Raw genomic sequence first — 104,166 nt, 5'->3', positions numbered from 1 at the left:
CAGAAACATTTATCATGATGAATGGGAGGTGACGGAGAGGAGCGGGAACACTTCCACACTCTACTCTGTTCCAGTTATCCAAATGACACCCAACTTGACCATGGAAGCGGAAAGGGGTCGGTCTAGTTTATAACCAACTGGCAAACACTTCAGGGCAGGGAAAAGCCTTGCAAGAAAAATAGACCAGATTGTGAGCATGGCCCTGCACTGACAAAGTTGACCGAGAAGGCCACAGTTCAGGATGCTGAACCTAGACTGCACAGTTTAACTGTCCAGAAAACCAATTTGAATATTAGGATCATTAATCTAAGAAGCCCCTCACTAAGAAGACTCTTCCTACATGCCAGGACATCATGGCTATTCTCAGCTTCTTGGTTACCAGAGAAATGAGAACAGGAGATGTTTATCTTGTCCATCGCCTGTAAGATTTTAACAGATCATATGCCTTAAGGAGGAGTCCTACATGTCTTAGGACTCACCCCAATTCTCCCGCCTCCAGCACCCAGCCATTTCATGGTATTGAGAAAGAAATCCACCTGCTTTGACACGATGATATTCTTGTCTAGTCACCATCATATTGTATTGTCCACAAAGCAGCTGCAAGAACAAACTTGTTGGAACCAGTCAGGTTCACAGAGAAGACCAACATGATGTAGATAAACAGATAACAGCGTGCGCATCTCGTCGCTACATCAAAACCCGTCATTCCCTTTAGTAAAAGATGTAAGTCTCTGTGCTAACATCACTCCATCGCTCCTGAGGCTACATGCCAATACTACCACCATGTCATGAAAAGAAAGAAATGTGCACGGTAACAAGCCATGATGCTGCTTCTGGAAAGAAATACTTTTAAAACTGTGTGCATTTGTTTAATTTTAGGTCCTTAAAACGCCTTCTCTCTTAAATTTGGTGTGCTTTGATAAAGAGTGCCATCTGCGTCCTTTCATGCAAATGACAGCAAAAAGGAACAAATTTACCTACAGAAAAGGTAGCAAGAAAATGGAGAACAGGACTGGATCCATCAGATGTCCACAGAGAGAAACAGGAGAACCGCGACATTCAAGAATTTTGCCTATGACTTATGAGAAGTGAGACAAAATAATGAGAGAAAAGATCCCAGACAACATCCACTGCCACAGGGCAGAAAAGGCAAGTGGAAAGTACGTTCCTCACTTCTGCTGAAGAAGAACCCAAGAGACGTGATGAGAACTCAATACCTGCCATCCCTCTGCCTCCATGCTGCACGCACATGTTTGGGGCCAGGCCACACTTGCACACAGGCATTTGAGAGTACGAGGGAATTAAACCCATGCAAGAATTAATGTGAATGGGTAAAAGCAAATTGCTTACAGAGTCCATTAAAAAAAGTAAAACAACAAACCCACCAGAAAAACACCTTCCCATTTCCATAAACTCTCACACCGAGTTACGCTCATTTCCTACATTAGCTCTCAGGTATACAGCAACGGACAACGTGGCTGAATTGGTGCTAAGGAAAGCCATGGAACAGGAACATGTTGTCTTTTCCTGGGATAATGTAGAAAAGGGGCAGCAGGTGACACAGAGGATGATTGATCGAGTATTAGTGATACAGAGAACTACTGAGAGATAAGGAATAGAGGATATCATTCTTACAAAATGAGTTAATCAAGAGCCCGCTTTTAATACCAGTAATACTCAGAGACATTCTTTTGCTCAGCAGAAAAGGGGATTACTATAAAAAGCAAACATATAAAATGATCTTTCAAACTTTATAATGAAAGGACTTGAAAAGAGCACAAACAGTGAAAGGTAGTCAGATTTTTTTTTTTTTTTAACTATTTTTTCCTCCAGATTGCAGCCAAGCAATCAAAAGCCCATGTACACTTAATGCAGTTACACTTTAATGGCAGAATTCCCACTGACTCCAGCAGTAAATGGATTATGTTTCTGTGCTATACAAAATGCATATCCACCAAAGCAAAGGCTGCTCACCATCCTCCTCTGACTGCAAAGGAGAAGGGAGTGAACTGAATCAAGTCCTTGATGTGACAGTCCTTTATGCCTTCCAGAATCTTAAAATTTGGCATGACTTATTTGGTCTATGACAAGGCTTTTTTCGTGATTGTGCTTTTTTTTTTTTTTTTTTTTTTTTTTTTTTTCCTCCTTCTCTCTTCTTTTTCTTCTTTTTAAGAGCTGTGCATAGCTGGTGGGAGGGAGCTTTTCAAAATTGTTTTCTGTGAACAAAATCTAAACCACCATTGACACAAAAATATGAACAATGACAACAGAATAGTCAATGATCATCATTTAAAAGACCTAGCTGATTTTAAAAAGAAATGTGTATTTATTACTGGAGAAATTAATGTATTGCTTAACTTGCAGAATTATAGAAAGGTACTGACAATATTTCACATTTTGTTTGATTTTGATGTAATTCCTAACTTAAAGATAATGCTGCCATGTATAGTAGGGATTACACACTGAACTCCCTAGTCTTAAGTGCTTTACTTTTTGAATAAAGTAAGACTACATTTTTCTGCTATGGAAGTATTAGGTTTGCTATTTCTAAAGGTCAGAGGCTTGTGGAATGAGCAACAAGGCTTTGTGTCACTATGTGTAAAAAAAAAAAAAGTTTGCACTTTTTAAAGAATGAGAAACATCATTTTACATCTTTAAGGACTTAAAAGAGTTTAACAGAAAAAGCTATGAAGTGAGGTGGGAAGGTAAAGCATGAAACATTACATTTTTTTTGGAATTTCCTTATTCAAAATTCGAGACCTTGGGAATTCAAACCAATCTCAGTGTTTATCCTTGGGAGCCAGTGATCTGAAGACTGAAAAAAAAAGCCAAAAGAAAAAGGGCAAGGAAATTAATCATGATGGGCTTTTTTCCTGTAGCTTTTCCTTACCAAAAGGCAGCTGGAGTAGTTTTGGTTTTCTCCAAAGCATTTTGAAAGCATTCAAGACCAGTTGGACAGAAAGCAGCCCTCTGAGAAGTTAGTCTGTCCAGTTTGGGATGCTAAAAGGAAGGTATATTTTGCAAAGAGCAGGCGAGAACACCCCAGGGTTGACAGCTCAGAGCCTGGCAGCTGCAGAAGCAGCAAAACTACTGACAAGTTGGTGTTCCTTCTGTCCATCAGTTCTGTATTTCCTAGTCTGGCTACATTTTGCCTTTGTAAGACAGACTTTGTATACCTCTGTGTACATATCAGGCAATGTTAGTATTGGCGACTATTATATAAACAGTCTATTTTAACTAAAAATAACCAGAGATGATTACATTGACTTGCTTCAGTGGCTTTAAAATGCAAGAAAAAATGAAAAATAATTTAAGTATGTTTAGTAGAAATAGTTATTTTGCTGCCTATCTTCTTTCTTTCTTTTCTAACATTTTCTTTTATTTGTACTTGCAGATCATATAGAAAACAAACCGAGAAAGATATCTGGAGCAGAAAAAATTGCCACTGAAAAGATTGTGTAGTATTTTTAAAAAGGTCCCTATAAAACAGATACAAGGAAAACATTTTATAGATGTTATAAATGTTCTGTAGAGTGACTCTAAATATAATAACATGGCGTAAATGCCTGAGGAATATATTTGGAGATGCTGTCATTTGAATACTTGGCTGCATGGTAATGAATATACAAATAAGGATATGGGAAAATAGAGCAGGTGTAGCACACACAAGTATTTCCATACAGTGAAACAACAACACAGAAAATATTTTAAGTAAATATTTTAAACGGAAACATATCTAAAGAAAAGAATCCAATGCACATTATTTCATTTCTATCTTTCTGTAACAATTACTAAACTGCTAGAGCATGGAAAGATTTTCTATCTTCATGTGAAGACTGGGAAGTTGGACTGGATGCTGTATTTTCTAGACAGACAGTTGTATGTTGTCTTTAAGTGCTGCACCATAAAATTACCTGGATTTTTTTTTTTTTTTCCACTTTCCAAGGCATATGAAATCGGTTGCATTTCCCTCGCCACAAGGTTGTAGTATTCGTCCCTCTTAAACCTACACTATAACCATTATAGAGCTTCTGGGTGATATTTGGAAATGTGCCTGAACCAATGGAAAGAGGGAGAACAATAAAGTAAGGACATGGTATTTCCAGAAATTAGATATTTGCAGTCTCAGAGAACTGACAGTAAGACCCCAAGGCAAGCAAATCCTTGGAGAGCAGGTAGTGAGAAGATTAGCAGTTTCTTAAATGGCATTAAGTGCACAGGTATGCACTATCTCAAAGTACAGGAAGGACAAAAGGTGAAGAGAATAAATCTGACAAGCCACAAATTTCCCTGCTGGTCTGAAATCACAAACAGGAACCACACAGGAGGTGACAAGTAGGTCAGATACATAAGATAATGTTAAAAAAAAAAAAAAAGCGTAACTGCAAGTGCAGCCAAGCAACAAAAGGTAATGTAACTAGAAAGTAGAATAGTGTGAAAGTATTCTATAATATCATCGATTGGGAGACAAAGACTATGAGAAGAGCTGACTCTCTGTTCAGTGAGATGGGGGAAGCATCAACAGAAGAAATCAAGATCTGTGTCTTGCTAGCAAGAACTGCAGAAATTACATAATTAACACAATATCAGCAACAAAAGGGTAAGGACTCAAAGCAGATAGAGAAGAGGTTGCAGAGTACTTAGGTTAGATTTTTTTTTTTAATGTCACCTGTAGGCTTGAGCAAGCTGAGGTAGACTGGTAGATGCCATGGAGAGCTCAGGAAAGATGGGCAAGATTGTAAAAGATAGACCAAAGGAAATAGGAAAGGAAAAGTAAGACCTTGGGAACTATTTTTAGTGAGCCTGACTTCAATACAAGAACAAGACTGAAACAAGACTTAGCGTCATGTAGCAATTAAAAAGGAAAAGAATAATAGACAGTATAGATTTCCAAAGCTAAATTATGTCATATCAACTTTTCTCTTACAATAGAGTGAGAGGCATTGTTAAAAACAGAGGGGTTGAAGACGGCATACAGTCTATGCTTTAAAAGGTTTTTGGTACTATCTGACATGATTATTCTCACGAATTAGCTGAGGCGAGAACACTATAAAATTAATGCAAAACCTGTCAGAAAAATCACAATACTTATTTGCAATTCAATGCTAACCTGGGAAATTATGTTATGTGTTACCCCAGACCAGAAGGATTCAACAGATTCGTTAATGATTTGAATGATGGGATACAGAGTATGTTCTTTAAAACCGCAGATGACCACAAGGCTGCAAGCACTGCCGAGGGCAGGGTTAGTTAGAACTCAGAATATTCCTATTGAATTGGAACACAGGGCTCCTACTTAGTGAAAATGATGTCTTTCACATTAAAAATACTTGCACGGATATCTAATATGGGCTTATTACACTAATTTCAGAGATAGTTTTGAAAGGATTTTATATAAATGAACGTTCATTTTCCAAACTCAAGAATTTAAAATTATAAAATGCCATATCAAAGTCTTCTATCCAACTGATGTATTATGACACACTCTTTAATTACTTGCATACTATTTTTACATGAAGAACCACTCACTGGTTTCTTCAGTGAACTTGATGGATGAATGAGAAAACTCTTCAAGATCTTTTTTGCGCCCGTTACCTATGTGTGGTCTTACAAGGTATCATGCCACACAGTTCAAATTCTGCTAAGCCAACAAAATAATTCATTTCTTTATTCATTTTTCTATGACACTCATTACTGCAATACCTACAGGCTAGATTAATTTAGATACTGGGAATATTCATCATTTCACCAACTTCAGATATGTTGAAGCTAGTTAATCCAGGCTTTCCTTTTTCCTTGTAAGGAAGAACAGACCTTTCTAGTATGTGATTTATGTGAGCTGCTCTAGGATTCTAGATTAGGATGTTGCATAAAGGTCTACTGACAATCAATAGTGTCCAATGCAACAAGCTTATTAACATCTATATCACAGACTATGAAGTCCAGGGAAAATAATCCAGTTTTATTGCAAAGTAGTATCTGCAACCCTGAATGGGATACCTAGATCCTCTAAGGCACACAGGGAATTAGCCACTGCAGAATGGGGCCCAGAAAAGCTGGAACAATGAGCAGCACCTAAGACTGCCATAAACCAAGTCACATCCTCCACAAATCAAACTTAATCCTGACAAATAAAGGAAAATGCCCTGAAAACCAGAAGTCGGACAAAACATTGAGTTTCAGAACACCTTAGGAGTTTCTTACCTCTAAGAGTAGCTGTCTCCCAGGATCTGTGCTGCTGAATTACCCAGACACTTAATGTTCCCTAAATACGTTCAGCCTCTAGGGCTAGCAGTGCACTATCCCCTCATGCAGGAGAGAAGGGATGTGCTTCTCCTTGGGGTGGCTGGGTCGGTCAGGAATTTTCTGTAGCCCACAGCATTTCCAGCAATAGCCCCAGAATTATTACATCCCTGCCCTAGTTAAAATATAGGCAAAACAATGAGGTTTTCAAATAGCTTCACTTTTTGAAATAGCTGAGCCCTAAGTATTCAGGCACGCCACTGACCATGAAATGCGTACTGGGATCATTTAAGTAGAAACATTAATGCACAGGAAAGGAAAGATGACAAAACACAATTACAAATGCAAAGTCTCCTGAAAGATGATACTTGTGTGAAGTGACATGCTGGAAATGGTAAATATCTTTAAACATAAGCAGAAAAAGAATAAAACCAGAATCTGTGTGCTGTTTTACTTTTTTTATTGTTAGAAAAGGCCTGAAAGCAAGGATTTTTTTTTTTTTTTTTTTTTTTTTAGTCAATGGATGCTGATAAACAGCTGGCCTTCAGAGATGAAAGTGCAAGAAGTGAAGCCTGACTGACTGTGATAGATAATTAGATTTTCATCTGACCTACTAAGAACTCTCAAGGTCCACCTATTTCTAAGAAAAACCAAAAAACCAAGAAAACAAGAAAACAAACAAACAAAAAAACCAACAAAACACCCACCACCACGCACAAGCAAGAGGAGCGTGTTGCAGATGAAAGATTATTATCAGGGATGATATTTACTCTGCCTGTTTAGGGCTCTAGATTCCCAATGACTATCCAAACTTCCCTAACTGAAGCTTGCAGTTCCTTCAGCTCTGCTTCTATGCTAATTTCAGTTGCTAAAATATTAATTGCTCTTTGGAAAAAGATCTATTTGCTTTCAGGGTGATACTACAAGGGACAATCCTTGCTATTGGATTATTGATTTATTTGTTCCTGTTTCTTTCAGCTGTGCCTGGTTCCAAGAGGCTACCGTAAATGAATGTATTTTTATCTTGCAGTTCTTACTACTTCTTAAAGATTTCATCATGCATGGATTCATAACAGTATATAAAAAAAGAGAAATAGCAATAGGAGTAATTTCACATGAACAAAAGATGAAGAAAACAGCCCCCAAAACCTCAGAGGATGTTATTACAGTCAACAATTATTTATTTGGAGCTGTTGTTCAAACATGTTCTGGGAACTTAACAGACCAAATACTACAAGGCAAACACAGCAACAAGCAAGTGACACAGGAGGTGGGTTTGGAACTGATGAGAAGTGGAAGAGAGGGATCAGCTAAACTAATAGTAAACCAGAGTAATGAACAAATATGGGGACCAAGTGCTTCCAGAAATGGGGCAAAAGCTAAACCTTTAGCCACTTACTCCGTGAGCAGGAGCTTGACCACCACAAGCCGCTTTGTTGGGAGCGTGCCACAGCTACGCACGTGCAACCCAGCTGAAGTGGCAAAACGGAGTGTATTTTACACCATTTGGGATCCTGTGTGAATGGTACCAGCAAAAATGAAAGTCTCCTGTCACTGACTTCAGCTGGCTCATACAAAAGGCCTGTCAACAAATCCTTGCAAGACAAGTTCTCACAACGAGCAACAGAGATGCAAGGGGCTTGTTCAGCAACTGAACAGCAATGTAAGCCATCTGACAGCGCAGTCACAGCCTCACTACAGACTCTTCTCCTCCAGGAAGCTGTACCTCTTCAGCTCTGCTGATACAAAATGGTGCAAAGCCTCCCAAAGCACAGGGGCAGCTAGATTAGAAAGGAAGCCTAGGTCCTCTGTCCTGGGTTCGGCTGGGATAGAGTTAGTTTTCTTTCTAGCAGCTGGTGTAGTGCTATGTTTTCGGTTCAGTATGAGAAGAATGTTGATAACACTCTGATGTTTTCAGTTGTTGCTCAGTAGTGTTTAGACTAAAGTCAAGGATTTTTCAGCTTCTCATGCCCAGCCAGCGAGAAAGCTGGAGGGGCACAAGAAGTTGGGAGGGGACACAGCCAGGGCACCTGACCCAAACTGGCCAAAGGGGTATTCCACACCATGGGACGTCACGTCTAGTACATAGCCTTCAGTGCCTTCCAAATGGGATTTGGTGCCAATTGCCTCCTAGGAGAGGGACAGGGCAATGCATTAACCCATTTCAGTTGCCTCTATGCTGTGATAATTGCACCAACTAAAATTTCTATCTGTATCCAAGCACATGCTCACCTTCCCTCCCCTGCAGCTGCTGCAACCATAGGCTTCAGGAATAAATAAGAATTAAAATTCCTTATTACCTTGTAAGTGAAGATAAGGACCCCAAAGGTGCCTTTGGGGAACCAAGAAGGGAATCTGAGTGATGTAGGAAGAAAGATGATATAACCAGGGAAGAAGGATCTAAAAAGAAATTTGGACAGACTGGAAGAGGCTGACATAAGACACAAAAACATCCAAATAGACATCTCTGAGCTAGAGGGCCTCAAAATCCCAGGACAATTGCTGAGCAATCAGGGAGACACACTGGAAGAAATCAGTCAGATTTTGAAACATCTTGGCATTCCCACAGGAATTCATTTAAATTAAATTGTTTCTAACAGTTTTGATTTCTATGAATATGTAAACTTCAACAACAACAACAAAAAAAGATGTCTGTTTGGAAGTCTTTTAAATAGCTCTTCAATATTTGCCATCAGAGTAGTGAAATTAGAATTTTTGAAGTCTGCGCTCAAAGACACTTAAATAATAACAATTAAGCCTTATTATTGAAAGAGGAGCTACAGAGTATTTTTAACAAGATCTACACACCTGGAAGAAAAAAGCAGGCAAAAGAGATGTCTTCACTATGTTGGTATTTACAAATAATAATTGTTCAGCTGCCAGAGAATTCTATTCAGAGAACAGTAAGTCTCCAAGTACAGAAACCAAGTCAGCAGGAAAAAACAAAAACAGATGCAACCAAGCACTAGTTAGTGCATAAAATCCTGCCAACAGCCTACTCTAACACCTAAATTTTATATATTTTTTTTAAAGTAACTCTCGGCTCTGCATGTTTCATGCCTATAGCCCTCACAAGTTAGATCCTCAGGATTTCCCGTACAGCCCCGAGGAAGAAAGGATGCGATTTTCATGTTGCACTGAAAACTGTGATTACTTGTCCTCTGCTGGAAGTGTTTTCTGCATGCTTTTTAATACCTGGGCTGAGACAGGGTTAAACCAGAGCTCTGCACCCGCACAGAGGATTTCTGTTCCCAGCTGTTCCTGCTCTGATAAGCAAGAGCTTTGCCCACTGAAGTGTGTTTCTGAGCCAGCCCCAACCCAGGCTGCGATGCCATGAGGTGAGGACATGAGGGGCAAGTGAACTGGGGGAGGACTGGTGGGACCCTCAGAGATGGGCCAGGCATGAAGGTTGTTTGCTCAGCAAAGGGAACCGGGAAGGGGCTGCCAGGAATAGGGAAGTGGATGTAGGCTGAAAGCACCAGGGCTTTCTTACAGTGCTACATCCTATAGCTTGAACTCTCCTGCAGGAATCAAGAAGAGAGGCTACCTACACGGAGCTGTCAGTATAATGTATATATTACTGGGTGGGCAAGTATTTTATAGTCATTACGCTTTTCTTCTTCAGCTGTCTGGATGCAATATACATCTCCTTTTCCGTTTCTGCCAATACAGCTGAGGCTTCTTGAGGCTGCTCTTCCTGTGCTGCCTTCTCCTATTTCTTCCCTCACTTCCTTTCTTTGCCTTGTTGGGCACACAGGGAATATGGGTGTTTTCCCAGATTTGCTTCGTTTGTCATGATTTTTTACAAATCTGTAAAGAACAGCTTTCTCTTCAAAACAAGAACTACTATTAAGTAATTGCAGAGTTTAGAAAAAGGGGGCAAACCAGTTGCTAGTTTTGCTGCAGTAGGAACAGCAGTAAAGCACCATAACACCTAGCTAGGATAGGTATAAAGAATAAGTTACATAATAACCTAAGACAGGCACCACCTTCCTCCTACAATACTTTAATGCTGATAAGATTCTGCCAAATTTAGTGGAGTTTTTATGCATACCCTGCATCCCATTCACAAAGGTTATATCAAGTCTGGTAACTCAAGGAAAAAAAAAAAACCCAAGGACAGCAGGCAAAACCCCTCTAAGAACCCCTAAAGACAGACACTGATGAAGACAAAGGTGTTGCACTTCTTGAAGAATCTTAGAGAAAATAAGATTGAAGAAGGCCCTCAAGATTATCTGGTACCTACTTTGGCATGTCTTTCTTGGAGTATAGTACACATGGATTAACAAAGCTGACTTCTTCAGATGATGCAAAAATCTAAAAGTCACCTATCAAAAACATCATCAGAAAAGTATTAGTGAGCATGATACCAAGTACAGTGAAATATATCCAGTCTGAATAATACAAGTGAAATGTAGACATGCAATGATGTGAGGTTAGCCTTAGCATTATTTCTGATTTCCAGGTAAGTCACCAAGGGATTGTGTAATGCTGGTGAAAATTATCCACTGATCTTAGTAATGGATTACAAGAATGAAATCAGTGAGAGTGCTGATAAGTTGTGGAGTAAGTTCTTAGTAACTTATCACAGAAAACTGTTACCATTGGGGCTAAACCTACTATTTTTTTCCCTTGTTAGATAACTCTGCACCCAGAGAGAATCTAGCACATTTGAGGATCTTGCTATCACCTTTACTTTCCCGAGAGTGCAATTTCCAAATATCCGGAGGAAGACAAGCCAAGATTGCAGGAGGTGTGGCAAGTCCACTTGCTGGTAGAGAAACTGATAATGGGATTGAAGGATTAATTATGTTACTGGTACTCTACAAATGGGACTTAATAAGGAAAAGGCCAACAATAGTCCCAAAATAGTCCAGGATAAGCATCAGAGAGCAGAGATTGTTCTAGAGCTGTCCCACAGCGAAGGAGCTGCCAGATGACCAGACAAATAGAAAGACATTGTTTCCCATGATTAGCTGGATTTTTTTAAAAGTATCAATATTTGGTACTTTTCTTGTCCTTATTTCTCTGCATCTGTTACAACCCCACCCACAGTCTCTCATTCTTCTTGTCACCTCCTCTACCTATTTTATACCTTCCTGTACAAAACAGGGCCAGAGACACATTTAGGTCAGCTAGGTACTGCTCTCTACTGCGCCGACAACAGTATTCATACCGACTGTGACCGACCAGCGGGATTACTCACTCACCACAGGCCTGATCGGCGATCGTGCTCCTTCTTGCAGGTACTAGCATCATTGGTGATACGGCAGTGGACTTCACCAAGGAGGAGTTCTGGACAAAAGAGAAGAGTGTCTCTAAATTCCAACACAACACCTCTCTTCTTGGGGGCCCGTGACCCTCTAAGGACTTCACACGCATGGCAGCTCTGCTCTGATACTTTACTGGCAACAGCACTGTCCCCTTCTAGGCACTGAATGATTTGGACTGATTTTTTTTTTTTTTTTTTTTTTTTTTTTTTTTTTTTTTTTAAACAGAAAAACCAAAAGCTTAAGGGAAAACAAAAAAAAAAATCATTGCAGGACTGGAGCGGTAAGATTGGCACAGCCACACAAGTTAATTACGGAAGACTGAGGTGGAGGAAAATATCAAATCCTCACCTCTAATAGGCCTTGAGCAAGCTATTTACAGTTCATCAGAAGAGCAGTGCTAAAGCAGCAAGAGCACTTGTATTTACAAATACTTTTCTCACTGGTGCCAAGCTCCTGAGCTACTATAACTTAAAATGGAATGGAAGTAATATAAAAGTGATCTTAGCCATGTGAAGGAAGTAGGAGTCTAAAACCAGGATGTTTTAACAGACTTTTCCTTCAGAAAGCAGACTGTAAAAAGGATTATATTCTCCTGCCTGCAGAACTCCAACATTTTGAACACAGAATGAATTCCAGACCTCTCCTTGTGTACAGATACTTTTTTTTTTTTTAACATGCCTTAGAGAAGCAGATGGACATGATTTAAGATACTAAACCTCCAGTCCTAGGATTTGACAGCTGTCAGAGGAGCTTGCATCTCCAGATTACCTCTCACTTGTCTACACACTGCCCACTCCCCAACATCAAATACACCTGCACAGACCACAGACTCGAAATTCACCAGGAGAGCATCTGTGGCATTCTCTTACATATTCCTGGACACTGCAAAGCTCTCCAGTATCCCTGGCAAGCTATCAGATACTGCCACACACACCCTTTTACATCATTGCCAGAGCACTGCAAGGAAGAAAAGGAGGCAGGAAGCATTCTGGATACCTTCCAATATGGGCAAGAAACCCCCAAGCCCCACCCCACCTAGGAATAAGCATATTTTTAGCATCACAGGTGCTTTTCAGAACCACTTAAGTGCTTAGGAGGATAGGAGAAGAAAGACTTCTGGCTTCCACTCTCACTTACATAGAACGAGAGAGATGTAACCCAAAAATAGGAAGTACAATGGTTTCTTGTGCTCCTCTGCAGCAATGCTTCCTGCGATCCCCAGTACACCTGTAGTTCAGAGGTATTTCAGCACTTTATCGTCAGGTTCAGATGGGACCCAACAAACACATTAGAGAACACCAACATAAAAGGATGCAGCTCACCTTAGGTTTGCTACAAAGTGCTCCTGAGCCTGCCAGCTATGAATAGAACCATCGTATACAAACACCCTCCCAACAGGCAACAATCCTACCTAAGCCCTCAAATAAGAGATTGCTCCTACCTGGTGCAAGCTGCAGAAGTGGCAGACTTTGCTATGTTTTCTTTTTCAGGAGTTTCCAAAGACAGAAATATAAGGAGATACCTAGATGCAGGGAAAGAGGAAGATAGAGGGAGAAAAGCAGAAGGAGCTAGGGAAGGCACAAACATTAGAGTAACTGAACTCCAGTTCTGGCATCAAACTCTAAGCACTGGTGCTCTTTTACAAAGGACAGAAACTCAGCAAAGATTCATTTTAACAAAAATGCAACATTTTAATATTGAACATCTTAAAAAAACCCACTAAAATACAAACTTTAACCATTGCTTTGAAGAGGAGATTCTGCTTCTAAGCAAAATGAAATTAAACATCCAAGAAATTATGAACAGTACCCCAGCGTTTCCTTAGAATGTTAGCAACTCTTACTGGAGCTCTTAAGTCTAGAGCCACATGACTCCAATACGCTCAACTGATGGAAAACAAACTGCAAACATTTCAGTACAAGTTCACACTGAAGGAATGCTCTTTAAGGCCTCCCAATTTGCCTTAAATGAATATCCTACTAAATTAAAACTAATACAAAATTCTACATAATAAGAACCAGTGTGTGATTTTCAGTCAACACAAAGACAGTCATACCTGATCCCACAGAGCTTTATCTTTGGACCAGAATCTGACATCATTGCACTGTCACCAATAAGATGACTTGTTAAGAGAAGTAGTGTTTCCCATTCTTAAAATATAAATCATATTTTATTAATTACTAACAGTGCATACTTTTAACAAGACACCATAACACACCTCTACCCCACACACACCCCGCGCCCCCAACCAACAACCCACAAACACAATGTCAGTTCAAGAGAAAGACTGTTTGGCATAGGCGCAAGCCCCAAAATTTCTTTATCCCAGCAGCTCTTCAAAGGTAAATCATAGTTAGCTTGTTTTGCACTTTTGAAGCTCAAAGGCACTGACACAGCTACTAGCCTGTGTCACTGATAGAAACAAGGAGGTAGAAAGGACTAACACTTCTTAAAACTCTGCACTTACTAGCCTTAAAAGGCCCTGTGTCAGAGTCCTGCAGGAACGGGGCGGCGGGGGGCTGTGTGTGTGTGCGCGCACGAATAAAATCATTTTTCCCCCCCAAAGACTTCGCAAGATGGTGCGCCTGAGCTTCTCGGTCTTCCTCCCCAAATGGTAATTACTTACCCCCAATGAACTAATACATAACAGTCAACAACATGTAATAATCCAAATAGGATATGACAGAATATCTAAAAACAGACTCAAGTGGGTTCACCTTTGAACAAAAGAACAAGTGTCCTATAAACCAGTTTGGCTTTTCCTCATAAACTCTTAGTAAGCAAGGTAGACCTGAATGGTGGTATTTTGTTGGGGGTTTGGGGCGGGGGTGGTGGTTTTTGTTTATTTTAAACAAAAAAACTGAAAATATTTTTTTGTAGTTTTAGTAGCAATGCTGGCCTAAGAATCAGCTAAGGTCACCTCATTTAAAGCCTTCCTGAGTGAAGGAAGCTTTTGCAAATGGATGCTGGGAATAGAGGTGCAGTTAAATTGAACACCTTTACATTAATTAGCGTGTTGCTTACCTCTGTATAAATCAGACTTAACAGGAGTTGCTTAAAGCATCTCTGATGATTTTATCATTAGCTTCAGCTCATTAGGAGAGGTCCAATTGCACAAGTACATGTTAAAGACGTATCAGGTAGAAAAATCTGCTTAAGTTTTACACATTATCTTATGTATGGATGTTCCATTTAACTACACCCCGGTGATAAAGATCTCTTGAGCTGCCTTGACAAAATACATTACTGGCCAAAATGCCTGCATGCCGAAACAAATGAATAGGCAGTGGATTTGATCAACTGCTGTTTGCTGATGCATCCAAGGCATGTATCTTTCCAAGCCTGAGTGCTGTGGTCAGCATCTTCACAGGTACTACAATTACAACATTCCAACACAGAGATCACAGGTTTGAGTGAGAAAACAGTAGTCACATTTGTTTACATTGGATACATTTACGGCACAAAGCTGATCAAGTTGTAGAAGCTGCAGGATATTGAGGGATTGGGAGCTGAGTGGTAGGCAGAATTCCAGGAGCAGATGACCGGGATAAGAGACTAGTATTTTCAGGGAGGAGACTGCTGGGATTAAGAAGAGGAAAAGAAAGAGACGCCGCTGCAGCTGCCTGCCGTCCTAGTAGAAGTCCTAAACTATAGACATTTGAATTAATGAGATCATTGCCTGGGAGGAGTATATTCAGTTGTTTCTGAATTTCTTGCAGGACTTGCAGCTGACTTTGCTGATTCAGAAGCAGCATATCCATATTTTCCCTCATTTTCTTCACTGTACAAAGAGAAGAGAATGTTAATGCTTGCCATGTAAAAATACTTGGCATGGCTATTTAGAAGCCTTTTTATACTTACACTCTTCAAGAACAAGATTCAAGTGATCCGTCTCACGTTTCTCTGCACCACACCTTTGCTCTTCTTTATGATGCAAAGAAGGAAATTCAGAATGGTTTGCATCTAAAAGGAAGACAGTGTAAGTCAAGGGCCCACTTTATCACCAATCACTAGGTCAGCATTTTAAATATGCTTTCACACAAGGAAAAGGCAGCTCAGTAACAGCCCTTCCTCTCACTCACGTTTTAAACTTAAAACTTATTCAAGTCACATGTTGGCCCAAACTAAGCCAAACCAGAACAAAGACAAGGCAGATATAGCCCCCTGAAACATTACAGACTTGGGGTTTATCACAATCAAGATACTTTCCTCCTGCTTCCCCCATACCTTTTGGGGAGGGGAGGCTGGGGGTGCTCAGCAAGTGGGTCGGGGGGAGGTTGGGGAAGAAGCAAAGCTGGAGCAAGGGAGCTGTTAAGGAATAGGACAGCTGAGATTTAGAAAAATGTACTTAAGGTATAAATATGTAAACCTCTTCTTTGAAATCACATCAGATACAGAAATCAACACATCGCAACACCAATGTGGCATATGTTTGATCATAAAAGCAATTTTATTATGGAGCTTCAATTACAATGATGCAGTAGCTATAGTTACTCCAGAGTAAGTCTGCACACTTTCATTTGAAGCACGTGTAGTATAAGGCTGATCTGATACTAATTATTGGCCAACTGCCAGGGTAAAAATTAGACTATATTTTGTTTTCTTATGAATTATAAACTCTTACATCTAAAAAAACCTATTAAAAGCCCTTTAGGGCTCATCAGCAGAGTTACTAGGCCACCTCTCTGTACCTACGGACTGAGTGGTCTCAAACCCTACCTTAGGAACTCAGTTTTGCCATTTCATTATAACTTCATTATTATTCATTATAACTTCATTATTATTTCCATTGTTAAGATGAAAGGCTCTCCTGCTCAGAAATCTTTTTCAGGAGGAAAAACAAAATCAAACAAATTAAAAAACCAGGAAAACCTCACTCACAAAACACCTTCTTCTCATATGGTCTCATGTCTTAATTGCCCTGCTGTTACATGATCTGGTGGCCAAGACCCCAACACCCAGAACAATTCTATGGGTGCCTAGGCAAGATGAAAAATTAAAACATTTTTGACCAAGTATAAAGGGACTGCCCATGTAAAGGTACAACAGAAAAAAAACACAGTGACAGCTTTTATCCCAGAGTTTCTGGTCATTACAAGAACATGGAATATTGCCAAATCCAGAAAACTCCCCACTTTAAACAATCAGCTTGCCTGACAGCTTATGCTATGCTAAGAGTACTACAGAGGAATGGCCAGCAGAGACCTCCCACTGCAGACAACGAAAAGCTGCTCATTTTATATCCACATATAACAAAAATTAGCTGCTAGAGATTACCAAGGCCCTGATTCACAGTCTAAATCCTTTCCGTCTCCCTAAGCTTAGTATTTTGTTGGCTAAGCACTTCTGAAGATCGAGGGCTAGACATCAGGCAACACTATGAAGCAGGAATTAGCGGGATCTGAGAGCTTTGCAAAGCCTAAGGTCCCAGGCAGCCTTAATGGCAAAGTCAAAATTTCAACTTTGGCATTTTCAAGGCACTTCTTCAAATGACAGAGATAAAAATATTATGTAGGAAGGGAAAAAAACAACCGAACAAAAAAGCCCCACTCATATCCACAGCAAGGAGGAAGAATTGTTTAGGAACAAATGGAGACCACAGTATCTGATACATCAAAAACTCAACAGATTTTAATTCAGTTACCTGCTGTATGTTCACTGGGTCTCTCTCTCAAATGAATCCGTTGATGTTTGACAAAGTTTGAGCACAGATGGAAGCTATTTCCACACTCGGTACACCTATAGGGCTTCTCATCCATGTGGACTCTCTGATGCTGTAAGAGAGCTGTGCTTCTACTGAAGCTTTTCCTGCACATCGTACAGGAAAAGTTTTTCTTTTTCACATGGGTTTTGCGGTGAGCAATAAGGTTTGAGGTACGGCTAAAAGTTTTCTCACATTCCTTGCACTTGTAGGGCCTCTCCCCTGTATGGATTCTCTGGTGCACCACCAGGTTGGCCTTCCTGCTAAAGCTCTTCCCACATTCTACACACTCAAACGTTTTTTCTCTCCTGTGGGTTTGCAGGTGATTCAGGAGCCTGGAGCATCCCTTAAAGCCCTTCCCACATTCTGTACACTTGTAGGGTTTCTCTTCTGTGTGCAGTTTCTGGCCATCAGCAATGAGGGCAAGTTTCTTGGAACCTCTTTTTTGGTGAGGGGGTTTATTGCAGGCTGCCTTCTGCTGCCTTCGCGGAGTGGCTGCCCCCCTGTCTGGGCTGTGGGCTTCAGGTAGCTGAGGCAGTACTTCTTGCGTAATGTCTTCGGGGATGCCTCTCCCTTCCTCATTGTCACTCAAAATGCAGTTCCCTGGTGGAGTAAGAGAGCAATCTGACACTCCTCCTTCCCCAAGGCAGATAAACTGCTCCTTGTAAAGTAACTGACTTTCTCAGGCCTAGCATCAACTTGCACCAGATTCCCCTTTTCCAAAGGGCAAGGGAAATGGTAAAGACTGAGACAAGAAGGCAAGGAAAAGAAAAAGTGGCACAGGGAAGAAAAGAGAGGTAAGAAACCTACCTCTTCTCTTCCTTCCCCTCCCCATTTCCTTGTTCTTCCTCCCCTCAGGGAATGGTAAAGGAAAGCTGCCAAAATGAAGGAAGGAAAAGGAACACCCTGAAACGTCCTACCCATCACAAATATCTGGTTTTAGCTATTTGTTCCTGCAAACTTTGCTCAAAAGCCTTCCAGCCTGCTAAATTAGCATTAAAACTCTGTTTTCAAGCTATGCGTTTGGGTGGGGATGCTTCAACACCAAAAAAGTCTCCTTGAGCTTCCTTAGGCAAAATCAACAGGGGTGTTTAGGTTGTTTCTCACTTACGTTAGTTAATATTTACTGAAAAAATTTAAATTACTTCTTTTACGGGTCGGCACGTCAGGTTTTTTCCCTAATGATCACAAGAACAGTTGTAATTATTATAGGTATACTGTATATTCATGCATCAGAAGTCAAAGAGTTAAATCTATAGGTATACTGTATATTCATGCATCAGAAGTCAAAGAGTTAAATCCTTATTGATAAAAAAAATTAACTAATGGCCAATTAACTATCTCTTTCATATCTAGATCTAACATGACATCTACGTTTCTTGTAGTGACAAGCTAAATAAATTGAATTCCAAGGAAGCTCACAGGAAACATTCAAATATGGCCCTTTCTTTCCTAAAGAATGCAACCTATGTATTTCACAAATGAGTATATATGATTTGGTTACCTTACTCTGCTGACTAAATTTTATATTTACATCAGTTCAGCGTTAATAGAATTGTAAGTATCAGCTGATGCACATTTACCCGAGCTTGATTTTTGCAAGCATCTTAAGATGTTTACTGTTAATCCAAATAGAGAACTTAGCCATTAGCATCTCTGATCTAGCTTTAAAATATTCAGTTACTCACACTACATATACTTCCATTTAACACATCAAGTTTGATTATTCCACTAACAAAAAAACAGGCTTTCTACATTCAAGGTAAAACTCTGCAGTGGAATTTCAGTCCTACCTCTATGACACCAAGGAATAAAATTCTTCAGTAACATGTCCTTGAAGAGACAAAATCCTCTCTATTTACATGGCCACAACTGCCAAGATTAAATACTAGCGATAAAGCAACCCCCCCCCCCCCCCACTTACTGAGGAATGGGGGTCCATCTCTTACATCAAGGAATTATACTCGAGAAGTAGCTTTCTCCCAGAGGGATGAAGAAGACTCCCTCTCGCAGGAGCAGTCATTCCCTCGCTCTACAACCAGAGCTAATTATTCCCAGAGGCCCATGCAGAGATCCCAGGTCTCTAATGGTGAAATGGGAACCGAACAACCCTCCATTCCCATCCACAGCTAGTGCTGGGGAGTCACACATTTCAGATGCAGCTGTGCAACTCCCTCAGACCTTCCTCACCCATGAAAAAGCCTGAAAAAAGAGAAGTGTGCTGGCTTTCCTTCACTCCAAATGAACCGTATTGCCTCATTTTAAAACAGCTACTAGAAACCCACAGCAGAAAAAACCACAAAATGCTACTGAGCACCTTGCCCTAGCCTAGCATGCCATGCCATCCCAGCAACCCAGACCAGAGCAGCCAGCTAGAAGGAACGCAACATCCCCAACACTGCTTGGTAGAACCTCAAGCTTCCCTCTGAGTTTTAACTAGCAGAATTCACGTCTCACCTGTATAGCCTGCAATATCACTCTTCCTAGGCTCCTGGAGAAGAGAGAACAGGGGCTCTATCAGTGGCTCCATCTAGAAAAGGAGAGGAGAGGTGGAGTGTGAGGTGGGAGGAGGAGGCAGACACAGGTGCGGTGCATCTTGGCAGCACCCACAGGCTGCCTAAAAGGGGCAAACCCGCGCACACTGTTGAACATCACCCTTGGGGAGCTGAGTCTGCTGCACGGAACTGAAGTTTGGTGACCTGCAAGCTGGCGAGCTGAATCAAGAGACCGGCGTGATGAAACCCGATGTTACCTACCCTTCGCCTCCCTCGCAGCAGCGAGCAGCCCCATCCGAGGGCTGCGCTGGGCCCCGCTCCTCCCTCAGCCTCCACACCTGGCGCTCCTTCCCGACCTTCGAGACACCCCCGCCAGCGAACGGCTTCCCCCTTCCCGCCGGAGCCGCTCCATCCCTCTCCCAAAAGCCTCCGAGCAGCCCCTCAACCTACCCCGGGCCTGCTGCTGGGCCGCCGGCCCCGAGCCCGGCCCCCTCCCGCCAGCCGCCCCGGGCCCGTACCTTCCCTCCCGCGGGCTTCCCCGGCCGAGCCGCTGCGCCAAGGCAGCGGGGCTTCGCTCCTCCCCGGGCCTGCTGCCTGGCTCTCCCCGCCGAGGGCAGGGCAGCGAATGGCACCGGGGAAGCGGTGCGGTGCGGCCCACCCCGCCGCTCCCGCCTGGGGCCGAAAGGCCGGCCGAGGTGGGGGAGACGCGGGGCGGCGGGCCCGGCCCCGGGGCGCTGGCCTTCAGGGCTGCTCCCCCGGCCCCGGCAGCCTCGGGGCCGCTTCCCTCCCTCCTTCCCCCCCCCTCCCCGGTGCTTGCTGCCCGGCCAGGGCTGCCGATCGCCCACCCTGCGCCGGGGGAGCCTCCCCCCCCCCCGGGGAGCCCTGGCCCCCGCGGGCAAGGGCCGCAGCGCTCGGCCCCCGGGCGGTCCTCCTCGGGTTTGCCCTTGGGCATCGACCTCCCCCCTCAGAATCGGAATACGGCGGCGGGGGCTTTTCCTTCACTGTCCGGTGACGGGAGCCGAGCGCTTTCTGGTGGCTTTGTGGTTCCGTCACCTTGCACTCTGGCCACGGTCACTCGTTGGGTTCGCCTAGGCCTCGCCGTGGGAGGGGGGCCGTTTTGCTCGTCCCCTGCACTGCACGGAGCGATAACCGAGGCTCCGTGGCCCCTCTGAGGACGGACGGCGTTGCCCTGGTAGAAGCGCCAGGTTTTCTCCACGGGCTTTCGGGCCTGGTGGGGCGCAGCTTGGCAAGGCGAGAAGGAAAGGCAGGCCGAGGGGAAGACCTGCCCTGCCGCAAGGGAGAACACACAGCGGCTACCGCGGCAAAGAGAGGGCCCTGAAACTCCGGAGCTCAGAAACAACAGACGGACAGATGGACGCGGTGGTCGCCCTTTCACGTGGAGCTCCGGGAACCAACCACCCAGCAGCGGCCCCTCTCCTCCGGGCACCTCCGTGCCTCTCCCTGGCCGGCAGGCAGGAGCAACGGGTGAGGAAACAGGCTGGAAGGCATCACCGCCCGTCCCGTGAATCTGAGAGCACAGGCTTCCTCCAAAACCTGCCTGGATGGTTGGTGTTTTACTGACTCGCGCGTCCTGCACATGCAATGCTGCAGGCTCGCAGCAGAGAAGGTCAGAAGTGACTGTGGCTCTGCTCCTTCCTCTCCTGGGTTCTCTGGGCGAGGAAATTGCTTCGCCTGCAACTTTTCCACAAGCTGGCCTTTTCCACAGCTTAACTAGCCCCATAGTTCTGCTTCCCTGTTTTATACAGGGATATCCTCAGTTCTTTTTTCACCGACCTTCATTTCCATACAATGTGCACACAGATCAAGAGCTCAGTGAACAAGGTGGGCTCTCCCTTTCCATTTGAATGTGGAAACAAAATATTCTCCACACACACACTATAACAGAATATTCTGTTTGCTTTTGACAGCTGTTCCTTTCCAAAAGATGTCAAAGCTGATATATTCCAAAAAAAGTATTTCAGTTTTGTTAAAAGTTTTCAGGAAAAGAAACACCTCCTGTAAGAACTCTTTTTGTAATTATACCTGAGTGTCAAACATAATTGCGTAACTCAAAAAGTTAAGTTAAAACATAAAATACCATTTTATCTGCTTGCAAAGGCCACAAGAGTTAAATGCCACTCCCTTCCTACCACATCTCTTACTCCCCCCATCTTCAGTAAAAAAAATTAAGGAATTCTCCCAGGAGGCATCAGTTCACCTTACTCTCGAGGCAGAGGTTCAGAGGAAGACTAGATCTTGCTGACAATCCTTCTGTCCTCCAGAGGAGCCTTTTCTTCTCTTACAGTTCCTCCTTCTTTCTTTCTCAAAGGTGAACACCCACTATGAGAGAAATAAAGCAGTCAGCATGCAAGTAGAGATCATGACTGACCTGTCAGAGAACCGATCCAAGAGTGATCTGCAAATAATTATGGCCATAATAATCCTCCAAGTACAACCACCACAGACTCTCCTCCTGTAACCTACAAACTGTTATATTTCTACCCACATAAAGCTTAAAACAACAGCAAGGGAAAGACCCATGCATTTGCTCTTTGCTTACACAGAGCTTAAATAGAGAACAGAGACAAAACTGTGTTGCAACCCCTTATCCTCCCCACGAAACCAAACTGGTTGCTTTTCCACCTCAGCAGTGCAGAACTATTTGGAATATGCAGGTGCCCAGGATTTCAGCGGCATCTGTCAGGTCACCAGAGGATAACAAATTTGTCAGCTTGATAATTATGTACAGTCCTTTCCTTAAATGAAGAAGCAGAAGTTATGGCCAAAATAATTTTTTCCTCTCTTAAAGTAGTTGTCTAATTTTAGCTGTAATGTACAAAAAACCCAGCAGGTGGAGATCTACTACTGTACTATACTTATATTACAATAGATTCTTGGTGACCTTGTACTGGACCAAGACATGACTGTACTTTAGTATTGTAAAAATACGAAATGAAATGGTGTTTCCTGCCACAAACAACTTGCTGTCTAGAGTAGCATTAACGCAATTCCCTCAAATGGAAAGCACTTTCATATATAATAAACTCTAGCATGATTTATTGCATGTTTTTGTCATTTTGTAACTGAATATGGACCAAATTTCAGCTTTCCAAAATCATTCAGGACAAAAAGAGCTCACCGCATTCCCAAGGAAACTAAGAAATTACACAAAGCACAGCTATACACAGTATGGCTATCTGAATAACTGAGGATGCCAACAATGCTACTTAAAAACACTTGAAACATTGTAAGGTACAAATAATTGGAAAAGCATCAAAGGAGTTTAAGATTAGGATTAAAGCATGATTCACCACATTTATTTTTACTCCATGCATTTTGGTTTTGGTAGTATATTGTAGATGCATTTTGGAGTTTGGCAGGTTCCCTGGTTTTGAGGATTTTCTTGTTTTTCAAGGAAGAATAATGAAGTGAATTTCTCAAATGCAAAGGATTTGATTTCTGGTGATTGTAAACCATGCTTACAAGATAGGAGAATCTAGCACGGGAGGTACAGACTCAGGAAAAGACTTCAAAAGCCACGGTGAACGTTGGCGGAACATAAGCTCCAGTGGCGACGCTGGGATGAAATGGCTAACATAACCCACAGAAACGTAAACCAGGGAACGCTGCATAAAACCAAAGATACCCAAAATATTCACCCCACATTTGTCACTCAGGCAATTCCTACAGCAGTAACAGATTAGCTGCTGGGTTGAAGAAAGGACTAATACGAAGAAGTTCTTTGGCATGTATTAAGCAAGAAGTCAAACTATCACAGTCATCCTTTCTGCCCACCCTCCCTCCCGAAGCCATGTGGCACTTAATTCACTAGTACCCTCCTAAAATCTATGGAAATATTAATAAATAAAGAATACCAGAACCTTGCAGGCTTGAATAAACTTTAGTAGCAGGAAGAAGGTGAAAATGCAGAAAGATATAAGTTCTGCCTTCAAGAAACAAGGAGTGAGGCCAGGAGATTGTGTGGCTACATGGGAATTTCTCATTTAAATGCCTCAGGGAGCATTCCCAGCACCAATGGATGGATATTTCCTTCTAGGAGCAAGTCCTGACCCACCAGAAACTTTAAGACAGACAATCTATGGGTTTTCTGCATGAGACAACAGACGCAGGAGTTAATTCCACACACACACTCTGTAAATCAACAGCACTTCATCAGTTAAAATAAGTAGGCAAATTAATAAAAAGCCCTTCCCCAACAAATCTAGTCATTAAACTTTGATTTAGCAGAAATTTAACAAGAAATATAACAGCAGATAACACTTGTGTTAAGGACTAATTATACTGGAAAGCAGAGATTTTCCATTTTAAATAGAAGCCATTTAAATGGCTTTAGAGGTATGAAAGAGTAACAATTTCAGAAGAGGGCATCTTTAACCCAGGTAGGAAACAATTCTGTTCCATCGCAAAACAGGTTGAAAGACCGATTTAATATCCTCCAAATCTGCCACCATCTGGGCAATCTAGGAAACTGCTTTTCAGTCAAATGCAGGCAGATACAGCTCAGTCTTGCCAGGTCTGGGAGAAAAAAACCCACCGAAGCCATGGGATAATTCCGAAATGTCCCACTTGAAAAGCCAGAAGGTTCTGAATTCTGGTAAATTCTGAAAAGCCAGGTAAGGTTTCCCCTGTGTTGAAAGCATTAAGTCAGGCACTTTAGAGGCATCTAGAAGTTGTCCCATGGCCCAGGTAAATCTCAGTGGGACCTGGGAATCTAAAGCCTTTAGAATCCCTTTGCTTCTCAGCAGGGATGCATTCGCATCCCACACTTACCCCATATGTCCTGAGACCAGGGTACAATTTGATTTATAAGCTACATGAGTAAAAGATACGTATGGATACATACCAGAAAATGACCCCTTTGCCAACCTCCCAGTAGAGAAGCCAATAAATGGATTTAGAGTCAGAGGAAGAAAAGGGCCTCTTCTTTTGTGCTTGAAGAAAGTGATTGAAAGGAGAATTATTTGAAACTACCACTGATGTTGCTGTAGCCATTGTCATGACTCAGGAGACAAAGAATCACAGATGGGGTAGATGATAATGCAGTCTTGAAGACACAGTCTGGCCCAAGAAAGCCTTGATCTGAAATAGTGACACATCTTCATTTTCACCTGCATACTGGAGAATGTAACTTACTTGCAAAGATAAATATGTGTTGTGACACATGTATACATATTAAAAAAACAGCGTTGTGCTGTTAGCATTGGTCCAGCAGATGCATCCCCGTTTCATCTCTGAAGTCCTAAGAAGGCCTGCTTCTCCAGATAATGTTTCTCAAAGTTTGCTCATTCCTAGATAATCAATTACTTCTGGCTGAATTGGCACCACAATACAGGAGAGAAAGGGAGTTCCTGCTCTAAACAGGTATTTAGGGACACTATATGAGGCCTGACTTTCACCACCCATTCCTTCCCTTTATCTATTCAACAAAAAGGAGGAGTAGGGTTCAGTCCCAGGTTCTCCAGTGAAGACAGAAGCCCATAAATCCAAGTGCCAACACACACTACAGTAGTCACATGTAAATACACTTGAACACAGACCTGCTTACAGAACTGTCAGTACACCACCCACCTGTGCTCAGCTACATTAGGATTTGCTCGCAGTTTAGATAAGAAATCAACTGAGGCATTCAGCAGTACCGACTGAGGGGCAAATGTCAGTGTCACTGCTCGGGGACTCACTCTCCAGGACTATAGCACTACTGATAGATGCTACAAGTCTCACACATAGAAAAGGCACAGAGTGATACACTAATAATAACATTCATATTCACAAAGGAGAGAAGTGTTTTGGGATGCTTCCTCCAGGCTCTGGAGTGCCAGCTTCATTTCCCTGCCCTGCCAGCGGTACCTTGCATAAGCTGTGTAGTGCCAAAGCCTCTCATATTTAACTGTCTGCCATTTGTTGACTGGTGCAACTAGACCTTAGTCTCTGTGCCCAGTCAGGTATTAGTAAAAATCACATTTCCTTACCCCTCAGGGAAGAGGTAACTTGTTTAAGGTTGTGAATATAACTCAACCAAGACTGTGAAGTGTTTCACCTTCTGCACAGTAAGGCTCCAGGTCCATATTCCAGGAGCAGAGTGGAGCAGAGCAAGAAAAAGGACAAGGACCGACAAAAAAATGACCTAATGTATCCAGTGCAAAGTGTTCATTGCCTGTGAGATCAAAAATTAACTCTGTCACCCTGAGCTGCATAAGACATCTACACAGCTGGCAATCATTTACTAGCTACATCCGTCCATAACGGTATCAGCTAAACTCTGGGCGTGAAAACTGAACCCAGGCACAAGAAAGACTCTCAGTCATCAAGAATGTAGATGACAAGATTATTACTGTGTGGGCAACTCCACATTTCAAACAGCATGGGATGATGATACTGACTAAAATTATACATTTTTCATTCCACCTTATGGTAAGGAGCAAGTGTTCCTGCTCCTCTGTGTGAAGTACAAATTATGTGTCCGACACATGGTTTTGTTTAAAGAGGAGTAATCACTAATCCAAACAGATTTAAAGACTAATACTGCAAGGTGGATAGAGGTTTCTCAGCTAGGGTGCCTTTGGCAGCAACAGACCCAAAACACTATGTACAACTGAGCGGCATCTGTATATAACCATGAAATAGCTACATCAGTAACAACCAAGCACAGCAGTTTCAGCAAACCAACACAGGGCGAGAGGTGGGCGTAAATCTAGGACAAAACTGGAGGTAATGGCAAAGTAGTAGCAGTACCCAGCTAATACATCTGGACAGATAGGGCCATGACAAAATTAAAAACAGTGCTGAAAAAGCCTCAACCCTCACCTCACCTTAAGGTCCCAAAGGAGATGAGACATATAAGTCTACAGGGAACCGACAGGACACCTTCCAATGCAACCGGGAGAACTGCAGTGGGCAGAAGGAAAGTCTCCATCAATGCAAACAAGAAAAGGGAAAACGGTTTGAAGATCGTTATTCTTCACAGTGTGTGAGACCTGGAGAACCACAGCTGAATGTGGTTGATATCCACAAACCTGTGACGGATCATACCCTGAGAACCACAGCAAACCACCACAGACTGGTACACATGACTCAGTATGAATTGATAAAAGGGAAGACGGAGGAATCTGTACAGCATTTCCAAGGAGGAGGAGAGGAAGAAAGAACTGGGGGAGCTATCAAGAAGCCAGTCTCCATGACTCAGTCCTTCTGTAAGACTTTATCTTAATAACAAGACTGTTTGGTTTGGGAACTAGAAGGCTGTATGTTATTTGTCAACATATCGGAGGACACAGAGCACTTGAAATGGGCGAGAGTCTGGGAAGGGAATGGTGTGAAAGCACAAGCAGCCAGCCAGGTTGTTAATAAATATTTTCTTTGTGGTTCTGGTTTTTTTTAACTAGAAATATTTTAACACTTTGGGTTTTGTTTTTTTTAAATCTGAGTGTAATTTTTTCCCCAGTTAAACCTATTTAAATGGCACATGAAAAGACGGCCATCCATTTTAAAGCCCAGATTTAGAGTACCCTGTAAAACTAATCTGGCTTATATTACATTAAAAAAATAAACTGAAGCACAGTATACCTGTTGCCAAGGTCTTAAAGAAAATCAACCACGAACTTTAGACAATATTAAAGCCAGAAAGCTTAGTTTCCCCTTCCAATCTGAATAATCATTAGGTCTGAGATTTATTATAATTATCATCTCAGTTTCTTAAGCTTTGTTTAATAAATATCTCAACTTTAAACATAAAACATTTCTTAGATCCATTCATCATATTTCACTTACAAGACAAATGGAAAATTCTATTTTTTTCTTTTCCACTATTCCAATTCCACAAACATCTTGTGAAGTCTGGAATAAACAAAAGAATTATTTAATAAATAGCAAGTGTAATTCAACAGTTTACAAAATCATGGCATTGGAAATGTATGTGGATTAAATAAATAATTAAATACACATTAACTTACAGAACTACTTGTGTGTATATGTAGTATATCCTCCTTGCTAACAAAAAAAGGATTATTTTGTGAAAAGTTTACTCTTAGTTTAAGATTTCTGAATGTTCGGCAAACAATGAGAATCAAACTCCTTTAGGGAAGAAAAACGTTAAAAAGTATGCCTACAAAATACAATTAACATTGCTTACTTAATTCAAATTTGCTCATGTGGTGATTTAAACTATGATTAAAATCCTTATTATAAATTATTTTGGTATGAATTAAACTACTATAAATTATTCACAGCAAACCATCCTGCTGTCATCCTCCAGCCTTTTATTGCCGTTATTCTGATGATGCTTACCTCTGTGAGTATTATGTTTCAAAGCTTTTAGCAATGCATCCCTGGCCATCTTCCCAGCTTTTCCTTACCCAGGGAGCGACTGGCTTCATTTCTATTTCCTTCAGCCATGCCGCTCCAAAGATAGGGAAGTACTTCTGAGCGACAGACAAAACACATTCCCAAACAACTATAGGTCCTCTTTCTTTTTCATACCCACTTTCTTTGTGCCTCCACCCTCTGCGAGGTTGATGTTGTCCTGCCCTAGGATCAGCATCTTCTTTTGCATTGGCATGTAAATATTAACATAAACTTCCCCTGACAGTTTGATCCCAGGTTAAATCTTCCCTACCTGTGATTACTTTCCAGGTATACATCCCAAGTACCACATTTCCAGCTTGCGGAGAACAGGCTGAACACAACTGCTACCGCATTTTTCCCGTTTACCACTTGCTACTTAAAATTTATTTTTCAAGATTTTAAGTTATACTCCCCCACAGCCCCTGTGAAAGACTTTATCAAAGGCCTTCTCCTCCTCCAGCTGACTATAATGGGCACTCTGCGGGTATGTAGTTCACTGCTCCTTCCTCTTGTTTTTCCATCTCATTGTTGTGGTTTAACCCCAGGCAGCAACTAAGCACCATGCAGCCACTCACTCACTCACCCCTGCCTGGTGGGATGGGGGAGAGAATCAGAAGGAAAAAGGTAAAACTTGTGGGTTGAGATACGAACAGTTTGATAGAACAGAAAGAAAGAAACTAATAATGATAACAACAATAAAATGACAATACTAATAAAAGAATTGGAATATACAGAACAAGTGATGCACAATGCAATTGCTCACCACTCCCTGACCGATGCCCAGTTAGTTCCCGAGCAGCAATCCCTCCCAGCCCCACTCCCCCCAGTTTATATACTAGATGTGACGTCCCATGGTATGGGATACCCCTTTGGCCAGTTTGGGTCAGGTGTCCTGGCTGTGTCCCCTCCCAACTTCTTGTGCCCCTCCAGCCTTCTTGCTGGCTGGGCATCAGAAGCTGAAAAATCCTTGACTTAGTCTAAAGACTACTGAGCAACAACTGAAAACATCAGCATGTTATCAACATTCTTCTCATACTGAATCCAAAACATAACACTATACCAGCTACTAGAAAGAAAATTAACTCTAACCCAGCCGAAACCAGGACACTCATGGAAGGCATTTTCTTATTTACACAACTTAATTTCTTTCTTGCAATGGCTAATTCTTCTGGTCAACAACACTCATCTCAGTGAAGCAACATTTGGGCATAAGGTCTGCAGAAGAATTACTAGACAGAGCTGTTTAAAAGGGACTGGGAATAAATCAGAAAACAATTCAGCATGCACGGTGGGGACAACAGAACTGTTTTCCCACCATATCAGGTCAGAAGGAAAAGTTGTGGTAAGTTTGTTCAAGGTCACAAAAGCATAAAAAAGTCTTTTGTTTCTTCTGCTTTGATTAACTGTGGAAAACACTAGCATGTAACTGCAATTATTTAACAATAATAGTCCATTTTTAAAATGAATATTCATGTCAGTATTTAAGCATACTGAGACAAGTGTTAGTTCACGTTCTCCAAACCTTTGCATCCTAAGCCAAAAATGGGTGTGTCCTGTCCTCCTGGTTGACTCAGGACTTCCAAATGATGCGACTCAACTGCATGAAAGTGTCATGAAAATCTAGGCTTCTTTCTTAACTTTTGGTAAATCCAAATTTTTAAATTTTTTTTCCCATGTGCTCTGAGTTTCCTTTCATCAAAACAGCCACCGTTCCTCATTTATAGAGCAGTTTGGGAATGCGTCAGGTGCTGGAATTCAGGAATCACAGAATGGTTTGGGTCAGAAGGGACCTTAAAGATCATCTAGTTCCAACCCCCCTGCCATGGGCAGGGACACCTTCCACTAGACCAGGTTGCTCAAAGCCCCGTCCAGCCTGGCCTTGATCACTGCCAGGGATGGGGCAGCCACAGCTTCTCTGGGCAACCTGTGCCAGTGCCTCACCACCCTCATGCTAAAAAATTTCTTCCTTATGTCCAGTCTGAACCTACCCTCCTTCAGTTTAAAACAGTTGTCCCTTGTCCGGTCACTACATGCCGTGGTAAAGAGCCTTTCTTATGAGCCCCCTTTATACATTGAAAGACCACAAGGTCTCCCCAGAGCCTCCTCTTCATTCTGGAGCCGGAATAAAGAAATGTGAGGGAGGAAACAGAGACGGTTGCGATACGAAGACATGCCGGGCAGCGTTTGGCGAGGAAAACAACAGAAAAACGTGGCAGCGCGGGGAAGCTCGCGAAGGCTGCGCCGCAGAGGAGAGGCTGCCGGGCAGCACTGCCACAACTGGAAGCCGCGGCGGGGCAGGAGAGCAGGACGGCCGACTGAGGCGGCCCACGGAACCTCGGCCCTTTTCCCTTCCTCCGTGGTCCCCGACTAAGCGCAGACGCCGCGCTTCCAGCGAGCCTACGGCTGGATCCAGCCGTGCCCGGGCCCCGCTACGCGACCCTGGCCACAGACCCTGCGAGTCCGCGAACGGGCCCAGGGCGCGCAGCAGGGCCCACGCCCCGGGGGCAGGCAGGGACGAGCAGCCGGGAGAAGCCGGCGGCGGGCCAGGCCTCGGCAGGGCGGCGGCCGCCCCTGAGGAGCGGGAGCGGCTGCGAGGTGCGCCCGGGCCGGGGAGCGGCCGGCGGCAGACGCCGCGGGCGGGGAAGGGCTCCAACCGGCGGCCCGAGGCCGGGCCGGGCCGGGCCGGGCCTCGCCTGCCGGGGCCCTCCTGCAGCCCCGCAGCCGGCCAGGGGGGGGAACCTCCGCCCGCCCAGCCGCAGCGAGGAGCGGAGGGCAGGGCGGGCCGGGGCCGCAAGGGTTACAACCATAGAGGCCGGCCGGCCGGGAGCCGCAGGAAGTGCCGGCGGGGCGGGCCCGGCCCGGCGCCGGGGGAACTTCTCCTCCCCGCGGCCGGTGGCCGCGCCGAGCCCAGCCGGGGCCGCGCCCGGCGACCCCCTCCGCCCCGCCCGGGCCGGGGCCGGGGCCGCGTCGCCGGGCGGAGGTGAGGCGGTGCACGGCGGGTCGGTCGCCGGCCCCGGGCGAGGGACCCGGGGGCGGGAGGGGGGGGGGGGGAGCCGGGCTGCGGAGGCGCGCCCGGGGCGGAGGGTTGGTTTTCCCGCAGCGTCGCCGCCGGTGCTGCCCCCCCCCCCCGGGGCGGGGGAGGCGGTGGGGCTCCGGAGGGCCGGCCGGGAGCCGCCGCCAGGCCCCGCCGCTGCCGGTAGCTCCTTCCCCGGGCTCCGGTGCCCCCGTTCCCAGCCCTCTCAGGTGGGGAGCGAAGCAGCCGCCGGCGGTAGGGGCGGCCGCGGGGTGCCCCCCCCCCCTTTCCCCTTCCCCAGCGCCCGTGTCGGGCGGCGGTGACAGGGCTGGCCGCGCAGGCGGGTGACAGCGCGGGAGGATGGAGCCGGTCCCGACGCCTTCGTCTCTGCCCCTGGAAGCGGCGGAGCCGGGACGGACTGGGCCGGGGGGGGACACACGGACACGCAGCAGCCCGGCCGGGGGCCGTGTGGGGCGGCTGTGGTGGCCAAGCTGGGTGGGGACGGGGGGCCGCGGGCCCTGACTAAACGTGTTGGTCGTGTCCGGGCTCTCCTTCTGTGCCGGCAGGTGATGGGAGCATGACTGAAAATGAGGGGGATCTCCAGCGAGATGGGCCGGAGGCGGCCGAACCCCGCGGGGCCGTTTCGGACTTTTTCGTGAGGGAAGCTTCTTCTCCGGGCTGCGACCAGGAATTGTCCCGTCCGAGGCCAGACCTTCTCCCGCCAGGGACGGGGCCGGAGAAGACGTCTCGCTGCGGCTTCCGGAAGCGTAAGGAGACTGTGGTGCACCAGCGAGCGTTCATGGGAGAGAAGCCCTACATCTGCATCGAGTGCGGGCAGAGCTTCAACCGCAGCTCCGACCTGATCCGCCACCAGAGGATCCACACCGGGGAGAAGCCGTACATGTGTGCTGACTGCGGCAAGAGCTTCAGCCGCCGCTCCCACCTCATCCAGCACCAGCGCGTCCACACGGGTGAGCGGCCGTACCAATGCAAGGACTGCGGGAAGAGCTTCAGCCAGAGCACCCACCTGGTGCAGCACCAGCGCAACCACACCGGCGAGAGGCCTTATGTCTGTGCCAAGTGTGGGAGGAACTTCTACCAGAACTCGGGCCTGCTCCGCCACGCCAACTTTCACACGGGCGAGAAACCCTACAAGTGCCCCCAGTGCGGGAAGCGCTTCAGCGACAGCTCCAACCTCATTGCCCACCAGCGGCTCCATACGGGTGAGAAGCCCTACAAGTGTGCTGACTGCAACAAGTGCTTCAGTGAGAGCTCTAAGCTGGTCATCCACCGGCGCGTCCACACGGGTGAGAAGCCATACTTGTGCCCTGACTGTGGGAAGAGTTTCAGCCAGCGCTCGCACCTTGTCCAGCACCGTCGCACCCACACTGGGGAGAAGCCCTACAAGTGTGCCGACTGCGGGACCTGCTTCAGTGACAACTCTACCCTCATCCGTCATCGTCGTACCCACACCGGGGAGAAACCTTTCAAGTGCTCACACTGTGGGAAGAGCTTCAGTCGCAACTCCTACTTAGTCTCACACCAGCGGGTGCATGTGTGGTAGGCAGCGTCGCTAGGTGTGACCTGGGGGTGATCTAGGATGCAGCTTCTGACCCAGGCCTGTCCAAAATGTGCCTAAGGGACAAGGGGGTGGACAAGGGTGTGGCTACACCAGAGCCCCTGGATTATAGGCAGCTGGCCAGAGTAATTCCTTTGGCCCACATTGCCCTTTTCAGTCACCTCCTCCGCCCAACGCATCTCGGGCATGGGCAGAAAGCGAGCAGTGGTTGCGGTGGGTAGTTCTGCAGCCCTGGCATCCTCTTTCCCAGGTACTAGGATCGGATGCCATCTGCCGTGTGGCCAAGGTGCAGATGTTTTCTCCCACCTCCCCGTGAGAGATGTCTGCCGGGGAGCCTGAGGAGAGAACGTGCAAGGTCAGGTCACCTGAGATCAGGTGATGAGAGCTGCTTGGTCGTGCAACATATGCATGTGTGGTCGCATCAGGGGAAATAAGATGGGAGATGAGGTCCTTAAGGGCCTGTGTTCCACCTGCAGCTGAAATGTTGTGACCGATATAATATTGCACAGGTCTATGGAAGCTCACCATGCTTGTGGTCTAAGCCAGCTTTGTGTCTCATACAGCAGTCAGGAAGGTCAAAGCTAAGTAAGTCCTGCTGAGAAGCTGGAGACTCCGCATTATGCCGCTACGGTGTGCGGGCTGACTTGAAGCACCCGCAAAGACCGCTTGAGTCTGCTTGTAAAAGGAACGTGTAGGCATACCCTGAACCAGAGAAGGAAGGCAGGCCTGCAAAGGTTTTCTGCGAATGCTGTGTGGATGGTAGGAACAAGGGAGCTGCAGGATAGGGGCACGGCCTGTTCTGGAATCTCAGAACTGGTGGGTAACCGATGTAGAAAACTATCATACCTGGAGGCTTAAAATAAAAAAAAAAAAAAATCAGAATCAGAATTATACTTGCTGCTGCTAAGACTGTGGTACGCAACTTGACGGGTGTATGGAGGTTGCCTGTGAGTTTGTACTGGTAGCCTCCTCGCTCTGCAGAATTCAGATTCACAGATAGAGTTCAAGTGGGCTGGTGTAAGCTGTGTTGCAAAATAGGACAGAACAACAGTGTACTAGGACTGACCCGATTCCATACCAGTATTTCTCAAGTCCCATTTTGACCGGTGTGTGTGCGCGTAGGTGTGTAAATAACACCTATATGTGTGTATTCACATATGTATGAACTAGCTTTTATACTAAGTATATCTTCACACTCAGATGTGAGCAATCATGTGTGCGCACACCATGGCAGTAGTCAAAATGGCCAGCTGTACGACACTACACCATATCAGTACTTCTCAAAATGTTAAACATACTGTATATAGTAGCATTTCTCAATTAGAAGCTGGGAGAAATAGGTTTTGTACTAAACCATCTGAATTTTCATATCAGGACATTCAGTTTTACACTGATTATTTTGTGTATGTGTGTGTGTGTATAAGATCTGGAATTGAGTTGTTTTATTTATATATCTATAAAAATTTTGTGGGCCCTATGGTTGCAAGGAATGACTTCTAAATGTCACTCAGCGTAGTACTCTCCCCCTCGTTTTACACAGGTACGTATCGGTGGCAGTTGTAGGATGTACCCCCCTCATGGTTTTAACTACAAGGAATTGCAGTGCAACACTTTACATTGTTTATATTTTTGACTGTTTTGCTGCTGCTCATTTTAGAGACGATACTGACTGGTGTGCTTATCCAGCACTGCTGGAACTTAGAAAAGATTCCTGGTTTTGCAATGTACTTTACTAATCCTGCAGCTGGCTCCGTGGCTTCAGTAGGTCTCTGGAAAAAGGAATGCAGACTGAAGCTGGTAAAAGGACTGGAGCTATGGTAGGGAAGAGATGAAGGAAATAAAGATGCTAAGAAGATCGATGGATTTGAGCAGCTGCTGGCCGGGGTTGCTTGTGAATGGCTTGCTCTACAGAACTTGCTACTCTCCAAGGGATTGCAGGGATCCTTTCTGCAAGCCCCAAGCCACTTCTTGACACTCAACTGCTGATAAAATGTTATTTTCATATAGTTTAATAAAAAGGAGCTGTAGGGGGAGCATGAAATTGTTTGCAGCTCCTAGAGGAACAAGGCACCTTTATGTGCAGCTGCTCAGGGAAGTAGAAGGAGCTTTCAGAAATGGGGTGGGCTTTGTTTACACAGGAACCAAAGCCTTCATCTGCAAATGTACATTTTTGCTTTTAGCTTTGTGTTTGTTTTGGGGTTTTTTATGAACAGCTTCAAACCAATGATTTCTTGATTTCTGTTCCACTTCTGGCAAGTGGTTTGGAAATGTCACTAATGGTCATCTAATTGGTTCCAGAAGCGTCAAGATTTTCATTTGCTAGCAGACTTTTAGAAGGGATACTACAGCTCTCAGTCGGTAGGTTCATTTTTAACTGACTTTAAAGGTTATGCTGCAGTCCAGCTGTAGAACTGATCCATTTGTGTGGGTCTGTCCCATTCCAGTTTAAATTTCCTAAAGGAAATCTACAGCACTAAAACTGTTTGCCTTTCCCTGGTAAACAGGACTTCTCAGCCATCTTGTGAATGCAGCTTTTCTTTTGGCAATCTGAACGGACTCGCTGTAGCGGATCGATAAAATCGAACCCAGGTCTGTACATGGCTGAGCTCAACTCAAAGGGAAATGCTCACATCAAGATTCTGGTTTGAGACGCCAGCTGCCCCTGAATATGCCTTCACAGCAGTCCTCAGAGCATTTATTTTCTTTTCTACATGCTTTGTAAAGTGCTGTGTGTACTTAACAGCGCTCTATAAATTAAGAGGATTGACGTGCATTTATTTCAAAGATCTTTATGAACTTATTTAATACTGTATGCCAAATCAAAGTGGCCTTAGGGTTCACAGCACATTGCCAGTGCAGTAGTCAGCGGCTAGGACTGGATTGCTCACCAGTGTAAACACATTTCTAGAGTTCCTTTCAACAGCCAGTTAGTTTTCCCTGTTCAGTGTCACTTGGCTGAAACAATTCCCTTCCCCTAGCCTGTCTGCCTTTTACGATTTGTGATCATCTAGCTGGAGAGGAGAATCTGGGCACCACCCTTCCTTTGCTGTTGCAGAAGTTACAGGGTATGTTCCTCTTCTTCCAGGAATTTAATTGCTTTGTAGGCAGCACAAACTGGCGAACCAAATTCAGAAGACTGAGGTATGGGCATGTGCAAAAAGTCAAGAACCAGAAGGTTTACTTTCACAGCAGCTAGCTCACTGGCTTCTCTACCAGCTGTCTCCTCCCTCAGGATCATAGTGGGAGACTACTGGAAAAAGCAGAAGGTAATTAGCTACTATAATTTCAGCAGACCCTCCCTAGCACACTCCATCCCAGACCCATGGTCACCAACTGGTGCCCAGATCCTCCTGCCAGCTGAGAGAGCTCTGTAGAATGCTGTAAATTCCTGTTGTGCTAATGGTGCTTAGATACTACAGAGATACTATGGCACTTTAGAAATACCTAAGATAGACAAATGGATGAATGACGTCTCTGAAATAAAATTTTTCACCCTGGAGTTCTGTGTTATTGCATCTTTTTTTTCTTTCTTTCTCCCCAGAGTGACCTCCTGAGCATCACAGTTTCTTGGCCCCTGGCAGGAGCAGATTTGGAAATACATGTGTCATCCTTCACAGAGGGATGACTATTACTTAGCACAGCTGCTGTGCAATGCAAATAAGAATCCAGAGGTGAGGGGTATTCTTAGAATTGGTCTTCATTTTCATCTAACATTTCTGCATGAACCTGAAAAGCCAGAGGATGGCACACAGTGCTCACCGTTCCTTTACGAGAGAAAGTGGCAGAACCTTATTCTGCAGTGACACACCATCCTGCTGGTAGATGAACATGGTTCTAGCAGAGCTGCAGCTGCTCTGAGGTGATTGTCTTCCCAATTCTGTCACCTGGGTTGCACGGGATCTAGTTTTCCAGTCCCTTGCTGACAAAAGTATATGTAATAGTGATGACTGAAATACAACTTCTTTTACATTCCTCTCTGCTTCGCTGTTTATGACTGGGAAAACAGATTTCTTTTGATCTTGGACCAGAGGTGTGTTTTACGTGTTTAATAAATTTTCAAAAGTATTTTATGTGTAATCTCTAAAGCAATTTTTGAGATACATCAAACAAACAAAACTGCCCTTGCATGCACAGCAAACTGTTCTTTGTGGCCCGGTTTCCCCTTTACCCCAACAACACTGGTCTGAATAGCCAGAGACACAACAACAGGAGCCCCCATCTCTGAAAAAAAGGAAAATACAGGATATTTCAAGGAGATGGAGCAAACAGAGGCCAAAAGAGGCATTGCTGGGGTAGGCTGCTTTGCCACTTTTGCTCTTGTGTCCCAAACTCTGAAGGGTCTTTAGCCTTTCCGTGCCAGACCTGATATGTCTTGTAAGTCAGCTGATTCACCTCTCAACTGTCCCTTCCCTGTTCTTATTCAAGTGCTTGCTGGCTTTCTTCGTAGAAAATGCATGAATCCACCTGGTAACATTGCTTTTGCGGTCCTGATGGACTTCGACAAGTGCTTGGTTTTCTTCTCACAGGCCTGGCCTGTTTGGTACACTCGTTCACGTGAACAGATGCGAGAGCCTAGGAACCAGAGAGCATAGGGGCCAGACTTCTTAGGGGAAGCAGAAGTTTCGTCTTTCTTCCTGAGGCTTTCTGTGGAGTTATCTGTAGCTGCAGAGAGCTGACTCTGTGCCTGGGGGACACACTGGGGTGGGTGGGACAGCATGGTCAGAGCCCAGTAACCCTTCAAGGGTAAGCGAAAGCATCCATCGATTAAAGCAGGCCATACAAGGTCCAAACATCCTCCTGGATGCAGAGTGTGCAAAGATGTGCAAACTCCTTTGTTTCCTTCCCTTTGGCACTCATTGTGCAAAGAACGGCTCTATTGGATGTAAAGGATGGCGTTGCTTAGAAAAGACTTTTCTGAACAGCCATATGGACAGGCAGTTCAAAATAACTCCACCATGCCACAGCAAACCTTGGCTGCACAGCCTCGAGGAATTGACCAAAGTAACCTTCATCTGAAAAAGCAAAGCTACTCGCAGAACTCGCAACGGGTCTCAGGAGGCCAGACCAAGTAAGGTTTTTCTGCTTGGAAATGCAGCTGGTCTGACCCCTGACAAAGCTTCCTCGGAAAGGTTTCTCTGGTCATAGTGCAAGCACAACTGGCTTGCACAAGCCTATCTCCCTGCCCTGGGCATGGGTAAGGGTAGGGTTAATGGCATGGCATTATTAAAAAGGACAACACAGCCAAAGTAAAGGCATCACAAGGCATTTTGCCGTCTCAAAGGTGAATGGTTGAACCAGGCCACCATGTGAGGGAAAGGGTAAGCAGAAGAGGTTGAAATGGGATGAACAGCTGGGAAGAAAGACTGGGAAATTGGATTTCCTGAGGCTGCTGGGAAGAGGGGGTGGTTTGGAGGTGTAACAGCTGCATGGGAGAAGGGTCACCGTTCTCCAGATCCCCCAAGTAATTGCTCCCTTGTATCTGGACTTCTTTTTTCTTGCTTTCCAGAGCTCTTTGCAATTCTCCTGCTGCTGGTCATATGTTGCTTTGGGCCATTGCCTGCTATGTCTCTACTTCAAGCTGACCTTCACCAAAATACTGCTGAACTCTACCTAGCTATGGTTCAGGTGGGTGTGCTTTCCCATCTTTAAGCACAGAACCACAGAGGAGGCTTTTCTGCGTCAGTCCCTATTCCATCAGTGTTTTCCCTCACGAAAGGGCAGGTCTCTGCTTGCTTACCCCAGATCACCCCAAAGCACATAGAACGTGCATCTGCCTTTACAGAAGACAGAGCTTTTGACAGACCTATGTCATTTGATCTGCCTTTTCCCAGCCTTACCAGAAGATCTTCTTTTCTAGGATAGGGACTGAGAAGTTGCTTCCCACAGCTCTGCACCTGCCTGTTGTGCTTAAGAAGATGCCTCTTTGCAGGGCAACTGCTCTCTCTTCTTGCCTGATTCCTTTCACAGCTGACCTTTGAATTCTCTCTATGCCTTCAGGCAGGCAGAAATACCAAGCAAAACAGGAAAAACAGAGTTTACATGTAGTATGCATTAGAGAGATTGCAGATATCTTCCCAATTCATTGGACAAATGATAAACCTTTTTGAACCTAGGGTCAAACAGGAACCACAAGCTGCTTTATTTAAAAAAAAAAAAAAAAAAAAAAAAGATACCTTTTAACAATTATCACAAGAAGGGAAGCGGCAAAGGGGATGCAGGGGGCAGGGAGGTGGAACAAAACATTTTTCCTTGTGTCTAGAGAGAGAAGAATTAAAATCACTGAACACAAGTCCTCACATTCTTAGAAAGGCGAAAGAATTTGGCAAAATATGACGGTACTTCTGGACCCTTGAAATCTAAGGAGTTACCTGGCATGGTCGACAGTGACGTTACGTCTCAGGCCTGAGCGCAGAGGTTGGTGTGAAAGCATTTAGAGTTTGCCTTAGGGCAGCCACATCCTGCCCTAAGCCTCAGGCACTTGCTTTCATTTGGCTAATATGCAATGTAGCTGCTAATGCTCATGTAACTGTGGGTTTCAACTGCACCTTCCACCTCAATGTGTATGGAGCCATTAATGCATATGAAGAAAGGGTGAATTGCTTTCTCAAGAAATGTAACCTGAGAAGATCCTGAAATTCCTCAGGCTCTGAAGCTCTTGATGCTTCACCTTCATTGCTATCGGGGCTCAAGCCAGCCAATTCCCAGCAGGGGCATTCCTGGGGAGGGAAGCAGTGAAGTGCCAAGTCACAAGCAGGAGGAGGAGAAAAAGGAAATGACTGGTATTTAAAAATACTCAACCCAGGAAGCATGAACCATGAACTGAAGAGAGAAGCCAGGAGAAACCCAGATATGTCTTGGAATACAAGAGAGAATGAATAATTACAAATGCTCCCCTCCAAGCCTATGAGTAGGTGAAAATCATGTCACTGCTGCTGTGATCACGTAGGTTAGTGCTGGTGCATCACAGCAATGGTATTGTTTTTCTAGAGCTGAGAAGAAGAGGTGCTCTTCTAGAATATATCCACAAATTAGTACTTTGCTCTGTAACACAAAGCTATTAGATTCATGTCTGTAAAGAATACTCTTCTATTCTCTTGCTTGGTGCCAGCACAGCCCCCATATCTGCAGGACCCTTCCAGCACTTAAAAGTCATGGTAACTTTCTCCCTGACCCACAGAATGAACAACACACATCAGCTGAATAGCGTAGACTGCCATTAGCTTTTGTTGCAAAACCGTCATGTGAAGGGCTGCTAAAGTAAAGCTTGTGGGAAGACGTTTTGTGCTGGCATCGGTGCACGGTGAGGTTTGCTCCCTTGTCCCTTATGAACATGGGCAAAGGATTCCAGCCGCCTCATTCACAACGCTCCTTCAACTGGCTGAAAAGTTCATATTTCTTGTAGTAAATAGGTATCTCCGAGGCTGGGCTTTCATGACCCTGCAATTGCAAACAGCTCTCCCTGACTTGTGACAGCAGATTACATCGGATGGCTGAAGCTCTTGCCATCCCCAGCCACCCGCTGGGTTATTTTTAACTTGGATTGCTTCCCCGCTCCAGCGCTCAGCACAGCTCCACAAACAGCAGGGTTGGCACAAATGAGGGAAAATTGCAGTCTGGGGCGGGTGGTAACAAACATCCAAAGAGCTCGGCGGTTCCTTAAGTTGGTGTTGCCACCATGCAATCCACCTCGAAACAACAGCCCTGGGGGAACAGGAGCCAGTTAAGCGAAAGCAAAACAAAGGCATTGAACAGAACTGTACCTTTTTTTTTGCACATAAGAAGTATTTCCGAAGGAGGACCAGCTTATGAATCTTTTACTTCCCATGTGTACATTACACAGCTGGAAATGGTGCTCATCTCTTGCTAAGTACCTTTGAGTACTCAGCCCACTGAAGCTGTGGTGCACCTGCATTTCTTTCAAAAGCAAAACGAGTGATCCTCATCCCCTCCTCTGTGTGTCCTCGTGGTCGTTTACTCCCGTGCTCTGCTCACTGTGCTGGTGCAGGCAGCTCTGTGTGCAACTGCATCATGACGCAGATTGGAAAGTTTCAGTGACTGAAGAGTAATAGTTCCCCACTCCACCCTCGGTTATTTTTAGCCGGATCAGTTCCTGATTCAATCCACTGTACAGACACACAAACAGCTGTGTCGGTATGACAGGCAGAAAATGTTTGAGGGAAGGGGAGGAGAGGCTTAGATGAGTTTAATGTTCACTGGGACCAAACGGGAAACTGCAATCATGAATGATTGCTTTAAATGCCCAGCAACAATTATTTAAACTTCTCTACAGCCACCTGTCTTACTCCTTATGCAAGAAACGAGGCCTAGGGAACTTCACAAGTCCGTGCCACAGAAACGGAATGGCATTGTGCCTGGTTTAGCTGCAGCTTTCTCAGTGAATCGAGGGAAGCTGAATGCAGGGAGCCTAAACAAGTCTGCTGGTATGGATAGTAGCGACAGTTCCTCATAGCCTGCTCACCTGCCGGTAGTTTTGCCAGCCTGTGTGCTCAGATGTCAAGTCCTGCAGAGATCAAAGTTTGCCGTCTTAGTAGTTTGGACACCAGCCAGGAGCGGCTATCTAGAAGTGTGCAAAATGTGTTTAGAAAATGCTCTAGAGATGATCTGCTGGTATTTTAAAGCGACATGCGGCTTGCTTTGAAGTGCTCTAAATATTGTGGCATAAAAAACAAGTGGTACCTTCTCTGCTCTGCAAAACAGTGATGTTTTCATGTTTGCACCCCGGGGCTCAGGGTAACCCTGACTGCTTCAAGCTCTCCTCCTGCTCCCTTTCTCTGTCTAGTACACACTCGCAGACTGGGTAAACAAAGAAAAGTCCTTACCGAGTTGTGGCAGCTTGGCTTTGTCTCATGTGCTCTTGCCCTGAGCTTGAAGTTGGTTTTCTTGTCACAAGCGGTTTGATGACACATGGATAGATTTTGGTTTTCATTGTCTTCTTCCCTGAGCCTTTTGCTGCTGGGATGCTCGCTTCTATCTCCTTTCCTCCTTCCCCAGTTGCGTGCTCCAATAGACAGCACAAGGGAAGGGACGGGGAGTCACGGCTGCTTTCCTCCTGTGTTTATGGGGAATTATCTTGACTTCTGTGGGAAAAGCATTTTCTCTTTGTGTTTAGAGCAGTGGGTTAAAACCAGAGAGCCAGTACCTCCTCCAGCACCTAGAAGTGGGGACTTAATTAGGGGAAGTCCTGTGGCTGGACGTCTGTCCCCTGCAGCCTCCTGTCCCAGCTGCAAAGCAGGCAGCAGACCCAGACGGCAGAATCCAGGTCTCCCCGGCAAGGAAGACCATCGGAAGCAGGAGGAGCAAGTTTCTCCTCTCGCACAAGCTCGGCTAAGGAGACAGTGGGGGAGAGCAGCCAGAGCTGCGGCAGGACGGGGGATCCCAGGGGCATGGAAAAGAGAAAGAGAGCGATGGGAGGGATTGCTGCGCTGGTAATTTTCCAGGGAAAAACACGGTTTAGGATAAATGTCTTACAAATACAGGAAGCTTAATTTAATACTGGTTTTTCAATAACATGACCTACCTACAAGTTTAATTAAAAATCAAGCATAATAAGAGCCAAAATTAAGGTAAGGCCTCAGCCTAAAGCAGAAACTGAAATGACTTTCCTTCTTCCTTTAGCAATACTTTGCCTGGTTTCTAAACCTGAATGTTAGCTTCCGTTTGAGGCGGTTCACCATGCGCTCCGGATTAAAGCATTTGTCTCTTGGTTTGGAGTACGGTATTGCAGTGCACGCATCTCGGGTGAAGGAGTGACTCAAATGAAAACAAGTCAGATGGAGCATATGTGATGGACCACGTGTTTCACTTCATGGCTTTCCTAGAAAACTCATGAAGATGACAAAGGCCTCTGCCGTCTCAGAGGCAGAGACTGAAAGAAAAAAGAAGGAGGGAAGATGTTCCACTGCAAAATGTTGACGGAAGAATAAAGAGCTGCCTGAACCTAAGCATGTGTCCAGAGCTGGACTCTGTGGACAAAGATGCTAATTTTGTAAAATCTAGTGGCACTACATCAAAATCAACAACAAAAAAATCTGAAATTCCAGTTAGCCAGCTCCTGCTGACACAAGAAAACTTTATAGAGTTAAATACTAACTTTATAGAGCAAAATACTGACCACTACCAAAAGGCAGTTAGCAATTCTGAAACCTAATTTAAAGATGGAATGGAAAGTATAATTAACAATCTAGAGATTTATCCAGAAATAAAAAAAAATCTGCTTAGTCAATTAAAATCACTTACTGGGATATATGAAAAGCTCCTCCTATAGGGTGCCTCAGCAACTGCTGCTGCAGTCAAGGAATGATGGGGATATTGTTAGATGAAGACTTTGCTCCACCTAAAGGCACAAGTACAGAAAGGATTTCATGTGACACTGACTTCTGCCTAGATTCCATTCAAAATAGCATGTAGAGTTGTCAGCCAAAGAAGGAATGCCACAGCAATGATGGTTCAGCAAAACACCTGACCTCCTACACCATTTACTTTAAGACTGCGGCAAAATGGATATGCAAAAATCCATGATTTCATCTGCTGTCAAGAAAAAAGTTTATCAGGAAGATAATGATAAAATTACGAGGAATAATGGCACGTTATCTCTTTAGAAATACAGCCTGTCTCTTGGGAGAGTAGTCTTGTAGCAAGCACAGGAATAGCTGAGAGTGCAGGAATGCTACTCTTTGCCTGGGGACTGGCTGCTGCGAGGCTTGGTTGGGCAGAACCAGAAGGGAAATATCATGCTAAAAGATCGGTCACAGATAGATGGGGGGAACCAGAGCAAAGACAGAGCAGAAAACTGGCACGGCAATAGCTTGTGGGCTGGTTTGATTGCAGGCACCAAGGCGAAAGGGCATCCAAGGTAATCGCCTGTTGTTTAGGTGATTTATTATGGATTTAGCAGGCATAAAATGGGATTAAAAGGAAAAATATGTTTCATATGTTGGTGTTTCTGAAGGTGGAACTCTATGGTGCAATGGCTCTGGCAGCAAGCCAGTTTAAAAACTGTTTGTCCTTACCTGACCCCAACCAATCCTTCCTACCTCGGAGCAACAGCACATTAGCATCCATTCTTTCCCCCATCTTCCCAGGGAACTATTTACGACAGGGCAGTTACACCTGCGACTGAGTGTCTGTAACAAAGAGGGCATTCAGCTGTGGTATGTGGCAGGGGGATGTGAGGAAAGGGGTGAAACTGGAAAAGGGAACATCTTAAACCGCAGAACAATTTGTAACATGGAGCAACAGCTCCTGTCACACATCCTGAAAAGAAAGGGGGGTAAAATGGTCCCCAAGAAACCAGGCTGACTGACTGACAAAGGCAAGCCAGCCCAGAATTACTATCAGGCCAGAGGAAAGAAATTGAGTACGTTCATTCACCTCCATGGAGGGCCAGAAACTTTCAGGCGCTGTTAAAGCCACGGAGGAGGATGCATCAGTTCAGGTTTACCTGCAGGAGCAAACTGCCTGGCTGAATCCTGCTCGTTTTCCCAGGTAATGCACTGAGTCTAATAAAACCCTGTTTTGTTTTAACTCTTGATTTAGCCTATCAATTTAAAATAAACTTTGAAAATTTGAAAAATTTGAAAATAAAGACTATTTAAACAGAATCATGATTAGGAGTCACACCTAAACCGTACCTTACTAGCCTAAGGCTGTATCTGTTCTTCCAACAACAAAACAAAAAATAATTGGCTGGTGCTAGAAATACGTGGCAGCTAACCTTGTTCCTTGCTGTGCCGGTGTGTGCGCAGCATTCTGCTCACTGTCTTTTCCAACAGGCTGTCGACTTCTAGCAGAGACCCCCCCATCAGCTGCAGCACCTATTTTCTTGGTCTAGGAGAAACTGCAGAGACCCATGACTTTTCTTGGAGATCACCGAGGTCAGATAAGTGATTTCCCACATTCACGTGAAGTTGTTTAGAAATGGCTTGTGGGTGAAGAGTTCTCCCTTCCTTGGGTAGGGTTTTTTGACCCACAAAGGTATTTTGTGGCTTCTAATGACTGTGTGGGGTCATTCTCTAGTTTTCGTGAGTATTCTGGAATTATTAAGGGGACCTAGTTAAGGCCTCCTGTAACAAAACTAAAGTCTAATGGGTTAGCTAGAGTTGCAGATGGACTTTTGCCTGGACTTTTTCAGACCCAGTGTCAGCCATCAGTACCATCAGACGCTTTCTGATGAAGCGTCTCAACCACCTTGTGCCATATCCCTCGTGTGGCCTTTTCCAGTATTGCACAGGTCAAAAGCTGGAACATCTGGCTCCTGGCAGAGGAAATTTAACGTTCTGCCAAGTTTAGATTACCACTCCAATTTCAACAGGTAATGGAAAAAGCAGAACTGGAGTGGGGAGCGTTTGATATTTTAAAACCAAGGGCGGGGGTGGAAAGACCAACAAACCCCCCCAAAACCCCCAAACCCAAACAGAAAAACCCACCAACCAGTCATAAAATCATAGAGTCATTCAGGTTGGAAAAGACCTTTAAGATCATCGAGTCCAACTGTAAACCATCTTAGTTTGCATGGTGCATTTGGGTCTGTTTTCCTTCCTTTACTACTATCATGACTGCAGCAGCAAAGTCCAATCTCTGAAACCATGGGTAAAGCCACCTCTTATATATTTAGGGTTTGTCCCAGGAAATAAAAAACTGGTGCAAATACTGGCTTTTTTGATCTCAGGATTGCATCCAGGGATGACAAGCAGCAAGGGTTAAAAAAGCCAAAACAACCCCCCAAAAATTAAATAGAAAGGGAAGAAAACTGTCTTGGAAGCTCTATAGGATAAGAAGTAATTTAATTTAAGAGGGACCCAATGTGAGCTCTTAATAATACTATATTCTGAGCTGAAGAACTGAGTCTAAATTCCTCTGCCAATACTTTCTCTACTAGGATTATTGAGTAGTTATCATTCACTAATAAATCATGTACAAGATTTAGATAAAGCAATGCTACCTAAACCAAGTAATAAACAAAACAGGGGAAAAAATGCCCTTGCACATAAACATCCCTTTCAGCTGTAAATCTCACATTTTCCTTTGCAAACAAACAGCACGTAGCCGTTTTCTGAAAGCAAGAAACCCTTAGGAACAAATATTTTAGAAACATTGTAATTATAAAGTTGATAGCAGAAGGAGTGAAAGCTCAGAAATGTATGTTACATATTATTACCCTTGCGGGTAACACCTTATCTAAAAAGATTTTTATCAAACTTAGAGGTCAGAGTTTAAATACTGATGATCCATTTCATGCTGCCAAATCTCATCCCACCATAATACACATATTTCATGACTTGACTGCATCTGGTACAGTCAACTGAGAAAAATTCAAGAGAAACCACTGTGGATTATCCATATCACTAAGATACAAAGTTAAAAATAGAAGAAAGTGTTCCTGCCCCTGCTGTGCAGTATAAACCAAAAATGTTACACATAGTACTCCTGTAAAATCAGCTACCGCGAAACTCAATTCAGAATACGCCTTCCTCTTAGAGAGATAAGACATTTGGAGTGGATTATTACATTGTTTTCTAATTACACATTTATACATTCATATTTGTAGTAATATGTATTATAATCAAACACATATTTACATTAAGACATTTATTTATAAATAAATAATTTCATTTAAGACATTTTAAAAGCCTTTAAGTTTTTCAAATTATTACACATACAGGTTTTCTACATAAGCAAGAAGAAATACAAGAAAAGGCGTAACCACAAGGACATGTTTTGCCTAGAAGAGCTACAGAGCCCCGGATGATACATGTCATCACAGCAACCTATCTCCTGCATAGTCATTTGATGTTTCACAACTCTAGTTCAGATTAAATACCAATGACCTGATTCATTCTTACAGTGAATTTCACTGTAAATAATAGTAAAAAGCACATTTAATACCATGACTCAGTATGCAAAACATCTTCTGCTCCTCCTGGCCAAAGCTTGCTATGCCCCACACCTACCTCCAGCAAAGGCCAAGTGTCAGCGCAGCCGATAAATGGTCCCACGGCTTCACAACCAGCCTTCTGACACTCGCTTTTCCCAAAGATGAACGTTTGAACTAGTGAAGGGACCAGGATGATTTGCCATCAGTAACTGCAACAAGGAAAGCACCCCCAATTATATTCTGTTTTAAAATAGCAGCCCATACCCCCCAAAACAGAAGTCATCACAAACACAACACACGTTTTCAGTTTACGAGCCTTTGACTTTGGTGGTGGGGGTGGGGGTTAAAACAATCGGTGAAAGGTCACAAAGAAAAGCAAAGATCTATTACTAGGCTTGCACGTCCTATACAGCAGTCGACCAGTACACTGGAAATGCTCGGGGGGGTCTGCAACTGAAAAAAAAAAACATTACAACCACTTTTATAGCACTGAGATCAAAATCAAGGAAAAGAAGATGACAGACCACGCTGTTATCAAATCTTTAATTCCTGGGAGTCCAAGTGGTCAGCATTACATAAAACATTTATTAAAAATGAATGCCATTCCATGAATAACTTGCATGTATTATGTAAAATATTTATTAAAGATGAATGCCATTCCATGAATAGCTTGCATGCTGCTTAGTTTGAGTAACAACAATGCATTTATCCATTGTAAATGAAGTTCTGCCTTCTACCCAACGAAATGTCTTTTATACCTCAGTCTATAACCCTTCTCATAAGTAAAGTTTATAAACACATTTTATACGACATGTAGTTTAAAATACAGCTTTCATACAAGCACATATAAACAAGAACAATGAATGCAGCTCATCAGTAGCTCTTGACAAGGGCTCAACGTGAGGGAAAGCAAATACAGTAAGAGAGAATAAAATATCTGTGATGAAGAACCTCTAAACCTGGCCTACAGCTGGGGGACAACCATGTTTACATAGGAACCTGAATTAGAGCTCAGGTCTGCGTCCCACCGAGTTAAACCGCTTCCCACATCGCTCCTTGCATGATCCTATGCTGATTGAATAAGCAAGGAGTGAGAAAAAGCAAGAAGACAGAGAAAGCAGCACCAAACTCTTGACACCTTTGGAGGGGCAGGAGCAACAGCACAGCGTCCCTACATACTTATTTCAAAATACAGCAGCTGCGGCTCTCCTCTTGCACAGTGCTGGCCTGGTGCAGAATGGGTCCAGAGGGAAAATTTAGACAACTGAAAAAATCATCCTTAACTTTTACAGACAGATATCTTTACATTTCTGAAGCTAGGTCCCATCTTCAAGTCTTTCTTAGCTATACTGAAGGCTTAGAAATGTAACTTTAAAAACCGCAGACCTAGCTGGATTATTGGATGGAATAAAAAAATGATTTTTTCCAGTACATTCCACTTTTGATACACAGACCCTTCTCTGTCAATCTCCTCTGCCAGCTTACACACATGGATTTGGAGTCTACAACAGTACACACACCCCCCTCTCTCTATAAAATCTATAATAGTATATCCCTATATCCTATAATATCCAATATAATATGGTATTGGATAGTTCATCCAATAAAATAATCTGCCTTTTTGTATATACACAGTGATTTGTACAGTTAATTAAACTGCAGCTATGCATACACAAATTCCCTTCCCCTCTAACTGAACAAACAAGCTTTTTACAGAAACCACATCATCTGTGTTCCCTGACTCTGTTGTTTCAGATTCTGACTTGCTCATCTTTTTCCCCTCTGGGCTTCTGCCTCATTTGGTCTTAATACTTCATCGTTTCTATTCACACATCCCTTCCGGAAGACAAACTACAAAATCACAGGAGTGAAACTGCTGATTTTTTGAAACCCCAGCTCTCAGAGAAAGATGTCTTATCAGCACATCCTCACCTTGACCAAAGATTAACTGTATTAAAAATGAAAACAATTAAAAAATACTACTTAAAAGCAAGAAATCTTGCATATAACAAACTGAGAATAAGTCATCGAACAAAACAGGAAAAGCCCCTTACTCAAACATTCAAGAAGCATTTCTAGGGCATGATTCACCTACTCCTAAGGTAGACAACTAAAATAGGTCAGATGAATCACTGCCTAACAGTGTCCATTTCTCTCCAGTGACTGTGACGGGAGCCCAGACCATAACTCAGATGGAGACACTCATATCGCAGCTATTGAGATGTGGGCAGACCAACACCAGCCCCGGTTTCCCCCCCCGACTGCCTGCCTCAAATGTCCCCCACTTTCTGCAGGAACTACCCCGCAGAAGCAGGCCCTTGGTGGAAGGGGTAACAAAAGTTCTGCCTGGTGCCTTTGGTTTCTTGCCTGCTCTTTTCCAGCTTTCTCAAGAAAAGCGTTCAATGAGAGCTGCTGCAGAAAGCGGGCAGAGGTCTTCTGTCCCACCACCCCTCCCCTCAAGAACTGAGAGGTTTTGGATGAAGCGGGAAAAGAGAATTTAAAAGTGTTTTCCTACCCCCTCTTCCCTGTGAACTCAGGGTCGGTCTGCTCATCCTAAATTTTCTTTCCATTTAGATACACTCAGAATGAGACAGAAGTTTCAAAATCGGACAGCAGTTCAAAAGCTCTGTTTGTTCTTTATTAGAATTTTTATTTTCAGATTTGGGGATCAATTTCTTGATATATTTTTGACAGGATCGTGGCGGGGGGGTTTCTGTAGTTTCTTGAGGAAATCAGACTTTTTTTTAATCACATGGCAAGTCCCCCATTAGTCACTTAGGAACCAACTGGGTCATTTCAATCAAATTTAACATGCACATAGAAGAATCAGAGATGATCATGCTCCTAAAGCCAGAAATCAGCGGCTGGGTACAGCAGAGAGCTCTTACTGGCACTCCCAAGGGAGGATCAGCAGGGAGACACTGGCCCTTATCTGTGTTGTTTGGCAGTTTATGTAATATCTTGTCCAGGCAGCAGGTCAAAATATTTGGTTTAGGGACACTGAGTCTGTTGGGAATGGGGGAGGGACGGAAGGATGATTTGCGGGGAGAGGGCTGCTGGGAAGAGGGAATGCTAATAAGCTTCTTTTCTTCAGGCTGAAATAAGCAGCAGAATGTACCACTTTTGTAATGAAGTATTAATGGCAATATTGGTAATAATGAGCTAACCATAAATTTTTCGAGGTCTTGATTCAGACTGTAAGGATTTGGTTCTGTAACACTGCACATGACCAGGATTTCCATCACTGTCCACCAAAGTAGCTGAAACAAGGACCATCAAGAGCCAAATATTGGGCTAGATAACCCAAACTGAGCCTGGAAGCTGGTGCTCCTAAAATAATGGAGAGGACTCAGCCCTGGGTTTTGGTAGCCCTTCCTCTCTAGGAGTTCCTGATACGCTCGCACCCGGTAGAGCGTTGGGACCTCTGCCTCCTAGGAGAATTTCCAAAGCAGATTACCAGAAATTAATCAGAAATGAATTAACTTCTTCTATGAGGAAGGGCTGAGAGAGAGTTGGTGTTGTTCAGCCTGGAGAAGAGAAGGCTCCAGGGAGACCTTATGGCAGCCTTCCAGTTCCTAAAGGGGGCCTGCAGGAAAGAGAGAGAGAGAGAGACTCTTTACCAGGGCCTGTAGTGACAGGACAAGGGGCAACGGCTTTAAACTGGAAGAGGGTAGATTTTGATTAGATATTAGGAAGAAATTCTCTACTATGGGGGTGGTGAGACACTAGAACAACGTTGCCCATAGAGGTTGTGGATGCCCCATCCCTGGCAGTGTTCAAGGCCAGGTTGGATGGGGCTTGGAGCAACCTGGTCTAGTGGAAGGTGTCCCTGCCCATGGCGGGGGGGTTGGAACTAGGTGGTCTTTGAATGTCCAACCCAACCCGCTCTGTGACCCTATGATCCGAGGAGAGAGTGGGCGATTTTCCTGATCCTGGGAATTCAGGACAAACCCTAGACAGCCAGGACGCCGGTTTCCCGGCGGGGCTGGGAGGTGAGAGGAGCGAAGCGCACATGCCGGTTCCTGCGCTCGGCAGGGCCCGGGGGCCTGGCGCCCGCGCTCCCAGCACCCGGCCCCGCGGGGCCCCCCCCGCGCCCACGCAGCACCCGCGCTCGGCCCCGGAACGCGTCCCAGCCAACCCCCCCGCGCTGGTCCGGGCAGGGAGCGCATCTGCAGCGATGGGAGGGTTGGGAAGCAGCCCCCCGGGGTCTGTCGAGTCTGGAAGAGACGGCTGGAAGTAGGGCAGGACACGATAACGCAGTCGCGGTGCCGAGAGGTTGTTACGAAGAGAGGCAGCGATTACACCGCTGGGAGGACAAAGATAAGATCTAATCGGCTTAATTTTCAGGAAAGAAAAGAGGAAAGGAAAAAAGGAAAAGGCTAGACACTGCAAAAACTTCCCCCGAGTAAGGCAGCGCTGGAATAGATTCTCTAGGGAGGTTGTGAAACCCACCTCACCGGAAGCTGTAAGAAGTTACGCAGACGTCGCCACGCTCCCTCCGTAAAGGATGGACTGCCATGCTGCTTCTCAGCCTTTGGAAAGTAAAGGTCCGTCTAACCTTTTCAGAAAGAAAATTTAAAAAATCCTTACACATCATGTGGGTCGTTAAATGTATGGGTGATAAATAAAAAGTTTAGCATTTGGATTAAAAAACTACTAGTTTTACGAATCCTAATTTTACTACTACAAATGCAAGCATTTAAATTCAAAATATCATTTGGATAGCAAACTTTGATCTTTCCTCTCAAGGAAATCGCCTTGCAGTTCTTGAGCAGGTAAATGCTGGCTAGATCTTTCAGCACTATTTCTGTCATACAAGTTGTCTCATCGCACTTCCTTCCAGCTACCAACCGTTCTCCTCCGTTATCTCCTGCTCCCAGGTAGGGACCTGCAGGGTTGTGTCCTGCAGAGAAGTGCTGGCCACTTCTGTGTTCTTTGGGGTACTTTTATTCCTGTTGAAATGCTCACGGGCCAGGCCAATCTCACAGCAAGATTATACAGTCATCTCTCCACCATCTGAAGCTATGGGGCCATAGGATACCTCAGGCGCTGGAAAAAAACCCAGATCATATGGTTCTTTCGGGACCCACCATAGAGCAGAATGCTCCCAACATATAGAGTATACTAAGGCAAACCAGTATGGATCTTCCCAGTCCATCAGGGGATATTATGTCCATCAGGACATCTTAACTCCATTACCTAAAGGACACAGAGTTAGGGAAGTTCTCTTGAGATGCAGCATGCGTGTCAAATGTTAATCATCTAATGAGGTGCTGAGTCTTTCACCACCAAATGGTCCCACTACCAATAACTCCGATAAGCTTGGCCAGCCAACCAGCTAATACTAATGGCACAGCTGTGTTAGGGCTCTGTGCTGACTGGGCAGCTTGCTGGCAGTCCCTGGACAATACTGGGAGGTGTTCCTCAGTCCATCCCATGCAGAGAAACGTAAACTACCCTGACACTGCCAAACCATTGCTTCTGCTGGCAAATATGCTGCAGTGACACTAGAATGACTAAAAGGGCTTGGTAGAGCTTAGTGACTCTGGCTCATAGTGATTTGGGTGATTTGGTGAGACACTTGTCTCACCAGTGCTTTGATATCCACATAGCTTGTGAGCTCAGGCACAGTGCTGCATGAAAACACAGGTAGCCCACATCTGTTGGGTACACCGGATAAAAGGTCTTCTGGGAGATGGAAATTTTGGGGAGTGTGGTGCAGGTTCTACTGCAAGGCTCCACCCTCAGGACCAGCACAGGGTCAGCAGTGACGATGCTGAGCCACAGCTTACAAGCCTTGCTGGGTCTGATATAACTCTGTGGGGAGCAGTTCAGGTGTCTCTGCAGTTGTTCCCCAAAACTTCTGCCTCCATCAAGGCGCGTTGGCTTGGGCTCTTCACCATGTCCTTCCAGACCCAAGCTGACTCTGAAACAGTCTAGACACATTCTTACTCATAATTCCTCTCAGGACAAGATGGGTCTTCTCAGAGTCAACTCTGGTAGCTCTGAACTTCAGGGATAGCATATCTGCAAACTGGGTAAACTACCTAGAGGCATTTGAGGTAGCTCATTTCATTAGCGCTGAAAGAGAACTTTTGAGTGTTCAAAGTCATTTACAGATATTATCTACTGAGGGCATCACACCTTTGCAAAATAGACTGGGGAGTAAGTTTTATCATTGTTTTATGATGAACACACCAGCCTAGAAAGAGGCAAGCACACTGGTCAAGGACTCAGTTCTTATCTCTGCCTCTGGCCTGATGAGCTACTTTGTGCGAGTCTCTTCACCCACCACCATCTTTCTCATCTTCGTTTTCTCCACTTGTATAACTATGGCATGCACCTGGTAGTAAGAGGCACTATATAAAAGAGAGCTATAATAATGAAGGCTGTAAGAGAACTGGTGTCAGATGGAAAATGAGAACCCAGGAATTCCGGGCTGCAACCTCTTGACCCCAGAACCCTTCACCTGAAGAACCGGTTCATGGCTTTCACTCCCATAAATGCTGTTCTTCATGTGGTGTTTGGGGGAGTAATCATATCTGATGACTTTTTTCCCCTCTCTATTCCAACTGATGATGATGTTGCCCCAGCTGAAAATAAGGAGACCCATCATCTAAAAATTCATATGAAAATGAACACACTTTGACCTTTATATTCAGCACCAGAGAGCCCAGATGGGAAAGAAACCCCTTGGATGCTGTGACTGTGGAAAGGGTTTTGATGGGAATTCTGACCTGACTCAACATCAGCTGGTTCACACCAGAGAGAAGCCTTATCTCTGTGCTCCTTGTGGGAAGAGCTGGGGCCAGAATTCATCCCTTACTCAGCATCAATGAACCCATCTCAGCAAGAAATCAACACCTGAATGGAGCGTGGTCCCTGTGAGTCCTGCAGGGCAGGTATTCGCTCCTGCACCAGAGGCAAAGATACCCACGCCACTGTTGGGAGTCTTGCAGGGAATACGAGGCACAACCCCAAGCACTACAGAGAACAATCTGACAATGCTCCAGTGCGGTGGGGTAACAGTGGTTGGGTGTGAGTACCCTACTAAGATGATGGGCCTTGGGATGTCATGTTGTTTTTGTGACAATCACTGATGAGGGAGGAGGAGGTCCAGGGAAGGGGGAACCTTGAAGCCGTGAGAGAGGAAGAGAAGAAGTAAAAAAAAAGGAGCAGGGTGAGTGGAGTCAGCAGGACAGCAAATGGCATCTTTGGGGTGTTGAAAGCTGTCTACATGCTGGGTTGGTAGTTAACTTGGGCATCTGGAGCACCTGCCCAAAACAGAAAGAAGGTAGCTTTTTCCTTGTTCTGTTCTGAGAAAGCATAGTACAATGTATTCTAGAGTTATCATGAATCATTATTTGCACTTCATGAGTCACTGTTAGCTGTAGCCTGTAAGTACTTCAGATCCTAGACTACGCAAGACCTTACCAGGTTTGTCTCCCTCACCGTCTGTCCCTTGACAGAAGTCAAACATCTATATCTCATATCCACCAACTCACAGTTGTTACAAACCAACCTTTAAACAACTTCTTGGTCTTTGTTTCTTTATTCTCTCAGATGCTTTGGGGACTGCTGCTCACCTGTCCCAGGAGATGTGGAAGGCTCCGAAGAGACAGAAGAGCTTCTCACTGTGACAAACACGCTGCGAGCACAGGACAAGGATGTGGTCCCTACCTCAGCCAGTTTACAATCTAAGCCTCCAATGTAATGTAGCAAGGTTTTTTCCTAAGGTAGAAAACGCACTCTTTTTATAGGGTCATTCTGCTTTTATGTTTTACTTGCAGTATTATTCTTGTGCCATTCTTAATTAAATGCAAATAAAACTAAAAATATACAGTGTGAGTCACAAAAAAGGCCCTTTTTGTTTGTTAAGGACAAAAGCTTACTTCATGAAGAATGTGCCTTTGCTCATATGAAACAATCCTGCTTCAGTCTGCCCTTCTAACAATAGCATCATAGCTCCAGACAAACTATTTCCCCACCCCTGTGTGGATGGTCGTATTTCTCTGCAAGCTCACATCCCTCCTTACACCTTCATATGGGAAAGGTTTCATGTTCCATGACCGAGGGGAGTGAGGGGCATGGGGAATCCTCTCCTGGTATAAAACGGGCCAACACTGCGGAGGCAATTTCAGGAATATCTGCTCACTTTTCTATTATTAAATTTGTGGGCCATTATAGGATTCTTGTTAAGTTTAGGGCCTTCAGGAAAGCCACCATGGGTGGCCTAGCTGGGTTTTGGTCTTGTGCTACCACGAGCCAGAAGAGAACCTGCATTTTCAAGGCCTAACGAGGTCACTGATATTAAGGATCAGAAACTAGGTGAGAGTTGGGTTACAGCAAGGGTTTGGTCCCGCAGAAGATGTCCGTGACCAGGGCTGTGCTCTCCAGGTAGACCCTGCCGAGTTACGTTATCCCGGGCCAACATAGTGCAGGTGTTTTGGAGAACCATAGCATTAATCTCATTGCAATTTTTGGAGTAGGGTGAGGGTTCATTGATGTATGGTTAGGATTGGGTGTTGAGGACGGCAGGATGGGGTGGGAGATAAAGGGCCAACCTCGGCCCTGCTTCTGCAGGGTAGGGGAGGACGAGGGATCAGGCAAAGCCCAGAAGAGAGGGGCTTCTCCTGTTGCTGTCAGGAATGGGAGAAAGAACTGTTGTGCTACAGGAGAGGGCATCCCAGGCAGTAGGGTTTGCTTCCCGTGCCCGACAACCCCTCTCTGTCCAGGCAAAGACTAGGGACGGTTTCTTTGGGCTAAAGCTGATCTCCACAACCCACAGACCCCAGTCAGCAGCCAGTCTGCAGCCCCACACACCTCCCTGCTGATGTGAACTGGCTTGACTTGTGTGCCTTGAGCTGAACGGGGGGCTCTTGTTTCCTTCTGTGGCTCAAATGACAGAGGGGTTTTTTTTTTTAAAAGCTGAAACTATAATAAACCGGTAGATCTTTCTTGAACACTCTCACAGGAAGCCTTAATAGCAATCTAGTGCAACTCCTTGCCCAAGCCTAACAAAAAATATCCGATGGAGGAAAAGGTAAATTGAGTTTTAAACCTGCTGGCGTGACGCTGTACGGACTTCACCGATGTACCGGAGCACATATAACAGTACGGTATCGGTGTTAGTGTTACCTCACCTGGATTCAGCGTCAGAAGAGCTTCCCAACAGAGGGCACTACGTCATTACATATAGCGGCTTGGCAATGATCACCTCAAGGACTCGCCTCCTGCAAAGGCACTGAGCGTGGAGGAAGGCACCTTTCAGCCTTGTTTGTCCTCCTCCGCAAAAAACTAAGATGATGAGAAATTACTATGTTTGTCTCATTAAAAGTTACACTATTATGCCTAATTATATCCACTGAAAAAGCCAAAACAAAAGCCCCAAGCCCTACATCCAGGTCGCAAGGACAATTCGGAATTTCTGAACTTTTCAACTGCTTGATTTCATAGCCATTCAAGAGTCTCTTAATACAAGCCAGGGACTTTTGCGTGCAATTTGTTAATTAACAGGGAATCATCTTTATTGGTGCAGGGGACAGATTAATTTGTTTGTGGGCTGGATTTTGTGTCTAGCCAACAAGAGGAAGGAAAGTAAAGGGCTGGTCTGAGTCACTGCTACTGACCTATACCACAAGCAACAACACTTAGATGGACATTATCGTCTGAGGATCTCAGCTAGGAAGAAGTAGCTTCCTAGCACAGTGGTTTCCAAGTGAGCAGGGCCGGGCAGGACGGGGTTGGGGCAGAGGCAGCGCTGCTGTTTCGAGCACAGGGGAAGAAGGTTTCTGAATGTCATCCTCCCGCCCGTGCTGAACACACCAAGGTGCTGCAGCTGCCTGCGTGGGTAAAGACCTGCACGCGTGCGGGTGCAGTGCTTTCTGTATCCAGCTCCTACACAGCAAGATCCTCCCTTTCAGGTTGAACCAGAGGACTGTTTGGCAAGCCCCTTCTGCTTCTCCTTTCATTTTTGCTCTCCATGCTCAATTTTGCTGAGGTTCTAACTATAGTTCACTGTTTGAGCAGCTCTGGACTGGAATAAGATTGCCTGCAGTGGTGTGACTTTGTCCGTATTCCACCTTTCCCTTACAGTAATTTATTTCTTGAGCTCACAGTTGAGCAGGAAGCCTGAAGAAATGACCACAGGACAACTGGCCTGAATCTGAAGAGAGCAGGAAGGCAGAAAGGAGGAATGAAGTTTCCTAGTTGTTCTGGTAGCTAATTGATTTATTTGCTGTCAGCATCCTTTCTACAGAGGGCTTTGCGTGGCATACACGTACACCTAACAAGTTATTGCCATGAACGCCCATATATGTGAGAAAAGTACAGAGGAAGACTCTGCTTAAGTTCTTGCCTTGGCAAATGGAGTGGAGGTATTCTAAGAGTCCCAGTAGCCTTCTCCTGGGCTTCCCAAAGGACGTTGGGGGAAGAGAAAGGGAGAAAATAGCCATTGTCACCGATCCGCTCTGTTTAGGCCTTTTTTCACTCCCAGGGAAGGAGAGGAAACATCAGTGCGTGAGGTCCAGGTAAAGGGCAAGGCCGTTAGAGACCCGAATCCAGCACTCGCCTGCATGTGTAAGTGAAAGAGAGACGCGTGTAGAGAGTGGGCTGGGAAACAACTTACTGCACCAAGACACAGCATTAGGACTCTGATTCATGTTTGCACGAGGATTTAGCTGGGTCTAATTCAAGCATTTCTCTTCTGCGCAGCTGCCCTCCCTGCCCCTCCGCTGCCACCGCACAGGAAGGACAGCTGGACACGACACTGGCAAATTCCCCTTTGCCCGTTTGCTGATGCTGGTCTCCGCCGAATTCCTCCATCCCAAGAGGCCAAGTTCACAGGCCATCCCCCTCCGCCAGTCCGCAGGGACAATTTGATTCTTAAACGTCTGTAGGATCAAGAATCCTGCAGCGGTAAAGAGAGGGAACGATACCTTTAAAGTCTCGAGGCTACGAATTACAGCCACGTAGCCTGAGCTCTGGATGGAGTCCCAGAAGAAAACGAGCACGTAAGAGCAAAGCTGTTTGTTAGCAAATTAGTCTCCTGTTCAGGGAAGGCAACAGCCGAGATGGGGCTTTTAAGATCTGGATCCCAGTCAGACAGCTGCAGAAGCATCACGGCAGCCTCGCTGCCTGGACCAGACTTTGCAGTATCTTCAGGAAGCCGCTGCTCCCCTGCGCTGCAGCCCACAATGTTCTCAGCTGTTCTCACAGATCTGTGAGATCACCAAAGGATTTGGGGGAAAAAAATAGCATTTTGCATTCCTCTTGCAGCTTTCAGATTCATAAACACAGAAATCAAGAGCGCTGCAGGAGACGGAGAGCTGCACTGTTGGCCTCCTAAAGCCTCCCTGGGAGCTGCAAGGGAGGATTTCAGTCTGTGAGAGGCACCTGCCAGGAATAAGCAATAACCGGAGTATCCTTTGCACGTAGCATCTCAGTGGGGAGACAGCGTAAGCCCAAAGATTTCCTTAAAATTGTAACTGAGCTAGAAATTGCCTCTGTCAGTTGGTGTAAAAGAACAGCTGTTTGGAAATGTTTGCATAACTAGCTTTCATTAAGATTTCTCAAAATTTTTTTGTGGTATTTCTGGATAGTAAGACCCATGTTGCGTATTCTGGATCACCAGGAATTAACATTTGGGATGATGGAGTAGAGGCAAAGTCCATTAAAAGCTTTCCTCTCTTTCTCTTTGTCTGACTGCTCATTCCCTAGTACAAATGTTTTTTCTCCGTGATGTGTTTTTGTCCTTTTGGAGGCATCTTAATAATATGTAGCACCGTTCTTTAACCTGTTTTTGGTTCTAGGATCCTTGTTTACAGATAATGCCTTTTATTTCCAGTTACCTTTTGTGGATCCTCTTCAGGTAGCCCATGGACCTCTGATGTGTGCAGACAATGGCCCAGAAATTACTGCAATAGACTTACTCAGTGAAAGACACCTGTACCAACATTCAGTGTCAAGTACCAAGGAATGCCCTCATTGCTCTTTCTTGGTCATAAACCATCTTTTCCCTGCACTAGTTCAAGCTTTACATATTGGAAAAAAAGTGTATCATCTCAAGCTCATGTTATTTAGCTGCAGGGACACTTCCATATAGATCTGTGTATATTAATCAGGTGGGAATAGGGCTTGAAAAGCCATATATTCAACAGGAAGGAGTGTGATGTCATACGCGTTAGGTATATCAAATGTAATTTTCCCAATTTTGGCTGAGGAAAATCGTCTTAAAAATGTAAAAGCTTACTGTTTCACTGAAAATTCAGTCACTGAGTTGCCAAATACTATTGGTGAGCAGGAAACAGGTCGCTTTGTTCACAGTATGTACTGTTAAAGGTCGAGTACCTGCTTCAGAGAATATACCCCATTTAGTTATAGCTCCTTTTTTTCCCCAATATTTATGCAAAGGAGCTTCTTGCTTGTGCAAGAAGTCAGTATTTTATTAACCTTGAACAAAAGGATTTTTAATTGAATTGGACTAAGCTTTAATCTATTCCCTTCTGTCTTTTAAAACAGTATATAAGGAAACAGACGTGAAGTTTTGGGTTGTGTTTTGCTGTAGCTAATCATATTAAATCCTGTGCAGGAGATATGTTGTGGGGATTTTTTTTTCTTCGTTCTTTGGTTTGTACCTAATGCTATGAGCAGCTCACAGTAGTTTGTCTTACCTTCTGCTCAGCTGACAATATTTGCACCCTCAGCAAAAAAAAATAACATCGGAGGCTATTTTGCCTGCTTTTGCTATTGGAGCCTGCCCGTCCTAGCTCCAATTCAACCCAAATCAGGAAAGGTCAAGCAAACCAGCATTTGCACATGTGAAGGCCACAACTTTCTGAAGTCCTGGCATGAGCAGTTATTTTCCTTGACACCAGTATGAGTTGCAGTGAAAGAGCTGCAGCTGTGATTGTAACTGGGAAAGCCCATCAGCCTCTGCCAGGCCCATGTTCCCAAAGTAAGAACCACCTTCTTGCCTTTTAAAACAGGCAGCAGCTTCTAATCAAGTGAATTGTCAGGCAATGTCAGGCTAAATGGATGTATGCAAATAGAAATACGCTTTTGCCACCTTATGCAGCTAACAGGCGGGGACTCTCCAGACAAGCCCTTACCCTCGTGCCTCTAACAGCAGCCTTTGTCTTTGACTGTCAGTCTGAAACCTTGCCCATTTGTTTAAATTTTCCTGGCAGCATCTGTAAGGAAGCAGGGTTTAGCAAGCAACCCATTTAGGACAATGGCCCCATTTGCACATCAGGCAAGACCACTGCTATTATTTTGGAAGAAATTTGTACAACACGCTAAATGAGCCATTAATTCTTAACCCATCCTGCCAACATAGACCTTCATAGTAACTGATACATAGTTCATCATGACATAAAACTATCACTCCATGGCACATATGTAGGTATCCATTTGGACAGAGAGTCCTTAGTGCTTTTTGTAGGAAAAAAAAAATGGATGAGGTTGAGTAAGGATTATAAAGTCATACAATTTAAGTGGATTATTTTGCTCCTGGTTTTATTCTGTAAGAGCAAACACGGTGTTCTGTCTAGGTCACTTGTTGGCTGCAGGCTAGCTGGGATTCCCAGGAGAAAAAGCACGTGAGAATGAAATGGAGGAAGCCCATTGCAGCCTGTGACTGCTCTTCTCGGGATGTACACGCTCTTTGACAATACAGGTTTTTGTCTCAGAGCTACTGTTATTAACTCAGATTATGTCAGCAATGCGGGTTTATAAGTAGTTTCACACAGGAAAGCATCTCTAGCCCTATCACCTGAAGGACTCTCCCAGTTCTGCATTTTCCTAATCCTTTCTGTCATGGCCACCTATTCCTGGACATAGGATGGCACAAATTTCAGGAAAGATTCCAGAAATCAGTACTTGTCTATGTGAAGCCCGTAGTCTCTTGAATGCCTGGGGTAAGTGATGGCTCTGCCAGACAACAGTAGGAGTTCACCATTATAACTGCATCCACGACTGCCACTGAAGCAGATTCTCAGACTAAGACAAGCCCAGGCTCACTTCCACAAATGAAGAACTACTATAAGTAAACAAAGAAACAAAGACTAAAAATACTGCTCCTTCCTAGCCGTTGTCATGTAAGGAAATCAGAGCACAAGGTACACCTTAATCTGAACTGGGGAGACTCAAACCCGTATCTCTGAGAGATGGTTTACACACCAAAACAGCTTAATATTCCACTGCATCCTTTCTGCCCTACCAGACTGAATCCAAAGGGATGGTTATAAGAATATATAACTCCTGTCAATAATAAGGCTGTATTCAGGATAAAACCAAAAAATGTGAGCGAACTGTGCAAATCTGACGTTTTTTCCTCTTTTTCTCCAGCACCTGCTATAGCTCAACAAGGCGCTAGCATCTACAAATCCAACATGAGCACGGGACCTGTGGTACCGAAGCTGAGCTGAGGTCTGGGAGAGTCCGCACTTCTCTCGGTGTGCTGGAGAGGGGCCTGTGGAAACGCAGTGCTGGATGCTAGGACTCCGCTAACTGCCGAGAACAAGCCGTAAATAAGGGGCAGGAAGGGAGATGACTGAATTTCAGAAGGACCGTTATCGCTGGATGTTCACAGCAAGCCTTGGAGGAAATGAAGGAAACAGCCAGGACCTGACTCACTGGGGATGGGTGTTTTACTTGCTGCTTGTATAAACTTACTTTCGTTCAGTTTCCAAGCTCAGTGTTGTTTCCATTCTTACGAGGCTTTTTCTTGCCATACACGCAGGTTTGCATCTGCTTGGAGGAAGGTATGGCTGCTAAACATGCCCAGGGAAGTTATTTGGTTTTCCAAGGAGCGAGGGCTCAAGGAGACGATTTTAGTTAATTTTAAGAAGACCCTTAGACCCCCGCCACAGTACTTCTGACATGTCAGCAGCTTAACTAAGAGTTACTAAAACTGCGAGGTTCTGTCCTGCTGTCTGCCTGGCTTTTTATGTTTACAGCTGTGTGTTTTGCATATAATAGAAGTTAAACCCAGAATAATGTCTGCTATGGAGTGGCGAGGACGAGACAACACAGGACTTGAGCTGGACGGGATGTTGACGAGGAGGATGTGCTGCTCTCTGTACTGCTTCCCACTAATGCTGGATCTCAACTTGCTGGGAGAGGATGCCCATGCTGTGGGATCTACTGGCCAAAAAACACTGACTCACTGTAGCTCACCGTCCTAAAGGAGAAGGGAGGGTATTCCCAGCACGGGACAGGGCCTCTCTTGCTCACACTGTGCAGCGCTCCAGATGTGCAGATGTTCTGAATATAAGAAAACCCATTCTTTTACCGTGAGGGTGGTTCAACTGGTCCAGGCTGCCCAGAGAGATTGTGGAGTCTCCATCTGTGGAGATATTAAAAACCTGACTGGACAGAGTCCTGGGCAGCCTGCTGCAGCTGACCCTGCTCTGAGCCAGATCTCCGGAGGTGTCGGCCAGCCTCAGCGATTCTATAGCACACCTATTCTTCGTTGACCTTTCCTCCATGCCACAGGCAGAAGCACCTGAATGGCAGCGCAGTAATTTTGCATGGGTCCACACAGAAGTTATGAGCCCAGTGTCCACCGAGTTAGGGAAGGAGAGCTTGGCCCACAGAAGAATATAGATATTGCGATACCAAGAGCTCCACATTATAACTTTTAGGCATTTCTTCACCATACGTAATGCATGAAGAATAGTTAGGCACTGAAACTTTCTGTGCAACGGGCAGGGAAGGCGAGGTACCTCAGGATATGATTCACAAAAGCAAATAGAAAGCTGCCTCTGCAGCTGTTGGAGGTGCCAAGGAAAGGGGTAAGGTTAAGCCCTTCTTAGACAATGCGCTGTCCTTTTCTGGATGACAGAGGTGCTGTTTTCCAGTCAGGATGCCCAACTCCAGCCCACTGCCAGTTGATAGGAATTTATAAAATGCAGTAGGAAGAGGCATCGCCTATTTATGTAATGTCCCAGAGGTCTGAGCACCAGCCCGAGAGAGACATGATCCAGAGCTGATTTCCCCAGTCTCTTGGCTTGTGGGAATTTGAAGCATCCCTTTCCTCTCCGTTGACTGTAAATGCAGTAATGTGGAACAGGAATCTCAACTGCAGAAGCTGATCCACTATGATGAAATAATTCAGCCACACAAACGCATAAAAGCATTAATTGAATCAGAAAGCAGCAGCAAGCACAAGTATGATTTTGTCGCTGGCTGGGTAGAGCTTTCAGTGTGCCGCTTCTGGAGTGAGTCTTCCCGTCTGGGAGACCCCGCACAGGTCATGCAGGGAAGGGAAGGTTGAGGATTGCCTGGGTGTGGGCTACAGGGCTTCTCCAGTTGTGGGGTCAAGCTCCCTATTCTCTTTTGCTGAACTCTTCAGAGCACATCCTGGAGGATATACACCTGCAAGCCTCATGAAATGATTAGGAAAAAAAGACTCAGCAAAGAGTTGGCACTGGGTATCAATTTGAGGAGACAGAAAATATAATATAGGTAATGCCTTAGTCACCTGTGTAGCATAATTCTTTGCTCACCTTGCATTCTTTGCGAGCAAAGATTGATACTGCAGTGAAGTGCATTCTCACATAAATCCTGTACTCCTTTAAGCAAATCCAGGCATCTATGCCGCAAATAATAAAACTGGGGGAGTGGAGAATCAAGCAACCTACTCTGTTTATTTTGCCATTGAATGAAAACCCCAAAATTTCTGAATTTGCCCCTTCTTCTATGGTCACACTAATCAGCTGTGTCAGGGTTTCCCTTTGCCCTGTTACTCCCAAGCACATGTTGTCTGGTATCTAGACGCCTTCCCCTTCTTTCCCTTTATTTAAGTCTTTTCTCTGCCAAGCTCTGTTCCACTCTCCTACGTGGGGGAAGTCTCCCTACAGGCTCTCTGCCCCTATCGCTACAGTCAGGCTGGCAGACAGGGACAGAATTTCCTTTACTGGGAACGGATATGCTGTCCCCTTTCAGTCCACAACAGACCACAGCAACCAGAGAAAGCTTTGATGCAGGCAGGGCTCCTCAGGATATTTACCTGTGTACCGAGGAGAGACAGGATGCTTGAGAATGGTAGCTGTGGATTCAGATTTTTAACACAACCTACAGAGTTTTTTCTACCCGCACCCCGCTCGATTTCTTGTGAATCCAGGTGTTTAATGCATTTACATTTATTTGACGGTCTCCGACGTAATCTTGGGATCCCTGAGGTCTGCTGCTGCAGAGGCAAAGCCCCGCCACGTGTAGCGAGGACGATTCTCCCGACACCCGGCGCTTTTCCTTAAAACCCCGGCTGCCTGTTGGGAGGAAATACAAAGCAGGAGGGTTCACGCACGCAAAGTTAAGGAGTTACCTGAAGGAGCGGGAAAACAAGAGACTCAGGTAACGAAGAGAAAAATTTAAAAAAAAAACACAAAAAAAACCAAAAAAAGGTAATAAAAAAGCTCTTCTGTTTCTTGAGCCAGTCCGGGTACCCGGGATCGGCGGGCCGGGCGTACCCGCTCTGCTTTTGCGCCCTGGAGGCAAAGCAACCGAGCGCTAAGCGCCTTCCCCCCCCCACCCCCCGCCAAACCCGGGGGAGACGCAGTTCTCACCCCCGTTGCAATTAAAAAAGAAGAGCAAAATACCTCACGCTGGGACGGGTCGGGGCGGGGGGCTGCGGCCGGCCGTGTCCAGGAGCCGGGTCCGTGTCCAGGAGCCGGGTCCGCGTCCAGCAGCCGCGGCCGGCTCCGCCGGTTCCCCCGGCGGCCCCTTCAGCGGCGGCTGCGCCCTACCCCGCGCCGTCGGAGCGCGGCCCGCTGCCGGCCGGGCTGAGCCCCGCACGCCAATCAGGGCGGCCCGCCTGCCTCCCTGTAGGTGTGCCCGGCTCACCTGGGAGCCTCGGCACTCATGACATACCTGCGGCCCCGCGGGCGGCGGGGAGACGGCGGCCGGCTGCCGAGCGGCGGGGGGCCGCGGAGGTAGCGGCGCTGCCGGGGAGGAGCGGAGCGGAGCGGAGCTGGGGGGGGGGAGCGGCGCTGGCCCCGGCCCGGCGATGGGAGGCCGGCGCAGGTAAGGGCGGCCCGGCGCGGCCCGGCCCGGCGGGAGCGGCGTTGCCGTGTTCCCGGGAGAAGGCGGGGTGAGGCGCGGGCCTGGCGCCGGATCCCCGCGGAGCCCGGGCCGGGCCGGAGGGGCGGCTGCCCCCCCTCACCGGGGGGGGGGGGGGGCCGGGGCGGCGGGCAGGGTCGGGGAGCGAGGCGGGAAGAAGGAGAGGGAGGGCTCCACCATTTTAGGACCCGAGGGGGACGGGGAGGAGGGATCTCCGGGGAAGGGAGCGCTCGCCCCTCCCGAGGCGGGACGGCGGGCCTGCTGCGCTCCTCCGCGGGGCCGGGCCCGCGGCGCACAGGTGTGGGTGCGCGGGGAGGGCCGCCGTCGGGACCCGCCGCCCCGGGGAACCGCTCCCGCCGGGGGCTGGCGGGGGGGGGGGGGGGGGGGAATGTGTGTGTGTGAGGTGGGGGGGACGGCGGCGGCGGCGTGAGCCCCGGCGGACCGCCGCCTCCCACAGCGGGGGCGGCGAAGGGGACGCCTCTCCGCCGGCCGCGGGGCAAGGCCCCGGGGGGGCCGCAGCCTTGGCGGCGGCCTGTGCGGGACGGCGAGGCGAGGCGCCCCGCCGGCAGCGCCCGTTCCCCCCCGCTCTCCTCCTCCTCCTCCTCCTGCTGCTGCTGCTGCCGGCAGCAGGTAGGGCCCGGAGCACAGGCCCGGTCGCAGGCTCAGCTGGCGGCAGCCGGGGAGTCTCTTCCCGCAGCAGCGGTGCCTCCCACGCAGGAGCCAGATCCCACGGTGTTCGCTGGGTTTTCGGCTCCCGCCGGGCCAGGGTCCGCGAGTCTCGGGGCTGTGCTTGGGTGAACTCTGGACACCTTGTTGTTTTCCTCCTGGCACTCTGCTGGCTGGCGCCTCGTGACTTTTATGGCCTGTCACGGAGGGAAGGCAGAGGAACGAAAGGCGAGATACCTGCGTGCTGCTCGCTTCCCGTCTCCTTCCCGCAGCCGCTTCGGAGCCCCAGCCGCTGCAGCAGCTCTGGTGGCAACCTCTGCGCCCCAAACAACCTGCCGGAGGGGCTTTCGAGCTCCCACGGCTCTGCCCTGACACATCCTCCCCCCCGCCGCCCCCGCCAGCACCCATGTTATCCTTGCGCTCGATGCTTCGTTTATTCCCGGAGGTTGGATAAGACCTGGATCAAACCTGGTAGGGAGTACAGGGGCAGGGAAGGAGGTCTGAGTTCCACTCATCTGTGTTGACTTGTTGCAGACTTTGCTAAGGAGCTGTTGGATGTGGATGCCGTTGGCCTCTCCTTGAGCTGCGTGCCCGTTCCTCTCTGACCAAGCCGCATCTGTAACATGGTGTTGGAGTTTTGTGACCTGATTCTCTGGGGCTTTGGAGTTTCTCGTAACCTAAAATGGCTTGTTGGAGATGGCTTGGATAAGGGCAGAGTCCTTTGAAAGGGTTGCACGGGAGGGAGGTGGCTTGCTTTGGAGGAATAATGTATGGGTGACCCAGATTTCAGAACTGCGACCGAATTGGGTGAGGAGGAGGCATCCATAAATCAGGCTCAAAGTTGTACCAAATATGAGTTCTTAATTCTCAATTACTGTTAATATTTGGAAAAGCTCAGCTGGCTTCTGCGTAGAATCTCATTTTGCCAACTCATGATTGAGGGCAGCATTTGTACTGTACTGCCTGTATAGTAGCCTAGTGATCTTGATAAATCTGTGAGGAGGGTTATATGGTGTAATTGCTAGTGACAACAGGCGACTAGGCTTGAGCTTGGTGCTCCCGCTGAAGCCCCCTGTTCGTGCTGTCTGAAACAGCGGGACTCGAATGCTTCCTCTGGGAACCTCTTGTGCATCCTGATAGGTTTTGCCAGTAAGAGTCTGTTCCCTGGGACCTCTATTTCATCCTCTTAACTTTAGATAGATGTTCTTGCTCCTGTTCTATTGTGTCTTCTCCTTTCTTACAGTTCACTTGTTTCAAGTGCTTTCTAGAGTTAAAGAGCCAAATTTTGCTATAGTTTTCTTTTTTTTTTTTTTTAACGTACTGTACTTTGGAGTCTGGTTTGAAGTGGGCTGGTTTATTTAATTAGTTTGTATTCATGCAAATTATGTTCACTCTCCATGGTTATTCCAGGCAAAATTTAAGAAACAACCTGCAAGGGATTTCAAATTCATAATTGGAATAATTTTTTTTTTCCCCATGAATATTTGATTCTAAGAATTATTATGCTTTCTGTCATCTGGTATCTTTCCAGTTTGATGTTGGCTACATAGTTAATGCTTAGCTAAATTATACATAGCTAGCTTATTTCAGTAGTCATGCCTGATAACTTTTGTAATTCCTTTCAGCTTTGCAGCTCCCCACTGAACTCTGGTTGTATCTTTTAATGAAGTACTTCGAAGTGTCTTCAGTGCAAGCGTAGTTGTGCTCTGTTGTTTCGGCACTTGGGCTGTACGGAGAGAAATTGTTTCCCTCTTCTGTGACGTGATCGTACAGTTGATGTTCCTGTTATCAGCCATTTGGGGACAGATGCCTTATTCTGACCCCTGGCTGGTATTTACATTCCCAGCTGGTTATCGCTGCATTGAATCCAAAATTCTATTAGAAAAGTACCCGGTCTTGATTTCAAGATACCAAGTGATAGACTGCACTGGTTCCCCAGGTAAATTATTCCAATGGCTGATTACGCTCGCTGATTTCTTATCTCAATCTGTCCAGCCTGGTTCCTAACCACAAAGTCTTGCTACAAATTTTCATGCCAGATTACAGAGCCTGTTGCTGCCAGGATGACACATTCCAGCAGAAAGATGGCCTATTGTACCGCAACCTTACAGTTGTTACCCATGCTAACCTCTTGCTTCTGGGAAGAGGCAATCGTGGAGCTGTAGTCATAGGGCGACTGGTATGATTTAGAGCAGCAGCTAAGTGCGCCTGGCTGCGGTGTCTGCGTGCATACAGGGCTTTCTGAGAAATGTAATTGAATAAGTTGCGTTGCTCAGAGTATGGCTTCACGTGGTGGTTAATCCAGCATAACTACAGGCTGCTGCTGAAGGAATGATCCACTTCTCATCCAGTCCTGACTGCAAGCTCCTGCTGCTCTGATTGGATCGGATCTAGTGACCAAGTGGCCTCAAATCAGTTCAGTCACTGCTCCAACTGAAAATTAACCCCCTTCCCTAAACAAAAAATTACGACTTTTGGATCTGGAAGTTGGATCAGCCTGCTCTGTGGCCAGGTGGTGCTAGGTCTGATGCGGAAGAGTAGCATGCCACTGGGCATGAGAAACGTGAAAAGGGACTACCTCTTTCAATAGCAGCCCCGTGCCTGTGCCGGATTAGACGCAAGAGGGAATTGTACTTTCAGTTCCTACGTTTCTGCGCGCGGATAAACAGGCTGTGGTCGCACAGATCCTCTCGGTGGGCACTGCCGTTGAAAGAAGCTGTCGTGCCTACATGTCGTCATCCACGTGGTTTCCCTGCCCTGGTCCCTTGTGAGACCACAGGCATGCCTATACTGCCAGAAGAGAAAGGGCAGTGTGGGGGTGGGAATAAGCAGGGCAGAGGATGGGACTCCTTTTGGCAAGCTGAAGGGCTTGTGAAACTAAGGCTCGAGATACAGGAATTGTCACAAGCACACCATACCTTAAATCTTAATGGAAGCTAATGTATTTTTTCACGTTCCCTTTGCAGCGGATGTGTGAGAATAGATGCCCTGATTTGCTCAGTAGCCCAGGTTAACTCCGTTGCATGACTTGGGAGAACTGGGTTTAGCCAAGACTGGGTTTAGGTCAGCTGCGTTTGTGTCTTTCGTCAGGAAGTGTGTGTTGGAGTTAGGCTTTGTGTGGGGAAGAGCATTTAATGTACAAAGAAGGTCTGTGCCTTGGCTGTGACGTACTGATACCTACAAAAGGTTCGGCAGTGCAGAAAAGTTGCCAGCTAATGTATTTGTGCATTCTAGATGTGAGGTTCTCAGTGGTTTTCAGTGCCTGAGCAAGGTGGGGTACCTTTTTGGGAAGGCTTCATTAATCTTGTCTCTTCCATTAACAAGCGACTCCAGCTTTCTTGCTCTTCTAGTGGAATTAGTTTGCTGGGACAAAATCCATTCTCCATCTATTGTTTTAAACACCATTCCTTCAAGTGCGACACTGAACACTGCAGGGAACGTGGAACTGAGCCTGTGGTGGAGACTCGTTTTGAACTCATGGTTTGGGAGTTGGATTACAGCTAGATGAAGTCAAAGAAGAAATTCCCATGACTTTAGTACAAGTTCAGTAGAAGGTCACGGGGAGGGCTATTGGTTTTGATAGTGGGAAAAATTTAGAAGGGGGGAAGTTGATTACCGTGACATGTGTACAAATGTACGTATGTAAATAGACACACATATGTAAATGTATACAAAATAGAGGGTGTTCTGATGCTAGAAGAGGTTGGGGAGGAGTGGCTATAGAAATTGTAATTGGATAGTATACAAGAAGTGAACTGAAGTGGGAGGAAGCGCATGAACCTGCTGCTCAGAGAATGCTGCCTTAAAGCAGAGCTGGCCATAAATTAGCTTCCTGAGAATGTATCCTATTTGCAGTAAGTCACGTAGAAGTGTGCGATGTTCAGATGTCGAACTACCTCTTTGTAGTCTCAAACTGAACATCTAGCTGCACGCAGGTGCTCAGCGTGAGGTCCGCTGCCCATGGCCTTGCTGGCGCTCAGAGTGCGTTCAGCACCGGAGTTCCTGCTGCTGATCATACCCAAAACTTCCCAAATCCTTACCTGCGTCAGGCTGACGTGGATCCTACTGGGCACCACAAGCTTGGTGGTCCCCTGAGTGTGCCAGCCGTGGGCAGAGCGGAGTCATACGCTGGTGAGCAGACCCAGCCTTGCACAGGGTGTGACTGGAGAAGAGGTGAGGAACAGCTGCTGCTTCATCGACGAATCCAACAGTAGAGTTTATGGATCCAAAATACACCCCTCTAGAGGGAGGGGATTAGGATCCTGGTCGTGTCAGGGCACGATTCGTTCAGATCGCAGAAGCCCGGAGATAATCGGGGACGTGTGGCGCAAGGCTGGGTTACAAGCAGACCTGTAACCTGTTGGACGTGCTCGTTGTTCACAGCTGCCGCAAGGTGGCTGCAATGGCTATGCTTGCATATTCACTTTTAATAAAAATAGATGCCCAGATCAGTGTTAAACTAACACATACACCACTAGTGGGAGGAGGGGCAGCAAGAAGAAGATGCTTTGCCCACAGTGTTGCTGGGCAGCTACAAAAAATAAGCTTGTGTAAGCTTTATGGTGTGTGTGTGTGTGTGCTTTATACTCACAAAAATTTACAGGTGTAATGATCAAAAGTGCCTACATGTATTCTTTGAATAGCATAAATCTTAACTGGGCCCTTATGTCTTTACTACAGATTCTTGTCCTGTGAGGAGGTGCTAGCGGAAACTTTGTAAAAGTACACCAGTAAGAGTATAGCTTTGCTGGTATACTTCATTTCATAGGAGAAGGAAGAATGCCATAGCTACACCAGCACCTAGCAAAGCCTCGATGCTGTAGCTGTGTCTTTAGTGGGCCTAGTCTCTAGGTAAAATCCTTTTGGCATGCATTAAGCCTGAGCTTCTGTTCAGACGCAGAAATTTTACTGTAGGTATTCCATAATGCAGGTGTCCGAGGGTAACTCTAGACCTATGAAATGTAATCTGGCTGCAACATTTGAGTCAATCTCCTTTCTGAAGTACTCTGAGATAGCTATCTGTTTTTACAGGCGAGGACTGTCAGGTTGATAGCAGTGAAGTTGAGAAGGTGCGGCGTGTATCTATTTTCCCTCTGTTGCTGGCTTTATAGGAGAAGAGATGTTCCGAGGATACTGCCAGCCCTGCAGGAGAGGGACAGTGTCTCACTGCGCAGTATTTAGAATGGTGAGGATTCAGTCCCGATTGTTGGTATTGCAGATGGCTCGAATAACTCTTCCCATTGTTTGTTGCTTCTCTGCATCTCTCTTTTTCTGTAACTGACTTTGCGCCTGGAGATATTTCAGGCTTAAGTCTGAGTACAATATAGTTGATGGATCTTATGGGTGTTTTTAGAATGATGTACTTCTCTCTCCCTTCTTTAACCCTCCCCAGGAAAGGTGTTTTCTCCTGGAAAGGCATGTTTTGGGTATAGGCCAGAAGAGGCTCAGGATGGGCAGTGGGGGTAGCACTGAGAAGGCTTAATACAGCACACAACCCTGTCAAGACTCTATGCTGTGACAAACCGTGGAGCAGAGAGAGGATGCTGTGGGGAGACAGGCAAGAAGAAGTGGGAGTATCCCTATTTTTATAGCAAATTATGGGTCATGGCGTGTTTTCCTAAATGTGCAAGTGACTGAGAGGGATGGGTTTACCCCTCAAGTCGCCCAGTAATTTCTGAACAACGTCCTGTGCTGTGTTGAAGGATGGGAGGTGCATTACTACACTGTTGCTCTCCTCCTCATCCCCGGGCACCACTGGGAAGAGCGAATGTTCTCTTAGTGCACAGGGAGGGGACTGAAAAGGGAAGCTATAAGGTGTTCCTGTAGGCACAGGCTCAACACTGCTCATTTCAGTCTGAGTGCTGTGCCACCTGGGAAGGGAGTCTTCCTCTGACATTGCTCGTGCAGCCCACCTTATCTTCCTGCCCCTGCGCAATGAGTAAACCGAGCTGTTTCATTTCAGAGAGGTGCAGAGAAAGGAAGATGAGCAATTTGGACGTATGCTGGAGCAATGAAATGCGCCTTATCCTGGAAGAGCAAGGCCAGGCATGCAAGTTATGTCACTGTAGTGTGTGCTCTGACCAGTCACAAGGGAGGGTCAGGGCCATAAAAAGCAGCCTAAAATTGTGGCTGCATGTATAGAAAATTCACGACAGCTGAGCTGCCCAGTGGCTGTTATCAAACATACCAAAGCCATTTTTCCTTTGTTCTGTACAGTGTCATTTTTACCTATTCAGCTGCTGAGTGTGTAATAATAGTGATACCAAAGGCATGAAAATAGGCATCTGAGTGTAAAAGGGGAAAAATGGATTGACTCTGACTCTTATAGTCATAGCAAAATGACTTTAAAAAAGAACAAGAAAAGATGAGATGTGCTGCATTGCATGCGGAATGAAAACTGGCATGAACAGAAATCTCAAGTTCAGCAAGGCAGTATGGAAGAAAATCTGCCCTGAAAGGTATTATGTTTTACTAGAAGGTTGCCTTTGAAAAGTTAATTTAAAAGATGGCATTGTACAAAGTTTGGTTGTGACAATGGAAAAGGGTAAACAAAGTGCATTTAAATAATAAAAAATGTACTAACAGATGCAGGACCTAAATACAGAAGTGTTGAGGTAAGCACGTGCAAAAACACCAACTTGGTTTTAAAGAATGGTTTGGTAGAGAGATACAGTTTTGTGCTTAGAGGTAGCAAGAAATACCTGATGCTGTATGTCCTAAGCTCATAAAGTTGATGGAAGTGCAGAAAGCATCTCGGCTGAATGTGGACACAGTGAGAAATAGACAACTGTGAATATCTGATGTATGTGACATTACGGGGCAGGGGGCTTTCATTGACTGGGCAGTGAGACCCCTACAGTACAAGAAGTATGATACCAGAGTAACACTGGTCGAGAATGAACTAAAACAACTAATTATGGACACTGCTTTGTGTGAAAGATGTGTCTATTGTTTGTACTAAACAACTCTGCTGCACAGAAGGGAAATATTTTAGTAACGTGTTTTGTATCTGGAAGAGCTTGGAGGCAAAAGACACAGAAGGAGAGAACAGACTGAGCAGTCAATATATTTTTGTTGGTGAAGGGATTGCTTAAATAAGACTTTGCTTACAGTTGCAATCAGATACAGAGTTTATAGCAGGGCTTTGCATATTCAGTGTACTGAGCAGCCACTCCCTGACTAATCCTCAGAGTAAGTCTGTGAGGTGGGAGGGGTTACTGTTACCTCAGTTGCACAGATGACCCTCAGACGGGCAGAAACTGCTGGAAACTGCCAGAATTAGGAACTGGCGATTGTGCTGGATGCGGTCTGGGGATGAAGGCGCAGTTCTTGGTTGCCTTGAAAAAAACTAGTTATAATCTAAGCCTTCTGTAGATCCTTCTTTTAATGAGTGACTGCAGTGGGGAATTGAAGGAAGGAGACCTCCTAGTATCCTAACGTGCATGTTCCCAATTCAGCCTGTATTATGTCACTGATGATAACAGTTATCCTTTGTGGACCCACTAGCTTGAAATTCCTAGGTGACCGCAACTGTGTTTAACTGTTCATAAGCTGTAGCTGTTAGTAGAGGCAAGACTTGATACAGCAGTCCTATGGGTGCATCCTTATCGCCTCCTGTTAGGGTAAACACTAGTAGAGCAGGCATAGCCGAAAGTTTGGAGTGCAGGGTGTTTCCCACATGTGCAACAAAAGCAGTAACGCTGATATCGCCTACCGTGGGTATAGCTGTAATCGCACCTTCTTTAATGCGATTGCTTCTTGGGAGCCGATCTACCGTGATCAGTGTCATACCTCCTGTGTAAAGCACTGCCAAGGGTGACAGAGTAGATTTGTCACATCAAGACGCGTGCCTCTGTTCTTCACTTCAACAGCCTTGTGGCAGCGAGTCGTAGCCAGATACAACTGTCAGCGCTGCAGGATCTGCCACCAAGCAAAGGCAGAGCCGTTGCTCATAAACCAGTAGCTGGACTCGGGTTGTTAAACCCTCCTGCTTTGCTGCCCTTCTTAGGCAAGGACCACTGCCTAAGCCTCTCGCTCAGCCGGCTGCAAGGGTGGGACCTCGCTTGTCTTGTCCTCAGCTCTCCGCCTCACTTGCAGTTCGACTGTCCCGTTGAGCCGGGGACTTGCAGAAGTCGCTCGTTTTGTGCCCCTGCCTGTCCGCTCATGTGCTGACCGGCTGGCTGTCACACATGGAAGAGGAGGGGTGCTGGGTTCAGTAATAGCCAGCAAACGTTTGTGCTGAAAGCCGGGTTCCTCAAGTGCACCAGTCTGGCAGAGGTATGACTGAAGACCCGTTTTCCACACAGGAGAGCATTTGGGAAGAAGACCCTAAGAAGGAGAGCTCTGACTCTTCGCTCCCTCTTGGGCATGGTCCACTGACCCCCTTCCCTTTCCTGGTACGTTAGCTTTCCTGAACTACAGCAATCATACCAGATTGTATTCTTTGCTGTTGCCTGTAGTGGTTTTTTTTTTAAGCGCAGCGAAGCATTTTGCCGTGTGCCAAGTCCGATAAACTTGTTTAGGTGAGTTTGATGGGCAGTGTCAGAAGTTACTACTGAGAGCCGCCGGTGAGGCTGAACTGGAGGAACTCTGCTGTATCTCATTGAACTTGGGAGAGATGGGATGTTTATGTGTTTGTTTATGCCCCACTGATCAAAGCATGTTGCAGGTAATGGGAAAGACAGCGAGCCGAGTCTTAGATTTCATTTAACTGGTGCCTATGGCTTCCCAGGGGAAGTTTCTCATTCATGCTAAAGTATGCACAACTTCAATTAGAATATAGCATGCACGCTCGCGTAGGTTGGTGGATGCGAGTGTACTGAGGACTTTGCATTCCTCAGCTGGAGCTGGCATTATTTTGTGATCGTGTCATAAAAGAGGTAAAGGAAATTGTATTGGGTCTGTATTACGCTATTAGTCACGGTGACTGTTAGGAGTTAAATTGGCTCATGTTCTAATTTCTCACTAGCACACTGAAGTCATGAGCTTGGGGTGAATTTAAGGCACACAGACCTTATTTTACTCCTCTGCATCGCCATCTGATAGGGTGGGACCTGGGAGGGGAAAGAGAGAGGTAGTTTTACATGCCACAGGGTTGAGGAAAAGGAAGCCGTAGGCCAGTCAAGAGTCAGAGTCAATGTCTTCAAAGACTGCCAAAGGGCAATCTCAGGATTTTAATTGCTCGGCTAATGTCTGAAGAGCCATGGAGCCATCAAGGAATACTACTTTAGGAAATCTTGAAGGGTGGTGGTGGGAAGCAGACTCTGCCCCCTCATTCATATGCAGAAAAATGAAAATGGAGGGAGGAAGGATTAAAATACCTCTAATTGTTTCTTATGCGTTGAAACTCTTTTAATTATTAAAATGGAAAAATATTGTTATTAGTACATCGTAGAAATGCTAGTGGTATTTCTAAGCTGGTAGGAAATCTATGCTTTAAATTAATACAGACTTGGCGCTGGACTACATGTGAAAGTATGCGGGCATAATTTTTGCCCATTGACAAATAAGGGGACATATTGCTGAATTAGAGAATATCAGTATTGTTGATCTGGCTGTGCTGTTTCTTTTTTTTTTTTTTTTTTTTTAAGGTTGGACCTGTAGGGCTCTACTTTTTTTTTTTTTTTTTTAATTTTTATAATATGCTGTGTTAATTACAGTATTAGGAACTAATGCTAAATCTTAACTACAACATCTATGAGCTGTAATTACTACTATAAACTTTGAAATAAGGTAGTGGTAATTGGTGAAGCTAGTTATAAAAAGCATTTTATAAGATTGATGTATATCAGTTACACCATTTAAAACCCTGATTTATACAACTTTTCACCGCTCATTCTGAAAGGCAGTGTCACAAAAATGCCTTCCCCTCCCCTTCCATTTGGAGTATTTCCATGCTAGACTTTGCAGAGGGTTTGAGGAGGTTTCCAGGGCTTTCCCTAGCATCTCCTTCATGTTGTTACTTGTTTTCAGAGTTGCTCACAGGGGGCTGGCTCCTTCGAGTTCATCTGGCTGCCATGGAACGTCCTCTTAGACCCAGTCCTTTGCTGAGAAGAGAAAGCTGCGTTTGGGTTCACGGGAACAGTAGAGTCAGCGGCAATAATGAGACAAGGAAGCATGAAACCATGAAGTAATGGCTCCTTTGGAAATGGTTGTAAATCCAATTAGAATATCCCGCTTCCTGTAGTGCCTGCTTCTAACCTGGAAGAGTAGCAAACGTGTTACTAAGCAGAGGGCCAGTACTGAAAATGTAAAATTTCCCTGCTCTGGTGCTTCTGCTCTGCGTGGGCTGGCGAGGGTGCACCTACTCCTGCGTTTGAAGTGCTTGGCAGTCACACGCGGCAAGACACCTACGCTGGAGCGTCGGGGACTTGCTTGTAGGTCCTGGGTGTGGTTTCACTATAACTTAGGTCTAAGTCCAGGTTTCTCCTTTACCGCTCGCCAGCCCATCGCCCAGCCTCTTGCTCCTGTCCACTCCTTGCAGTTGCTGCTACAGCTTGTACATCTGCACGTACAGCTACCGCAGGGAGCTGTCTTATTTACCTCCCCCCCGCCATGTCACACCTTTACGGCTGCTCACATCTTTCTGCTTCTGGGTTGTTTTTTTGGCTAGATAACTCCCTGAGCTGGCTCACATATGGTCACGTGCGCACTGGCACGTGGGAGAAGATGGCAGCAACCTGGATGCGTATTGCCTTAATCTGTTCTGGATTTCAGGGCGCCGCGTCGAGTCTTAATTGAAATTTATTAGGACCCAATTGCGGGTGGTGTTGGGTGGTCTGTACAGTCAGCAGCAGCAGAAGGAATTGAAGGAGCTCTACATCTTTTTAGGACTGGACCATAAACAGATGAACTTTGCAGAATATCTGCAAATACCTAAATTGGACTCGATGAATTTGATTATTCATCTTTATTAACCCAGTTATGGCACAGCATATTTCTCTGCCAGTCTTCTAGTTTCTGGTAGTTTGTGGAGCTCACTGGATCAGGTCTAAATACTCTGCAAACAAGTTCAGTGTCATCAGTCCCAACTGCTGAAAAACAGTAGTCAGGTAGAGGGGGAAGAGGGAGTTGCCCTTGCTCTCGTTAGTCACAAGTTAAGGCTTAACATTTTGCTTTAAAAAATGAAGATAAACCCAAACAGCAAGATCTCATTTTTGAGCCACACTTTGTTTTTCAGGCCTTTTGCACACCCATTAAAGGCCAGACGTGCATTTTTTTTAATTGTAAGCCAAAATTCTCACGTAACCACATGATTCTAGGAAGTGGGACTATATGAAAAACAGAAAATATTGTGATGCGCACAATAAACCTATGCCAGTTGGCCATGCAGGCGTTACACCGTGAGTAACAACAAGTTTTCCATGTGTTTGCATTAGTACCTTCCTATTCAGCACCCACACAATTCCTGTGGCTTTGGGTGTGTGAAGCTATTTTTCCACGGGGAGAGGGAAAGGGTCCTTGCTGGTGCTTTCCCACATTTACATTTCTTATAGCATTTTATTTATATCTAATACATTTTTCTCCCAATAGCAAACATGCCTCATTGTGCTTGTTAGCTTCTTCGATCTAAGCACACCAGTTAAATTTCCAGGAAAGAATGGTTTGTTCCCTGAAAAGCTGGGTTAGGGGAGGGTTGTACCAAAATCTGTTTTCCCCACACACATCCCTACATCCCTTTTGGATGGACTTCTCTTGTTTTTTTTTTTTTTTTCCTTTAGCTGCAGTTTTCAGTACAAAGCTGCATCACTGTTACAGTATTGCCACATATTTTTGATTATGATACAAGTCTCATAACATTTTTTTTCACTTTTTTTTTTTTTAATAAATCTCATTATTGGAGTCATAAGGTAATTAGAAATGCTGTGGGGAGCTAAGGCTGAAAACATGCATTCTAAAAGCACAAAATGAGGACAACCGTGTTCAAGATTTTAATTTTTTTCTTGTTGTTGTTGCTATCTCATGGTATGTTGATACCCACAATTTTTTATTGTTATCTCTAGTTGATGGTACTGACAATATTGAAGCCAGATACATGGCACAGGTTTCCGCTGTAGATATTGCGGTTATGACTGATGAAGTTGTGCTGGTAGAAGTCATTAGCGTGGTATGACATACAAGTGCAGTTTTGTTGGTATTTTAGGAATTGCTTTGGTGGCATTGGATACGCTTTACCTATTGATACAAAAGTGGCATTTTGCCAGTATATTTATGGATGGGTATATTTTGCTGTATAGCTTATCAGTCGTCCCATACTGCTAAAATGTTCCAACTTTCTATCTTCTGTCCTGTGGGGCTCTGACAGCTATCTGTAGTGGCAGCAAGAAATCTTACAGTTTTCAAGGTGGAACTTAATCCGGCTGTGAAAGAGGTTATATTAGGTGTTTGCCAAGAACATCGGAGAGGCTAACTTCAGAGGCCCTTTCTGCAGGGGTGGACAGTTTGTCCCGGCTCAGTTTGCTCAATATTGTTCATCCTTATCTGTCTGTAGCTTAACTGTGCTCAGGACTGGTACAGGTAACGTGACAACAACTGTGCTCAGCAATGGTTCCGCTGTGCAGTCTGGGCAAGGCCAAGCTTTCAAGTGTGTTTCCAAGCCCTTTGATGTTTTAATGGCATTTGCATCTGTCAAAATGGTTTGGTGCAAACATTAGCATTCTTTAATCTGAGACTCAAAAACAGCAGCGTGGGATTCTGGCTCATGCTTCTGTAACATAGTAAGAGACTATGAAATTTCTGCTGCTAACTGGAGAAGCTCTCCCATCTAGGTCCTGAATCACTCTGTTCAACAAGAAACTGGGAACTCCTCTAGTTTATAGCAAACCTGCTATCTAGGACTGTGTATAGCATGCTGCTAGCAGCCTACACTCCATAAAAAAATCATAGCATACATCTTGGAAGTCCTTGCCTCCTTTTGTGCCTCAGATGTTTCTGTCGGTCATCTCTCCATCCCCAGAGTTTGTAGAGAGACCTGCACAGAGCAACTTGCAGTGACTTTGTACATTGCTTTCACTGCGGGAATTCTTCTTCAGTCCACCCAGTACTGTCAATAGTCTTTCTACTAAGCTACAGCAGTGAGAACCATACACCATTCTTGTTTGTTCCTGTACTAGAAGACTGCAGAGTATCAAGGCTCATCCATTGCTTTTATGAATATAGAACTTAAGCTGTCCTTAAAGTGAACCAGGTTTTTTGATATACAGGTGACCCCATTTTATCTTAAGACTGAATCATTTTTATTGCATCTCTGGGAAATGCAGTGTGCAATCCAAGCCACGGTCTTCACTCGCTGTTTGGCAAATGTTCAGTAGTAATTTCCAAGATGAACTTTTGTTCTAACCAAATTGATGTTTCTTTGGTGCTTTTTTTATTTTGTTAGCAATAAGTATTATAATCTACTGAAATGGAAACAAACGTAGGAAAGGTATCCTTATTTTTTTCCTCAATTAGTGAATCATTAGATAATTAATAGGTTTAGTATATCTTGAGTGTGCCTACCATGAGTGAAAGCTAGTAAGATGCTACTGGGAGCATTAAAATTCAGGCAAACTGTCTGCACCAGTGTGACCAGGAGGTCTCGCTCACTTTTCCCAAGCTTCAGGAGAAGTTCAGATGCATTTTCCAGGAGATCAGGTACTATTGACAAGTTTGTTTTTTTTCTCCCCTGCCTAAAACACTTGAAGTGGCTCCTAGTTCCCAGAATACTAACAGCATGTAGACCCTTTAGCACAGCAGTAGATTCTACATTATTTTGGCACGTACCTATTTAGATTGCTTTTCTTAATCTATGTGTTCTTTCCTTCAGCAAGCTCTGTCTGCTCTCTGTACCCTCAAAGCTGTCTTCACGTAACATTATTTCCCTCCTTCATTCTTATCTCTAGCACCCTGTGTAATCTCTTCCTGAGCTCAAGAGTTTTGACCCCACTCCTTCACCTCTCTCGATGGGCTGTACAGCGATAGAGCAGCCCAGGGGCGGTGCGTGAAGGTTGGTAACCGTTTCTTTGCAGAGGAATACGTGCAGTGGGCATCTCTCACGTGGAGGGGGCATCCAGCTGAGAAAGGCCATGCAGGCCTAAGCATGGCATGAGTAGCTGTATCAAAATAAAAACCGAGACTTGCGGTAGGGCAGGCTTTGCGTTAGAGCGGTTGCATTTTCCTGAGTGTCTCCCTGAACTGAAAGAGAGCGTGACCTCCCGGGAGAGGTGGTAACTCTGGTGGCAATTCTCCTGCATGGTGAGCTCTGGATTTTGTATGGAGAAAGGCAGGCTCTGAGCTAGCCCCCGCTGACCCAACTGCTTTTAAAGTGTATCTGAACTGTGTGATGGAGATGATTAAGCTGAGCTGAAATAGCAAGAAGGGGCTCGGGGCAGCCTTGTTGCCCTTTGGGTGGGTGTTGCAGCTTACACGGACCTCTTCCCTGCCTGAGCTGCAGCACTTAAAGCTGGCGTCGGCATTTCTACACCAACCTGTGGCCACGCCAGCAAGAATATGCCCAAGCAATGGATTGCTTGGGATTCTTCAACAAGAAAATCGGTGTCGTTGTCCACGCTGCTCAAAGGTTGCTGTGGCTGTCTTTCTCCTCGCACGGCCAGAAGCTCTCGCTGCTGCGTCGGTGAAAAGGAGGAGAGCTGGAGAGAGGACCCCTGGTGCACCGACCGCCAGCCCGGTGGGCTGCGGAGCGTCTCTGGCTGCCGGTACAGCTCCAGCGCGGTGGCCGGGCCCTGCCCGTCGTTGCAGGGCTGGGCTTTCTCTGCTGGGAGCGTGTTTGCAGCAGCCTGGGCGTGTGGGCCGCCCCGGAGCCCGCGGCAGAGGGAGCGGGATGGGGAGTGTGGCCAGACCCGCCGCGGGCGCCGGGGCCGAGGCCGGCCGGGAGGTACCCGGCACCGCGCGGGGAGCGTGAAGGCGGCACACGGAAAGCTAGGTCTCTCCCGGGTTTTGGAGGAGGAGGATCTCAGGGCTCCGCTTAATTCTGTGTTGCGTTGTTTCCTGGCTAGCTGAAGGGCTTGTCTGTGCTTGATAGCACTTGTTATTTCTCCTTTCTTGTTTGTTGGAGGAGGGGGGGGGAAGGGAAGGTGAGGTACTTTCTGTTTAAAACCAGAAGTGTTTGTCATCTCCGTCCAGGTGAATTAACCCGCGCTGGAAGGAAGCATGACATTCACATCGCCTTTTGTAATGTGGGAAAGCTGTGGATGGATGCGTGCATCATCGCAGGCGTTGCTTTGTCCACTAATGCTTTCACTGCTGTCCTGTTTTGCTTATCTGGCCACCTTCCACACCCTTCCCCTCTCTCAAATTTTGTGCTCCCAACTGCAGTATGACCAAGAACTGCCCCTTTGTTTTCATGCTGGCGTGTGGCCAGCAGCACCCTCTCACGGTTCCAGCTTGCAGGGGGTTTGTGCACCCAGAGTCACCTACGAGTTAGGTGCCTGTGAGCTGAAGTCCTGGATTTCCAGGCCCTCTTGGGAGAAGAGCGTGGCTAGCTTTATCTCAACAGGGGCCATCAAATCACCTCATTTGACAAATAGAGTCAGAGCATATGAGGGAGTGGTGGCAAGCTCAGCATCTGATCCAGAGACGTGTGGAAGATCAGTAAGCCCCAACAATGGTAACAGTGAAGCTTCTGGGAGAGTTTGTGGAGCCTGCTAGAAGCTGATCCTTGCCAGATAGGCTCCTGTATGCTTGTCTGTCATGTTATTGGCCCTACTGCAAATGCTAATTGAAAGTTTGCTTTGGCTAGCCCAGCTCCTGGGGGTCTCCTGGGCCCTCCTCTGGTGGAAAACCGAGCTGACCTGCAGTGGGAGCATAACATGGCAGTGTTCCACAGGCAATCTCTTCCAGTAACTACTGGGCTCTTGTACATAGCTCCTCTGTATGTGAAAGCTACAGGCGTAGTCAGTCTTGTTTTATTATTTCCTCTCCCATCTCCCTGAAATCCTTATTGCAGAGACATCTGCATCTTTCACTGCATTGCAACAGCCTTCAAGCAGGAGCTTAACTGTTTCCCTGATAAGATGCGTAAGTTCTCCCCCGCTGTCTCTGCAGAAAGTTTGCCTGTCCCTTCTCCTGCCTCACTTCCCAAAGCTTCTCTTGCTCTCCCTGAGGTGTGCAAAACACCTGGCAGTAATACGATGAGACAAATCTCACTTGGCAGCTTCCAGTGTTGATCTGCTGTGCACCTCCCTCTCCTCTGTCTCCCAGTATCATCATGGAACTGCTCCAAATGCAGCTTTAAACTTGTCCTTTCACCTGTCCAAATCCCTTGTAACAGAGCCAGGGAAGTGGAAAGTGGGTCTTTGAGCTTAGTAAGAGGAAATTCAGTGTTGTGTACATCTGTAACAGCACAGTGAGCAAGAGTTCTTCCAGCTTGTTTCCAAGACCACCTGTCTCCCTGAATACTCTCTCTGCTCCTGGGGAGCCCGTTTTTGAAAAATGTCTGTATTAGGTGGTGAGAAGTAGTGCTTTTCTAGTCAGGTAGCAGGGGAGACTCAAGTTAGATAGCTAGAAGACCTAAGAGCAGTGTAGCACAAGAGTGATCTGATGTGATCATGGAACCTTTGTTAAAGGAGGGGTAGATGTACTTATCGGGAATGATGCAAGTTGATCCTGCTTTGGACAAGGTGGCTGCTTACAAGTTTGTAACCCTGCTACTTTCTGTGCTCTGCCAAGCTCTCCTTTCTGTGCTGGAGCTTCTTCCTTGCAGTCCTGTACCTTCCCATGTGCAACAGTTTCAAAAGACAGTTTAGCAGCACCAAAGTAGTTTACTATTAGCTGACAGCAGTAAGACGTGGGAGAGGCCCCGTGGGAACTTTCGGAGTGGACATCTCTTTGAAACATACTGTTTGTTGAAATTATAACTACTTACAACTACAGGCTGCTTGCGGGAGGGAAATCCAAATTGCTGAATAATCCCAGTTTTGGCCTGGTTTTGTAAGAAAGATAATATCTCTTCAGTATAAACAAGAATTAAAGATTATCTGAGAAAAAATACACAGGACTAAGTTAACTGATGAGTTAACTCAATTTTTTCCCCATTTTTTAAAAAGCTGTAAGATGATGACAGTCCCCATGATTAAGGTGTATATAATGCTTCAGTTCTAACTCCAGAGCATGGACTCATTGCTTTCAGGGCAGGTGTTCTGTTTCACGTGACGTAAGGGAAAATATAAGCTAAACCAGCTTTCAGATCAGGCATGCCCTGGCCATGGAGTTAACTGGGACAATTAGTCCAGATGTAATCAAACCCTTATTGCTTTTACTTTCTGTGTGGGATCAGAAAGTTACTTGTGACTATAGAGCCACTCCAGCTTAAGGAAATCACCACTGATCTCAAAGATTTCCTTTCTCTGTTTGTGAGTCTCCCAAGTTGAAATTGTCACACACATGCCGCAACAGCAGTTGAAACTCTGGAAAAAACGCTGTTCTTAAAATTGTAGGGAAATTAGGAATGCCAGAGAAAGAAAAAGTGTATAGATTTGATTGTCTGTTTTGAGCAAGAAGAGGAATGCTTTTTGCACGAGCTTTGTGAACAGCCCAGAGCCAGGCCTTGGGGCTTTTTTTGCCACTAAACAGCTAGCAGGCTTTTACCTGAAGAAACGGGGAATGGTTTCTCTGACCAAAAGATGCAGGAGTATGCATTCATGTCTGGAAACTTCGACATCTGTAAGATAGGATGCAGGAGGAGAACGCTGAAGCTTTATTCAGGGGGAAGTCCGACTGTGGCTGCACATTGCAGCAGATCCTTCAGGGCTAAATTACAAGCTCTGGTATGACTGCAAGGGTAGCCAGTGTATGTGAAGCAGCCCAAAGCAGCAATTTATAAGCCATTTCTGAAAAGCAGAGGGTAGGGAATAGATAAGACAGGCTGGAACATTAGAGAAAGTGTCCTAAAGGCAGAAGAAAAGGGAGGGGAGCCACTAAGGTTTGTCTCTTTCTCATGTCTTTTAAGGTAGGGATTGTGGGTCATGGGATAGGTAGAAGCCAGAAGGATAAAAGCGGTGAATCAGATTCTACCCTCCTTTTCACAGACATATCCCAAACGTACATTCCCTAGTGCTTTGTCATGTCTGAACTGCAAATGCAATAAAGGATGGGAAATTCCACTATATCCGTTGGGAAACTGTCCAACAATCCTGAGATGACTTGCCCCTACCCCCCCTCTAAAAGTCTACCTAAAAGGGTAGACCGAATGATGATACAGCTTCTCTTTGTAGTCTGTAGATACGTCCACACACACTGGAGATACTCTTCTAAACCCATGTGGTTTAGAGCCTTCAGATATCTCATGTCTTGTGTCATGTCCTAGTTATCTGTTAATCAAATTCTTACATTCCTATGTCTTGTTAATCAATTTGTGTGATCAGTTGCAATAAGGCCCTGTGTTGCACATACATACATAGAGATCTGTAAAGAGAGCCATCAGCTCCAAAGTACAGGCCTTTCCCTGTTGAAAAGAAAGAGATCTTTAAGACTCAGCTAGCCACTAGAAGAGGTCCTGAGTATTTGTGCAACATGCCCCACAAAAATTAATGGAGATTATGGTGATTTTCTTGTTCTCTGAATGCCTTCTGGTATCCTCTTTTGGGGTTGCGATAGCTAGCCATGGCCAGCACTTTTCATAAGTTGCACTGCAGCCGTTACAGAGAGGTCAGCATCTCTGCTCTTTAACCAAAGTCACTTTCTGGATTTGCATGTAAAACTAAAAAGACACTAGTAGTTTTATTTTGGTGTTACTCTCATACTGCAAGCTTACATTCAGTGTTTGCCTACTCTCAGCCTTGTTACTTATTTCCCAACTCTTATCACCCACTAAGTATGTATTTTTGGATTTTTTTTCTCAGCTGCATTAGTACCTGTTTTTAAAAGTCTCTTAAGCCAATTAGATCCACCATATCATTCTGCACTAGTAACAGAAAATTGCATTTTTCTTTATCAGGATGTGTCACTGATGGAGTCTGAGGAAACCAGTGAGGGAAATACCACTCCCCCAGAAGCCAGCAGCACCACTGGAGAAGCTTGGGATTCCACAGCAGTCGAAAGAGAGCATCATGCCTCTTACACATCAGCCGAAATGAGCACCAGCCCGTCTGACTCTGCAAAGGGAGCAGAGCTCAGCACTCCCAAGAGCCTTTCTGCTCCAGGAAAAGCAGCAGAGATGCTGGGCAGACCCTCTAACCCTGTGCAAAAAGTGCCAGCAGGACTGGAACAAGAGCAAGGTGATGCAGAGCCTCAAAAGGGACTCTCAGAATTGGAAGGAGAAATGCTTTTAGAGGAGGGTGGACTGGATTGTTCACTGAAACTTAAGCAGGTAGAGCTGGTTGACCTGGAAAGCAACCAGGACTCTTCCTCTCTCAGCACAGTCCAGGATGGGCCAGCCCCTGGCAGTGCCATCCTGCAGGCTGTGGACCTCAGCACCGAGTTTCCTCACTGCCAGGCAGAACTGGCTTTTCATGGCTCAGACCCTCAGGCCCAGCATCCGAAATCTCCTTTGGCTGATGCCGTTTCCTCTCAGAGGGAGACACCTAAGTGCTTCTTGGTGTGTAAAACTGTTTCAGAGGGGCATTATAAGGCTGAACCATTTCTGGATAAGATCTCCACAGATTCTTTGCAGGAGTTTGATGCTGGTGCAGCACAGAAGCAAAGCAGCAAAAAAGTGGCACCAGCAACTGATGAGCAGCCTACCTCAGAGGAAGCAGTAGAGGACATGGCTAAACCTTACACTTCTGAAGATGCTAAGGAAAGCATAAGAGCACTCCAGGGTTTGGAAGAGAATATAGAGTCTTCCTCTTCCCATCAATTGACTTCCACCTTAATAGATGACAGCCAAATAACTTCACTACAAGCAGAAGGAAACATCGCAGCTCGTGAAACAAGGAATAGCAGCATGGTCAAAGACCAGGGAACAGTAATAGTTCCTAAAGAAAACTCACCCACTTCCAAACACCTTCATCTTGAAGATGATCACAGAAAAACAGAGGACAGACCTGCCTCTCCAGCAGAGAGTGCCTTCCAAGTAAAGGATACTGCTAAACAGTGTAAGAAACCGGCACAGGAGGAGGCAGTGTCTGAACTTCAGCTGGAAGAGGAGAAGAAAGAGTGCAAAGAGCAGAATCTGCTGGAAGAAGGAAAATCTTTGGAGCCCAAAGATCAGAAAAACAAGGAACAAAATGAGCAGGAACAACAACTGCAGAGGGAAGAACTCAAACTGGAGGAAGAGCTCAAACTGGAGGCTCTGATAGAGCTTTCAGCTTTCAGGTCAGAGATATCTTCTGTTCGGAGGCATAGTGTGGACTTGCGTGGTCTGGAGGCTGTTTTTTCGGCTGAGCAAATGGGATCAGCATTTCCTCCTGAGGAACCTGTCTCTGTGGATCATCATCCTGGTGAGGATGTACTGCTGAAAGCTCATGTCACAGAAGCAGGTTCTAGATGTCAGCCACCCACTGTCAGCCCTCTGTCCTCAAATAACCTGAACCCAGTGGGTGAAACTCCAGTGGTCCCTCTACACACATGCCATATCTCTGACCAGGCAGAAGACCTAGAAGACTCTGGCCGCTTTTCCATCGGTGGTCAGGACATTGGAGAAGCTGACTGGGATGACAGGATAAGACTGGGCAGGGAGGATGAGCACAGTGATGGGCTCTGTCCAGAGAGAAAGGCTGTCCAGAGGTTTGATAAAAGAGATGCACCGCTCCATGGAGGAGTGGCAGCACCTTCTAGCGCAGAGAACCCAGAGGCTTCTGTTCCAGCACACCCTTCCTCTGGTACCAAGAACTTGGAGCCACCTGATCCCATAGATCCTCATCTCATTACAGAAAATCTGGGAAAAGCTGAGCTTCAGCACTTCATTCCAGCTTTACCCTCAGAGCTCACCTCTGTGGCTTCAACGTCTGGCCCACTGCAAGAGGGTGCTAATGGAACAGCCTCTGTGACCCCTGGGGACTGTCCTGGCGCCAGCCTGAACAAACTACTAGACTCTGTAGAGAAGCCAGCCAGCCAAGCTGCTTCTCTACACGTGCAGCACCAAACATCAGGGGAAACTGCTATTGTAAGTACTGATCCAGGGGAGGCCAACACTTCCCATGAACTCCTTACTTCTGAGGAAGGTTTTCATGAAGACCTTAGTGGCCCGTCTTCTTTCTCTGTAATATACACGAGCTGCCTTCCTCTAGGGGGGAGCCTTCCTGAGGATAGGCGGACTGTGGCTATCATTGCAGGGCCTCTGGAACCCCCCCAAACACCAGGCAGGACTTCCACTCCCCTGAACCACCCAGAGACAATTCAGCAACCCCCCCCTGAAAAAAGTGCCATTATCCAAGGAAAAGAAATGGGAGCAAATGTGGATCATGAAGCACAACAAAGGCCTTTACTTGATCAGTCTGACCGCAGTTTAAACCAAAAAGAGCCTGGATCCAGAATCTCCAGTGTCCTGAGCACCCTGACTTGGCCCTCTGAAGAAGATACGGTCCTTTCCGAGAACCAGCAAGAACAACCTCTGCCCCATGTGTCCCACTCAAGCCTACCTCTGGTGTCTGAGCCTGATGCCAAACAGCTTCCTCATCCTCCTTCCCATGTCCAAAGCCCCAGTCACACTCAGGCTGCTGCACTTAATTCAAATCACCTTGCTCAACCTCCAGCCCTTGAAAGTTACCAGCCGCTGGCTCCTGTACTCTACTCCAGGCCACATCTCAACTGTGGTGTGGACAATAATAAGTTACTAGCCATTCACTCTACTATAAGCCATCCTCTCTGGACTGCCGCCTCTGTGTCTGATTCTAACACTGTGGCCTCTGCTTCTGATGGAGAAGATGTAGCAGAGAAAGATGACCTTGTTCCAGTAACTAGAGAGTGGGATCTTGGTGACTCAGGTACCCATGATACAGAGACTTCTGATGACTCAGGGGTCAGTTTGTTGGCCAAAAGCTTTTCTGCTGTTGGAAATGAAGCGTTGGCTGGCTGCTCTGACACCAGCCCTGAAAGAGCGGACCAGCACATGGATATACAGTGTGGAAAATCCTCACCTGACCACCCTTCTTGGCCCTCACTGGAAGGCCTGATAACATCCACAGACTCCAAGAGCAGAGACTCTGCAGAGCCACTTCCAATGCTAGCATTCACCAATCCAATCCACTTCTTCCAGCTCAGCCCTCCATCACCGCCAACCACCAGAACGACCTGCCAAGAGGAACAGGTCTCAGGGGAGCTACGATGGGAGCAACAGGCAGGCATCTTTGGTGTGGACACAAAGAACATCCAAGCTCCGTTGGCAATCACAGAGAAAACAGAAGGTGAGAGGAGGGTCAAGCAAAGGCTGGAAGGAGAAGGAGGACAACACCACTTTGTAGCTCAGCCAAAGGAGGAAATGCCCAGACATTCACCCTTGGAAAAATCATCAAGTTGGCCAGACAAAAAAGCGATCAGGGTGGTTGCTCAGGAGCCAGCAGCCAATCAAGAAAACCCAATTAAACGCCGAGTAAAAAGCAAGGACTGGCACCGTCAGGGCCTGAAGAGGACATCAGTACCACCAGATATCTTGCAGGGTGAGTCCTCTCCTCCATCCCCCCCCCCCCCCCAACCCCGCCTTATTGCAGATACCAAAAATGTAGGATTAAATTAAACAGGCAGCGTGACAGAAGCATGAGAGCTGAGAGCTCGGCGTTGCTCTTGTGCCTCTGTGGTAATACTCCTTGCTCCAGCCCTGTAGCCCCCTTGCTGTCCTGCCCCAAGCTCCCCCCTCCCAGCTCTCCCCCAGCTCCTCTCTGCTGCCCTGGAACCGGTGCATCCTGCTTGTTCTCTGGAGTAGGGCTGCACTCTGGGGCTCAGTCCCCTCATTTCACACTAACACCTGCAACAGAGAGCTTATCTCGCTTCACAGATCCCTCACCCCTCGACTTCGCATCCCCTTTCTCTTCTTGTCCCTTCTCCATGTTTAATCATCTGTCACCCTTCTTCAGTAATGCAGGCTGTTTTGGCCTACCTGCAGGAATGAGTTTCTTGGTGGGGCTCAGTTCAGAGCTGCTGCTTATCATCTCTGCTGCCATCACATGGCCGTTGCGTTTTGCTGCACTTGTAGCAGCCCGTTCCCAAGCAGCGAGGAAAACGTATGCACACATCCTCAGTAGCAGGTATCTGTTGCCACATGTTTTAGTTCCTTGTTTATTTGCTACCTCCCTTTATTTTGCAACCAACACCTTTAGGTTCCAATTTGACCTTCTGAAAGGGATGATCTTCCTGAGAATGTAGGATTTGAGATTACAGATAAGAATGCAAATCTGTCAAATCCAAGGTCCCAACTTGCATAGAAGCCAAATTGCTGATGTCACAAAAGAAAAACATGCATCTCCTGTAATGCAGCTCATTCAGGTAGTACTTATTGTCAAGATGCATGTCCGTTCTTTGTTATATCTTACATGACCTTTAAACGTACTTGCTTCTTCTCAGTTCTTAGTTTATTTTCCAAGCTTCACAATGTGCTGGACTTTTGGCACAGAGGAAAAGGAGGGGAGCATGGAGGGATGTAAAAGGTTTGGCAGCACTCGAATCAAGATTTGTTCATGTGTTTGACCTGTAAATTCTTGGTTCCAAATTTTAAAACATTCAGGGCAACAGTACTGTCTTTCCCCTGACCCATTCTTGCAGCTCAGTCTTTGGGCTTTCTTCCTCCTCCTGCTTCCAGTGAACTTTATATAGAATTTCTTCACACCTTATTTGATTAAATCCCTCACAAAACAAAAGAAAAATCCACACTTTCCCCATTTTACATAAACAGGAGTTGACTCAAGCAGCAGTTTGTGAATGCTCACATAGTACATAAATGTGAGAATTGGATTACAGCGTTGCATCCTTTCTAAGATTCTTCACAGAAGTGACTGTTGGATGTCCAGCATTTCTGCCCCAGAAGTCACTGAGAGGTTTTTGGGGCTCAATGTCCACAAAAGAAAGTCTAAGATTTTCAGACGTGACTAGTGACTTCGGGTCCGTTGATCCTCCAATGGCTGGCCCGAGTTGCTGAAAGGGGAAAGGCAGTACCAAACAGGGCCCGCAGGCAGTGTCTTCGCATGGACAGCTTGAGAGGGAATCTCTTAGAGTTCCTGTCATCGCTGAAAGTGTCAGCCTTTTTCTTTGTATGAAAAGCAAATGTGGCTACGTAACAGATATAAAGTGTAAGTAATGTCAAGGATTATTAAAACCAGAATGTTTCTGACCCAGAAGTAAAGGTCAGGAGGGCATCTGTACTCCAACCCAAGACCACCACTTAGGTGGGGTGTAAGTAAGTGGTATCTGTGTATCATTTGGATTGTAGCTTGACTCTAAAAATGGACTTACTGTTTACTTTCTATTTGTCTTATATGCAGAAATTCCTTCTGTTCCTTCAGAGGAAGAAGCTCACAAGGCACACAGGGAACCACCAGTGAGTTCAGAAACAGTTATATTGCGGTAAGTCTCTCAAAGGCCCCTTAAAATTTTTCCCCATCCCTGTGTAGCACAGACACCTGATGCTCCCCATTGTTCCAGAGGGACCAAAGATGATGATAAGGAGTAGAAAACTATAATAAAATGATTTAGGCCTGTGTTTCAGTCTGTGCCCTCTGGGAGAGGATCCCATTGCAACAGAAGTATTTCTGTCCCTTTAGGACAGTGTTTCCATTAAGCCAAACTTTGTTCTTTGTGAAGTAAAGCATGTGGAGCTTGAGCTTGTTGGAAAGAGAGGTCCTTGCTGTGACAGATCTGTTGCTAAGATTTGGATAAGCTATCTCTGGTGCTGTGCTCTTCATTCACTCTTTGTTTCCAAATCGTTATTCCCTGACAGAGAGAAGAAACCTGCAGACGCAATGGAGAACTTCAAACGCCGGCACTCCAAATTGATCAACTCCTGTAAGTACCTTCTGTCTGAAGTGCTGTGGCAGACCCCTCTCCTCCGTCCTCTCTCACCCTTGCAGTGAGCACAAAGGAGAGGGGCTCCTGCCACACGGTAGCAAGAAGGGAGCGGAGCGTTAGAGAGTGGTGTTCAGTGGAGGCAGTGAAACCAGAGTCCTGCAGTACACTCAGGCAGCTGGTCAGCTTTGCTTATAGCAGATGCATGTGGTCTAATGTATTCAGTTGTCCTAATGTGAAACAGTAACAGAGTTTTCTTCAGACTGAAGCAGAGGGCAAGTAGCTGCTATACAAAGTATAACTGTATATGCCTCTCTTCACAGCAAGATTGCTGTATCAGGAGTACAGTGATGTGGTTCTGAACAAGGCCATTCAAAGCCAGAAGAGAGTGGATTCTTTCGCAGAGGATATAGAGTCGAGTTTCCCAAGCTCCCCCAGGCTACGGAGGAAAGTGCTGTCTCCCCAGGACTCATATTTGCAACGTCTGTCAGTCTCATCTAACGCGTCCCTCTGGCAGGACATCCCCATGATACGGGGCAGCAGAATGCTACTCAATATGTCCCGTGATGAGCAGAAGCTGCAAGAGGTAATGGACAGATGTAATAAGGTAGATGGGTGGTCTGTAGTCAAGAAAGAGTCCCCAGAAGGGTGGTTAAAGTGGAGAGCAAAAATTCTGATGTGGGAATGCAGGTGGTTGAATGCAGAGGTCACCTCTACCCATGTAGGCAGTATGGGGATGTGGTACCAGTGCTTGTGAAGTAGCACAGTGCTGAATTGTAGAGAAAAGGAGCACTGAAGGATGGACTCTGGACAATATCAGTAACTTCATGAAAACAGACATGGGGAAACTGGAACAAGATAAAACAAGGAATTTTGAGCATGCTCAATGCAAAAGAGAATATTAAAGTAGAAGACTTCCAGCATTCTCCCACACATAAGCTTATGAGAGATGCTAATAAAACCACAGTAAATTGTCGTTCCTGTGGTAGAGTGTGAGTTTACCAAATTGACCTGTCTGAGCTGCAGGGCTGAGAGGAAACAGGAGGATGTATGGGTTCAGCAAAATGGTACATAGAGAAACTGGGTAAGGAAAATGAGAGGAACTGAGAAGTGGATGGGAGGACCCAGGGAAAGAGGCGAAAACAACAGCATGGGAAATGTGATGAAGGAGAAAAACGTGAGTGATATGGATGCTGGAAAATTTATGGGAGCATGTAAAACAGGGAACCTAGTGAAAGTGGAGTAGAGGGGGAATAAAAAGGAGAATGAGAGCAGGTAGCTATTTTTCTTTCAAGTCGTACCACAAGCCTGTCTTCTAAAGAAAGAAAGACTATATGTAATGACATGCTTGCCCTTCATTCCTAAAGCCTCTCTTCTGTAATTATGCGCTACTTACATCATGTACTGGGTGGTTTTCTTGCTTTGCCCCTGCCTCTTCTCCATAAGATTTCTCACAGACTTAGGTAGTCTAGTGATGCTGTGCTCCTTTGTTTTATTTCTCAAGGCCAAGTTTGAGTTGATAATGTCTGAGGCTTCATACCTGCGCAGTTTAAATGTTGCAGTGGATCACTTCCAGCGATCAGCAGAGCTCCAGGCAATGCTCACCAATCAGGAGCGTCAGTGGCTTTTCTCCCGCCTTCATGATGTACGCGATGTCAGCGCCAGGTGAGATATGGCCCTTTGCTTCCAGAACTAACACCCTCCATGAAGCACAGACACAGCCCGTCATTTCCGTCGATAACATCTCTCACTCCTGTTCTGCATGTTCACTGACCTTCAAGGTAGATACACAAACACAGCACTTTGTGATTGCATACCAACACTGCCCTGAAAGGAACACTCGCCTTTTTAGGTGACAGGGCAATGTAAATCTTGGTGTTAACTCCCAGATATTATAGCACAATTGTGCACAGAGCTCATTGCAGGAGATCAAAATGTTCAAAATCCTACTGTAGCCATGCGCTGTTGGCTTCAACTACCACTAAACTTGCCTAGCTCAAATCAAATGCAGCTCCTGCCAAATACAAGACAAAAGAAGCAGCTGCATGAGACCTGACCAAAAAAAAAAAGAGGGGAAAAAAAAAGTAAGTTACAGCCATCACTTGACAGAACCTAATGTGAATCAATTGAGCATAAGTCATAAAATGTAGACATGACCCCACATGCAAGGAATCCTGTATGCTGTAGGATTCTGTTCTGCTTTTCTCCTGCAAGGTTTGGCTACATATATTGCTAAGCTAGTATGGTTCGCTGCTACCTTTTCCATTTCTACTAGTGGGATTATTCTGGTGATGTCTTAATTTTCAGTTGTTTCCTGACCATGCCTTTAGAAGTATGACCTCTCAAGAACAGAGGTCTTTCCTTGCTGATATCTAGCCCTAAATTTTCATGGTACAGGCATTATGCTCTCTTTAGAGCTAAAGGGCTGTCTTGTGCTTATATGTGGGCTGTCAGGATTTTAGAGGACTGAGGCCATTGCAGCTTTATTAAATTACACTGATATTTCCTTTTCCTTTTATGGCACTGCAACCATGTGCTGCAGTTTCCTCTTTGACTTGGAGGAGAAATTTGAGGAGGACATGTTCACCTTCCATGTGTGTGATGTGGCTCTGAAACATGCCCCCGAGTTCCGCAGGGTGTATCTACCATATGTAACAAACCAGACATATCAGGAGCAAACCTTCCAGCGGTTACTGTAAGTTTTCTCATTTTTTGCACCTTTCCCCCCCCCTTACTTCCTTGCTGCATCTTGAATATTCACTCTTTCAAACGATGGGGAATGCTGCAGGTACAGGCTGTTGGCCAGTGCTCACTACACCCCCAGAAGAACAGGCAGGAACCTTCTTCAATTCAATGGCATTTGGGACAGCAGGACAGAGCTGCATAGCATAGCATTGGAAAGGGAATGAATAATTAATATCCGATTCTATTGCAGGCTATTCTCTCTGTCTACCCTCTACTGAAGAGAGCAAAAAAGACTGTCCTGGATAATGGTTTTCAGTCTGTGGTTTTCAGACTACTAAGAACTGGAAAGTGATAATTTCAAGTGGAACTTCCAACCTCAACCGTTTTGTGATTCTGTAATTAAGAAAAATATGGCTGCTGTCAGTAAGCTTAAACTTGCTACCCAGGAGTCTTAAAAATGGATTGAAAATCCTGGGGCCAGAGAACACTGTCGGTCTCTCTTGCTCTGGGTGGTGGAGTGGAACATCTCTTGCCCTCCTCTTCTGTACCCAGTGGCACAACCAAGCATTAATCAGGCATGGGCCCGGTCCTGAGCAAGGTTTCCTTGCCACTTCTGCACTGCTTCCCTTTGTAACAACCCAATTCCAGTGAAGCTACAGTGATTCCAGGAGAAGACACTGTTCCCAACAGGCTATTCAGGCACTGTCTCTGGGTGCTGCTGACTGGGAGAGATCTAGTCTTGCAATTGATTCCCTTCAGGGAAGGCTCAGTTTCACACAGAAAGGACCTCAAGGATATTGTCTAGGGCATGGTCTACCGGGCTTACAACCTTCTTCCCCATCTCTTCAAGGATATGGATGGGATTGGCTATTCTGGTGGCCAGTGCCACTCTCATACCATTAGCCTTTTATCTGCCACTGCCCAACATGGAAAACTGGATGGCAGTGGCTGTGTCTAAGAGGGTAAAAGAGACATCAGGGGAGAAGGCAGCTTCTCTCAGGAGTAGCAAGAGGGGAGGCAGCTGTTTCCAGACCCTGAACACAGCCCCTGGAGCTGGACTGTTCAGTGTAAGGAAAGAATACAAACCACCACTGCGTCTGTGAGGGATGCCCTACTGATAGAGGGGAATTAAAATGTAGATGTTACTTCTGGCTTTTATTCCAGAGGGCTGTGGCAGAAAGAGGAAAGATATAGTAACAGTTGTACTGCCGTCTTATAGCTGTTAGAAACCCATACTTGCTCTTCATCAGCGGAGTGGCGTGGTTTCTTGACATCTCTTGCCCCAGGGACAAAACCTGACTGTTGGGACTACGCCAGCACTCACTGAAATCTGATACTAAGAAGACTATTTGCTCTGATGCCTGGATGTCTTCTTTCTTTACCACTCCCACAGAAATGGAAATGCAGGGTTCCAGCAAGTCCTAGAGAGACTGGAAAGTGATCCAGTGTGCCAGCGCCTCTCACTTAAATCCTTCCTCATCCTCCCCTTCCAGCGCATCACTCGACTCAAACTCCTTCTGCAGGTAATTGTGTTGATTCTCTGCTTTCCTACAGTTTCTCTCAAGCTGACCCTTCCTCAAGTGTGAAACTCATATAAATATGAGCTAGCTCCAAGCACTGGGTGGAAGGACTGCATACAGCCCTTCATGCTGTATCTGTGACAAGTTTGGCAAGATGCTCTAAGCCACTCTGTTGCGTATATTATGAATATGCCTTTGCAAAACCAAACCCGTTTGTCATTGTACAAATGCTTGCTATGCATTAGACCAGCACCATGAGTTGGATATGATAGCCTGTGTGAGGCAATGCAGTTTGTATACTGATTAGGACTTTGTTGCAACACTACTTCAATTGTACTGCAATAGATAATTTATGGAGTCTTCTCAGAACACGTTGGTTTACATTTTATTGAACTTTTTTGGCTTCCTGCTAGGAAAACAAAGCAAGGGTTCCTTGGCTGCCCTCTGGAAGGCAGCCTGTCTCTACTCTTTGCCTTCAACACTGACAAATAGGAGCCTTCCAGACAGGGAATGAGCAAGTCCCTAATGAATTAGTTTTGAGCTCTTTTAATGAAATTCTTCTTTTTGATTATTTGAGCTTTTTTTAATGGGAGAATGGGAGTATCAGGCAAAGAACAATTCTGCGCGTAAGGCCATTTGTGCTTGCATTAGTGGTTGCTTCCTATGCCGTGTAGCTTGTACATGATAGTTAATAGGATTTAGATTTTCAAGGATGCCCTGTTCAATGCAGCTTATCAGTGACATTCTGCATCTCAAATTTCTGGCCTTGTTATCTCCACAACTCATCACCTACCACTGCTTTAGTTTCCATTGAGGCTGGCACCTTGGTGTTTCCTTGTTTCTCCTACCCCTCCCAGATACATACGTCCAGCTTTCCCTGTTTGCATTATGAAAAACATCTTTTCTCACACAGAATATCCTGAAGAGAACTCGGCCTGGGTCTGAGGAGGAAGTGCAAGCAACGCAGGCCTATGATGCACTTGAAAAGGTAAGGCCGTCAACCCGTTCTGCAGCCCTGCAGAAAGGGACCTGGGGGTTTTGGTGGATGGTACCCTCAATACGAGTCAACAACGTGCCCTGGCAGCCAAAAGGGCCAACTGTATCCTGCGGTGCATTAACCGCTTGAAAGAAGTGATTGTCCCGCTACACTCAGCAGTGGTGAGGCCTCACCTCGAGTACTGTGTGCAGTTTTGGGCTCTGCAGTATAAGAAGGATGTAAAAATGTCAGAATGTGTCCAAAGGAGGGCAACAAAGGTGGTGGAAGGACTAGAAGGCAAGACTTAGGAACGGCTGAGGATACTAGGTTTGCTCAGCTTAGAGGAGACTGAGGGGTGACCTCATTGCTGTCTACAGCTTCCTCATCAGGGGGAGCAGAGAGGGAGGTGCTGATCTCTTCTCTCTGGACGAAAGGGAACGGCTTAAAGCTGTGTCAGAGGAAGTTCAGATTCGATATTAGGAAAAAGCTCTTCACTGAGAGGGTGGTCAAGCATTGGAACAAGCTCCCCAGGGAAGTGGTCATGGCCCCAAGCCTGACAGTGTTCAAGCCTGACTGTTAGGTATATAGTTTAACTTCTTGTTTGCCTGGTGTGGAGTCGGGAGTTGAACTCGATGATCCTCGTGGGTCCCTTCCAACTCAGGATATTCTGTGATTCTCCACAGCCATGTTGCATCACACAGCTGCAGGGCACCGAAGTGGCCCAGTGCTTTTCACTGATCCTCATCCTTGTCGAAGGCACTTGTCATTGATCCTCATGAGTAACAAATCAGTGTGTTCATGTGACTCTCCTGCATGTGCAGTGGTTGCTGTGAGCAGAAAACACTGAAGCAGGAGCCAGCTGGGATGCGATTGAACCTGCACCAATGATAACAAACTACTTTTTTCAGGACTCGCTCTTTCCAATTTCCTAACCACCATTTCACCTTTGCGTTCCTTACCTTTGTCTCTAACTAGTGATCAATTCCCACACTAGCCCCTGCAAGAAAATCTTGCTTTAAAAAAAAGAAAGCATGGCAAGACATGACTGTACTCTTGCATCCCTTCCTCTATCCTGTTTTATTACAGAGACCAGATTTAAAGTCTTCTGGGACAACTTATCTAAAACGTGTACAGCATCATAAGGTAGACTTGTTCCTAGCTAGCTCCTGTTCTGTCTAGTGATGATTTGACCTTCTTGGAGTGTCACTCCCTTTCTTACAATATCTCCCCTGTTCTCCACCACAAACCTAAGGACCAGTTCAACATGATGTGTACCTCCTTAAAGCTCTTAGGACTGCACCTGTGTGCTGCACTGCAGTCTGAGGTGGGTGGGCAAAAGTTATACACTGAAGTCCTTAGACTCCAGCTGTGTTCAAGTCAGCGTTATCTCTGTGACACTGTTATGCAGCTGCCCTGTATCACCTCAGGCAGCTACATAGGCGGCTTACAGGCTGAAGTACCTCTGTTTCATTGTGTCCTGTCCTCACAGGTACTGGCAACAACCTCTGGGTTGTGGAAAATCGGGGCTGATGTTTATCTAATCAGCCTCCTGTGTTTACAGTGGAGCATCTACTAAGAGCTGCTTCCAAATGACCAGCAATTCAACCTTTGTCACCTGAGAGAGATGTCTCTAGTATTCCCCCCAGTATCCCAAAGTTAAAATGATACTTATCACAGAGACTTCATCTAAATATTATCTTCCTTAAGAAAGAAGGATGATCATTGTAGGTATGGAGAAGTTTACTATGCTCACCTGGAAAAACACTTTTTTTGAAGGAGGATGCCTAAAGAATTGTCACTTACACTGACTCTTGAGTGGCTCTGGGGAGTAGTACTGATCCCACCAGGTACTTCTGCTTCCACCTCACTGATCGTCTGTTTTCCTCTGCAGCTCATCAAGGATTGCAATGAAAATGTCCAGCGCATGAAGAGCACTGAAGAGCTGATCTACCTCAGCCAGAAGATTGAATTTGAATGCAAGGTGAGCTCGTCCAGTCCCTGGGCCTTGCTCTAGTCTAACATATTTTCTCTCTTTCCTCACAAAGTCACTTCCACTTACTTTTTGTTCTCCTCTCCAATATACACAGAACTGTTGAACCAGAATATCATATACAAGTCAGCTCTTCATCAGTGCTTCCCTTGCCCAATCGTTTGTGTCAGCCTTCAGCTGAAGGTGCCTACAGTGACTTACGCCTGTCCAGTTGGAGAGGTGAAAGCACACTTCCTCTAGAGGAAGGCGAAAACGCAGATCCGAAACTCATGGATACTGATTTCCTTGTACATGCTTGACATAAATGTTTATTTCTGTCTTGCAGATATTCCCACTCATCTCACAGTCAAGGCGACTTGTGAAGTGTGGTGAGTTGACAGCACTGGACTTCAGCACCCTGAGTCCAAAATGGAAAGTCACCACTCGTCCCATCTACCTACATCTTTTCAATGACTGTCTGCTCTTGTCTCGGCCGAAGGAGTGAGTGCTTCAACACAATTCTTGCTGCCCCTTCTAAAATACCTGTCTCTTTCTGGGTCTGTGCTTTGGTGAAAGAGTCCTTTCCCTCTGCCTGCCAGCAAGTGGCAGCATTTGTCAAGTCACTCTCCTAACCCTACATTATGTGAGTATCATGCAAGTATGTGGAATCTGATAGTCCCAACTCTTAATCACAACATATGCTAATATAATAAGATATCTCCAGGTCCCTAGTGCCACACTTTTAATCTGTCTTTCCACCTCTGTAATGTGAAACACTTTAATAATAACAATTTATTCTAGTTTTACTGGGTAAATAATTTCTTTCTGAAGGACAGTATGAAGATTAGTGAATATGCAAATCAGTGGTTTGTTAAGAAACTAAGAGAGTTGTTGGTTGGTTGTGTTGGGGTTTTGGGGACATGTTTTTTTTTTTAAGCTGTAAGCTATCAGATAAAATTCTGACAGGACAGAGCTTAGTATTTCTACCTTTTTCATTAAGTCCCCTCTCTCTTCTCTGGCCTTCTGAGACTTCTAGCAAGAACAAAGCTTAAGGTGCCTAAAGCAGATGAAGACTCATTAAAAGCTTTTTGCTTTCCCGACATCAGAAAACAACGTGGACTTGCTTTTGTAACCCTCATCACCTTATAACTCACAACTTGTTTTGTTCCTCCTCTTTACTTGCAGGGGTGGACGTTTTGTTGTGTTTGATCATGCTGCCTTCTCAGATGTGCGTGGGGAGAAGTGCGAGATGAAACTGCATGGAACAAACAAAAATGTTTTCCGTCTCTTTCTACTTCAGAATTACCAGGGAAAGAGAGTGGAGTTTTTGTTTCGTACAGAGACACAGTAAGAGCTCAAGGTTACCCTCAGTATAACCTGTTACCATAGCCAGACACTTCTTAGCAGCCTGATGGTTGTCCCTCAGCTACCCAAATGCTGAAATATCAAATGCAGCTGCTGAGCAGAGGACTTGAAAAACATCCTCTTGCCGTAACAAGCCCCTAATGAACCACCTTGCTCCTCTCTCATCATAGCTGCTCATACAGTACTACCATGTTATGTCACACCATCAGCTTCCAACAATGGGAGCTTTTGCCTTTTCCCGTCCCCTTTCTCCACTTCCACTCTGTCTGCTTCCCCTACGTACCACCTCCCTGAGCCCTGCTGTGAGCAAACCTGTACACACACCCCCCCATTCCCATCATCGGACTGCTATCCCTCACATTGAATCCTGACACCTATCTGGTGATGTTTTCCAGCAGTGAGAAGCTGAGGTGGATCTCTGCTTTGGCTCCTCCGCGAGGAGAACTGGACCTCCTGGAATGCCCTGGTGAGACTGCTCTGCTTACTACAGCAATGGGGTGGGCTGGCTCAGAGGAGTTGGAGTCACTGTGAGGTGGAACATCCCAAAAATGACTCCAAGGCAGAATACTTGCCTAAATAGAGAAGATGCTCACTGGGCTTTCCCTCAGGGCCAGGTTCTGCCAGTTATTTTATCTATTTTTACTCCTCATATTAGATAGAAGACCTGTAGTCCCTCCTGCAGTTCTCTGCTCTTTAGTGTTTGGGCAGTCCCTTATCCCCTACCTCCTCTGGGGCTGACACACACAGGTTTACAGTTGCTTTCTAGTATACCATTATGATCTTTCCTCCCCTTTAGATGCACCACAGGTTCAATGCATAAAGACTTACAAGGCTCGGGAAAATGATGAGCTGGCTTTGGAGAAAGCAGATATCATCATGGTTATGCAGTACAGCAATGATGGTGAGCAGAATGAACAATGGCTACCTTAAATTACGGGTAGGAAGTTACTCTAGTACTGTAAAGCCTTAACACTACAATCAGGCTTTAGAAGGAGCCTCTCATTTGTGATTGTTGGATTGAAAGGATGAAGAGACTCTTCATCTTCATTAAGACACTTTATTTGGAAGCTGAAAGGGGATCTTTTTTTTGATCTTAGGGCTTTGTTGGAGGTGGCTTTTGGGGAAGAATGAAAAAACATTTGACTATTTTGCCTCATGTTGTGCTTTTCCCCACACCGCAGGATGGATGGAAGGAGTAAAACTTTCAGACCGGGAGAGAGGCTGGTTCCCCTCGGAACATGTGGAACTAATCTCCAGCAAACATGCGCGACAGAAGAACCTGAAGGAGGAACAACGTGTGAAGAATGCCAAGCAGCAGGTCTTCTGCAAGAAATAAGACTCTACTTTGTTTGGACCTGTACAGTCTCCCTGCCATGGGGAAACCATCCTTTTTCTATTGTGCCTCAGAAGAAACACCTCTGCAAAGAGCATAACACAGCACTTTGACAGAACTGGGTGCTTTTTGCCAAAGAAAGCGGGAATTCAATCAGGAAAAATCATTCACTTCCTGTGTGTCACCAGGACTACGGCAGCAGTAGGAGGAAAAAAAGTTGCATGTATTGCTTGCTTTGTGGTAATAGGGAGGGACTTTACTCGGACAGAGGTCTGGGATCTGGACTTTGGAAAATATATTCCTGGTTTTGCCACTGACAAGTTGCAGGACCTTGGGCAAGTCACGTCAGAATTCTGCCTCAGTTTTCCCATCTGTGAAATGGGGGTAAACTTACCTACCTCACTGGATGTTGTGAGGCTAAATTCACTAGTATTAGCATACTAAGAGCTTTGAGTTCCTGAGAAGGAAGGTGCTAAGTGCAAAGCACAATAGAGTTGAGGAGACTCTTCCATTTGAATATCCTCTTGATATCTTGATGGTATTGATCTCCATAGTGTAATTTCCACTTAGAACAATTTATCTATTTGATTGTGCAAGTCTACTGTTTTTTAGATAGGCAAGTATTCCATTGTACCTAAATTTAACTCGGTCTTGGCATACTGTTAAGAGTCCTTGACAGCATTAGAAAATCCACTGGAGTTAAGCGAAGTTTTTGGAAGCCACTGTGATGATTTCCCCCACCTTAAGAGGTATCAAGCTGCAGAATCTGTTTCACAAAGGTCACCTCTCTTCTGAACAAGTGTCCCAATAAGCCATCTGAAATGACCCTTTTTTACTCTGCCTCGCACTCAAAGTAGAACAGTGACTTTTGACAAAGATTTTTATTTCATGTTGGTACATGCCCTGTACAAAATAACCATGACTAGGCATATGCAATGAAGTGGCACTTTCCTGCTGCTCTTAATTTGATAGCTGATGTGGTATTGCATGCACCATTTTGCACACTTATAGAAAACACTGAGATATTTAGCCACTGTAGATAAAGTCAAAATATGTACCAGGGACTTTGTTCTTTTTTAGAACTCTCTGGTTTTAAGTCCAGTTTACATGCAGTCCTGCTTTTGTGCAGAACCTGTCTATTTGAGGATATGCCTTCAACTGTAAAATACTGTTTCTATGTTAACGTGTTTGCGTTCAGTTCAGTCAATGCAAGATCAAGGATAAGAATCAATACACCAAAGAAAGCAACGTGTAGCCTTCTTGCATTTAATATATTTGAAGAATTAGTTATCTTCATTTCTCCAGCTTTCTGTCTCTGTAACATTCTGCCTTTAATTCCCATTTACCTTGTATCTAGTATAGCTTATTACAGCCTATTTATATCAATAATTTTAGCTGGATTAAAAAAAAAAAAAAGTTGCTTTTAGTCCTAATAAACTCATGCACTTCTCCAGTTAAAATAAACAACTTTCTGCTTTCCTGTTACTTAGGTTTTCATCTCAGATATAAGTAATTCAATTTTTACTGAATATATATTCAGTATTTTCATTATTTTTTCCATAGAACTCTCCTTTCAAAGTAAATATTAATTACAAATAGCTATACTTAGCAGAGGCAGTGAAGAAAGCCTGTTTTACCAGCCATGCTGTAGGATTCTTCAGAGCATTATCACCAGCCCTGAAGTGACTGCTGCTGCAGGTTCCATAGTGGTGCTAGTCATCAGTATATCAAGGTAAGCTAAAGGGATGACCTACAGAAGGTGGAAGTCTAGTCCACTATACCAGTAAGACAGGATGCAATTATTCAGTTGTCTTTTAATCTCTGGTCCAGACTACAGTCTGTCTACATGTTTCTTCCCTAGAAGAACTGAAGCTGGTCCCTGGCTAAGAACGAAAGCAAAGCCCTACCTCAAACTAAAATAAGTGACATAAGAAGACTTACAGTCCTCAACAAGACCCGTGAATGTTCAGAGATCCAAAATACCTGCTTGTCCCAGGCTGTCATGAATTTATGCAATACCTAAGTGATCAGGTTCACCAGTGTCTCAGCTGGGATACAGAACACTGCCATAGGATCAGTTCAGTACGTGCCCGTGTAAGGTCATCTTATGTAAAGAGTCTGAGGGTCCCACATCCACATCAGCTTCATCTTTGCTACTTGTATCATGATGATGCAGGCCATAGATACTGCTGTTCTAAATCACAGGTCATCTTGTTAAACATTTTAAAAGTCAAGAATTTTTTACTCTTTCAACTTCCACCCTCAAAAACAAGCAGGCATATTGTTCATTAGGATCTCCAAAGGTGGTTTCTATGTTGAATTCCATATGTTCTTGTTGAGATAGGAAACTTCAAGGCCACTGTTGTGACTGACAGGACTTCTATACTGTCTAACTAGTTATATTAAAGGCTAACTTATCCCTATCACAGGTCCAGCCTTTATTTCCTGTTGTCAGGTTTTTGTATGTTTAGGAACATTTAAAGGTCAGTTTATGCTTCTAAGAATAAGTGTTTATACCCTGGTTTACTTTGATTTCTTACGTTTCAGATAGGCCTCAACTTCTTACTATTTAGTTACATTTTTAGCCCCAGCACCATCCTGTCACAAAAATCCATAAACAAATCTGCACTGAATTGCTTCATGCTTTTGAAGCTGATTAACATCTCCTTGGTTTGTACAAACTTAATCAAACTTGTACAATATCACTTAAAACTGCATGTTCAGGAGGCAGGAATCAAGTTGACAGAGTATCTGCTGTGTCCTATTACAGTCTTAATTATGAGTCAAGATGTCTCCCTACATTATCTAATGTGGATTACCCAATTTCCCAGAAAATCAGTATTAAACAGAAATAGAAGCATAGAGTTTGCCAGCCAAATCCCTATATGTTTCTAGTCAGATCCCCAAAGAAAGTCCACAGAATGGGAACACTGTATGTGAGATGCCAGTGTATCTTAAACAGCTGGCTGTAAATTGAATTAGAAGAAACCATCATCTTCCACAGGAACCTGTGGAGACTGACACATAGTGTATCTGGACAAAAGAAATTTAGTATTTCTATACTGAAAAAAAATTAAAGACAACCTTTAGAGGGCAGTTACACTCATTTCTCTTTGTGGTAGGAACAGCAATGAAATACAAGCACAAACTACATTTAAAAAGTTTTATTGAGAATCTGAGAAATTCGTGGTTATGTCTGAAAATCAAGTGTTATGACTGCTGTCATTTTTTTCATATAAAAAAGTATAAAATATATATATAAATACATATTTGGCTCAAAAAAAAAAAGGTCACAGCCCTGGAGTCCTATGTTGGTCTCTCCTAAAGGAAAAGAAAGGAAAGCATTCTCCGCAGTTCTTATTCCCTTTCACAATACAAAAAAAAGCTGACAGTAGGACCAGAGTTCAGTAAATAAACACAACCTTGCTCAGAAACGAGCCTCTAAAGCAGTTAGTGATTTTTATCTTTGAGCTTTTATCTAATATTGAGGAGATCCCATCCCCTCTAAGATCAGAGTTGTGTTTTGTCAGCTGAATGCTGCTAACAAATTAAATGCCATTTTAGCTGCAATAACATTCCAGCCAGCATGCCTTGCAGTTGGTGGCTGAACCAGGTGCACTGTTAGACTAATAATAGTGTCACCAAAATGCTGGCACACATGCTTCAGTTTACACTCATTTAACATAATGAAACTACTCTCAGGTGAAAGCATCTGCAGAAGCAGGACCTTTGAAGCTAGAGCAAACCCTGAAACAAAGGCAGGGCATGTGGGGAAATACACAGTAGGAGAATGGTGCTGTGCCAGCAATGAGATACTGAGCCCAAGTATCTGAGACCAAGACGAGGATGTTCTGTCTTGGTGCAGCAAAACGCAATTAAGCAAATCACATTCTTCCAGCAAGCACTGTCTTTGCTGTTTGCAGACACGCAAGTTGTGCTTACAGCCGGCTGCGCTTCACTTGGTGGTTAGGAAAGCTGTACGCAGAGGATGCAAGAGCAGAGGGCTTGGTTTCTGGAACCACCGCGACCCGAGTTGCAGCACGGGTCTCTCCATGAACTGCATGTGAGAAGAAAGAAGTCGGAAAAGCCAGGCTTAGTTCACTCCTACCCTTCATCTCGTGTAAACACCTGCAAGTGTACAAAGCTGGTTTATATGTTACCTGGGC

At 45.4% G+C, this 104,166-nt stretch overlaps 4 protein-coding genes and 1 long non-coding RNA gene across 8 annotated transcripts; 2 read left to right on the top strand and 3 right to left on the bottom strand.

Moving 5' to 3' along the window:
• Nucleotides 1-13,791: 13,791 nt before the first annotated feature.
• On the bottom strand, nucleotides 13,792-19,827 carry LOC115352786 (zinc finger protein 135-like). The gene is made up of 4 exons (XM_030041423.2): nucleotides 19,675-19,827; nucleotides 17,161-17,820; nucleotides 15,378-15,479; nucleotides 13,792-15,297 (listed from the first exon to the last, which is right to left on the bottom strand). Exons 1-4 carry the CDS (start codon nucleotides 19,745-19,747, stop codon nucleotides 14,987-14,989), a joined length of 1,146 nt encoding a protein of 381 aa, XP_029897283.1. The 5' UTR covers nucleotides 19,748-19,827; the 3' UTR covers nucleotides 13,792-14,986.
• An 11,033-nt stretch (nucleotides 19,828-30,860) lies between these two features.
• LOC115352432 (zinc finger protein 239-like) lies at nucleotides 30,861-36,730 on the top strand. Of its 2 annotated transcripts, XR_005934195.1 has the most exons (3): nucleotides 30,861-31,053; nucleotides 31,653-35,931; nucleotides 36,207-36,730. XR_005934195.1 is itself a non-coding variant. In XM_030040588.2 (2 exons), exon 2 carries the CDS (start codon nucleotides 31,664-31,666, stop codon nucleotides 32,648-32,650), a length of 987 nt encoding a protein of 328 aa, XP_029896448.1. In that variant the 5' UTR covers nucleotides 30,861-31,053; nucleotides 31,653-31,663; the 3' UTR covers nucleotides 32,651-36,164. The 2 variants fall into 2 exon arrangements, 1 of the variants encoding a protein (XP_029896448.1); XM_030040588.2 differs by lacking the exon at nucleotides 36,207-36,730 and having other exon boundaries at nucleotides 31,653-36,164.
• LOC115352434 lies at nucleotides 36,697-59,105 on the bottom strand. The gene is made up of 9 exons (XR_005934196.1): nucleotides 57,497-59,105; nucleotides 55,703-55,856; nucleotides 51,012-51,117; nucleotides 46,636-46,768; nucleotides 41,506-42,551; nucleotides 41,145-41,243; nucleotides 40,426-40,788; nucleotides 38,503-39,381; nucleotides 36,697-37,237 (listed from the first exon to the last, which is right to left on the bottom strand). It is a non-coding gene; the product is annotated as an uncharacterized LOC115352434 (long non-coding RNA).
• A 952-nt stretch (nucleotides 59,106-60,057) lies between these two features.
• Nucleotides 60,058-65,693, bottom strand: LOC115352785 (basic proline-rich protein-like). Its single transcript, XM_041118211.1, has 3 exons — nucleotides 65,618-65,693; nucleotides 64,431-65,280; nucleotides 60,058-63,829 (listed from the first exon to the last, which is right to left on the bottom strand). The coding sequence occupies exons 1-3, from the start codon at nucleotides 65,691-65,693 to the stop codon at nucleotides 63,814-63,816; spliced, it is 942 nt and encodes a 313-aa protein (XP_040974145.1). The 3' UTR covers nucleotides 60,058-63,813.
• ARHGEF5 (Rho guanine nucleotide exchange factor 5) lies at nucleotides 64,283-101,437 on the top strand. 3 transcript variants are annotated; one of them, XM_030040587.2, is made up of 15 exons: nucleotides 64,283-64,583; nucleotides 84,217-87,817; nucleotides 89,633-89,714; nucleotides 90,088-90,152; nucleotides 90,476-90,738; nucleotides 91,657-91,817; nucleotides 92,695-92,847; nucleotides 94,231-94,360; nucleotides 95,271-95,345; nucleotides 97,225-97,314; nucleotides 97,649-97,803; nucleotides 98,488-98,649; nucleotides 99,063-99,133; nucleotides 99,464-99,568; nucleotides 99,849-101,437. In XM_030040587.2, exons 2-15 carry the CDS (start codon nucleotides 84,229-84,231, stop codon nucleotides 100,001-100,003), a joined length of 5,256 nt encoding a protein of 1,751 aa, XP_029896447.1. In that variant the 5' UTR covers nucleotides 64,283-64,583; nucleotides 84,217-84,228; the 3' UTR covers nucleotides 100,004-101,437. The 3 variants fall into 3 exon arrangements, with proteins under 3 accessions (XP_029896447.1, XP_040985429.1, XP_040985430.1); XM_041129495.1 differs by lacking the exon at nucleotides 64,283-64,583 and adding an exon at nucleotides 78,739-78,917; XM_041129496.1 differs by lacking the exon at nucleotides 64,283-64,583 and adding an exon at nucleotides 80,959-81,299.
• The last annotated feature ends 2,729 nt before the right edge of the window (nucleotides 101,438-104,166 follow it).

The sequence above is a fragment of the Aquila chrysaetos genome, chromosome 17, assembly GCF_900496995.4.
Source record: "Aquila chrysaetos chrysaetos chromosome 17, bAquChr1.4, whole genome shotgun sequence".
In the NCBI taxonomy this organism is placed as follows: domain Eukaryota; kingdom Metazoa; phylum Chordata; class Aves; order Accipitriformes; family Accipitridae; genus Aquila; species Aquila chrysaetos.
Note: the sequence above shows the minus strand (reverse complement) of the source record. Positions and strands in the feature narration are given on the sequence as shown.

Bases quoted from the DNA above. Each gene is read 5' to 3' on its own strand.
- LOC115352785 (XM_041118211.1), bottom strand. From the start codon at position 65,693: ATGGGTGCTGGCGGGGGCGGCGGGGGGGAGGATGTGTCAGGGCAGAGC. The intron at 65,281-65,617 runs GTTGTTTGGGGC...CCGCCAGCTGAG, and splicing joins CTCGAAAGCCCCTCCGGCAG to CCTGCGACCGGGCCTGTGCT.
- LOC115352786 (XM_030041423.2), bottom strand. From the start codon at position 19,747: ATGGAGCCACTGATAGAGCCCCTGTTCTCTCTTCTCCAGGAGCCTAGG. The intron at 17,821-19,674 runs GTGAGACGTGAA...TTACTCCACCAG, and splicing joins TGATATTGCAGGCTATACAG to GGAACTGCATTTTGAGTGAC. The intron at 15,298-15,377 runs GTAAGTATAAAA...CTCTTTGTACAG, and splicing joins GAATCTTGTTCTTGAAGAGT to TGAAGAAAATGAGGGAAAAT.
- LOC115352432 (XM_030040588.2), top strand. From the start codon at position 31,664: ATGACTGAAAATGAGGGGGATCTCCAGCGAGATGGGCCGGAGGCGGCC.
- ARHGEF5 (XM_041129495.1), top strand. From the start codon at position 78,897: ATGCATTTTCCAGGAGATCAG. The intron at 95,346-97,224 runs GTAAGGCCGTCA...TTTCCTCTGCAG, and splicing joins CCTATGATGCACTTGAAAAG to CTCATCAAGGATTGCAATGA. The intron at 97,804-98,487 runs GTGAGTGCTTCA...CTTTACTTGCAG, and splicing joins CTCTTGTCTCGGCCGAAGGA to GGGTGGACGTTTTGTTGTGT.